The sequence below is a fragment of the Odocoileus virginianus genome, unplaced genomic scaffold (assembly GCF_023699985.2).
Source record: "Odocoileus virginianus isolate 20LAN1187 ecotype Illinois unplaced genomic scaffold, Ovbor_1.2 Unplaced_Scaffold_35, whole genome shotgun sequence".
Classification (NCBI taxonomy): domain Eukaryota; kingdom Metazoa; phylum Chordata; class Mammalia; order Artiodactyla; family Cervidae; genus Odocoileus; species Odocoileus virginianus.
The window spans coordinates 152529-261525 of record NW_027224297.1 but is presented as its reverse complement, the minus strand read 5'-3'; the positions used below and the strand labels follow the sequence as shown (position 1 = coordinate 261525).

Here is a 108997-nt window from a genome sequence, read left to right as displayed (position 1 = left end):
CTGTGGAAAAGGCAGGGAAGTGAAAGTTAGGGGGGAGATGCAAGCTTTCAGCAAATATGGGACACAGCACAGCCTGTGCACAAGCACACACAAAGCTGATGAAATAGACATTTGATTTACTGAGCTCTGACCACCGGAAAGGTGCGATCCTTAGTGACAGGTCCCGCTGACTTTTCTCAAATCCTCAGAACAAACTCGCAAGTTAGGTATTAGCTCCAGAGCAGTGGTCCCCAACCTTTTTGGCACCAGGGACCGGTTTCGGAAAGGGGGGTAGGGGATGGTTTAGGATGATTCAAGGGCATTCCATTGACTGTGCACTTTATTTCTACTATTATTACATCAACTCCACCTCAGATCATCAGGCATTAGATCCCGGAGGTCGGGCAACCTCTCCTCTGTAGGATGAGGAAAATGAGACTCAAAGGAACTGATTTCTCAGGAGCTCTGAGTAAAGCCCAGAAGCCTTGGTGTCAATTCAAATCTATTGCTGCTTCTCACACAGGCTAGCCCCTGTGGCTGGGGTGACGGAAGTGCAATTGGGATCTGGAGATCCCCAACGCGGATTCGGGTTCGGCAGCCTGAGGAGAAGCCACATGAACTCTTATTCCCTTCCTGCTTCTATATTGCTCCACCTGAGGCTGGCGAGGTAAAGATCCTGCCCTAGAGGAGAGTCAGGACCTCACATGTCACCGTCAGGGGCCCCACAGCCCAGAGGAAGCCCAGCATCCTCCCTGTTTAGGGTCCCGCACAGCTGGGAAGGATGCCCTGCAACACATGGAGAAAACTGATTCTCCTTTTAGGCACGCTGTCCTGGTGGGCGGATGCTGCAGGCAGGGGCTGCCGAGCTCTCCTGTGGGCCAGGAACCTGATAAACATTCTCTCACATCCTCCCAACCTCGGTAAGTAAAGTAATACCGCTACCTCTACTTTACCGAAGAGATAATTTATGTAAACGGACGCTGCTAAGAAGAGGCGGAACTGCGCTAGGATCACACGGCTCGCAGGTCCAACCGCGTGCTCTTCCCAGGACACCACGCTCTCTCTGGGTGGCCGAGGGGCCCACGTGTAGGTGCCCAGAGCCCAGAGCCCAGAGCCAACGAATGAGCCAGGGCATCAGGTGTGGAGGAGGAGGCCGTAAGGACCAGAAAGATGGCAGCGGTAGGGCCGTGTTTCAGGAGCCTGGCCCAGCCAGGGAAGGATCGCAATCACCAGCGTTCAGCCTTGCTTTTGTTTAACTGGAGCAGAATGTCCGTGTGTAGACAGTGAAAAACAATTTTCAGCTGGAAGCCTGGCTTGGCCTGGCAAATGGGATCTGATTAGTGTTTCTGAGCTTTCATTAGCATTTGAACGAAATACCCAAATGACACAAAGCCAATCCTAGTAGCAGAGACTTAACATTTTTTTTATTCTGTTTCTCTAAGGCAGTCAGGCACCTTCTTTTTGCAAACTACTTTGGGCCTCTGATAAGCAAAACATTTCTACAAGCAACCTCACATTCCCCTCCCGGAAGCCAGGCCAGAGGAGGTGGGTCCTGGGAGAGTTAATTTACATCACCGGCTGCTGGGCTGGAGAAGTAGGAACCTTTTCCCACCCTCACTGGACCAGGGCCAAGGGCAGATCCCTTCACGTGATCTCCCTGGACCGGCTTCTGGAGCTGACAGGATCCCGCCCCTGAGAGCTGAGTTTCTATTGCCCCTTTTGTTGTAGGTTTTCCATTTTAGGGAGAATTGATAGCTGAGGCTAAGAATAAACACATTCTCTGCCAGTCAGATTCTATGGGGAGGTTTTTAAAAGGACCTGGCCAGCAATAATATTTATGTTGCAACCCAGCTCTTGCTTCACAGGGTGAGGGCCTGGGTGGTCAAGAAAGAAATTCCCTTCTCCGCGTACACTTCTCACCCGTCTCAAGAAAGCTGGGGAGTATTTGGAGCTCAGAGAAAATTCTGCATGGTTTCTTGGTTGCCTAAGATTAGGATTAACCTTTTAAAAAGTCTTTTTATGCCAAGATGGACCTTCCCAGGTGGCTCAGGAGTAAAGCATCTGCCTGCCAATGCAGGAGACCCAGGTCTGATCCCTGGATCAGGAAGATCCCCTGGAGAAAGAAATGGCAACTCACTCCAGTATTCTTGCCTATAAAATCCCATGGACAGAGGAGCCTGGTGGTAGTCCATGGGGTCGCAAAAGAGTCAGACATGACTTAGTGACTAAACAGTAACAATGCCAAGAGGATATTTTCATAATTAAACATCTCAAAATTTGATTTTTTTTCTAAAGAAAAAAATTAGTATCTCACTCTTTCTCTTAACTCTTGTCAATGGCTTTGAGGCATGTCTGTCCAGGTCCTGACTCACTAACCCAATAAGAATTTAACTTCTTTTCACACCAAAATCCTTTAGCATTTTTTTTTCTTTTTGGCCACACCATGTGGCATGTGGGATCCTAGTTCCCTGATCAGGGACCGAACCCAAGCCCCCCGCACTGGAAGCATGGAATCCCAAATATTGGACCGCCATGGAATTCCCAGCAACTTAAATCATGATTTCACTAGTTAAATGTCATGAAGGGTAGTTCAGTCACAGTGCTCCAGTAGATGACAAAAATCAATGCTTCAACCACACTGGCCACCTTTTTTTTTTTTTTAATTATAGTAAATAAAATCTTAAAGTATTAAAACAAGTAATCCCACAGGGAAACTCCTATGGGTTTTCCTACTTTTAATGGTTTAGAAACAACAGATTTGGGAATGTTAGAATACCAGAACATGAGATAACTAGTATTAGTCCAAACCAATAGATGGGGGGCAAATGAGTTTATTCTTGTTTCTGTGCACCTGTATATACATGGCTATGGGAGCTATTTCCCACTTCCCCATAGTCTTCAGCCCAACAATGAGATTAACTTTAGGTTTATGGGGAAAATAACCTGCAAGCAGTTTTCACGGTGTTTGCCAAGTTGAGACCTGTTATTGGAGATTTAAAAATGGTGTGGAGTCTAAGTCCTAAGTCATAGAATTTTTAAAACTTTGGTTATTATTTTGAAGAACACAAGAAAATAGCTTGAGACAGGATACAGGAGGGGGAATTCAGTGTTTTAGAAAACACACCACTGCCAACACCCTCACATTGCCTATCTGGGGAGGAGAGAAGTGGAAAGGAATTTCCGTCTGCAAAGACTTCTTGGGATAGATGGTTTAGCAGACACCTTTTCAGAACCAGTGTATCTGTGCACATTAGAAGTCTATTTCAGTGCAGTACTCAAGCCCACCTAGTTTACAATCTGACCTCTTCTTCAAACAAATGTTTGCTTTGAGCAAAAATGAAAAATGCTTTTTTCTCAAGTTTGATGAGTAAAATTCAGCAGCATACAACATACTGTGTAATGCAGTTTTTGTGTATGTGTGTGTGTATCTTCCTGTTTTTTGTTTTCAGAAAGGATATTATTCTGGGATGTTAAAAATCCCCCTTGAAAAACAGAGAGATAAGAGGTTTCTCTGTCTTGCATAGGGGTGTCACGTTTCCATAGTGATGAAAGCAGCTCTTGATACCTGATTAACCAAGGGCTTCCTGTTTCCTCATTCCATGTAATAGGGAGATAGGCAAAGGGGAAAACAACAGGGATAGAAAATTGCAAAGGCTCAGGTTTGGTCTCGGGGATATTGTGATGATAAGTATCCAGAGACATGACATGTTTTCTGGTGTTATATTGCAAAAGGGGCTTTCTGCTTTTAACAATCCCTGTACTTTTACAAACATAAACATTTAATAAACTTGAGAAAGCACCTCCCTTCATCAAATTTTTACGCAATCAAGATAAGCGCAAGTGAGCCAAGCAGACCTCACTTTCATGGCTTTCACTCTTAGTTATTTCTACTGAAACATCCCTGGGTCCTCTCCCAGAGCCTTTGAATTGCCCCACAGCTATGCTCTGACCTGATCATCATTCTAGCTTACCAAAGCAGTTTCTGAAACTCATCTCCTTAGCAAACCTTTTTCCGTCACCCAGTGGGGCAGTAGTGATCCTCTCCCATGAGCTGCAGAAATTTGGGAGGCTGTGTTCCTCCTGTTTCGTCCCTCGACATCTGCTCACAAGACACTTCACCAGCACGTTATAAATCTAAGAGTGGGCTTCCCTCATAGCTCAGCTGGTAAAGAATCTGCCTGCAGTGTAGGAGACCTGGGTTTGATCCCTAGGTCAGGAAGATCCCCTGAAGAAGGAAAAGGCAACCGACTAATAAATCTAACAGTGGCCCTCAAACCTGGCGGTGCATCCGAATCATTCTATGCTGATTACTGGGCCCTGTTCCAGAATTACGGAACCAGAGTCTCTGAGACAGGAACCCCCAAATGCATGGTTTTTATAAATCCCCAAGTGCTTCAGGTTTAGAAGTCGAGGACGTTTTACTGTGTCTATTCTGTTTCCCTGGTGGCTCAAATGGTAAAGAATCTGCCTGCAGTGCAGGAGACCCAGGGTTCAATCTCAGGATCAGGAAGGTCCCCTGGGGAAAGGCATGGCAACCCACTTCAGTATTCTTGTCTGGAGAATGCCATGGACAGAGGAGTCTCATCCATGGGGTCACAGAGTCGGACATGACTGAGTAACTAACACTTTCACTTTTTACATTCTGTTTCATGTCCCCTTCTGGGTATCTGCATCCATTTATGTGCACTGGGTGTTTTTAAGGAGGATAATCAGATGCCAGCAACATCCTGGGCAGTGTTGCTATAATATAAATTCCTTGGTACCGCCATAACCAAGCCTGCCAATCTGACCGTGGGGTATGCTGCCTGGGAATGTGTATTTTAATGTGCTGCCACTCTCCATCCCCCAAGTGTTGGGGACCAACTGGAATACCTATAGGGACCAGGCAAGTCATTTCAATGAAGGAAGCAAGCTGGGTGAGATGTGACTAGAAGGAACCTGATGCCCAATATAAAGGGCCAGGTAGTACTTACCTGAGCAATGTGCTGGTATTTTGCCAAAGCAGAAATAAATCCAGTATTGCCTATGTTTTGAATTTTTCAGAAGCCAGAAATTCAGAGAAATTTAGTTTCTCACTGGGGTTGGGGAGAGGGGGAATTGGATGAAGGTGGTTTCAAAAGGTACAAACTTATAAGATAAATAAGCACTAGGGATATAATGCACACCATGATTAATATAAATAACCCTGCTGTATGTTATATATCAGAGTTGTTAAGAGAGTAAATCTTAAAAGTCATCATTGCAAGGAAAATTTTTTTTTCTTTGACTTTGTATCTATATGAGAAGATGGATGTTCCCTAAACTTACTGTCCTAATCATTTCATGATATATGTTAAGTCATAATACTCTATACCTTAAACTTATACAGTGTTGTATGTCGATTACATCTCCATAAAACTAGAAGAAAAAATAAATAAAACGGTAAACACAGCCACTGCAAGCAAGTTGTACCCCCTGCCTTAGAGAGTTCTACCCATGTCTCAAAACTCTGGTAACTTGCAGTGTCATGCGACACTTGGGGCCTGACCGAGTGACTTCTCATGATGAACTGTAATAGAATTGCAGGCTTAGAAGGCCCTTGTGCATCAGCCAGGCCACCATTTAACGACTGAATCCCCACCCCCGGCCACATTTTCCCACCTCAGGATGAAGACACCCTAAACCATCTCTCACCCCAATCCCTGCCTCTCTGTGTGCGCAGGTCTGAGTGTTTTTTGGCCACCTCCACTAGGATGCCCTACACACACAACAGAGTAACACATTCCCAGATGAAAGTGTCACCATCCAACGCCATCCCTCCAAACGCTCGTTTCCTTGTGTCTCCCTAGTGCTCACTGTGACCTGTTCAGCAGCCAAAGCCCGGACCTGGGCGTTATCCTTACTACTCTGCCCTCCTTCACAACCTCTATCTTGGATCATCTACCACCTCTTGCTAATTCTTCCTTCTGAGTATCAACCAAATTTGCCTCTTCTTTTCATTCCCATTGCCAGTGACTTATTTCAGGCCATCTCTTGTCTGAATTACTGAAATGGCCAGTCCTTCCCCTGCCAAGTTGGTTTTAGCCCCGCTTTGATTCATTCTGGCTTTAACTCACCAGAACCAGAATGGTCACCCTACAATGCAAATCTGGTGATGTCAATGCCGCGGCAGCAGTGAGGACTAGTCAGAGCGCAAACAGGGCAACGCCGGACGGCCCTCGCCTCTCTCCCGGCCCCACTCTTCCTCTAGCCCACGCCTGAACTCTCTTCACAGCCACGGAGAATCACCTTCACTTCTCCAGGCGTGTTACACTGTTCTCTCCTTTGTTCCTTCGCAAATGAGGTTCTCTCTGCCTGAAAACTCATCTTCCTAACCAGTCCCCAAATCTCCAAGGCTTGGCTAAGTTTATGCCTACAGGCCCTTAAAATCTTAGCTTAATCATTGTTATAATTGTGGTGATGACAATCATATGATGAATTAACATGTATTAAATGCTTACTATGTGCCAGGTACTATTCTAAGAGCTTTCACATATTTTATCATTTAATCTTCATGACAAGCTCAAGAGATAGGCCATGTCACTACCAGTTTTAAAGGAGAGCACAGACTGGCAGGCTGCAGTCCATAGGGTTGCACAGAGTCTGACATGACTGAAGCAACTTAGCACACACCCACAGACATCACTACCTCCATAGCCTCTCGTGAATCCCCAGAATGCTGTGGGCAATGCTTCTGAGAACTTCATATTCTCCCCCTGCATAGCACTCACTAATCTCCACTGCAGTTTCAGCCAACCTGTCCCTCCCAACAGATTCTAAACGCCTATATATAGAACATAAAAAAAGACAATGCCTTATATAGTTTTCCCAGCATTTAAGACAATGCCTACCATAGGACTTCCCTGGCAGTCCAGTGGTTAAGACTTTGCTTTCCAACGCAGGGGTGTGGGTTCAATTCCTGGGCTGGGAACTATGATCCTACATGCCTCGGGGCCCAAAAAACCCCAAAACACAAAACAGGATCAATATTGTAACAAATCAATAAAGACTTTAAAAAATGGTCCACATCAAAAAAAAGAAGTCTTTAAAAAAAAAATAAGACAAAGTCTGCCAAATAAATACTTAGAGGAAAGTTAATAAATAACGGAATGATTTTTTGAGTTGTTCATCATCTGACTGTTCTCCATTGAACAGACAACAGTTTGTTTGCAAACACTCCCAATTACTGCCATGTCTGCTATGCCGGGAGACCATCCAACTCATCTATTAGAAAAGCATGGTTGAGGGGCAGGAAATAGGTGTAAACAGAGTAGCGATACATTCTCTGTAAAAGCTATACTGATGGATGGCTAAGTATCTACTTCCACTCTTCCTTCTCTTTTGACTTCAAGTGGGTCCCTAAGTGCCTGACCATGTCTTCTTTCCTTTCTCAGGATCATCACCCGTGTTCAGACGACTCCTTCCTCTTGGCTCCTCCTTCCCCCAGGGACCCATCCAAGCACCTGTGCGTCCATCCATCTAACCAGTCAGATGGCTGACATGGAGGGTCTAGAGGCTAGTACAGCCAAGTCCTTTATATCTCCTAAACTGCCTGGGCCACAGAAAGGGCTCAATAAGCATTTGCTTCTGCCCCTGATCCCTATCTGGGGAAGGGACTGCTGTAATCATCAGTGTAAAACCTGCAAGCTGCCACTTTTTCTCAACAAACTCTTTGTACCTTTTTCATTGTGAAAACAACATTGCAACTGTCTCATAACCAGTCATCCTGACTTTACAAAGGAAAATCTGTTCTAGTTTTACAAGCTGAGGCCCAACTAACCTTTCCTCCCCAGCTGACAGCTGGACTTAGTCAGAAGAGCATAATTTATTAAAAATAAAATTCAAGTATTGGAAGTAATTTTGGACACTTGCATGAAGGATCATGGGGAGCAGCACTGAAAAAAAGATGAATCTGGCAGCCTCTTCTTCACATAGAAAGAGAAAAAAAGGGGGATTGAAAACTGCAGGTGGACGGGATCTGTGTGTCACCCTTCTAGGTATTATAGAATTCCAAGCCACAACTGTGTCTCATGGTACATGCATGCATTGAGGGAAATGCTGATGAAAAGAACAAGTCCCAGTATAAACTAACACCGGCTATGAACACAGGAAGTCATCCCAGTGCTCAAAACACCTCAACAGGTTCTCCTACTATGTCAAAGCCATTACTATTCCCAACAGCAAGAGTCCAGCACATGTTTATAATAAAAAGCACAGAATCTTAGTTAGAAACTTCTAGTTCCTTTATCAAGTTTGCCATATATCTACAAATTCCATCATCTTGCCATCCTCAAAGAAAAGTTACACATTTTAACATTAAATGTAGGCTATGCCTAATTTTTAAACTGCTCAAAAATCTAGTAAAATTAATTTCCCTACATAGCACTACTAAGAGAGGGAGCACGTATTCATTAAACAGAACAAAAACAGGTTATCATTTTCAGTATCAGAACTGAATATTTCCTTTAATGATAAAACTTATGCATAAGAACATTTCAGTGAAATATAAAACAAACATTTTTCTCCCCTTATTTCCAACAATCTTTTCTAATGCCTATAGGGAGAAGGACATGGAAAACAAAGAAAAACCTGCTAATCTGTAACTAAAGATCCAGAAAGAGACATTTACCTGTTAGCTCTCATTTCACTCAAGGGAAGGTGAAATGCAAAAATAAACACATCAGTTTATTCATTAGTAGTCAAGTGAGGAGGTAAACACATCTCTCAAATTAAGGTATCTTAGTGGGAATAATGAAGGAAATGCTCTAAAATGCCAAATCTGGAAAAGATACCACCTAGAAATAAGTGACAGTAACTCACAGTGATACTAAAAATAAGAATCAAGTTGCAATATCTGTACTTAGCAACATCAATGCACTATGTGGATCTTTATAACGTAATTTTTGCATAAATTGTGGATCTTCTTTATAATATACTTTTTGCAAAAATTGTGGAATGTTTTTTGAGAACAAAAAGTGTCCAGGTCACCTAGGCCATTTGTTCTTAGAGCACTTTGGTTGGGGGAGATCCACGTATGTATGAAGCGAAGTATTAATAAAAGCCTATGGCTAGCTAGTACTCTTGCTGCCTCTCTTTCTACCTGCAGAAGCTTTTAGCACATTTATCAGAAGCCATACAATGCAAACCCTTTTGATATTAGGTCTCTGGGTGTAGCTTTCAAGATCATTCTTTGTTCCATTCTTCCTGTATTGTCAAACGGCACCCAATAGGTGGTCTAGAGTGAATTTCAAACATGTGCTATTAATACGCCCAAAACTGTTGCTGCAAAGGTGAAAAAGAAAAAACAAAAAACACATTAATTGAATCCTAGCCTGTTCTTACTCATAATGACACAATGTTTTTTCTATGTCCTCAAGCAATAGGAAATAATTTGTAAAACCATGAACTCTTTAGGTGAATATGCCTACAGGTTTTAAAATATGTATTATTCATAGTTACTAAAAGTAATTATATTCTTGTAACAATTCTCCAACAAAAACTACATACAGTTAAGTGTAGGTCACAATTTAAAAAAAATAATGTTACAATCCTTTTTTTTTTAAAATTTACTCTAGTTTCCAGACTGGTATACTAATGAATATTAGCAACAGTATTATATCTGTAGATACTTCATGTTTTAAAATGTCTTTCTAATGCTCTTTAGAATAGTTTTCTTAAATGTTTTTTGGGAAAGTCACTATTATTCCTACTCTAGTCATATGGAAATGATGTCCCTACCTCAACTGACTGTCAGAGGTTCATCAAATAACCCACATTAATACGTATGGTATTTATATTAAGTACACATTACTTACTGAGTGCTCAAAACATGTTAACTATTATTAATATACAAAAGTATTGACAGTTATATTAAGGCTATGAGAGTCTATTTTAAGCAGGCAACTCTGGTTTGGGTCTTCCTCTGGAATTGGACAATTCTTGCCCAAAATGAAGATACCACTGTTTATATATGCTGAACCATCTGCCTGGAATGCTTTTCCCTTCCTCACTCACAATTCCTAACTGCTCTCCTGAGCTAATTCTCACTCTTCAGATGTCAGCGGAGATAGTACTTCCTCCAGGGACACACTGTCCCTAACCTTGCCCACATCTGTGTCACACTACATACACTGGGGTCTCCCTCTACATGCTCCAATGCACATCACCACTGTCTGCTTCTATGTTTGCACCCTATGAGACTCAGCTTCATCAACGCAGGGATCGTGGTCTATCTTTAGACACTCCATTCTCGGTGGTTAGCACAATGCTGGAACGCAGTAGGTGCTCAATAAATATCTGTGGTATGCAGACACCTGGGATGTGAAACCAACCTGGCTGGCATTTCAAGAACAGGTTTTCATACAGTGTAAGTGACTGGGGCCTAGAGATAAAGCAGCAGCCAGCCATCAGGCCAGTGGAGGATGAGGCTGGTGGGGTGGGGAGCAGTGAGGAGGGGTGCTAGAGGAGATTAGGTTCCATTAGGTCACGTCCGGTCAGAGCAGCAGGGCCACGTCCAGACTGACTCTGGGTATCTAGAGAGCCGTTGGGCAGCCATGGGAACCAGTGCCTGGGCTGCCTCCCAAGGCCCCAGTCTGAGAGATTTCTAACCCAGGGCGTCAGCAACAAAAGGCAGGTCAGGGGGCCCTGTGGGCTGGAATGAAAGAGCCCGAGCTGACCCGCAGACCCCAGGAGACTTACCAGACAGTTGGGGTGTGCTGTGCACGCCTGGCCCAGCACAGAATTGCAGTGCTGAGGAAGAAACTTGGAGACTTTGGGTACAGCTGTTGGGAAATGCACTGAAGTGTTCTGATTTGTTACGGCAGCTGCGTCATAGGAAGGGACCACTTTAGAATAGTATCTGACAGCATGGAAGGAATTCAGAGACAGAGCTGTGCTGGGGATTCGGGTTTTATACACATCACCGATAGCGTTCTCTGACGCAGAGCTGGACTGACCTTTAATAAAAAAAGAGTATCCGTCAGTATATGCAAATTGATAACTCTGAACTACTGTACTTGAAATAAATCACCCTCTATTTCATTTCCCCATGGTACAAACTTAAGATACTGTGACACTCAAATGCTGATGAAAAAAACAAAGTGAACTTTTTGGTAGTGACATTTAGTGTAATACAAACACTATAAATTAGTGTTCACTTGTCATTTAAAGACAGAGATTTTAGAGATGCATCAGATCTCTCTGCCTGTGTATGTGTGTGTGTGTCTTTCATCATAATAAGTGACCGATTCTATGAAGCAAGGAAGAATGTTGGAAAGAAAAACTCCATTCAGCCACAAATAGTTTGGTCACTGATTTTTCCATCAGTGAGTGGGTTATACTGTTATATCACTCTATTCTGTACAGTAACTAGAAGGCAGAAAAAATGTTTAATATCTAGTGAACGGTAACAATGTAGTCCGTATGCTGTGAATATTTATTTTCTTCAGGACACTAAAAGAAATGAAAGTAAAGGAATATAATTTTATATCGACTTTAAATACAAATGGACCTGAAATATTTGTGAAAAAAATCATTTCAGCAAAAGTGTACATAAATTTATGGAAAAGGACAAGTAAAAGCAGCTTAATGAAGTCTAAACGCTGACTAAGATCAGCACTTCTGGTTTACAGGTCAGATTTATCACAGAAATCAGGGGATCATAGGTGGCCACTTAACTTCTCTAACCTTCAATTTACTGGCCTAAGTGGTGGAAGTGCAATTTGAAAGACTTAACTTATTCCAACTGTTCCATTCCTCTTTCAAAAACCATTTTGCAACATGCATAGCCAGCTACACATGTGCTCACATCCAGCCCAAGGAAAGTCCAAAATATAGAAAAATCTATATATGGAGATGTATTTTCTGAAATGTTATGTATAAAATCACTTTCCCCACAAACCTGGAAACACTAAATATAGCAAGAAAACTATTCTATAAATTGTTGGATAAACTACTAAAACCATTAAACTGGTGATAAAAGCTGCATAATACAAAATACAAGTGTACAGGACACAATGTTAAGTAAAAAAGTCAGAGACAAAATCGGAGGTCTGATATGATTACTACTATGTTGCTATTGTTCAGTTGCCCCATCGTGTCCAACTCTTTGCGACCCCATGGACTGCAGCAGGCCAGGCCTCCCTGTCCCTCACCATCTCCCAGAGTCTGCCCAAGTTCATGTCCATTCCATCAGCGATGCCAACCAGCCATCTCATCCTCTGATGCCCTGTTCTCCTTCTGCCATTGATCTTTCCCAGCATCAGTAACTTTTCCAATGAGACAGGTGTTTGCACCAGATGACCAAAATACTGGAGCTTCAGCTTCAGCATCAGTCCTTCCAATGGGTATTCAGGGTTGATTTCCCTTAAGACTGACTGGTTTGATCTCCTTGCTGTTCAAGGGACTTTCAGGAGTCTTCTCCAGCACCATAGTTCAAATTGATTCTTTGGCATGTTGCCTTCTTTATGGTCCAGCTCTCACAACCACATGTAACCACTGGGAAGACCAATACTATAGAAGATTACTACTATAGTATTACTACCAAAAAATATATATATATATGCACACACACGCACACATAAAGACTTGAAAGAAATACATTAAAAAATGAAGTTATTATCTTAGCTGGGTTTTGTTGTTGTTTAGTCGCTAAGTCATGTCCAACTCTTTGTGACCCCATGGACTGCAGCACGCCAGGCTCCCCTGTCCTTCACTATCTCCTGGAGTTTGCTCAAATTCATGTCCATTGAGTTGGTGATGCTATCTAACCATCTCATCCTCTGTCACCCCTTCTCCTCCTGCTGTCAATCTTTCCCAGCATCAGGGTCTTTTCCAATGAGTTGGCTCTTCACATCAGGTGACCAAATATTGGAGCTTCAGCATCAGTCCTTCCAATGAATATTCAGGGTTGATTTCCTTTAGGATTGACTGGTTTGATCTCCTTGCAGTCCAAGGGACTCTCAAGAGTCTTCTCTAGCACCACAATTTGAAAGCATCAATTCTTCAGTGCTCAGCCTTCTTTATGGTCCAACTCTCACATCTGTACATGACTACTACTAGCTGGTTTTTAGTAAAGGACTAATATTGCTTTCAAATGGAAAAATGTTTTTAAATAAAATCAGAATGAGGAGTTTGGTTCAGTGACCTTCAAGGTCTCCTCCAGCCTGACATAAGCCTATGGTCCTAGTGGATTTGTTTCTTCTTGGACCAGTCACTTTAGGTGATACAAAACCAAGAGATCTGGGGGCACAGAAAGGCCTGAATGCCTTTCTGAATGCCTTTCCTCATGCTTGAATGCATGAGGAGAGTGTTTCAGAGATTCTGCAGGATATGAAGAGTGAAAATGCAGAAGTACTGTCTGTATAAGAAGTAACACTGACAGGCATGTGCCTGTGGCCTGGTCCCTCTCTGATCTAATCTGGGCTGATTTAATCATTCTTTGTGACATTCAGCGAGAGCTACTCTAAGCAGTTTAACCATGGCTCATGGCTACTGTTTCCTTCTCTCCTTCCCTCCCCACTAAGTCAGGAAAAAAGTCTAAAAGGACTAACAAACACCCTGAGGCTGATACATGAGCAAGGAGGGCTGTGTCCTATTTTGGGCCCCTTTCTCCTTTGACTTTTGACATCAATCCCAATAACCCCATTTTTTCATGTGGTCTCCATTATGTCCCCACAATATGCACATGACCTCAATGACACTGTCACATCTTTGATATCACTACTAGTATTTGCTGAAAGTGCAGATGACAGCTAGCATTTTAAAGCAATGAAACTTTTTAAAATTAAGGCATGCATAAGACTTTTTAAGACATATGCTATCATGTACTTAACAGACTATGGTATGGTGTAAACATAATTTTTATATGCACTGAGATATCAAACAATGTATGACTCTATTGCAAAGCTCATTTTATTGCAGTGGCCTGGAAGAGAACTCACAATATATCCACAGTCTGCCTATACACTGTTAGCACTGAATTAACAAAAGTACTTCCCTCGCTTTAGATTCTACTCACATAATACACACAGTCACCAGTGTGCTCGTCATCTGTGAGCAAGATGAACTTTCTGGTGGTGATAGTCAATTTTCAGCCCACCCTCTGGGATAAGACTATTCAAATGCCTGTGGCCAGCTGTGTCCTTCCAGCGGACAGCACCAGAGGACCCAGGGTGCAATCTCCCAGCTACGCCTCATCCCATGGCAGTGGCTGACAGGAGCCCCGGGTGAGCAGGACACGCACACAAGCCCACATGCACTACGGCCGCAGGGCAGCGGGCAGAGCTCACCTTTCACAGCTTCGTCCAAGGCCCCCCCTGAGGGAGGGACAGAATACACATTCAAGTGCTTGTTAGTCAGGAATCTGATGCCTGTGCCAGGTGAGTAAGTGCTGGTCAGCACGCTGTTTTCCCTGAGAAGACAAAAAGCACTCCTTAGGCATTTCTCAAAGAAGAGGATGTGAACGCTGTTGAGCTGAACTGCTCTTCTGTAACTCGAGTTCTAAAAGGCACAGAGATAAACTCTGCATTAAATATTAGAGCAAAGCATAGACTAGGACTCAGGATGGTTATTGAGGACATGAAGGAAAGTTTTACTTTTCCTTGTTAAGAGTTTTTCTTGGTTTACATATTCTAATCAATTTAAATAAGGAAGCATTCATTTCGCACACCACCCTTTATACTAGAAATTTCTTTAAGGACTCCTAACTGAAAAAAATGAGGCTGGATTGCCCTGGTCACAGAGGAATGCTAGAATCTATCATGCTATGAATACACTGTCAGTCACCACAGGCACTACTTGTGAAGTCTGGTTTAAAGAAACAACAAAAGAAATTAAGAGTGAGTCAAGTCATGAAGGGATCCCAGGCCTGAGACTATTATATATTTTATCCACTGTAATTCAATGATGCACATCAGCAGTGGGAAAGGTTCACTGATTCTTAGTAGATGCCTGAGTTCTCAGTATGGGTGGGTTCAGTGCCTGTCTTATTTCTAGCATTAGTATCAGAGAAAAATAACAAGGTGACTTTGGATTCACAAGATTCAGATTGTCATACCTTTGTCCCATGATTGTGCCCGGGACAGATAGCTGGATGGGCATTTGTTGTTTCTTACGAAACTTCCTATTGCTCTGAAGTACTTCTGTAATCTAAGAAACAGACAGACAGAGACCTACTTTATCAATCGCTAGCTATAGATGTTTTTCAAAATATACAAACAGACATAATTTCCAATTATAAAACAAAAAGAAAGGAAACTACAGCATTAAAGCATTGTCTATGAGGATAAAATTCAAGGGCTTGAGAGTTGCATACCTGGCCCATGATGGCTGGAGGGATTTTCTCCCGGACAAACTTCACGTAATCAACTGTGGCCTCGAGGACAGAAGCCGCATCATTCTTTCTCCCCTTTATATACGGCAGCAGGGCGCGCAGCTGCTCACAGCAATACTTGATTCGTTCTCTGAGCAGAGAAGTGTGACAAGTAAGGAATTAGTCCACTTTCTTCCTGTCACAAGGACAAACAATCTTCCTCCTGGGTCTGTTTATAAAGGAACCAGCCCCTCCCTTTCTGGTCTCCGATTCAGAGGAAGACCATGTCCCCACAAGCCAGCAGCCTCCATGGCCCCTGGAATCACAGCTTCCCGGGGCGCTGGCTCACATGCTGCCAAATACAGCGTCTGTGCTGATGGCAGCCCAGCTCACTCGTCCTTGTGGGTGTGCAAGATGCCTGGACACTGAGGACACCAGAGAACACCCCTTCTGCCTAAGGAAATCCACGGGCGATGCAACCCTCAGAGGAGAGAATCACACACCACATGGGTAAATCCTTTTGTGACCCACACGAGAGAGACACCTGGAAGACAGAGTCCATGGGTAGTCCCATCACTCTGATCTGGACCACAATTCCAACAACACACAATTAGCATCTTGAAATACATGGGCTTTAACTGTGTTCTGAAGTGTCCAAAGGAAAATCAAAAGCCTGCTTCCTTTACACAAGGCGGGCACATGAGCAAAACAAATAAACCAATATGCAAATGAGAATGACATCCAGGCTCACACCAGAAAGAAACCCACCTAAGTCTTTCATAGTTCTGAAGGGAAATACATAGGACATGTAACACCAAACTGACCGAAGCCTTTGCAACCTTCAGTTATCCAAGTTTTCATTTAATAAACATTCTTAAGCATGTTTTGTGCTGAATACTGCCTTGATATAAATGGGATCAAAGGGTGGCTTTGCCAATTTCTAGCTGGGATCTTAGGCAAGTTACTAAACCTTTCTGAACCTCAGAATGACAAAAATACATGGATTAGAAAATCCACTTTGACATATAGCCAATGAATAACTCAAATATTACAGACCAGTAGGTGGTAGTTTAATTGGGCTTTAAGCTTTGGGGGTTCCATGGAAATGTCTCAGGGACCATTCTGTAAAAGGGTTGGAAGTGTCAACAATTTGACACATGGATGAAGGGCTTTGAAACTTCATACACCCTTCCATAGGGTACTTTCACTTATAAGGACTGCAAACACAGAATAAACTTTCTGTAGAATATCCATTATGGTAGCCTTTCAGTAAAATGACCTCCCTGTGGCTCAGACGGTAAAGCATCTGCCTACAATGCAGGAGACCCAGGTTCAATCCCTGGGTTGGGAAGATCTCCTGGAGAAGGAAATGGCAACCCACTCCAGTACTCTTGCCTGGAAAATCCCATGGATGGAGGAGCCTGGTAGGCTACAGTCCATGGGGTCGCAAAGAGTCAGACACAACTAAGCGACTTCACTTTCCTTTTCAGTAAAATAGGAAAACCAATCTAAAGACACAAAATAAGTGGATGCTTAAGTAAGCTAGAGGATATTAGTTCAGCAGAATATTATCTGGACATGGAAAGGATATAAAGCTTACTAGGGAAAAATAGGGTATTTCTATAGGATATAAGTACAAGATAGAAGATAGCATATAAAATATGATTACAGCCACTAAGGCCAAAAGAGACAATAGTGTCAATGAGTCATTATTTCTAGATAGTTGGACTATAGAACATATTATTTCTTCCTTTTATTTTCTACATTTTCCAAGTATCTGTGGGGCATATATCACTTTTATAGTGAAAAATCATATTAAACATTTCTTCCATTAGGAAAATGTTCAAACATACAGGGAGACTGAGAGAATTAAAAATTCTTATTCCTTAAAAGCTAAAAAAATTAAGAATTTGTACAGGGAGCACTTAAATACCTATAACCTGGAGTCCACAGTGAACAGTTACTGTCCATGCTTTGTCATATATGAATCATCCCACTGGTCAGACATCAATCCATTTCATTACACTGAAGTATTTCAAAGTAAATTACAGACTTCAGTACACTAAACCCCTAAACATATTATGAGCTACAGTTAAAATTATTTTCTTTTCAGGTAAAAGTTACATAAAATAAAATGCACCAATCTTAAGGGTGCCATTCTGTGAGCTTTGATAATGCACAAAGCTGTGTGACACGAGCCACCTCATCGACATTCTCATGACCCCAGGAAGTTCCTTCTGTCCCTTCTTAGTCAGTCTCATTCCCTGTAAAAGGCAACCACATTTCTGATATTTTTCCCTCTCACATTAATTTTTGCCTCCCTTTTAACTTCATATAAATTAAATCTCACAACATGTGTCTTTTTATGTAAGGTTTCTCTCACTTGCATAATGTTTTTGAGATTTATCCAAGATAATCTGTTATGTCAGTAATTTGTTGCTTTTTATTAATAGCATTCCAAAGTATAAATATGCCATAACTTATTTATTCAGGCTCTTATTAATCAGCACTTCCACTATTTCCAATTTTTGATCATTGGGAATAAAACTACTAGATCTTCTATACATCTTTTTGTGAATGCACATTTTATTTCTCTTAGTAAATGTACAGGAATTGAATCAATGGGCTATTTTATAAATTTAGAACTTTCCCCCAAATTCTACCATTTTACACTCCCACCATCAGTGTATGAGAATCCCTGTTGTTCCAAATCTATGACAACATTTAACATTGTCAGTTTTAGTTTTAAAATATTGGATTTTCTGAGCTATATGTGGTAGTATATCATGCTTTATAATGTGCATTTCCATGATGACAAATTACATTCAGCATTTTTTTCTGCTGCTTATTAGGCACTTTACCTTCCTTTGTGAAGTGTCTGTTCAAATAATTTACCTATGCAGGTCTTTTTATTATTGAACTTTAGGAGTTCTCTATATATTCTAGTGTCAGTATTTTGCCAATATATTTATTTTGCAAATCTTTTCTCCCTGTCTGTAGTCTGCCTATTTATTTTCTGAGTGGGGTCTTATGAAAGCAAAAGTTGTAAATTTTGAGGAGTCCTAATTCATCCACTGTTTCTTTTGTGGTTATTGCTTTCTGTGTCATAAGGAACAATCACCTACCCTCAGCTAGTGAAAACATTAACCTTTATTTTCTTCTAGAACTGTAGCTTTCAGTTCATTACCTATGAGCCACATGAATCTATTTAAATATAAATTCATAAAAAATTAATAAAAATTTGAATTCATTTCCTAAGTTTCCACATTTCAAATACTCAATAATATGACTTGCAGCTACCTTCCTGGACAGCAGATCCAGGCCACTTCTAACACTGCAGAAAGTTCTACTGAACAGCCCTATTCTAGAAGCTTTACAGCTCTAGCTTTATATAGCAGCCCTGTCTATACTCCATGTTGAATTAATTTTCACATGATATGAGTAAGGGGTCAAGTTTCATCATTTGTTTCACATAGATGTCCAGTTGTTCTAGCACCATTTATAGAAAAGACTTTTGTTACCCAAGTTGTTTGCTCTGGTGATTTGCTGAAAATCAAGAGACCAAAATATGTGGGTCTAATACTGGGCTATTGTGTTCTATTATCTATCAGTCCATCTTCATTTTAGTAAAATAACTGATAAATGTAGCTGTATACTATGTCTTAAAGCCAGGTATATTACACACTCCAATTTTGTTAGATGTTTTCAAGATTGCTCTATTCTAAGGCCTTTTATATTCAGAGCCCTTTCCATACAGTTTCGAATTAGACTGTCAACTTTTTCCAAAAAAAAAAAAACCCAAAAAACTACTCAAATTATCTAGATCTGAATAAAATTGTATTTCAGTTTAGTGAGGACTGAGGTCTTAATAACATAAATAGTTTAATTCATAATTATGTATACTGCATGATATAGGTTTTTAGTTTATCACAGCAATATCTTGAATGACCACTACACAGATATTACATGTCTTTTATGCATTTTTGTTCCTAAATATTTTTGTTAGAAGCCTGTCTGAGTGCTAGGCTAAGACCTCCTTGAAGGCAACAATTTATTTCTTATCTCAATTCTCCAATCATATTCTGGCACATTACACTCACATCTACTTGCTGAATGGCTAAGTGGAATGAGTGAGTAGCATATATTCAGTTGCCAGATAAACTAGTTTCACAGTGATAACTTTTCTTTTGGCCATGCTGCATCTTTGCTGCTGCCTGCAGGTTCTTCTCTAGTTGCAGCAAGTAGGGGCTACTCTCTAGTTTCTGGTGCCCGGGCTTCTCATTGCCGGGCTTCTTTTGTTATGGAGCATGGGCTCTAGGCATGCAGGCTTCAGTAGTTGTGGTGCATGGATTTAGTTGCTCTGTAGCACGTAGAATTTTCCCGGACTGGGATCGAACCCAAGTACCCTGCATTGGCAGGTGGATTCTTAATCACTGGACCATAAGAGAAGTCTTCACACTAACTTTTAACAATGCTATAAAAAAACTATGAAATTCATGAAAGTAATTTCTTCCTACAAAGGAATAATGCTAAAAAAAAGGGGGGGGGTGCTGTATCAAAATTTACCTTCTCAGCTTTTCCTTGCTTGAATGAAGAAGAGAAATCTTTTTTCTTTTCTCAAAATTTGACAATGGAGTCTTTAAATCAAGTCCAATGTCATTTCTTAGAGATTCAGAGCTAGAAACAAGAAAAAAAAATTGTACCATATATTTAAAAGGAAAATTATGAGGCAATTGTAAAATAATCACCAATACACTAGTCAAAGGATGCTTCTCTAAATCCCTAGCTTTATACAATGGTGCAGTAATTATCATTTTACCTCATGTAACTGGTACAGAATATTTTATTTCAGAAGAATTTATTATCAAGATTATCATAAATTCAATCCAAAATTCTAAGATACTGATAAATAACAGACACAAACAGTACTAAAATATTCTAACCTCACTGATTATAAGTATTCCAAATTACATGACTGTATTAAAGGTGCATTACAGGAAAACAGTACAGAGGAGGAGAAGGCCAAGATACATTATTCCAGCTTGATCAGCAACTGGGTGCAGTTTCCCTCCATGTAAAAATGCGTCATTTAATGGATATTTTCTGGCTCTACTATTTTTCTAGATTTGATTTTAATTGATTTAAAAATATATTTCCCTAAGAAACTTACAAATTAACATTATCTTCTTCATTTGAAGATAAATAAATGACTTTCAAATGACTTCATTTGAAAATTTACTTTTATTTATACTAGTAAGATAGTGAGGAAAAACAAAGATACAAGATGAGGAGAGCTCAAAAAGCAGTTTTAAGTAACACAAGAAAATCACAAAGCCTTCCAAAACCCTTCCCAACCTCAACTCCCAGAAAAAAGTTTAACACAGAAAATTTCTTTGAGGTTAAAATCTTAAGTAAGATAAAGAAAGCTGTTGTTAAATCTGCACTATTGAAGTGAGTGCATCCCTGGTTTAACCACACTTACTGGGTGCCAAGTCTCCTCTTTGTACAAAATAGTAGATGGTCACATTCTACAAATTCTGGAAGTGACTCAAAATTCTTACTGCCATCACCCAAATCCTCAGCACTTCTGTCCATTCTTTATAGTCAAATGCTCTATTTAAAAATCGCCTTGGAAATCAGCTTCAAGTGAAACAAATTAACGAATATAGAATGTTTACAAGCACTCAATGTTAGAACTGAAAGGGTTTAAATGGCCCTCAGTTCAATGGCCTATCCTCTGCAGGTTTGAAGGCTAGTTCTAATATCCCAGAGGGACACAGACAGACTGTCTTTAAAGGCTCATTTTCAATAAACAGGGGGATAGTTCAGGAAAGACATTGGGGAAAAGCTTAGCGGCAGATGGATAACAGCTCAGGATTCCATTGTTTTCAAAGTCTGAACATCACTGCTTTTATATAACCCAGTCTCTACTTGAAGGTGTCCAGTGATGGGAGTGGGTAGTCTATCCCTTCTCCCGTGGATCTTCCTGACCCAGGATCTCCTGCATTGCAGGCAGATTCTTTACTAACTGAGCTATCAGGGAACCTGATGGGTAACTTACTACCTGACAATTCAACCTGCTCCCCTGTGGCTGTGGAGTGCTTCCTTATACTGAGATGGATACTTCTTTAATATGTACCCTCAGGGCAGCTCAGGATTCTGAAATACAGAACAAGCTGTATCCTTCTTCCACAAAACAGATACTTTCTTTTGCATCACCCCCAGCACTGGAGCTGCTGTTCCACAATCAATAAGTCCTCCAGAAATGTTTTTTAATGAAATATACACAGTAAAAATTGCTATTAACATACACAGTAAAAATTGCTATTAGGAAAAAGTTAAGGAAAAAAAAAAAACTAACCAAGCAAATACATCAGTAGAAAAATATCCCAGGTGTTCACTGTAGGACTTTGGCAGAGGCAACTCAGGTTCTTCAGGCTTCACAGAAATTTCATTCTTAACTGCAAGTTTTAAAAAAGGAACCATTTTAGTTATAAAATTACTGGTGAGGATGATGTCAATCACACATGCAAGCTCTAATCAAAAACAGTTGTTGTGTTTCACTCAATAGATTTTACAAAGCAGTGCTTTTAAAATAAAAAAGTAATTTATAGATTTCAGCCTGTGAAGCATGGAACAACTCGTGTAAGAAAGCAAAATTACAACACTACATACAATTTACTCCGCAGCAGCCTCCTTTAACCAGATTCTACTAATTAGTGATAGGTGTACTTAAAATGCATTCAACTGAGCTTATTTCTTATTTACAGGTAAATGTCAGAGGCAGAAAATGCATATGAGTCTTCAGTAAGTGGCTGCATTGTCAAAGCATCTGATGGTTGTGTTGTTTTTTGGTTTGGGGGTTGTTCTTTTTTTTGCTGTTTTGCGGCTGCCCATCCTCAGAGCAGAGCTGAGATGACTGGTGAGATGTGGTTATGACCAACAGGAATGTGCTAGACAAGTGGAGATGAGCAGCTGTTCTATTTCCAATGAGAACCAAAACTAAAAGAAATTACAAAAGGACCTTGGTCCAGAAGAGTTACCATTTCTCTCCCAGGAAGAACTCTGACACTTGCAGTGGCTGGGAGACATTAGAATGCTACAAAACAGACTCACTCATCTTCCCTCCATAATGAAGAACATTTTAAAAAAATGAGAGGTCACGATCCCAAAAGTGTCTTCCAGGTCCATTTGAAGAAAAATACCTTAATTTAAACAGATTCCTGCATGTAACCCAGACTTTGAAAAACCATAAATAGTCACTGATCAACAATGATTCCAGTAGAATTTAATTTCACAAATTGGAGTCTGCCCTTTTACAAGCCATATTAAAACTAATTTAATTATCTTAAGTGTTTAGATGCTGGCAATACACATAATACAGTATAGGTGAGGAGTTTAGAAATATAAGGTCTCATTGAAGCACTGACACCAATTATCTGTATATAAAAATCTAACCCCCCCAAAAAAAAGTAACACACAATAAAAATCTAAAACAGAAAGGATAATCACTCTATTAAAGAAGTAAAATAATTTATATACAAGTGTTCACCAAAGCACAAGACTCAAGGTTAACGGTGCTGGCTTTTACATAATCACACAATGACAAAGCATGAATAAGTCCATTTAAATGACTAAGGAATGATGGTAGCAGCTACTAAAACAAATGACAAACAAAAAAAATACCCTGTGCTTAACTACAACACTGCATTTGTCCTTATGCAACACATTTTAAACCTTTGAAGACAAACTTTCTCCACAGGTAGAGTACATATGGTTCCCTTTATTTTATTCACACTTGTTTTCTTCAGTTCTGTTTAGTTCAGTGGTGTCTGACTCTTTGCGATCCCATGGACTGCAGCATGCCAGGCTTCCCTGTCCATCACCAACTCCCAGAGCTTGCTCAAACTCATGTCCATTGAGTCAGTGATGCCATCCAACCATTTCATCCTCTGTCGTCCCTTCTCCTCCTGCCTTCAATCTTTCCCAGCATCAGGGTCTTTTCTAGTGAGTCAGTTCTTTACATCAGGTGGCCAAAGTACTGGAGTTTCAGCATTAGTCCTTCCAATGGATACTCAGGACTGATTCCCTTTATGATTGACTGGTTGGAACTCCTTGCAGTCCAAGGGACTCTCAAGAGTCTTCTCCAACATCACAATTCAAAAGCATCAATTCTTTGGCACTCAGCCTTCTTTATAGTCTAACTCTCACATCCATACATGACTACTGGAAAAATCCATAGCTTTGACCAGATGGACCTTTGTTGGCAAAGTAATGTCTCTGCTTTTTAATATGCTATTTAGGTTGGTCATAGCTTTTCTTCCAAGGAGCAGGTGTCTTTTAATTTCATGGCTGCAGTCACCATCTGCAGTGATTTTGGAGTCCCCCAAAAGAAAGTCCTATTTCTATTGTTTCCCCATCTATCTGCCATAAAGTGATGGGACCAGATGTCATGGTCTTCGTTTTTTGAATGTTGACTTTTAAAGTCAACTTTTTCACTCTCCTCTTTCACTTTCATCAAGAGGCTCTTCAGTTCTTCTTCACTTTCTGCCATGAGGGTGGTATAATCTGCATATCTAAGGTTATTGATATTTCTCCCTGGCAATCCTGATTCCAGCTTGTGCTTCATCCAGCCTGGCATCTTGCATGATGTACTCTGCATAGAGTTAAATAAGCAGGGTGACAATATACAGCCTTGATGTACTCCTTTCCCAATTTGGAACCAGTCTGTTGTTCCATGTCCGGTTCTAATGTTGCTTCTTGACCTGCATACAGGTTTCTCAGGAGGCAGGTAAGGTGGTCTGGTATTCCCATCTCTTTCAGAATTTTCCATAGTTTGTGTGATCCACACAGTCAAAGGTTTTGGTGTAGTCAATGAAGCCGAAGTAGATGTTTTTCTGGAATTGTCTTGCTTTTTCTATGATCCAACAGATGTTGGCAATTTGATCTCTGGTTCCTCTGCCTTTTCTAAATCCAGCTTGAACATCTGGAAGTTCTCGGTTCACATACTATTGAAGCCTTGCTTGGAGAATTTTGAGCATTACTTTGCTAGCATGTGAGATGAGTGCAATTGTGTGTAGTTTGAATATTCTTTGGCATTGTCTTTCTTTGGGATTGGAATGAAAACTGACCTTTTCCAGTCCTGTGGCCACTGCTGAGTTTTCCAAATTTGCTGGCATATTGAGTGCAGCACTTTCACAGCATCATCTTTTAGGATTTGAAATAGCTCAGCTGGAAATTCCATCACCTCCACTAGCTTTGTTCATAGTGATGCTTCCTAAGGCCCACTTGACTTTGCACTCCAGGATGTCTGACTCTAGGTGAGTGATCACACCACTGTGGTTATCTGGGTCATGAAGGTCTTTTTTGTATAGTTTTCTGTGTATTCTTACCATTTCTTCTTAATACATTCTACTTCTGTTAGGTCCACACCATTTCTGTCCTTTATTGTACCCATCTTTGCATGAAATATTCCCTTGGTATCTCTAATTTTCTTGAAGAGATCTCTAACCTTTCTCATTCTATTGTTTTCCTCTATTTCTTCACATTGATCACTTAGGAAGGCTTTCTTATCTCTCCTTGCTATTCTTTGGAACTCTGCATTTAGATGGGTGTATCTTTTCTTTTCTCCTTTGCCTTTCACTTCCCTTCTTTTTCCAGCTATTTGTAAGGCCTCCTCAGACAACCATTTTGCTTTTTTGCATTTCTTTTTCTTGGGGATGATCTTGATCACTGCCTCCTGTACAATGTTACAAACCTCCATCCATAGTTCTTCAGGCACTCTGTTTATCAGATCTAATCCCTTGAATCTATTTGTCACTTCCACTGTATAATCGTAAGGGATTTGATTTAGGTCATACCTGAATGGTCTAGTGGTTTTCCCTACTTTCTTCAATTTAAGTCTGAATTTTGCAATAAGAGTTCATGAACTGAGCCACACTCAGCTCGTAGTCTTCTTTTTGCTGACTATATAGAGCATCTTCACCTTCAGCTGCAAAGGATATAATCAGTCTGATTTTGCTATTTACCATCTGTGATGCCCATGTGTAGTGTTGCCTCTTGTGTGTTGTTTTCTTCAGACTATGATAAACAAGGACTACATGTCCTTATAATATAGAGAATGCAGTTAGTCCTCAACATATAAAAGGCATCAGTGGAAAACCAAATGTATAAATACAGTTCTCATAGAATTTTAATTAGAATTTTTCAAACCTTTGGAAACTTGTTTTCCACTCACCAGTATGTGAGAAATATGTTTTCCAGTATTTCAACACAACACTCATTTTTTCCATTGTTAGTGGTTCGGTTAAAGCAATATCAGCTCCATGTCCTGAAACACAACCTAAGAATCTTTGTGTTAAATACTGACCTTATGATTTCTACTTGGATAAAAAAACAAATAATATACCCAACAGGCACATACCTTTAAAATTCTCAGGGATTATAAAAACAAACAGCAAATGTGTATTTTTTTTCTTACCAAATCTGAAAGGGAAAAAAGAAGCTTAAAATGAAGCAAAATCATCATTAAAAAACTTGGGATTCATACATTTAGCTTATTAGGAAGTAACTACACTAGCGTGATTTTCGTTATTTCATTAGAATTTAAAACGGTGATGTTAATATGGAAATTTACTGACAGCAGTGTCTTTAATCATTGAGGGAAAAGACTGCTGTTGTTCAGTTGCAAAGTCATGTCTGACTCTGCTACCCTATGGGCTGTAGCTTGCCAAGCTCCTCTGTCCATGGGACCTTCCAGGCAAGAATACTGGAGTGAGTTGCCATTTTCTTCTCCAGGGGATCTCTCTGACCCAGGGATCAAACCCGTCTCCTGCATCTCCTGTACTGCAGGTGGATTCTTACCTCTGAGCCACCAGGGATGCTCTAGGGATAAGAAGGATTTTTTCCTTTTTTTCAATTTACAAGAGAAGATGTTGCATTTTGATTTCACACAATTGCACAAAGAGGGTTCTGCAGTGTGTGGCTGAGGTGGACAGTACAGTTACAGATTACTTGAAAAATACAAGGGAAGGGGATATTCTGAAACTCATGCTTGCTCTGTTGAAAGTTTTATATATAATAGATGCTTTAGCTTCTCTGTTTCCTTTTAATCAGCAAGAAAATCCAAATTCTGAATCATCAGTCAAAACCCTGGCTTCTCTGAGCAGGAGTTCACTCTGTTAATAAGAATAGTCTTTTTACAGTTCATTTCTATAGCAACCACTAATGCCAGCTGTTTAAAACTGGGCAAGGGGTAAGTGAGAAAGAGGTGATTTTTTAAAAATAAACCTTTAACTTTAAAATAATTTTACATTTACAGAAAAAAAAATGAAAACAGTAGATTTTCCATATACCCCAAACCCAATTTCCTATACTGCATACACCTTGCATTAATTTAGAAAATTTCTTACAATTAATGAGCCAACATCAGTACATTATTATTAATTTAAGCTCATTCTTTATTCCAATTTCATTTTCCTAATGTACTTTTTTTCCTATGCCAGGATTCTATCCAGGATCCTACATTACATTTAGTGATTAGGCTCTCTTAGGCTACTCTGCACTGTGACATTCTTGCTGACTTTTGTTTTTGATGATCTGGATATTTTTGAGAATACGGCTCAGGTATTTGAAAATATGGCTCATGTATTAGGTAGAATATAAGATGGACTACTTTTATTCTCACTTTAAAAAAAATGAGCCTAAACCTTACCCAGATTCTTGATCTAACTACAAGTTTACACAACATTTAAAAAAAGAGGATTATTTTTTAAGATGCTATGGGGATGAAATTGGAATGTGGGAAATTTATAAGACAAATGGCCCCTTTATAAAACACATAAAGAAAAGATAAAAAGAAAAAAATCAAAAGGAAAGGAAAATTGAATCTTCGTTTGTATAAAACTCACAGCTTAAAAAAGAAATCATAAGATAAACAAGAGAAATTTGAACATCAACTGGATTTTTGACAATACTAAAGAATTGTTATTAATTTTTTAGGTGTGATTATTAGTATTGCTTTTTAAAGATTCCTTATCTTAGACAGGTACTTATTTAAGTTCTCATGGATAAAAGGAAATGATGTCTTAGATTTGCTTTAAAATAATCCACCTTGCCTTTAAAATAACCTACCAGTGAGCAGGGATGGGAGGCTGGAGAAGGAGGTGTGGGAGAGGGTAGGTATGAAACAAGATTGGCTATATATTGATAACTATTAATATTATGGGCACTTGGAAGTTCATTGTACTTTTCTCTCTAATACACTTGAAGATTTCCAACATGATTTTTTTTTAATTGTGGCATTATTGTTAACTACACTTAGGAATTCAGTAAGGTGGAATTCTGATATTTTGGTGGACACTGAGCATTGACATTAGCTAAAAGAAAATGATTTTCCATGGAGAATAATACTGTGAACCTGACTTTAAAGAGAACAGCTAAAACTGCTGAAGACAAACTATTCTTAAATATGTAAAGCATCATTTATTAGTATATGGTCATATATATGGTTATTATTTATTCCTTAAAACAAGACCTGGAAGATCCCCCACTGAACAATATTTCGTCATCTTATAACTGCATTTGAAAGTAAATATACTCTATTCTACACTCCAAATTACATTACACACAGTATACAGATCTGAGCCATACATACTGAGAACCTACTGTGTGCCAGATTCTCTGCTGGCTCTGGGGGATACCATGAACAAACAGAAAGACCAGTCCCTGTCCTCGTGGAGTCAACACGTTTTTGGGGAGGACAGACACTGAGCAAATGCCTGTAGTTGAGTAATTCAGTGGCAACTCTGCGCCTAGTGCTGCAAAGGAAAGCCGTGGGGTCTGAGGGGAGCACGGCCTGGGCAGAAACCTGCTCTGCAGCTCCAGGCGGAGGCACCCCAGCTGGCTAGGAGGAGCCACAGGACAGGCAGGGGCTGTGGGAGGGTGGGAAGCAGACGAGCAGCCAAGTGCATTCTGGACAGGGAACAGCAGATGTACAACGAGTGCAACGAGCAGGTGAATTCCAGAAAGTAAAAGAAGCCCAGGATGGCTCTAATACAGAGTTTCTGAAGGACAGACACTTAAGACAAGACTAGACAGGGAGGCAGGGCTGGAGTCTGATTACAGTACGCCTTTTAGGCCAAGTAAAAGAGGCAGTATTTCATTAAAATGAGCAATAAATAAATACAATAAGATGGACAATGGAAACTGTTAAGCTTGGGAGTAACATGATTCTCTTTGCATTTTTGGGAGACCACTCTGCCTACAACAGGGAGAGCTGACAGAAGGTGGCAGAGAATACATCTGAGAGACCACAGTGTAAGCTATCCAGGCAAGAGCTGACAGAGAAAAAACTACTGAGACATACTAAGAACTTTCTTTAAATGACTCACGATATTTACTAAGTCAATTATGTCAAACAAGCAGGATATTGCTAAAATGTGACAATCACTCAACTGAGATGTATTCAGGGTTGATTCCTTGCTATGAATTCTGAAAGAGAATGTGGACAGAATGAGATGAGAGGAAAGAAAGGAAAGAAGAGAGGAAACCTCATATGCTTTCTATGAGGCAATGAGAAGCTCAGGAAGTTGTTCTACGGTCAAAATACGCAATAGTGGGAGGGAGGGTAGAATCTGACCACAGACTGACGTGACAGTAAGAAAGGCCCATTAGCACACGGGCGGCGGGGGTGTGGCGTGGATGGTGGGGGTAGTGAGGAGAGAATAACCCCTGCCATGATGTAAGCTTTTCATATCTATTTTGTAAGTGATGAAAAAGTGTAGAGCATACCAAGTGTATGGATAACAGGATGAGATGGGAGGCACAAATGGACTGAACAGATAGAAACTGAGTGGGTAGTTTAGTCCAACTTTTGAAATAAAAAATACTTTCCAGATTAATGAAAAAATACATCATTGTAAGTTAAAATATTCTAGAATTAGAGAAGTTTTAAAAAACAGATTCTCTTCTTTTAGAAATAATCCTGTTTCTACTTTTCAATTGATTTTACTGACCAGAAAACAGGTTAGATTTGGATATATGGATTTTTATACCCTGATGAATTTCAAGCTTTACAGAGTTGGAATTCCTGGATTTTTGTCAAGAGAACAGAATCAATTACCAACCCAAACACTTCCCCTGCCGGTGGAGCCCTAATTGTACAGGAACCTCAGCAATCAATAGAGTTCCCAGAATCCAACACTCTGGTCCACAGATCAGCTTCTCAATCACATTCTGTACAAATCAATAAGCTGAAAGAGTTTCTAGTTTCCAGGGTCACCAAAAAAGGTCCTCTTTCCACTAAATGAATGTTCCTTAAAGCAAAACTAAGCAACACCAAAATACAACAAAAATCTCCTTCCTCCACCCCAATTGAAACCACTTCTTTCACTTACCAAAGCCAAATTGCAGGTTCTGAGACCTTATGAACACCTTCTCAGTTGAGGTCTCCTGAGATTTAAAAAATCTGCAGCTTGCTGGGGGATAATTTATTTCCCCTCATGTTTCACCACAGAGAAGGCAATGGCAACCCACTCCCGGTCCTCTTGCCTGGAGAATCCCATTGGGGATAGAGGAGCCTGGTGGGCTGCAGTCCATGGGGTCGTGAAGAGTTGGATAGGACTGAGTGATTTCCCTTTCACTTTTCACTTTCATGCACTGGAGAAGGAAATGGCAACCCACTCCAGTATGCTTGTCTGGAGAATCCCAGGGGCGGAGGAGCCTGGTGGGCTGCCATCTATGGGGTCGCACAGAATCAGACACGACTGATGCGACTTAGCAGCAGCAGCAGCATGTTTCACCATATACACTGCTTAAATGACATGACGGTTCCTCCATACACAAGACTGGGTATTGATGTTCTAGTGTCCATACCTACACATCCATCTCCAGCACCCTCTGGAACTGGAGGCTGCTATAAGCTCACACTGCAGCAGTGCCCACCCCCAGCCTGGTCCCCATCCCCAAGTACAGTACCTGGTAGCTGGAACAAAAAAATAAAAAGATCATACAAAGGTGTTTTGAGCTGAGTTATACACTCTGATGATCAAAGAACCTCAGAAAAACCCAGCTGGCTTCTGAAATCTGTCATCTAACAGGAGAACCAAAAGGGTTCTTATAAGTCCATATGAAGCCAGGGGACATTTTAAAATGCACTTCCTTTATAGCACAAGGATTTCAAAAGACAAAAGCCAGTGTCATTTTTGAGGAGCAGCCTCCCTGAGTACTGTTTCCATTATGCTGCCTGTTTCCATTATGGGCCCAATGCAATCAAATTAACCCAGCATAGTCTAGTTTGGTCTTTGTAACAAGTAATGTCCTTTATTAATTAATTAAAACAACAACCATTTTCAGTGAGAAAATTAAGAGTTTTTCTATAAATATGAAAACTGTGAGTTTACTTGCTACTAATAGGGCTCCTGCAATAACATGCAATGATTTCTTCCAGTCAATAGTGAAGGCTGCTGTGCCCTGCTCACAGTGTGCTTTTTGTCAGAAGAATTTCTGCTGCAACCCTAAGTCAGGTTCACCAGATGATGTGATGCTAGAAACAATAAACATCTAGAATGTTCCTCAGTTCTTATTTATAGAATAAAGCTTTTAGAAAAACTACTTAGGTGTTTTGCTGTTATAGTGTTTAGTGTCAAGAATTCAGGTCATGCAGACTGGCTAATCGGATTTTCTGAGCAGCACTGTCAAGTCAAGGATGTCCTGGAATTTGGGGACATAACCTGTAAGGCCCCTGTGGCTCATGAGATTGGGTTTTCTTAATGAAGTAATAAGTTAACTGATCAGACAACTGGATCTACATGGGAAAAAGTGAAATCAGAATCAAACTTGATTTGCTGACTGAGCAGATGGAAGCACATTTTGTGTTCCCTCCCCATCGCTGTACTGCTCTGAGCTCATGAGAATCACAGAGTTTGAAGGACCTCAGAGAAAGTTCATGGACTAGAAAGTCACAATGCCAAACAGGATGCAAACACAGTGGACGAATCTGTAACATACTCTGATGTTCTATACTGGTCTTTGTAAGACAGAGTGTCTGGATGCATCTGAATTACCAAGTGTCTGCCTTTTGAATTTGGCTCAGTTTTGAGAACTGACCTGCACCAAGGGTCAAACACTCCTGAAATTCTGGAACCAAGAATATGAATCTTGAGATCATCTTAAAATACTTTACCATTCCGTGGTAGTTCATCTGGCTCATTAAGAATATATTCATGAAATGACATCAAAATCAAAAAGAATAACTAAAGAGCCTCTTGATGAAAGAGGAGAGTGAAAAAGTTGACTTAAAACTCAACATTCAGAAAACTAAGATTGTGGCATCCAGTCGCATCACTTTATGGCAAACAGATGGGAAAACAATGCAAACAGTGACAGAATTTATTACTGGGGGGCTCCAAAATCACTGCAGATGGTGACTGTAGCCATGAAATTAAAAGACGCTTGTTCCTTGGAAGAAAAGCTATGACCAACCTAGACAGAATATTAAAAAGCAGAGACATTACTTTGCCAACAAAGGTCTGTCTAGTTAAAGCTATGGTTTTTCCAGTAGTAATGTATGGATGTGAGAGTTGAACTATAAAGAAAGCTGAGCGCTGAAGAATTGATGCTTTTGAACTGTGGTGTTTGAGAAGACTCTTGAGAATCCCTTGGACTGCAAGGAGATCCAACCAGTCCATCCTAAAGGAGATCAGTCCTGAATATTCACTGGAAGGACTGATGCTGAAGCTGAAGCTCTCGTACTTTGGCCACCTGATGTGAAGAGCTGACTCACTGGAAAAGACCCTGATGCTGGGAAAGACTGAAGGCAGGAGGAGAAGGGGATGGCAGAGGATGAGATGATTGGATGGCATCACCGACTCAATGAACATGAGTTTGAGCAAGCTCCAGCAGCTGGTGATGGACGGGGAGGCCTGGTGTATTGCAGTCCATGGGGTTGCAAAGAGTAAGACATGACTGACTGAACTGAACTCAACTAGGAATGTCAACCTATAATTGAGACATGCCATCATTCTTGAGGATGTCAGGGTATAAAGTACTATTATTTTTATGAATATTTAAAACTGTTTCATGATTAGTCCCAGACCAAAACCATAGTTCTTCTGCAAGAGTAAATTTTAAAATCTTTTTAATGAGCTTGCTTGCATTTTATCCTAAAAGAAGTTTATATAGCTAACAGAGTACATTCACTCTTATTTTCAATAGAAATCGACATGCACTATAGATACAAATACACTTGTGATCACGCGCTCTGAGAATAAACATGGGCCAGTTTCACTCTATAGTAAGTTCTTTACTTACTGACAGGGCACGTAAGTGCCCAAAGAGAGAAAAGTAAGGTAAATACTTCTATATTTTCCTGAACCTATCCAGATTTTGAGATATAATAGAACAACGACAAAGTTCTAAGGGGAAAAATCCAAAATACAGCATAAAAAAGCTAAGCTGAAACCCTTTATCTTGGCTTAGTCATTTAATGTTAGCCTAAAACTCATGAGATAAAGTGTTCTAGGAAAGATAAAGATTTAATGCCTTATAAATGGGGCAAGGTGTTCATGAGACTCATTATCCTAAGAAAATGTATAGCTTCAAAATATAAACATGGTCCTAAGGGTATCAATAAGTCATAAAGTCATAACAGTTCTGAGGACAAGAACGGGAATTTCAGAGACATTTCCAGCTGTTGAGGTCAGTATCAGGAAACACAAAGCTTCCACAAAGAAACCTTGGTCCCTTTTTCAAAGAGGAACACGAAAGTTAGGACTCATGGTCCTTCTGAGGTATGCTCACCCACCCATACCTAGAGCAAAGTATGGGATATCTAGTATTAGTCAATACCTAAACTGAATATTAAGAATAACATAATGAGACCAAAAAAAAAAAAAAAGAGAGAGAGAGAGAGACCAAATGTAAGTGTACTCGACAAATTATCTATTTTTTTTTTTCTTTTCAAACAAATGACTTTACAGCAAAATAACCGAGCTATCATCTACATGTCTGTACAGTTAGTTCCTTTATCTGTCTTCTTCTCTCTGCTAACACATCTTAAGCTTTGCTATTCAGAGCAGAGAAAGAACCCACAGAGGGAAGGATCACACAGAGGCTCTCTCCTCTGTCCCTAAAGCTTTTAACAACTGTGACTAGACATAAAGCCTGTTCTTCAACATAACTTTAATCTTATCTGGTTCAAAATGTAGCCTCAATCATGCGCATACATGAGGCTTTTACCACATTTGGAGGAGCATGGCTAGACTCCGGCCCCTGGAATGAAGCGAGATCAGCCACCCGGCTGGTCCACTGCTCTTCCAGAACGATATGTTTAGTTTACAGTAAGTTTGGCATTTATGGGATCTCAGAGGTGTAAACAGCCAGATCATTACAGACTTTTAGAAGAAAGAACGTGAAGGGAAGAATAAAGAATTCTAGTCTGAGCTGTGTGAACAGAAGCCATGTGGTCTCATGCAAGCCACTTCAGCCTCAGGTTTCTTATCTGCCGAGTAGGAGTGATGAAGCCCTGCCCTCATAAAGCTGTTGTAAATTCTTTAAAATGCTATATAAGTGAGATATTACTATGTACCTTCAGTGAGAGGTACTCTATATTTAGGAGACGTTTTGAAAAGATGTACTAGCAAAATAGGCATATCTTCAGAAAGAAGATTGTACACAACATGTTTTGGAAGTGAAATCCTCTTTGAGGTAATTTGCCTGGTTTGTTTAGTTCATATTCTGAGTAGAAAGCCAATGAAATTCATAAGACCAAAAGTTCCAAGAAACCCCAGGAGCAGGATCTGTCTTCTGTCTTGTCTTTAACAAGTAACCAGTGGCTCTGGCTTTTTCCCAGTCCCATCTTTCTTTTCTCCTAATGTAATATTCTTGCTCCTTTTTATTCTGGGATTACAGTATTGCTCTGAACTTTCTTCTTTGGTCTAGAAAGACCTCTCCTATAATGATGAGAAGTCCTTAAACATATATCAATATTATTTGCAATTACACTTCATCGAGTCTTCTCACAGAAGGGAAACACATTCAATCTCACCTAACCCTATTTAAAAACATCCTAAATGACTCAAAATCATATATAATCAGGCAAGGAAGAACCTAACTCTTCACCTCTAGACCCCAGATCTCCAGAGTGAAGCGGGTCAAACAGAAGCAGAACGTCTATGGACCTGCTGGATGAAACAAGAGTAACGGAATCGGTATTGACTTGGACTCAGGGGATACAGAGAACCTCATGGCTCTTTCACATTGGGAAATTTCTTGAAAGAGACACCTTCAGCCCACAGCCATCATGACCCAGAGTGCTCACCTGCTTTAGTAGCTGCTATAACAATTAATGAACTCTGCAAAGATATGCCATGCTAATGACATCGTTATTAAAACGGAATGCCTATTGAATTAAAGGAAGCATTATATACCAAATAAATTTCTATGACCAATTAATTCTTATACCCTTACCTATTACTTTTTAAGTTAAAATGACAATTCTTATAATAGTATGCCAAACTGGCCATAAAAACAAAGACATATAGAGAGATTTTGCCCTTGAAAATATCTCTCACCTTAAAAATTAAAGTAGAAGAGTATCATCTTCTATGGATTTTTATAGAAGCAACTTTTAATAAAAACTGTTCTAAAGATATAGAGTCAAGATTTTACCTGATTAATTTGACCACTTCCAGCTCCTCGACAGTTGGTGGAGAAGTCAGCTTCAGGAAAACCATGTCAAACGTGCAGTCATCCACAAGTGCTGCTGCCCTCTTCACATCACTAATGATGACGGTGACTTTTGCTATATTTGAAAATAATTTCTGTACAGTATCAGCCAGGTACTTAACTGTGACATCGCCCACTAATAAGAGGTCTATATTTGCCTGAAAGAAAAGGAAAAGAGCAGCCACACAATTAATGTCTAGGCATAGAGAATAACTCATCATGCATGAGAAAATAAATAAAGGTAACAAAGAAGTCATCATGTATGAGAAAATAAATAAAGGTTACAAACAGCCAATGACTGACTATTAAGCTGGACTGAATGGCCAACTATAAGCATACATCAAGGGCATCATATCCTTGGAACCTAGGTGTTGAACAGATTTGAAAGTCATGCTATTTTAAAAAGTTTTGCTCGCAAATACCATTCTACTGTGGTTGTCCTACAAGTCTCTTTCTCATCCTATTAACAATAGATAAGATTCTTTTTGTCCAGTTCTCCAATTGTCCACTCTACTGGTAAACCTGTTTATTAATGAGAGAAACCAGCTGGTGCCTTTCCCACATGATCTGTGTGTGTGTGTATTTGTGTATGTGTGTATATATGTGTACCCTACATCCAAGGAGCGGCAGCTGCGCAGGTGCAGGAGGGCCGAGAGGAGCTATTCCACGTTCAAGGTCAGGAGGGGGGGCCGTGAGGAGATGCCCCTCATCCAAGGCAAGAAGCAGCAGCTGTGCTTTGCTGGAGCAGCTGTGAAGAGATACCCACATCCAAGGGAAGAGAAACCCAAGTAAGACGGTAGGTGTTGCGAGAGGGTATCAGAGGGCAGACATACTGAAACCATAATCACAGAAAACTAGCCAATCTGATCACATGGACCACAGCCTTGTCTAACTCAATGAAACTAAGCCATGCCGTGTGGGGCCACCCAAGACAGCCGGGTCATGGTGGAGACGTCTGACAGAATGTGGTTCACTGGAGAAGGGAATGGCAAATCACTTCCATATTCTTGCCTTGAGAACCCCATGAACAGTATGAAAAGGCAAAAAGATAGGACACTGAAAGATGAACTCCCCAGGTTGGTAGGTGCCCAATATGCTATTGGAGATCAGTGGAGAAATAACTCCAGAAAGAATGAAGAGATGGAGCCAAAGCAAAAACAACACCCAGCTGTGGATGTGACTGGTGATAGAAGCAAGGTCCGATGCTGTAAAGAGCAATATTGCATAGGAACCTGGAATGTTAGGTCCATGAATCAAGACAAATTGGAAGTGGTCAAACAGGAGAATGCAAGAGTGAACGTCGACATTCTAGGAATCAGCAAACTGAAATGGACTGGAATGGGTGAATTTAACTGATGACCATTATATCTACTACAGTGGGCAGGAATCCCTTAGAAGAAATGGAGTAGCCATCATGGTCAACAAGAGAGTCTGAAATGCAGTACCTGGATGCAATCTCAAAAACGACAGAATGATCTCTGTTCCAAGGCAAACCGTTCAATATGAGAGTAATCCAAGCCTATGCCCCAACCAGTAACACTGAAGAAGCTTAAGTTGAATGGTTCTATGAAGACCTACAAGACCTTTTAGAACTAACACCCCCAAAAGATATCCTTTTCATTATAGGGGACTGGAATGCAAAAGTAGGAAATCAAGAAATACCTGGAGTAATGGGCAAATTTGGCCTTGGAGTACAGAATGAAGCAAGGCAAAGGCTCATAGAGATTTGCCAAGAGAATGCACCGGTCATAGCAAACACCCTCTTCCAACAACACAAGAGAAGACTCTATACATGGACATCACCAGATGGTCAACACCAAAATCAGATTGATTATATTCTTTGCAGCTAAAGATGGAGAAGCTCTATACAGTCAGCAAAAATAAGACTGGGAGCTGACTGTGGCTCAGATCATGAACTCCTTATTGCCAAATTCAGACTTAAATTGAAGAAAGTAGGGAAAACCACTAGACCATTCAAGTATGACCTAAATCAAATCCCTTATGATTATACAGTGGAAGTGAGAAATAGATTTAAGGGACTAGATCTGATAGACTGGAAGTGAGATATAGATTTAAGGGACTAGATCTGATAGACCGAGTGCCTGATGAACTATGGACGGAGGTTTGTGACACTGTACAGGAGACAGGGATCAAGCCCATCCCCATGGAAAAGAAATGCAAAAAAGCAAAATGGCTGTCTGAGGAGGCCTTACAAATAGCTGTGAAAAGAAGAGAAGCGAAAAGCAAAGGAGAAAAGGAAAGATATTCCCATTTGAATGCAGAGTTCCAAAGAACAGCAAGGAGAGATAAGAAAGCCTTCCTCAGCGATCAATGCAAAGAAATAGAGGAAAATAACAGAATGGGAAAGACTAGAGATCTCTTCAAGAAAATTAGAGATACCAAGGGAACACTTTAAGCAAAGATGGGCTCGATAAAGGACAGAAATGGTACAGACCTAACAGAAGCAGAAAATATTAAGAAGAGGTGGCAAGAATACACAGAAGAACTCTACAAAAAAGATCTTCACGACCCAGATAGTCACGATGGTGTGATGACTCACCTAGGGCCAGACATCCGGGAATGTGAAGTCAAGTGGGCTTTAGGAAGCACCACTATGAACAAAGCTAGTGGAGGTGATGGAATTTTAGTTGAGCTATTTCAAATCCTGAAAGATGATGCTGTGAAAGTGCTGCACTCAATATGCCAGCAAATGTGGGAAACTCAGCAGTGGCCACAGGACTGGAAAAGGTCAGTTTTCATTCCAATCCCAAAGAAAGACAATGCCAAAGAATGCTCAAACTACCACACAATTGCACTCATCTCACACACTAGTAAAGTAATGCTCAAAATTCTCCAAGCCAGGCTTCAGCAATACATGAACCATGAACTTCCAGATGTTCAAACTGGTTTTAGAAAAGACAGAGGAACCAGAGATCAAATTGCCAACATCCGCTGGATCATCGAAAAAGCAAGAGAGTTCCAGAAAAACATCTATTTCTGCTTTATTGACTATCAGCCAAAGCCTTTGACTGTGTGGATCACAACAAACTGTGGAAAATTCTTCAAGAGATGGGAATACCAGACCACCTGACCTGTCCCTTGAGAAATCTGTATTCAGGTCAGGAAGCAACAGTTAGAATTGGACATGGAACAACAGACTGGTTCCAAATAGGAAAAGGAGTACATCAAGGCTGTATATTGTCACTGTGCTTATTTAACTTACATGCAGAGTACATCATGAGAAACACTGGGCTGGATGAAGCACAAGCTGGAATCAAGATTGCCGGGATAAATGTGAATAATCTCAGATATGCAGATGACACGTCAACCCTTATGGCAGAAAGTGAAGAAGAACTAAAGAGCCTCTTGATGAAAGTGAAAGAGGAGAGTGAAAAAGTTGGCTTAAAGCTCAACATTCAGAAAACTAAGATCATGGCATCTGGTCCCATCACTTCATGGGAAATAGATGGGGAAACAGTGCAAATGGTGGCAGACTTTATTTTTTTGAGCTCCAAAATCACTGCAGATGGTGACTGCAGCCATGAATTAAAAGATGCTTACTCCTTGGAAGGAAAGTTATGACCAACCTACAACACAGCATATTAAAAAGCAGAGACATTAAGTTTGCCAACAAAGGTCCGGCTAGTCAAGGATATGGCTCTTCCAGTAGTCACGTATGGATGTGAGAGTTGGACTGTGAAAGAAAGCTGAGCGCCGAAAAATTGATGCTTTTGAACTGTGGTGTTGGAGAAGACTCTTGAGAGGCCCTTGTACTGCAAGGAATCCAACCAACCAGTCCATCCTAAAGGAGATCAGTCCTGGGTGTTCATTGGAAGGACTAATGTTGAAGCTGAAGTTCCAATACTTTGCCCACCTCAAGGGAAGCATTCCTGATGCTGGGAGGGATTGGGGGCAGGAGGAGAAGGGGACGACAGAGGATGAGATGGCTGGATGGCATCACCGACTTGATGGACATGAGTTTGAGTAAACTCCGGGAGTTGGTGATGGAGAGGGAGGCCTGGCGTGCTGCGATTCATGGGGTCAGAAAGAGTCGGACATGACTGAGCGACTGAACTGAACTGTATGGGTGTGTATATATATGTGTGTGTGTGTGCGTGCACATATATATATGTATATATACATATGTATATACATGTATATATGTACAAAATATGCTTTTATTTAACAGTGATTACAATGTACAAGTTTCATATTTGAGAAAGAACTCTCCACAAAATTTTTACTTGAAGATGTTGAATGTCCTGGATGAAAGCATTTATTAGGTGTTTAGAAATTTTAAAGTTTCTCTCTTAATACTACTTTCTAATTTATACAAGTTTATATGCTTATTTTAAATGATTACTATTTAGATGACATCTAAATAAAAGGTATTAGTAGAAAACAAAATGTTTTTAGATAGAAAATTAAAATTTCATCAAAGGCTCCAGAAAGATAGTTTAGCAAATAGCATGGCCTTTGCAGTCTTGCTGTTGAGAAAATATGGTTTTTTTTCCACTTAAAAAATTTTAATTGGAATATACCATTGATTTTGATGAAACACACATTTCAAAGAACTGAGAAGGATTTAAATCCCCTAATTCTAAGAAATACTCAAACCAAACCCTTTCTTTGAAAGGAATATACGTGCTATTCAAATTCCAAGATTAGGAACCAAAAAGGTTCTTTATTTTCATTTGGGGATATTTTCAAGCACATTTAGTTAGAAAAAACAGAATTTCCATCTTAATCTTTCATTTCTGTGTTTTATTCTACACAGATATTAAATACAACCTAACAAAAATATCAAAGAACAGCATTAATGAATAAACTAAATTTTTCTTAGTAGTTTCAAATGCCATATATATGTACTATGTAAGTGTGTATGTATGTAAATTTTGGGGGACTTCATTCTGATGCATTGATCTATTTGCCTATTCCTGGTTAACAGCACACTAATTACTAGCTCTTTATGTTTTATATTTGCTAGAGCATATGGTTCCCTCTTTACTATTTTCTATTTGGTCCTTAGATATTTTCTCACAATGTCTCTTCCTACAGAATTTTATCATCAGCTTGTCAAGTTCCATAAGGAGTCCTGTTGAAATTTTGATTAAGGTTGGCATTTACTTTTAAGATTAATTAGGGACTATCATTATGGTATTACATCTCCCTATTTAGGAAGTATGACTCAGAGAAATCCAGTCTTATGTTGTTCATTTTTGTTGTTGTTCAGTGGCTGAGTCATGTCTGACTCTGCAACCCCATGGACCACAGCACGCCAAAATTCCCTGTCCTTCACCATCTCTCAGTTTGCTCAAACTCAAGTTCGTTGAGTCGGTGATGCCATCTAACCATCTCCTCTTCTGTCCTCCCCTTCTCCTGCATTCAGTCTCTCCCAGCATCAGGGTCTTTTCCAGTGAGTCAGCTCATCACATCAGGTGGCCAAAATATTGGACCTTTAGTTTTCTAGTTACCTTCACATAGATTTTTCAAGTGTCTTCACACATTGATTCCTAGATTTTTCAAGATTTCAGAATCAATGTGAAAGAGATATATTTTCTCTATACTTCCTGATTGATTGTAGTTGACTAAGAGAAGTATTATCAATTACTGTATAAGGAATTTGCTTCAAGTACTCTTACATACTCTCCATTTAGTTTCAATATTTTTTAGCTGATTCTTCAATTTCCTTGATAGGTTATCATATAGTTTTTAAAAATGACATCTTTATCCCTGTCTCCAGAATTTATGCCTTTTACTTATTGATATTAAAGCATGGCTAGGACATTCAAAGGACTTTCCAGGTGGCGCTAGTGGTAAAGAACCTGCCTGCCAATGCAGGAGACATAAGAGATGTGGGTTTGATCCCTGGGTTGGGAAGATCCCCTGGAGGAGGGCAGCAACCCACTCCAGTATTCTTGCCTGGAGAATCCCATGGACAGAGGAGCCAAGAGGGCTATAGTCCATAGGATTGCAGAGTCGGATACAACTGAAGCGACTTCACACACACACAGGACATTCAAAACAACAATAAATAGCAGCAGTGAACTGAGCATGCACGTCTTGTTCCTGACTTTCTATAATGGGAATATTTCAAATGTTTTTACTACTGAAGGTCAATACCCTTTACCAACTTAAATAGTTCTCTATTTGGAGGCTAAGAATTTTAAATCAGAAATGGGTGTTAAAATTTATCAACAGCTTTTTCAGTATCAACATGACTGTGTTTTTTTTTTCTCCTATCATCCATTAGTGAATTACATTAATAGATTTCCTAAAGTCAAGCCATCATTGAATTACTGGGATAAACCTATGCTTAATGCAGACAGATTCATTTATTTTATTTTTGATTTCTACATCTATGTTCATAAGTAAAACTGGATATAATTTTGTTTTATGGTACTGACTTATCTGGCTTGGGTATCAAGGTTATGCTAGCCATGAAGAAATAGAAAGCTTCAAAATTATTCTATGATCTTGAACATTTCACAAAACAAGAAATTATTGGCTTCTTGAAGTTTGGATAAAACTTGTCTGTGAAATCTTGGCTTGAAGTCACTTTATAAAGTCAAGTTTTAGACTGCCTGCTTTGTTCCTTAATGCTTACTAGTAAAATAAGTGTTATTTTAAACACCTATATAATGAAGTTTTTGTCAAGTGGTTAGTGGTTTTTTCTTTTTTTAATTTTGGGGGCTATTGACTCATTTCTTGTTTCAGTGCATTGTCATCAGTGGATGTACCCAACATGATTCCTACTTTTTAGAACTGGTTGGTATTTTCTCTGTGACTTAATATACAATGTTTAATGTTACAGGGATACTTTAAAAAAACTGCATATATTCCATTGGGCATATAGTCTTTACATAGCTTTCAGATTAAACTTGTTCATTGCTGTCTCACTTACTTGAGGTCTACTTGATCTTTCAGTTTATGAAGCAGATGTATAAATTGTCCCTCTCTAAATATGGTTTGTCAACTTATCAATTTCTCTAACTATAGACTCTATGTATAACTATGGATTAGGTACATAAAGCTTCCTAATAATTTCATATATTCATATAAATATGTAATACTTAATATATACTATGTAGTGATCTATGTTTATTCAGTATGTATTATAAATATCATATATTGCTAACTACATTGAGAATAAACTATATATAAAATATATCTTTGTTTTTTTAATGCTTTTCATCTGTAATTTTATTTTTTTCTGATATTCAGCAGTTAGTTTTTTGCATCCCTTTGAGGCTTTCTATATCATTTTGATTTTGTATGAATTTTGCAAGTAACCTATATTTGAATTTTTTGTTTTTTCCATCAGATTTCAGTTTTTTATACATAATTACTGAGTTTTTAATAAGTAATTACATTAATGGCACTTGTTAATGAGCATTAGCTAATTAAGGTAATCAATATAATGTAATTAATTAACTAACATTAATTAATTGTGAAACATTTATAACTTAAAATGAAATGGTCTTATTCCTTTCATTTGTTATCTCAGGTTTTCCATTCACTGTAACTTTCTCTTTTCCCAAGCTTTCTGTTAGGCTGAGCAAATTTTCCTTTTCCCTCCTGTCCCTCCTACAATGTTTTAAGAGTTAAAACTCCTTATTTATGTTCTTTGGTGGCATTAGGGTTCACAATTCAATGCTGGTTTTCTAATCAAAATACTCCAACAGGTTATAATCTCTTTATCTCTGAACTCTGAAGATACTGGGTCATTGACTTCTTGCATCCAGAGTTGCTGATGAAAAGAAAAGGCTGCCTTGCTTTTCTTTTAGGGCTTTTCTCTCATGCTGTGGACTCTGATTGTTTTCTAGGATGTGTCTGGGTATGGGTCTTACTCAGCTCACTTGGCACTCACTGGATCTTCAGCTCTAGAAAGTTCCTCCTATTATTTCTTTGGTCATTTCCTCCCTTCTGTTGTCTCTGTCCTTAGGAACAGTCTGTGAGATGCTGGTCTTCCTAAATTGATCCTTCATGTCTCAACTTCTGAGAGACAAGTTTTTGTTCATATTACTAGCTCAGGCTTTAGTCCTATTCTAAAGATTTTTACAATTTCAGTTAATTTAATGTGAATTGCTCATTTCTAATATTTTTTCCTCTAATAATTGATCATAGTCTGCTATTTTTAGGATATGATATCCCCTCTAAAGATACAAATTAGAAATTTTAAAAGTTTTTCCTACCACCTTTATCACCTATCCCTGGAACAGCTGTCTGCCATTCTTGGTTATCCAAACATAAAATATGAATCAAGGACTCAGCTGAAATAGTGTGAGCAGTTTCCCCTGACGGTGGGGTGGTCTGCTTCCCCAGTCACTACTTCTTTTAAAGGAACCACCGACTGTGGGTTTGATGTAAGCGGGAGGGATGGTGGAAGAAAGGCTGGAGGGCAGAGACCGGGACTGGCTATTTGTCTAAATAAAGGCAGCTTGACTCTAAAAACCAAGCACTCTGTTTTCCCTCCGGGATAGAGATAGCTGCCTTTCCTTCCATTTTTGTCAGCTGGAGACCTCTGGAAACACCCAATATCAGGATCCCGTGGCTCAGATAGAGTTCATTTTCCTTAGAAAAAGCAGTGCCTGGGTCTGGCTCTTGGCTTGTAAGCTCCATGCTCTGGCTGTAGTAAGAATGAAAGGGGAGAGTCCCGAGTAAAGAACTCCAGGGTCCCAGCTGGCCCAGGGTTCTGCAGATGGCTAATTCTTTACTAGGGAAGCGCCCTTGGGCCCATTTCATGTTCCTTCCTGCTAACATTCTGCCTGGACTGTCGCTAGAATTGTTTCACCTGGGCATTATTTCTCTTCTCCATGTCTTTTAAGCTGTGGGGGTTTTTTCTACTTTTGTTTTAGTGGCAATTTCATTCTTCCATCTGCTTTCTAAATTTCAAGCTTTCTTGCGTTTTTTTTTTTTTTTAATGCTCAGATCTTCTTCAAATCAAGATCCCATTAAGGACTAAGCATTACATTTGGTTGTTATTAATATATGTCTGAGCCACAGTCAGCTCCCAGTCTTGTTTTTGCTGACTGTATAGAACTTCTCCATCTTTGGCTGCAAAGAATATAATCAATCTGATTTTGGTATTGACCATCTGGTGATGTCCATGTATAGAGTCTTCTCTTGTGTTGTTGGAAGAGGATGTTTGCTATGACCAGTGAGTTCTCTTGGCAAAACTCTGTTAGCCTCTGCCCTGTTTCATTCTGTACTCCAAGGTCAAATTTGCCCATTACTCCAGGTATTTCTTGACTTCCTACTTTTGCATTCTAGTACCCCACAATGAAAAGCACATCTTTTTGGGGTGTTAGTTCTAGAAGTTCTTGTAGGTCTTCATGGAACCATTCAACTTCAGCTTCTTCAGCATTACTGGTCGGGGCAGACTTGGATTACTGTGATACTGAATGGTTTGCCTTGGAAACAAAAAGAGATCATTCTGTCGTTTTTGAGACTGTATTCAAGTACTGCATTTTGGACTCTTTTATTGAGGGTTACTCCATTTCTTCTAAGGAACTCTTGCCCACAGTAGTAGATATAATGGCCATCTGAGTTAAATTCACCCATTCCAGTCCATTTCAGTTTGCTGATTCCTAAAATGTCAACGTTCACTCTTGCCATCTCCTGTTCAACCACTTCCAATTTGCCTTGATTCATGGACCTAACATTCCAGGTTCCTATGCAATATTGCTCTTTACAGCATCGGACTTTACTTCCATCACCAGTCACATCCACAACTGGGTGTTGTTTTTGCTTTGGTTCCATCTCTTCATTCTTTCTGGAGTTCTCCACTGATCTCCAGTAGCATATTGGGCACCTACTGACCTGGGGAGTTCATCTTTCAGTGTCCTGTCTTTTTGCCTTTTCATACTGTTCATGGGGTTCTCAAGGCAAGAATACTGAAGTGGTTTGCCATTCCCTTCTCCAGTGGACCACATTTTGTCAGAACTCTCCACCATGACCTGTCCATCTTGGGTGGCCCTACATGGCATGGCTCATAGTTTCATTGAGTTAGACAAAGGCTGTGGTCCATGTGATCAGATTGGTTAGTTTTCTGTGATTGTGGTTTTCAGTCTGTCTGCCCTCTGATGGAGAAGGGTAAGAAGCTTATGGAAGCTTCTTGATGGAAGAGACTGACTGAGGGGGAACTGGGTCTTATTCTGATGGGGGGGCCACCCACAGTAAATCTTTAATCCAATATTTGGTTGAAGGATGGGGCTGTGTTTCCTCCCAGTTATTTGCCCTGAGGCCAAACTATGGTGGAGGTAATGAAGATAATGGCGACCTCCTTCAAAAGGTCCCATGCAGGCACTGCTATACTCAGTGCCCCCAACCCTGCAGCAGGCCACTGCCAACCCACGCCTCCACCAGAGACTCCTGGACACTCACGGGCAAGTTTGGGTCAAAATTCTCCAAGTCAGGCTTCAACAGTAAATGAACCATGAATTTCTAGATGTTCAAGCTGGATTTAGAAAAGACAGAGGAACCAGAGATCAAATTGCCAACATCCGTTGGATCATCTGAAAAAGCAAGAGAATTCCAGAAAAACATCTACTTCTGCTTTATTGACTATGCCAAAACCTTTGACTATGTGGATCACAACAAACTGTGGAAAATTCTTCAAGAGATGGGAATACCAGACCACCTGACCTGCCTCCTGAGAAATCTGTATGCAGGTCAAGAAACAACAGTTAGAACTGGACATGGAACAACAGACTGGTTCCAAATCGGGAAAGGAGTATGTCAAGGATGCACATCATCTCTCTGCTTATTTAACTTATATACAGGGTACATCATGAGAAATGGCGGGCTGGATGAAGCACAAGATGGAATCAAGACTGCCGGGAGAAATATAAAAACCTCAGATATGCAGATGACAACACCCTTATGGTAGAAAGCAAAGAAGAATTAAAGAGCATCTTGATGAAAGTGAAAGAGAGTGAAAAAGTTGGCTTAAAACTCAACATTCAGAAAACTAAGATCATGGTATCCAGTTCCATCACTTCATGGCAAATAGATGTGGGAAACAGTGGAAACAGTGTCAGACTTTATTTTGGGGGGCTCCAAAATCACTGCAGATGGTGACTGCAGCCATGAAATTAAAAGACACTTACTCCTTGGAAGGAAAGTTATGACCAACCTAGACAGCATATTAAAAAGCAGAGACATTACTTCGCCAACAGAAGTCCATCTGGTCAAGGCTATGGTTTTTCCAGTGGTCATGTATGGATGTGAGAGCTGAACTATAAAGAAAGCTGAGTGCTGAAGAATTGATGCTTTTAAACTGTGGTGTTGGAGAAGACTCTTGAGAGTCCCTTGGACTGCAACAAGATCAAACCAGTCAATCTTAAAGGAAATCAGTCCTAAATATTCATTGGAAGGATTGATGCTGAAGGTAAAGCTCCAATCCTTTATCCACCTGATGTGAAGAACTGACTCCTTGGAAAAGACCCTGATATTGGGAAAGACTGAAGGCAGGAGGAGAATGCGACAAGAGAGGATGAGATGGTTAGATGGCATCACCGATTCAATGGACATGAGTTTGAGTAAGCTCTGGGAGTTGGTGATGGACAGAAAAGTCTGGCTTGCTGCAGTCCATGGGGTCACAAAGAGTCAAACGCAACTGAGTGACTGAACTGAAATGAACTGAATATATGTCTCCATGGACTTCTAATTTAGAATACCACCTCCACTTTTTTTTGTCTTTTCAATATTTACGTGCTAAAGGTATCAGCACACTGTTAAGCAACTCTTGCCAGTAGACTGGGGAGGCCAGAATGTCGATAGGTGTGCTCAATTGATCATCATAAGCCAATCCCACTCTCCTGCCCCACTCTATTTTAAACAGAATAAAAATTCAAACTCCTTAGCATGGCCTTTCATAGCCTAATATCAATCCATGTCACCAGCTTCATGTCCTCCTTCTACATTCTAAGAAGACAGCATAACACTCTTAAGTGAATTTTGAAATCTGGAATTTCTACAGTAGAGAGTATCAGGACCCTTTAAGAGTGTTTCCTTTTAATTTTGTAAACATTCCTCATTTCCATTAATATTTGGAGGAAGTGGGAGTCTAAGCTACCATGATGCTTTTGAGTGAAGAGTGTTTAAGAATCTCCACTAGGGCACAGGGTTTCTTTTATACCATTACAATCCCTTGTGAACCAAACACCAAGCAGTGAAACAATCATTAACAAGGGGTCCTAAAACGAGTAACTATATTTTTGTTTTTGAGTTAACCAGGTTAACTGAAGCAACCTATGAATGTCCAAAGGTAACGTGCCTGCTACAGATGGGGTGATCATTTAATTTACCTTCCAAACTGAGACTCATGAGAACAAAGTGGGTGCTATTAATCATTATACTAAAAAACACATATCAACTAGAATGTCCTGGGCTATGAATCACTTGCAAACCTTTCTAGTAGTAAAGTTTCTTTTTTTCCTTTAAGACCTCCTGCCACTTTCATTGCATCTGCTTAAGTATACTTGATGTCTAAGTACTCTCACCATTGGTATTTACTGAGTCCCTACTCCAGGGCAGATTCTGTGCTGGGAATTCAAGGTGAACAGACAGACCAGCTCTCTGTCCTCCTGGGGCTTACATCCCAGGAATCTTTTCTTTTTTTGCTATTAAGAAAAAATGACTTTCAATCCTTGGAACACAGGAAAAATAGTGGAAGATCAGTTGTACTAAAGCTGTTACTGATCCTTAAAAAAAAAAATTAGAGCATAACTGCTTTCCAAAGTCCTGTTAGTCTCTACTGTACAACAATGTGAAGCAGCTGTGTGTACACATACATCGCCTCCCTCTTGATCCTCCCTCCCGGCCCCCACCCCACCCCACCCCGCTGGAGCACGGGGCTCAGCTCCCTGTGCTGGACAGCGGCTCCCCACTAGCTAGCTATTTCCCACATGACAGTGTAAACAAGTCAATGCTCCTCTCTGCATTCATCCCATGGTCTACTTCCCCCAATGGGTCCACAAATCGGTTCTCTACATCTCTATTCCTGCCCTGCAAATAGGTTCATCAGTACTGTTTTCCTAGATTTCATATATATGTGTTAATATACAATATATTTTTTTTAACAGCTTGACACAGTTTGCAGAAGAGGGCAAAGGCTTTCGAGGTATGTATAACAGCATCCATTGCCTTGTTCAGTCACTAACTAGCATCTCTAACTAGCACAGTAAGATACCTATGCAGTCCTCATGTGGCCGGGAGGGTGAAGAGAAATGAACTCGCTCAGTCGTGTCTGACTGTTTGCGACCCCATGAACTGTAGCCTACCAGGCTCCTTCGTCCATGGGATTTTCCAGGCAAGAGTACTGGAGTGGGTTGCCATTTCCTTCTCCAGTGGATCTTCCTGACCCAGGGATTGAACCTGGGTCTCCTGCATTGTAGGCAGACGCTTTACTGTCTGACTAATACTTAAATCACAGGAATGCTGTTAAGGAGAAATGTTTGTACAATGCCCTACAGGTGGTAGTACTGCCCTATGATCCCAGGTAACACCAAACTTGAGCACATGGAACTCATCAAATCAAGGAGATGGGAAGGGGAGAGAATTGGAAGGAAAATGTGTCCACATCAGGCAGTGAAAATAGCCGGAAACCAAACTGCTGTCTTCATTACTTGAGCCACAGGTAATGCAGGTTAATATCTGAACAATGTGCATCAGTTACTAACGTGAACCCTTTCCTGGCTAGCTCTAACGCTTCTCACCGCAATATTCTGCTCAGAGGCCCAGTTCTAAATTCTCTAGAATTCCTCAGCTAGTCTTGTGGAGACAAATCAAGAGCGAGATTTGACAGGCATAACCCAGGTACTGGGGAGAAACTGAGGAGAAGTGGAAAGAGATTCTGAAAGAGATGAGGAAGTAAAGTACTCCTCATGGGCCCTTCTGCACCTTGCAACAGGACACGGAGGGGCAGAAAATAAAGCTGGTCTGAGAACTGATTCACTCTCCTGCCAAAAGCTTCTGTCTCTGCCCTGCAAAATCAGCATACGAGGAACGTTCCTAAATCAGACAGATCAGAACACTGCCCTGCTGTCCCCAAGTAACTCAAATTAACTGAAGAGCTTCTAATCAACTTAAATTTGAATATTTATACAGTTAAAAATAGCTTGTTGGGGGAGGAGCCAAGATGGCGGAGGAATAGGACGGAGAGACCACTTTCTCTCCTACAAATTCATCAAAAGAACATTTGAATGCTGAGCAAATTTCACAAAAGAACTTCTGATCGCTAGCAGAGGACATCAGGCGCCCAGAAAAGCAGCCCATTGTCTTCGAAGGGAGGTAGGACAAAATATAAACGATAATAAGGGAATCAAAAGAGCAACAGACGGAGACCCGTCCCGGGAAGGGAGTCTTAATAGAGGAAGTTTCCAATCACCAGGAAACCCTCTCACTGGCGGGACTGGGGGAAGTTTTCTGCATTCTAACTGGGAGGAAAAATTAAACAAGGCCCACAGATTACGTGCCTAAAAGCAACTCCCAGCAGAAAAGTACCCCAGACGCCCGTACCCGCCAGCAACAAGCGGGGCGGAACGGAGAGGAGCGGGCAGCATTGCTTAGGGTGAGGACCGGCCCGAAGACCCTGAGAGCAATCGGAGGGAGCTTTTTTAAACTGTGGGATAGCAAGGGACAAAATTAACTGACCCGAACACACTGCCGGTGGTTCGCAAAACAAAGGGACTGAGAATCTCCAGAGAAGGGCCGGCCCTTCCCGGCTGGAGGTAGGAGGCAGGGGGGAGGGGAAAAGGGCAAACTTAGCCCCTGAGAAGCCACCCCCTCCCACACTGCAAACAGGCCTCCGGGTTCTAGCTAAAGACTTCCTGAGACCCGACTGGCGGTGCGTGCTGGGGCCGCGGAGGGAAAAGGCGCGCCGCATCCGGGGAGAGTGCGCCCAAGCCTCTGGCTGCCTGGGCCGCTCAGGCCGGGGAAGGCACAAAACGCAGGCGCAACCGAATCTGCGCTTTTGTGGAGTACCCGAAAACTGGAACCGCACTCAACACAGGGCCCGCTCCATATAGAGCAGCCAGGAGCCTGAGCAGTGTAGACGGCGAAAGCACAGACACCCGTGAGCGGGGCAAACCCAGTGTGGCTGGAACACGGTGAGCGCTATCCACACAGAGCGGTGTCTGTCTGCAGCGCCCCGCCCTCCCCGTAGCAGGACTGAACTGAACTAGAGAACCTAAATAAGAGATCACCTCCGCCCGCCTGTGTCAGGGCGGAAATTAGACACCAAAGAGACGGCAAACAGAAGCCAAATAAACAAAGGGAACCGCTTCAGAAAGGACCGGTGCAACAGATTAAAATCCCTGAAGGTAACACCGACTACACCGGAAGGGGCCTACAGATATCGAGAAGTGTAAGCTGGAAAGAGGAGCTATCTGAAATTGAACTGAACCCACGCTGACCGCAACAACCTCAGAGAAATTCCTAGATATATATATACATATTTTTTTTTTTAATTAAAAAAAAATTTTTTTTCTTTCCTTTTTTTTTAATTTTTTCTCTTATTTTCTTTTATAATTCCCTATTACTCCCCCATTACTCCTCAACTTTCATTTTCATATATTTTTATGATTTTTTTAATTAGGGGAAAAAAAATTTTTTTTTTCTTTTTCTTGTTTTTCTCTCCTATTTCCTTTTAGAGTCCTCTAATACTCCTCTATTATTCCTTAACTTTCATTTTCATTTCACTATAACCTTGCCCAAAAAAAAAAAAAAGAGAGAGAGAGAGAGAGAAACCCTATTTTTAAACTGAACTTCATATACAGTTCTAAATTTTTTTTGTTTTTGTTTTTAAATATTGTATTTCAAAGAGTCTAACCTCTACACTAGATTTTCAATCTTTGTTTTTCAGTAGTATGTGATATAAATTTTGGTCATTTAAGAATCCAATATTCAGTTCCCATTTCTATTCAGGAGTGTGGTGATACTCTCCCACTTTTGACTCTCTGTTTTCTACCTCAGAACACCTCTATTTCCTCCTTTCCCCTTCTCTTCCCAATCCAACTCTGTGAATCTTTGTGGGTGTCTGGGCTACGGAGAACACTTTGGGAACAGATAACTGCGTAGATCTGTCTCTCTCCTCTTGAGTCCCCTTTTTCTCCTCCTGCTCACCTCTATCTCCTTCCTCCCTCTCCTATTCTTCATGTAACTCTATGAACCTCTCTGGTTGTCTCTCACGGTGGAGAATCTTTTCACCATTAACCTAGAAGTTTTATTATCAGTGCTGTATAGTTGGAGAAGCCTTGAGACTATTGGAAGAATAAAACTGAAATCCAGAGGCAGGAGAATTGAGCCCCAATCCTGAGAAAACCAGAAAACTCCTGACTACACGGAACATTAAGGAATAAGAGACCATCCAAAAGCTTCCATACCTACACCAAAACCAACCACCACCCAAGAGCCAATAAGCTCCAGTACAAGACATACCACGAAAATTCTTTAGCAACGCAGGAACATAGACCTGAGTGTCAACATACAGGCTCTCCAAAGTCACACCAAACACAGAGACCCATCGCAAAACTCATTACTGGACACTCCATTGCACTCCAGAGAGAAGAAATACAATTCCACTCACCAGAACACTGACACAAGCTTCCCTAACCAGGAAACCTTGACAAACCAATCGTCCAACCCCACCCACTGGGTGGAACCTCAGACCACAGGAATGCAGAAAGCCCACTCCAGACACAGCAATCTAAACATGATGAAAAGGCAGAGAAATACCCAACAGCTAAAGGAACATGAAAAAAGCCCACCAAGGCAAACAAAAGAGGAGGAAATAGGGAATCTACCTGAAAAAGAATTTAGAATAATGATAATAAAAATGATCCAAAATCTTGAAAACAAAATGGAGTTACAAATAAATAGCCTGGAGACAAAGATTGAGAAGATGCAAGAAATGTTTAACAAGGACCTAGAAAAAATAAAAAAAAATCAATTAAAAATTAATAATTAAATAAATGAGATCAAAAACACTCTGGAGGGAACCATGAGTAGAATAACAGAGACAGAAGATAGGATAAGTGAGTTAGAAGATAAAATGGTGGAAATAAATGAAGCAGAGAGGAAAAAAGAAAAAAGAATAAAAAAAAAATGAGGACAACCTCAGGGACCTCTGGGACAATGTGAAACGCCCCAACATTCGAATCATAGGAGTCCCAGAAGAAGAAGACAAAAAGAAAGGCCATGAGAAGATACTCGAGGAGATAATAGCTGAAAACTTCCCTAAAATGGGGAAGGAAATAGCCACCCAAGTGCAAGAAACCTAGAGAGTCCCAAACAGGATAAACCCAAGGCGAAACACCCCAAGACACATATTAATCAAATTAACAAAGATCAAACACAAAGAACAAATATTAAAAGCAGCAAGGGAGAAACAACAAATAACACACAAAGGGATTCCCATAAGGATAACAGATGATCTATCAATAGAAACCCTTCAGGCAAGAAGGGAATGGCAGGACATGCTTAAAGTAATGAAAGAGAATAACCTACAACCTAGATTACTCTACCCAGCAAGGATCTCATTCAGATATGAAGGAGAACCCAAAAGCTTTACAGACAAGCAAAAGCTGAGAGAATTCAGCACCACCAAACTAGCTCTTCAACAAATGCTAAAGGATCTTCTCTAGACAGGAAACGCAGAAAGGTGGTATAAAAGTGAACCCCAAACAACAAAATAAATGGCAACGGGACCATACCTATCAATAATTACCTTAAATGTAAATGGGTTGAATGCCCCAACCAAAAGACAAAGGCTGGCTGAACGGATACAAAAGCAAGACTCCTATATATGGTGTCTAGAGGAGACCCACCTCAAAACAAGGGACACATAAAGACTAAAAGTGAAGGGCTGGAAAAAAATATTCCACGCAAACGGATACCAAAAGAAAGCAGGAGTCGCAATACTCATATCAGATAAAATAGACTTTCAAATTAAGTCTGTGAAAAGAGACAAAGATGGACACTACATAATGATCAAAGGATCAATCCAAGAAGAAGATATAACAATTATAAATATATATGCACCCAACATAGGAGCACCGCAATATGTAAGGCAAACGCTAATGAGTATGAAAGAGGAAATTAATAGTAACACAATAATAGTAGGAGACTTTAATACCCCACTCACAACTATGGATAGATCAACTAAACAGAAAATGAACAAGGAAACACAAACTTTAACGGACACAATGGACCAGCTAGACCTAATTGACATCTATAGGACGTTTCACCCCAAAACAATCAACTTCACCTTTTTCTCAAGTGCACACGGAACCTTCTCCAGAATAGATCACATCCTGGGCCATAAATCTAGTCTTGGTAAATTCAAAAAGATTGAAATCATTCCAGTCATCTTTTCTGACCACAGTTCAGTAAGATTAGATCTCAATTACAGGAAAAAAATTATTAAAAATTCAAACATATGGAGGCTAAACAACACACTTCTGAATAACCAACAAATCATAGAAGAAATCAAAAAAGAAATCAAAATATGCATAGCAAATGAATGAAAATGAAAACACAACAACCCAAAACCTATGGGACACTGTAAAAGCAGTGCTAAGGGGAAGATTCATAGCATTACAGGCCTACCTCAAGAAACAAGAAAAAAGTCAAATAAATAACCTAACTCTACACCTAAACCAACTAGAGGAAGAAGAAATGAAGAACCCCAGGGTTAGTAGAAGGAAAGAAATCTTAAAAATTAGGGCAGAAATAAATGCAAAAGAAACTAAAGAGATCATAGCAAAAATTAACAAAGCTAAAAGCTGGTTTTTTGAAAAAATAAACAAAATTGACAAACCATTAGCAAGACTCATTAAGAAACAAAGGGAGAAGAACCAAATTAACAAAATTAGAAATGAAAATGGAGAGATCACAACAGACAACACTGAAATACAAAGGATCATAAGAGACTACTACCAGCAGCTCTATGCCAATAAAATGGACAACTTGGAAGAAATGGACAAGTTCTTAGAGAAGTATACCTTTTCAAAACTGAACCAGGAAGAAATAGAAGATCTTAACAAAACGATCACAAGCAAGGAAATCGAAACTGTAATCAGAAATCTTCCAGCAAACAAAAGCCCAGGACCAGATGGCTTCACAGCTGAATTCTACCAAAAATTTAGAGAAGAGCTAACACCTATCTTACTCAAACTCTTCCAGAAAATTGCAGAAGAAGGTAAACTTCAAAACTCATTCTATGAGGCCACCATCACCCTAATTCCAAAACCAGACAAAGATGCCACAAAAAAAGAAAACTACAGGCCAATATCACTGATGAACATAGATGCAAAAATCCTTAACAAAATTCTAGCAAACAGAATCCAACAACATATTAAAAAAATCATTCATCATGACCAAGTGGGCTTTATCCTAGGAATGCAAGGATTCTTTAATATCCGCAAGTCAATCAATGTAATACACCACATTAACAAATTGAAAGATAAAAACCATATGATTATCTCAATAGATGCAGAAAAAGCCTTTGACAAAATTTCAACATCCATTTATGATTAAAACTCTCCAGAAAGCAGGAATAGAAGGAACATACCTCAACATAATAAAAGCTATATATGACAAACCCACAGCAAGCATCACCCTCAATGGTGAAAAATTGAAAGTATTTCCCCTGAAATCAGGAACAAGACAAGGGTGCCCACTCTCACCACTACTATTCAACATAGTTTTGGAAGTTTTGGCCACAGCAATCAGGGCAGAAAAAGAAGTAAAAGGAATCCAGATAGGAAAAGAAGAAGTGAAACTCTCTCTCTGTTTGCAGATGACATGATCCTCTACATAGAAAACCCTAAAGACTCTACCAGAAAATTACTAGAGCTAATCAATGAATACAGTCAAGTTGCAGGATATAAAATTAACACACAGAAATCTCTTGCATTCCTATACACTAACAATGAGAAAACAGAAAGAGAAATTAAGGAAACAATACCATTCACCATTGCAACAAAAAGAATAAAATACTTAGGAGTATATCTACCTAAAGAAACAAAAGACCTATACATAGAAAACTATAAAACTCTGATGAAAGAAATCAAAGAGGACACAAACAGATGGAGAAATATACCGTGTTCATGGATTGGAAGAATCAATATTGTCAAAATGGCTATACTACCCAAAGTAATCTATAGATTCAATGCAATCCCTATCAAACTACCAACGGTATTTTTCACAGAACTAGAACAAATAATTTCACAATTTGTATGGAAATACAAAAAACCTCGAATAGCCAAAGTAATCCTGAGAAAGAAGAATGGAACTGGAGGAATCAATCTGCCTGACTTCAGACTCTACTACAAAGCCACAGTCATCAAGACAGTATGGTACTGGCACAAAGACAGAAATATAGATCAATGGAACAGAATAGAAAGCCCAGAGATAAATCCACGAACCTATGGTCACCTTATCTTCGACAAAGGAGGCAAGGATATACAATGGAAAAAAGATAACCTCTTTAACAAGTGGTGCTGGGAAAACTGGTCAACCACCTGTAAAAGAATGAAACTAGAACACTTTCTAACACCATACACAAAAATAAACTCAAAATGGATTAAAGATCTAAATGTAAGACCAGAAACTATAAAACTCCTAGAGGAGAACATAGGCAAAACACTCTCCGACATAAATCACAGCAGGATCCTCTATGACCCACATCCCAGAATTTCAGAAATAAAAGCAAAAATAAACAAATGGGACCTAATGAAACTTAAAAGCTTTTGCACAACAAAAGAAACTATAAGCAAGGTGAAAAGACAGCCCTCAGATTGGGAGAAAATAATAGCAAACGAAGCAACAGACAAAGGATTAATCTCAAAAATATACAAGCAACTCCTCCAGCTCAACTCCAGAAAAATAAATGACCCAATCAAAAAATGGGCCAAAGAACTCAACAGACATTTCTCCAAGGAAGACATACAGATGGCTAACAAACACATGAAAAGATGCTCAACATCACTCGTTATCAGAGAAATGCAAATCAAAACCACAGTGAGGTACCATTATACGCCAGTTAGGATGGCTGCTATCCAAAAGTCTACAAGCAATAAATGCTGGAGAGGGTGTGCAGAAAAGGGAACCCTCTTACACTGTTAGTGGGAATGCAAATTAGTACAGCCACTATGGAAAACAGTGTGGAGATTTCTCGAAAAGCTGGAAATAGAACTGCCATATGACCCAGCAATCCCACTTCTGGGCATACACACCGAGGAAACCAGATCTGAAAGAGACACGTGCACCCCAATGTTCATCGCAGCACTGTTTATAATAGCCAGGACATGGAAGCAACCCAGATGCCCATCAGCAGACGAATGGATGAGGAAGCTGTGGTACATATACACCATGGAATATTACTCAGCCATTAAAAAGAATTCATTTGAATCAGTTCTAATGAGATGGATGAAACTGGAGCCCATTATACAGAGCGAAGTAAGCCAGAAAGATAAACACCATTACAGTATACTAACACATGTATATGGAATTTAGAAAGATGGTAACGATAACCCTATATGCAAAACAGAAAAAGAGACTCAGATGTATAGAACAGACTTGTGGACTCTGGGAGAAGGCGAGGGTGGGATGTTTCAAGAGAACAGCATTGAAACATGTATATTATCTAGGGTGAAACAGATAACCAGCCCAGGTTGGGTACATGAGACAAGTGCTCGGGCCTGGTGCACTGGGAAGACCCAGAGGGATCGGGTGGAGAGGGAGGTGGGAGGGGGGACTGGGATGGCGAATACATGTAAATCCATGGCTAATTCATTTCAATGTATAACAAAAACTACTGTAATGATGTAAAGTAATTAGCCTCCAACTAATAAAAAAAAATATTAAAAAAAATAGCTTGTTGATGGTGTAATATGAGCACAGGTGATGAGAAGAATCCACTGGTAAGAATAAAAGGAAAATGAATAAAACGTTCTAGTATATTCAGTTCTGGAAAACTGCCTTTAGTACCTCTAACATATTCACCTGTGAGCACCCTGACCCAAACTGATGCGGGGCTTCATTTGGTGGAATTTTTTTTTTTCCTATCTGAATTGTTTACTGCACTCTTAACAAAAGCAATACATATTCATTGTGGGAGGTTGGAAAATTCAAAGCAGTCCGAAGAGAAAATAAAAAGCATTTAATTCCAGCACTCAGGGATAAACACCTTGGTGTAGCTCCCTTAAATGTGGGCAGTTGTTTACAACGCGACACCATCATCACCCACGCTCTTCATCCACTCTGATTACTGAGATCAGGGTAACAGGCAGGGCACCGCAGTCTCTGCCATTTTTAAAACACTGGATTTCCATTTGCAATCTGTGGCAGGCTAAACCCTTAATTAGTAACAGCAGGTGCTGAAGTGCTTAAAGCAAATCGCTCCTGCATTTTAGTGAGCTGTTATTTCTGTCACTCTTACCACCGGAGCAGCACTGACAATCGGCAGCAGCTGGGCGGGCTCGTGCCCTGACGGGGGCGCTTGCCTGCCACCAGTTTCCCCAGGAGTCAGGGCTTTAAGCAGCTCTATCTGGAGAAATGAGCAAGCTGCTCAAAGGGAGCAGTTGGGGCTTCGGGGTCTCTTAAGGGTGGAAAGCCACAATCATCTATGTACTAACTACTTGGGCATCAGATATTTTATTCAGAATTCCATTATGTGCAGCTCTGCCGAATCACACACCCCCAAAATACTGTTTTTCCTGAGTTTAAATCTCTCTCTCTCTTCAGTCTCTAAGTCGCGTCCTGATTCTTTGCGACCCCATGGACTGTACCCTGCCAGGCTCCTCTGTCCATGGGATTCTCCAGGCAAGAATGCTGGAGTGGATTGCCATTTCCTTCTCCAGGGGATCTTTCCGACCCAGGAATCGAATCCCGGTCTTCTGCATTGCAGCCAGATTCTTTACCGACTAGGCTATGAGCGAAGCCCAATAGGTGCTTCCATTTTGAAAGAAGCACAAAAACCTCTTAAACATGGTCCACTTCCAAGTGGTAGTAATTCGGTTCAGAAAGCTTGTTCTCAAGGAGTGAAGAGACTGGAGTATGCAGAACACTCTCAGGGGTACAAAACTCGACACCGCCCAGGTTTCCCTCTCACATTTATCAAGACGTGAAATAGAAGAAAGTCAACGCCAGCTCGCCTTGTATCCTAGGGTGGGGTGGGGTTTAGCTTATGCTTCCTTCCTGGTGGGCTGCTAATCCCCTTTCATTATTACCGAAAATGAGTCACAAAAATTATTCTGCATTTCTGCCGAGGGGATGATAAATAAGGTGCGCCCCGCCCCCCCCGCCGCGAGGCCGGGGTAGGGGCAGATTTGTGAATAGGGTGGGAGGAGGGCAGCCGCCTTTTCCCACCAATGGCGACATCTCGACAAGCGTCAACCGGTTTGGGGGTCGGGGGCGTGCAGGGACACTCCGGACACCCCGCCAGTGAGCAAAGTGACAGGAAAAAAAAAAAAAGGGGGGCACCCGAGTTGTGCAGACTAGAGACCTGAAATCAACTTTCCCGTATTCAAGATGGTGACTAGAAGTCTCTATATCCAAACTGAAACGTGTGGAATCAACTTCTGTATATTCAGGCGAAAACATAAAAATTGCCTTTCCCGTTTTATCTGGTCACCAGCCCATGACGTCTCGCCCTCGGGTCGCCCCACCGGTGGTCCGAGGCCCCGAAAATGAGTCTGTGCTGGGCGAGCGTCAAGAGCTTGAGGGGGTGACTCTGTGACGACAGCACGGCCCGGTCCCCTTCCCTCCTCGGGCCTCTGCTCCTGAGGTGACCGGGCGCGAACGCGACCTCGAAGTGGGCAGGCGCCCGCCGAGGGCTCCCAGGAGCCAGCTGGGTTGCCAGGGAGGCGTCTTGGACTGGCTCGCGCCCCGCAAAGGCCCCCGGGGCCGTCCCCGCGACGAGCTGGCCTGCACCCGGCGGGGCCGTGCCGCCCGACGGGGCCCCGCGCCGGCCCGCGAGCCGTTATAAACGCAGCTGCCTCCCCTTCCTCCTCCTCCTCAGCCTCTTACCTGCCCAGGGGTTTGGCCGAACTCCGGGCCGGTAATTGAGGCCGCCATGGCAGGTTGCGCACGTGCGGGTCCTGGGGCAGCCTCACCGCGGGAGGAGCTTGGCAGCCCGCCTGCCTCGTCCGCCGCCAGCCCCGCGCCAATGGCTCTGGGCCCCCAGCTGCGGGGCGCCCGCCCCCGGCCCGCCCTTAAAGTGGCCATGCCGCCCGTGTGGCTCAGAGTCTCGGCAGGACCAGGCTGGGGGAGGGGGACTTCCGGGGGACGGGGGGGGGGATGGGGATGGGCCGCCCCAAGGTGCTCTGCGGGGCCTCAGGAGACCCTGTCACTAGCGGCAGCCCACCTAAAGTTCCATTTCACTTGCCCTGGGACCTCACACAGCTCAGGCCTGGGGCAAGGTCATGTCTAAAAAGTCTTCAGTGTCTTATGGGAATGCTTTCAAGTTTAAACATTAGGAATTAGAAAATTGGATTTGTTTTTCTTTTTCGAAGACCAAGGGATGGTGGATCCCTATCCTATTCCAAGGATAGGGATGGCGAAGACTGATTGTGGTGCTTTCTTTCCAAACTACTAAGAAACTAAGAGTTTTAGAAACCTTTCATTTTGTCCTGTGAGTCAACAACAAATATCGTCGTCATTTCTCAAGGGAGAAATCTCCAGGTGGTGGCTGCTATGAAACCTGCTTTGTTCAGCCTTGCTAGAGATTTTATTGAGATCCACTGAATGCCCCGACCCCGAGGGATCCTTCCTCTTGTCTTTACCACTGTTCGTGGTTTCTTTCATTGCTAAAAAGTTGGGGTGGGGGTGGGGTGGGGGTGGGGTGGGGATGTCACTTTGGATTTGGCTAGACTCTTGATCTTACTTGAACATATAATACACTCGTGCTCTACTTGACCCACCACCTCCCATCTCTGGGCAAGCCTACTGTTTCCTGAGCAGATGGTGGCGGTGTTCTGATTTAGATCATGACAGCGTGCAAAAATATAGTAGTGGTTGCCCATGATTTTCATGCGAAGAAAAATGCAGATAAATTTCTGATGGGATCATTCTGCATTATTTTTGGAAGTAAATGTACACATTTTAATAGATACTAAGAAAGCTGTAAATGGACCATAAAGAAAGCTGAGCACCGAAGAACTGATGCTTTTGAACTGTGGTGTTGGAGAAGACTCTTGAGAGTCCCTTGGACTGCAAGGAGATCAAACCAGTCAATCCTAAAGGAAATCAGTCCTGGGTGTTCATTGGAAGGACTGATGCTGATACTTTGGCCACCTGATGCGAAGAACTGACTCATTGGAAAAGACCCTGATGCTGGGAAAGATTGAAGGTAGGAGGAGAAGGGGATGACAGAGGATGAAATGGTTGGATGGCATCACTGACTCGATGGACATGAGTTTGAGCAAGCTCCAGGAGTTGGTGATGGACAGGGAAGCCTGGTGTGCTGCAGTCCATGGGGTTGCAAAGAGTCGGACTGGACTAAATAACTGAACTGATCTGAATTTTGGCTCTATTGTTTTTCCAGTTAATCAGAAACTAAGAGTGTTCAGCTAAACATCTGTGAAGCAATTAGCTTGCCCAATAATATCAACATAGGTGAATTCATCCCTAGGCACTGAGGTAGGGGTGAACTGAGGCAGCATTAAGCACCTTCCCCAGTCTGGTAATCAAGTTTATCATTGACCTAAAAGTCTAGATTAGCAAGTCTGATGCTAATAGTGATGAAACTATTGTAGAAACTGACAGTCACTGCTTTTAAATTTGAGTGGATGATGACTAAATTTATGCAAGAGGAAGTAATCATTTCCTGTGCTGGAGGAAGCAAAAAGGTGATAAAGCTCTTCAGTATCAAAAATATAAGACTCCAGGTTCCATAAGAACCAATTTAGCTATTTGAGAAGTTTCCAATCTCCTAAAAGAAAGAAGCTTACTCTGTAAATGACCAGGCATCTATGGAAACACAATGACACTCACTGGGGGCAATTTTTGTCTCTCAAGAAACAGTTGTCAACATCTAGAGACTTTTTTTTCCATTGTCACAACTAGCATCTAATGAGCAGACATCAGGAATACTGCTAAACATCATACAGTGCCCAGAACAGCCTCCCAGAACAGAGTTAATTATCTGGCCCCAAATGTCATTAGCACTGAGGTTGAGAGGCTCTACTATAAATCTTCTGAATTTTAACACAGAATTTTAAACCATTTAACTTCTTTTTCACCATCAACATTCTTGAATCATACTCATTTTTATTACTGGAGATAAATGGACAGACGAACTCTTCCTGTGGTCCCCTGGAGTAACAATATGCTAGTTATATTCTTGATGGAAAGCTGAATACCAAGAATTATAAAATATATAAAAAATAATAGAATAATTCTATAGAAATATATTTAAAAACATACTCAAAATTAACAATTCAAATTCCTCTTAGAAAATAGTTTTCCAATCATTTAAAATTATTAGCATTCATATGCTATATGCATTACATATAATGCATATGCTATATGCACTACATTATTTCCCCCCAAAGTAAACTATAATTATGTATTTCTCACAATATTCAAATTACAAATAGGTTTGTAAGTAGTACAGTACACATGGTCTCCTCAAATGAACTCGTGAAGAACCTATTCTCAAAATATTTGGAAATTTTCCATCCAGATATTTTCTAGAAACTGTTCTACACTTGGCTTGTCCTCAGAGAAGTTTGGAACCTGATAGGAACCTAGGGGTTACCTGATTGTCCTTTCTGTTTAGAGACGCTGAGGCCCCAAGAATGCTCTCCTAAGTAAGTAGGACTGTGACCACAGAGATTGAAAGCCAGAGACTTAACCGATTTCAATCATTTTTACTAATATTTTTTTACATTTACTAATGCACTATGAGGATGAGATGGCTGGATGGCATCACCGACTTGATGGGCATGAGTTTGAGTAAACTCCAGGAGTTTGTGATGGACAGGCGGCCTGGCGTGCTGCGGTTCATGGGGTCGCAAAGAGTCGGACATGACTGACTGACTGAACTGAACTGACTGAATGCACTAAATTCACTTTTAAAATACATATAATTTTAAACACTGTGCCTGCAATATTTTTGGAATATTGAATCCAAGAGTGTACCATAACTTGACTGTTAATTTCCATTACAGAATTGCAAACAAGGATATTTTTATCCTGGTAACTAAGGAAGGTGACCTTTGCTTCTACTTTTGCCATTTTCCCCCATCTCCTTTCAGGCAGTTCATCATAGAATAGCTAGAATAATCTTTTAAAATAAAAGTCAGAGTATTAACTCTTTCTCAAAACCCTTCTGTCAGAAAAAAATTTAAATTATTTTCCAAGTCTAACAAGGCTTTATATCATCTGACTCCATCAACCTTATCTCTTACCATTCCGAGGACCTCTCATGACCTCATCTTCTTCCTAAAATACCAGGTAAGTGCAAAGCTAGAATATTTTGCTCTGTTTATCCTTCTGCTTGGAATGCTTTCCCCCAGGTTTCTCCATTTCATGTAGATTTCTGTTATGATGTCATCTCTGTGGATGACAATTAGAATCTAACCCCTCCATTTTTCTTTATAAAATTTTTTAATGTTATACAGCATATATATGTTTTTTGCTTGTTTTTCTCCCCTCTCTAGAAGAGGAAATTTGTATCATTCACTATTATCACCTTGGCCTAGAAAAATGCCTGGCTCATAGCGGGTACTAAATATGTGAATGAATGAATGAAAGTCATATCAGTAGTTGATTGGTATACACTGCCTTGGACTCTGGTCTTTCTGCCTCCAAGTCTACAACCTGTCCTTTATTTCATAATGCCACTCATTTCATCATGGAAAGAAAAAGACAAGGTTTAGAGGAAAGGAAAAAAATATTGCAGGCACCAAAATGGCAAGCTTGGTATCTCAAAGTTAGAATGGTATCAGTTGTGTTGGTGGTGGCACAGGAAATGTGGATAGGTTAGTTTTAATCTCATCCCTTCCTCATTTAAAGTGTGCAAGGCTCCTCTGCTTATCAAATTAACTTCTCATTCCTCAGTGAGGCACTAGGGCACACATTCTCTTGCCCCTATGTGGCTTTCAAGATTCAGCTTTTAATCAAGTCAACTAGATTGAAGTAGATCAAGTGAACAGGATTCCCTGACAGTGTCCTAGGATTCTCCCCAGCGTTGGATCCCCACAACAGCCAAACTGGCCTCTTTCTTGAGACTACAGTGCTGAAGGGATGAATCACCTGAAGCCTAGAGAAGCCCAGAGCCACCTTCAAAGGACAGGGCAACGTTGGCCAGCGACCACTGTGAACAAAGTTCACTGATTTAGACACCACTCTGGGTATCTCTTCTGACCCTCCCCAGCTGCTGACCCATTTATCCCTTGGTTCTGATTTCAGTCTAAAAACTCTCCCTGTTATCCCTATATCAAAGAGGCTAGGACCCTTTCTGCTCCCGTGCCTCCTTTGTTTAGCTTAGTTGGTTCTCCCAACCTGAAGGCTCATCTCTGACAACTGCATAGTGTCAAGTTTATTAGTACACTTACCTCTGAACATTCTCATTCATCCTGGCTTGGGGCTCTCCCATACTACTCTCTGACTCAAACTTTCCTTTGGTGGTTAATTTGGGAAGAAAACAGGAAAATTCCCAAGGTATTCCCAACTCTGTCTGACATCTCTGCTTCAACAATTAGAATTCATTGTAAGTAGCATGATAAGGCAGAGATTGTTTTGTTTTGGGTGCAAAACAGTTCATTTTGCTTCTTTTCCTAATTTTGCTTAAATTTCAACTGTAATAGTATATGCTTTAAAATAACATTCCTTTAAATAATATGATAAAAAAATAATGATTAAGTACAAAGGAAATAATGGTATCTGTGAAAGAAAAATGTATACGTATAACTGATTCACTTGATTTGCTTACAACAGAAACTAACATAATACTGTAAATCGACTATACTCCAATAAAAATGAATTTTAAAAAGTCTTGATATTTGCCTAAGCCACTGAAATGCTAGAGGAAAAAAACAAAAAAAATAATCTTTATAATACAAAGTAACTTTAAAATAATAATTTTTAATGTAAATTTTATATTGGTGTTGAGTTGCTTAACAATGTGTGAGTTTCAGGTGCACAGCAAAGTGGTCCAGTTATACATATAAAATAAGACACTTTGACTTTATTGTGAACAGTTATTCTTTCACAGTGATTTCTTTGCCACACTTGGTATTCTAGCACGCAGCATATAGAGGGTGATCAGTAAATACGTTTCCCCAGTGAGTTAGGAGCCATTGCCCTTAGGCAGTGCTGAAGGTCAGACGCCCTGCAGCCAATAACACTAAGATGTGACAGTCTTCTCATCACCCAGTATACCAGTGTACTTTCAACAACAGTTTACTAGGAAATGTGGAGCTAAACCGAAGTGATACTCTAACTATGGATGAGGGGGGCTGCGTCACTCAAGGGCCAGAGTGAGGTGAGGCACTGCCATAGTGATAGTTCTGAGGGCGTCCCTCCAGGGAACCACGCAGCAAAACCATTAAAAGCAGCTTCCCTGGAGTCACTGATTATGGCTTTATTGCCTGAGGAGATCAGTAGTTACAAAGCCACACAGCCTCCTTTAAGCCACAAAGACTGCGGACTTAAAGTTCTGTGGAATTGCTACATCACAAACATACTAGACAATCTTAAAGAAGTCTCTGGTATTGTGACGGTGGCTGATGAGGTGAAGGAGAAAAAAATGATGTGCACACTTTCCTTGTAAATACTTACATGTATACTAACATGAGTTAAAGTCAGTTGCAGAAATTTTTATTATGAAAAAGTTCATACATATATGTATGTAATAGATGTGCAACATAAAGTATATGAGTGTATATGCACCTACCACCCAGCCTAACAGACACTCAATAATTCTGAAGTACTTCTTTGAAGTGCCTCTCCCATTCCTGGTCTCCTTTGTCTTTCAAGATATATTTATCCTTTTTTTTTTAACTGCTGAAACCTGAATGGATTGTACTGAGAGAAAAATAAGCCTCTGTGTGAAGCCCCTGAGGTCTAGAGTTCTTTCTTATAGTCATAATGCAAATATTGATAACTTGAAATTAAGTGCTGCATTAACAAAATATTAATACTAAAACAACTGGCATGGCATTAGCTTAGCAGGTCTGCAGTGGGAGGGAGGGACACCAAGTCTGGGGACCCCTATTATACACAGAAGATTAAGTGTTTTGCAAAGCTGTGGGTGAAGGAAAAGAGGTGTGAAAACTAATAATGATGCATGCCTGGTGTTACTGGCTGCCTTTGACAAGGCAGAAGAAAAAAATGAGCTTGGGATATCATCAGCCAGTTTGCAAGGAACACGGTATAGAGAGAGTCTCAAGGAAAGCCCAGAAATTTGGGGGCATGAAAGGCTTGGAAAGGCCAACTACTTTTAGACCCAAAAAACAAGAAATAAGACCTAGAAGGGTTGTGTGCAACAAGAAGCCACTAGGACAGCCTGTGGCAAAGATGAGACTTATGGGTATTAACTTATGCCCAACCACAGATGCAAGGTAGCTGCCCTTTGGTAGGTAGAGAGATACAGGCCAAAGAAACAAATCTTGCTCTAAAACTGTCATTATTATACATGGAATTGACTACTATTTTAATAGAGCTATATTATCCAAGAAATCATAAACGTGGACTAAAAGGCTTTTGACTACTTGAACTAAGAATCCACTGTCTATGGGAAGCCAAGTTTGTTCCAACAGAAAATGAGCTCTAAAAGCTGTGCATCTCCAAAGGTGGGGTCTAAAGCCCAAAGCCCACTTCAAATATGAACGAGAAGATTGAAAGGGAAGAATCTTTCAGGGAGTAGAGTTAGAGGCCATTGAGAAAAATAAACAAGGACACTCCTACCAGGAAGCAGAATCACAGCCTGATCCAGGAAACTATCCCATTAATAGGATTCCATAAATGCTATGGACCAGAGATGGTGTGCGGTCCTGTTTTCTGAGTGGAAGTGCTGATGGGTTCCCCTCAGACACAGGCTGGTACATTCCACGGTGGTTTGGACCCAACCTGTATGTGGCTTGGACTGTACAGCATCTGCACAAGGCTTTAAAGAGCCTCCCTGTGGCTCAGCTGGTAAAGAACCTGCCTGCAATGCGGGAGACCTGGGTTTGATCCCTGGGTTGGGAAGATCCCCTGGAGAAGGGAAAGGCTGCCCACTCCAGTATTCTGGCCTGGAGAATTCATGGACTGTATAGTCCATGCGGTCGCAAAGCGTCAGACACAACTAAGCAACTTTCACTTAAAGAGCAGTATCCTAGAAACCAGTGGATGAAAGAGCAAGAGATTCTGTTTAGTGAAAAAAAAAGAAAGAAAATTATTTTGGTTCTGTTCGGTGGATTGGAAAATACACTGAGTTAGAATCTCTTTAAAAATACCAACTGAAATTCTAGAATCCGACTCAATGATGGAGGCAGGCCAGGGGCCATCACTATCAATAAAAGGCTGAATTTATTTCTAAGTAGTTTCAAAGAAAGATATCATTATCTGCTGGAAACAATATCCAAAGACTTGTAAGCTTTACTAAAAATATTGTTTGATACTATATTAGTGAGCATAGGCTGCTCGAACAAGTAAAACCCAAATCTCAGTAATTTCACATACTCACTCACTCACAGAAAGATTTACTTTCCATGTACCCCATAATCAAATGAGAGCTAGCAAGGTAAGAGAAATGAATTTGCTACATGATTTTAGTACTTAATTTGACCATATTAAGATATCAGAATTGTCTCAAATAAAAAAGGTTTCCCCCCTCCTCTTCCCTATCACATACTCTTAAAGGTACCTTTGAAATCCATTAGTTCTTTTTTTTAAGATTTAACCAAAATTGTGATTTTTATATTGGGGAGTAGCAAAAGGATAAAGAGAGGAAAAAATCCTTATGTACTATAATAAGAAAGTCAATCGATAATGTTTTAAAACTTAAGAATCAAGAGAACAGTTTGCACATATTTAAAAATATGGAAATAAATCTCCCAAAGGTTGAAAATGTAAAATAACTGACCCAAGAATAGGAAGTTGGAAAATGAAGGACACGGGGAACTGACACAAGGAAGTTTTGGAGATTCTGGGATAATAAGTAAGGTGACTGTGACAGTCCTAGTTTATGGGCGGTTTTTCCCCAGCATCCTGTCCAATTTAGCAATTTTTCTTGTGAAATCAATTAGTTCCATCTTCATTCTGCAAAGAAGACACTTAAGACAGGAAAGTTATGTAAACTTTCCTAAGTTAAACAGCTTGTTAAAACATGCTCCATTCTAGTACTCCACAAGGCACTCTCCCTCTCCACCTATTTCTGAATCATCACTTGGAGCCTACCTCATCTTCCTCTGTAGAGCTGGACAGGAAATTTGTGTAACAGAACACATTTTTGGCACTTTCAGTAGACTAAACCCCATTTTTATAGCCTCTCCTATATTTCCCAATCATTAAAATCATATTTTATGTATGACTTTGCATCACTATGTTAACTTTCTAACATTAAGTCCTCTCATGATCTGTTTTGCAAACTCCACTGAAATCAAACAAAATGTACTGTGTGCCTGTCATATACTAGGTAATAAGCTAGCTGGTGATAAATGATGAATAAGAGTGTTCATTATATTAAAGTGCTGGAGATAAAGTACACTGAAGTACATCAGAATGGAGATATATGAGAAGAAATAATTCTAATATAAGATAGCAAATACTAACCACTGCAGAATATTTAACCATGTGGAAGAAGCACAGTCCACTTATGCATTTCCCTTTAATTGTACATTTTTTGGTATGACAAATAATACCGATACTTGTCCTTGCATGTTTTCTATGTGCAGGGTTTTTCATCAGACTTGATTACCAGAAGTACAAACATTAAGTCAACATAATATTGTCTTTCAAAAGAATTATATGAATTTATATTCCCAACTGCAGTATATTAGAACTTAACTTCAGCTCTATTAGCATTGAAAGTTGCCTTTTTGAAAACCACTGTTTATTTTATAGATGAAAAATGATATCTAATTTTAGTTTACATTTAACAAATGGACAATAATAATATTACTCCTAATTTTGCTAGTTTTGGCTACTGGTAAAGCAACGACATTTTTGAAAGTCCATATTTACAGCCTATAGATACACAGCCTATAAGATGCAATTAACATATATTTTAGGAAGCCATTTTTGGTCTGATAATGGACAGGGATGCAAAGGAATAGATAAAAACAATAGAATGGGAAAGATAATAAATCTCTTCAAGAAAATTAGAGATACCAAGGGAACATTTCATGCAAAGATGGGCTCAATAAAGGACAGAAATGGTATGGACCTAACAGAAGCAGAAGATATTAAGAAGAAATGGCAAGAATATACAGAAGAACTATACAAAAAAGATCTTAATGACCCAGATAACCATGATGGTGTGATCACTCACCTAAGAGCCAGACATCCTGGGCCTTAGGAAGCATCACTATGAAACAAAGCTAGTGGAGGTGATGGAATTCCAGTTGAGCTATTTCAAATACTAAAAGATGATGCTGTGAAAGTGCTGCACTCAATATGCCAGCAAATTTGGAAAACTCAGCAGTGGCCACAGGACTGGAAAAGGTCAGTTTTCATTCCAATTCCAAAGAAAGGCAATGTCAAAGAGTGCTCAAACTACCACACAACTGCACTCTTCTCACATGCTAGCAAAGTAATGCTGAAAATCTTCCAAACCAGGCTTCAACAGAACATGAACTGTGAACTTCAAGATGTTCAAGCTGGATTTAGAAAGGCCAGAGGAACCAGAGATCAAACTGCCAACATCCGTTGGATCATCGAAAAAGCAAGAGAATTCCAGAAAAACATCTATTTCTGCTTTATTGACTATGCCAAAGCCTTTGACTGTGTGGATCACAACAAACTGTGGAAAATTCTTCAAGAGATGGGAATACCAGACCACCTGACTTGCCTCCTGAGAAATCTGTATGCAGGTCAAGAAGCAACAGTTAGAACTGGACATGGAACAACAGAGTGGTTCCAAATTGGGAAAGGAGTACATCAAGGCTGTATATTGTCACCCCGCTTATATAACTTATATGCAGAGTACATCATGAGAAATGCCAGGCTGCATGAAGCACAAGCTGAAATCAATACTGCCAGGAGAAATGTCAATAACCTCAGATATGCAGATGATACCACCCTTATGGCAGAAAGTGAAGAACTAAAGAGCTTCTTGATGAAAGTGAAAGAGGAGAGTGAAAAAGCTGACTTAAAACTCAACATTCAGAAAACTAAGATCATGGCATCCAGTCCCATCACTTCATGGCAAATAGATGGGGAAACAATGACAGACTATTTTTGGGGGCTCCAAATCACTGCACATGGTGACTGCAGCCATGAAATTAAAAGATGCTTGCTCCTTGGAAGAAAAGCTATGACAAACCTACACAGCATATTAAAAAGCAGAGACATTACTTTGCCAACAAAGGTCCATCTGGTCAAAGCTGTGGTTTTTCCAGTAGTCATGTATGGATGTGAGAGTTGGACTATAAAGAAAGCTGAGTGCCGAAGAATTGATGCTTTTGAACTGTGGTGTTAGAAAAGACTCTTGAGAGTCCCTTGGACTGCAAGGAGATCCAATTAGACCATCCTAAAGGAAATCACTCCTGAATATTCACTGGAAGAACTGATGCTAAAGCTGAAACTCCAATACTTTGGCCACCTGATGTGAAGAACTGACTCAATGGAAAAGACCCTGATGCTGGGCAAGACTGAAAGCAGGAGGAAAAGGGGACGACAGAGGATGAGATGGTTGGATGGCATCACCAACTTGATGGACATGAGTTTGAGTAAGCTCTGGGAGTTGGTGATGGACAGAGAAGCCTGGCATGCTGCAGTCCACGGGGTCGCAAAGAGTCGGACATGACCAAGTGACTGGACTGAACTGAACTGACTGAATGGACAGGGAATCAGAGTATCTTAGTAGCAAAAGGGATACTGGCAGTCATCAAATTCACCCAACTGCAGAGTCCTTTCTACAACATCCCTGACAAAGGGACACCTAGCCACTGCACGAACAATTTCAATGATGATAATAAACTCACTGTTGGGTAGCTCTCTGGATAGTAACACACTCTCTGTAATTGATACAGAAACATGAAACTGCTTTATAAAGTTAAAAGGATGCTCTATAAATTCAAGATTTTTTTCTAATTCATAGGTTGGATTAATTTGTTAACTTGTTTTAAAAATAGTGTTCTACTCTCAAAACGGTATGATCTTGCATTTAGATACAGCTTTATTATTTAAATGTTAGTCACTCAGCTGTGTCCAACTCTTTGCAACCCCATGGACTGTAGCCCTCAAGGCTCCTCTGTCTGCAGAATTCTCCAGGCAAGAGTACTGGAATGGGTAGGCATTCCTTTCTCCAGGGGATCTTCCCGACCCAAAGAGCATACTCAGGTGTCTTGCACAGCAAGCAGATCTTTACTGTCTAAGCCATGGGAAGTCCTATATTATATTTTAAAGATACTTTCATATCTCAATCACAGTGAGTGATTTTAATAGCAGCTTTTAATATTCTGGTATGCTTACTCTCTTTAAATGCCAAAATCGCAGTATCTTTGTTGTCATAAGTCTGTTATTCTGCTATTTAAAAATAAAAAATCTATATTATTTATATATTGAAATAACTGTTATTCAATTACTTAATTTATCCAAGAAAGGACATGTTATATGCGGTCTAGACAGGCCCTCACTTGGTGCACAAAGCAAAAAGTGTTACGCTTCTGTTGCAAGATATAATTCTTAGTCCAAAATAATTTCTTGTGCAGTGGATTATGACCATCACAGTACTAAAATTGATATAGGTAACTTCACATTGGGATCTCCAGCTATACATGATAAAACTAATGAAAATGCTGAAAACTAGAAGATATCTTTGAAACAAAACCTATATAGCTCTCTATAAATTAGGGGTAAAAAACCTAACCCTAGTCAAATGTCAAAAGATGCTTTATTAATATTTCTACAAGGTTATCAAACGAGATAGGATTATTCAAAAGAAGTCAAGGAAATGCTGGGAAGTAGTATATAAGCTTCATTGTCCTTCTGACTAGTGTAGTATCTGAAAGATCTTCATTCGAAAATTATGCTAAAAATATACTCCTGACTCAGCAATGGCACTAATGACAATGCATTTTAATGTTTAAGATCATATTTTCTAAGATCAAATAAAATCCTATTAAAATTCATCTGCCAATTTATATTAAAAGGTTAACATATGTTTAATATTTGCTTTTTAATAATAGTTTTATTAAGGTATAAATAACATTACATGCAATTCACCCATGTAAAGTGCTCTCAGTATGTTTTAGTTCATTCATGAAGTTGTACAACCATCACCATGATTAACTTTAGAACATCTGCATCAGCCCCCAAAGAAACCCTATACACATTAGCAGTTCTTCTCCATTACCCACCCTCCCCTTCAGCTGATGCTGAGCCCCATCAGCCTTCAGCAACTATATTAATCTACTTTCTGTCCATATAGATTTGTCTATTCTGGACATTTCATATAAATGGAATTATATAATATGTGATCTCTTGTGACTGGCTTTGTTCACTCAGGATAATGTCTTCAAGGTCCATCCATGCTGTACTTCATTCTTTTTACTGCTGAATACTATTCCATTATTTGGATATACCAGAATTTATTTACTCATTCATCAGCTGATGGATATTTGGGTTGTTTCTACGTTTTAGCTATTATGTAGAATAGTGCTATAAATACTTGTATACACATTTTTATGTGCATTGGTTTTCATTTCTCTGGGGTGTATCCAGAGGAGTAGAAATGCTGGGTGACATGGTAACTCTATGTTTAGCCTTCTGAGGAACTGACAGACTGTTTTCAGAGCAGTGGTGCAGTTTTACATCCCCACGAGGGGATGTAAATTTTTTAATGCCTTAAAAGAACACTTCTCGTACTCTTGTTCTATTTCCACTCTAGACTTGAGTACTGTGAACACCTGGCCAGTGTGTGACAGTTCCAATTTCTCCACATCCTCATTATTACTCATTATATCTTTTTAATTACAGCAACTTTTTTTTTATAACTGGTACTTTTTAACATTTTGTAATACATTTATAGGTGCTAAAACTTTTGAAATAAACATTGTTTACTGATATTTTGCTTCAGGAATTGTAAACGCTTCAAAAAAACATCAATAATGATATTAATACATACTTCAATATTCAATAAAATAAAGGCCCCAAAGTATAAATTTTATACTGATTATTTCAGTAAATGCAACTTGTATAAAGCTTCACATGACAAATTATCTTCAGAGCTCAGAATTAAGTATAACTTTTTCTTGACTTGTATATCCCTTCCATTAAAAAAAAAAGAGAGGTGTGTAATTCACTCTTTCTTTGTGCTGATTACTAGGAAGCTTAAAATAGAGCTTTTTCTTAGTTGGGAATCTAGCAAAACTAACTTTTATTTTTATCTTTCATCTTATGGGTCTTGTTCAATTTATAGATATATCTCTGTATTTAGTAAAAGGTAACACAATCCTTTTTAGAAATAGTGCATACAGAAGTAAATAAATAAAAATGTAGTATCTAGTAATTATTGAATAAAATGAGTCATGGTACCTGATATATCTGTAGCTAGCTTAAACACCGGTGAAAATATTCCCAAATGGTTTCTATTTGGAATAATTTACAGGAAGTTACTTTGTTTCTCTGCATTACTTTTTAAAGTCACACAGAATAATTATTTGTCTATATGAAATGTATGTATTCTAATGTAAAGAAAGTGAATATCTATGAATAGTTAGAGAAAAGCATTTGGCATCCATTATTGGTGATACTGAATATAATTCAGGGTTTGGTACCAGATATAAGGTGAGAATACCAGAAACTATACTTACCTCTGAGTGATTTCTGTAAAGTCCAATAATTTAACTTATTAAGCAGGGGGAATAAATCATATGTATCTTCCAGACATAGGTGACAGTAAGAAAACAATCTAAATAGAAATAAGAGAATTTGTAAATTTTTTTAATGCCTTAAAATAACACTTCTCATACCCTTGTTCTATTTCCACTCTAGACTTGCGTGTTGTGAACACTTGGCCAAAGTATGGCCCAAAGAACTAGGCCATCCCCATAAATTAATACATGTCATAAAATGACTTAAATTTCCATGTGTTAAGTGGACAGATGAGTAAGTACTGGCTTTCTAGAATGGTAAGAAACCTTAGAAATTGTATAGTTTGCTTCAGTTACAGATGTGGGAAATGAAGATGAGGTGAAAGAACTTACCCCAGATCTCTTAAGTTCATAGCAGGATGGGAACTATACCCCAGCTGATTCCTGACTGAAGGCTATTTCCACAACACCATGATAGTTCAAATCAAAGTTTAAAATGTATTTGATTTCCAGCTTTGTTTAAACCTTGAGTTTTAAAAAGCTGAACATGATATAGCCTAAAATAGCAAAAAAGTTCTGATGAACTCACAGTTTTAGCTAACAGCTAACTAGAATCCAAATAAAATAGCAATGTTACTATCAGAACAGATGATGAGTATATCATTAAAAGCAAGTGTAATGGTGTCAACCTTAAAGCTTACTAGGATATTTTAAAAATCATAAGAATGCTATTAGATGGTTTATGGTCACTTGAGAAAATTACTTTCATACAGACAAAAGAACAAACTTCTAGAAGAAAATCTAAAGATAAGATTGATAGCTCTTTCTTATCTATTTCATTCCCTGAAAAGTATGTGAAACATTAACTTCACAAGTTAAATATTAAAATGAAAAAAAGGAAGAAATACTAAACTATCCAGTTCAGGAATCACAGATTGAGTTTTGAAAGACGGTTTGATCTTGAAATCTTTTTTACTGGTCTTCTCATGGCATTCATTGTCTTCTGATTCACTTAATTACATCTCACCCTGAAATAAGATAAGAATTAATCGTGATTTTTCAGTTAACATTGTGTGCAACAAAAACACTAGTATGTCACACGGGGAGAACTACCTAGTTATCCTAGTTTCCCCAGCCCACAGTCCTTCACAGAGAAATCTCTCTATGCAGATTTTCTGTTTACTGTATAATCCTAAACAGCCATATGTTACAGCATATCATATCACCTTGCCAAGCTACAGAGGCAACTCCCTCAAGGGCAAATAATCCAAAGGCCTAGAAGTAGCCCATGAGGTGGCCTAATGTGGAAAGTTTTGTCCAAAGAGGGATGAGATGGACCAATCTGATGCTTGTCTCTGGAAATGTGAGTTAAAGCTAAGAAAATACAATCCATGAGGTAGAGCATGGACAAGATGGAAATAAGAATCCATGAGTAAGCCAAAGATACGTGACCTAAAATTACAATAAAATTGAAACTATGATATATACCAGAGTCTGTAATGTAAAAGTGTAGAAAGTGAAATTGGCAGTTGGTAATGAGAAGAAAAATGAAGCAGAGAATAAACTAGTGGTCTATTATACTACAAATAATAATAGCAACATTCTTAGATCTCATATCTGAGTCAGGACTATTCTAAATTTTATTTATTTGTTTACTCATTATCAACTTCACAAAATCTCTATGATGCAGATACTATCATTAGCTCTGTTAGCTCCGACAGAAGACAGAAACAGGTTATACAGTTAGTAAGTAGATCTGGAATTCGAATCCAGGAAATCAAAGTTCAAAGTCTGTGCCTTTAATTACTATCCAATATGGCAAACCACTAAAGTGATGATCCATGAACATCTGCTGAGGTCTTTAAGGCTTCTCTGAATTTAAATTCTAGCATCTGTGGATCCAGTTATATTGGAATTCCTGTTCTTGGATTTCTATGAGTCTGTCTTTCCCTTGTTGACTTATATGTCCTTACAAGGACAACTGCCCCATGTGCTCACTTGATAAAGTAACAGCCGCCTTTAATTCCCTGCAGGTGCTTAAAAATATTTTACTCAGGGAGTGATGTCAGCTAAAATGACAGAATAGGGACCCCCCAAAAAGAATTTCCTCCTTAAAAACAATGAGACAATTTACCAAAAAAAAAAAAAAAAAAAAAAGGTCAGAAGCAAGTTTTTAGAACTCTAGAAATTAACCAAAGGCTTGCAGCAATCCTGGAGAATTTAATACATACACACCCACACACACACACCCCCATGGCAAAATCCAGTAAGAACACTGAACTTTGTAGCATTTTAACTTGCCCTACTCCACTCTTTCCTCAGCTCTGTGGTGAAATTCCTATGATGAAACTGACAAACTAATCCTAAAATGTATATGGAAAATAAAGGGACTCTGAAAGGGGCAGGAGGAGAAGGGGATGACAGAGGATGAGATGGCTGGATGGCATCACCGACTCGATGGACATGAGTTTGGGTAAACTCTGGGAGTTGGTGATGGACAGGGAGGCCTGGCGTGCTGCGATTCATGGGGTCGCAAAGAGTCGGACACGACTGAGTGAACTGAACTGAACTGAACTGAGCAACCAAAACAATCTTGCAAAAGATTAAAGTTAAAGGACTCACTCACTGATTTCAAAACTTTATGAAAAGTTATAGTCATCAAGACAGAATGGTACTGGCATAGGGACAGACTTACAGATTAATGGAATAGAGCTGAGAGCCTAGAAATAAATTTATATGTTTATGGCTAATTTTTAAAAGGATGCCAAGGCAATCCGACTGAGTAAGAATAGTCTTTTCAGCAAATGGTGCTAGGATAATTGAACAGACACATGCAAAAGACTAAAATTAGACATATTTCACATCCTATACAAATATTAACTCAAAATGGATTGGAAAAGAGCTAACACTATAAAACTCTTAGATGAAAATAGGTATAAATTCGTATGTTCTCGGATTAGGCAATGATTTGTTAGATATGATACCTGAAACACAAGCAAATGAGAAAATATAATCCTAGGAAGCCAGTATCAATTGGACTTCATCAAAATCAAAACTGTCTTCTTCAAAGAACAGCATCAAGAAAGGGAAAAAACCAATAAATAGGAGAAAATATCTGCAAATCATTTATGTGATAAGGTCCAACAACCAGAAAATATAAAGAACTCTTATAATGTAACAAAAATAACACAAACAACTTTTTTAAAATGGGCAAATGACTTGAATAGCTATTTCTCCAAAAAAGATATACAAATGGCCAGCAAATACATGGGCACTAAATATCTAATGTGGGGCCCTAGAATCAACCTTCACAGCTCATTGCTGGAAGAACTAAAGTTTCTGCAAAACTCCACTGGGGGAACTTTTAGAAGCTTGTGCCTGGTTCCCTCCAAACTTCATCTCACACATCTCTTTCCTTTGATAGTTTTGCTTTGTATCCTTTAACTGTAATAAATCTTAGCTGTGTGCATAAATAGATGCTGAGTCCTGTGAGTCATTCTAATGAACCAGTGAACACAGGAGTCGTCTTGGGGTCCTCCCAACACAGAAGTACAGCATTTTTCAGAAGGAAGTCCTTTTCTACAATTTATATCAATGCTTTAACTCCATTGTATTTCCATTGATTATTCATTATCTTGTACACTTCAAGTATTTATGATTAGTCAAGGCCATCTAGCCAAAAACTGAACAGAACGTTGCTATTCTATGAATTTTCATCAAAGAAACCTATTATACTACATGCACTTTGAGTGCCTGTGTTTGAAAAGAATTCTGATCTATAGATAATTTATATCTTTGCTTACAATTTTAATACTGTTAAGTTATATATGAATATATTATCTGCATGAGATAAGGTTATAGAAGACATGGACTGCCTGAGTAATTCTTCTGCACTTAGTACAGGACCACAGAAAAGCGTGTGTAGACATAATCTCCTAAACTCCTAAAATATTTCTCTGTTCTTTATTCATCCTAAATTATTTTTATTCACAAACGAAAACATAGTTTAAACTGCACAGACACCTACATTTATTGCAGTGTCCATACCTCCTCACTAAAAGGTTCAGTTCAGTTCAGTCACTCAGTCGTGTCCGATTCTTTGCAACCCCATGGACTGTAGCACGCCAGGCCTCCCTGTCCATCACCAACTCCTGGAGTTTACCCAAACTCATGTCCACTGAGTCGGTGATGCCATCCAACCATCTCATCCTCTGTCAAACCCTCTGTCATTCTCCTCCCACCTTCGATCTTTCCCAGCATCAAGGTCTTTTCTAATGAATCAGTTCTTTGCATCAGGTGGCCAAAGTACTGGAGTTTCAGCTTCAACATCAGTCCTTCCAATAAACACTCAGGACTGATCTCCTTTAGGATGGACTGGTTGGATCTCTTTGCAGTCTAAGGGACTCTCAAAATTCTTCTCCAACACCACAGTTCAAAAGCATCAATTTTTCAATGCTCAGCTTTCTTTATAGTCCAACTCTCACATCCATACATGACCACTGGAAAAGCCATAGCTTTTGACCAGATGGACCTTTGTTGGCACAGTAATGTCTCTGCTTTTTAATATGCTGTGTAGGTTGGTCATAACTTTCCTTCCAAGGAGTAAGCATCTTTTGATATCACGGCTGCAGTCACCATCTGCAGTGATTTTGGAGCTCAAAAAAATAAAGTCTGCCACTGTTTCCACTGTTTCCCCATCTATTTCCCATGAAGTGATGGGACCAGATGCCATGATCTTAGTTTTCTGAATGTTGAGCTTTAAGCCAATTTTTTCACTCTCCTCTTTCACTTTCATCAAGAGGCTCTTTAGTTCTTCTTCACTTTCTGCCATAAGGGTGGTGTCATCTGCATATCTGAGGTTATTGACATTTCTCCCGGCAATCTTGATTCCAGCTTGTGCTTCTTCCAGCCCAGTGCTTCTCATGATGTACTCTGTGTATAAGTTAAATAAGCACAGTGACAATATACAGCCTTGATGTACTCCTTTTCCTATTTGGAAGCAGTCTGTTGTTCCATGTCCAATTCTAACTGTTGCTTCCTGACCTGAATACAGATTCCTCAAGGGACAGGTCAGGTGGTCTGGTATTCCCATCTCTTTCAGAATTTTCCACAGTTTGTGGTGATCCACACAGTCAAAGGCTTTGGCATAGTCAATAAAGCAGAAATAGATGTTTTTCTGGAACTCTTGCTTTTTCGATGATCCAGCAGATGTTGGCAATTTGATCTCTGGTTCCTCTGCCTTTTCTAAAACCAGTTTGAACATCTGGAAGTTCATGGTTCATGTATTGCTGAAGCCTGGCTTGGAGAATTTTGAGCATTACTTTACTAGCGTGTGAGATAAGTGCAATTGTGTGGTAGTTCGAGCACTCTTTGGCATTGCCTTTCTTTGGGACTGGAATGAAAACTGACCTTTTCCAGTCCTGTGGCCACTGCTGAGTTCTCCACGTTTGCTGTGCAGCACTTTCACAGCATCATCTTTCAGGATTTGAAATAGCTCAACTAGAATTCCATCACCTCCACTAGCTTTGTTCATAGTGGTGCTTCCTAAAGCCCACTTGACTTCACATTCCCCGATGTCTGGCTCTAGGTGATCACACCATTGTGATCATTTGGGCCATGAAGATCATTTTGGTACAGTACTTCTGTGTATTCTTGCCACCTCTTCTTAATATTTTCTGCTTCTGTTAGGTCCATACCATTTCTGTCCTTTATTGAGCCCATCTTTGCATGAAATGTTCCCTTGGTATCTCTAATTTTCTTGAAGAGATCTCTAGTCTTTCCCATTCTGTTATTTTCCTCTATTTCTTTGCACTGATCACTGAGGAAGGCTTTCTTATCTCTCCTTGCTTTTCTTTGGAACTCTGCATTCAAATGGGTATATCTTTCCTTTTCTCCTTTGCTTTTCGCTTCTCTTCTTTTCACAGCTATTTTTAAGGCCTCTTCAGACAGCCATTTTGCTTTTTTGCATTTCTTTTCCATGGGGATGGTCTTAATCCCTGTCTCCTGTACAATGTCACGAACCTCCATCCATAGTTCATCAGGCACTCTGTCTATCAGATCTAGTCCCTTAAATCTATTTCTCACTTCCACTGTATAATCATAAGGGATTTGATTTAGGTCATACCTGAATGGTCTAGTGGTTTTCCCTACTTTCTTTGATTTAAGTCTGAATTTGGCAATAAGGAGTTCATGATCTGAGCCACAGTCAGCTCCCAGTCTTGCTTTTGCTGACTGTATAGAGCTTCTCCATCTTTGGCTGCAAAGAATATAATCAGTCTGATTTCAGTGTTGACCATCTGGTGATGTCCATGTGTAGAGTCTTCTCTTGTGTTGTTGGAAGAGGGTGTTTGCTATGACCAGTGCGTTCTCTTGGCAAAACTCTATTAGCCTTTGCCCTGCTTCATTCTGCACTCCAAGGCCAAATTTGCCTGTTACTCCAGGTGTTTCTTGACTTCCCACTTTTGCATTCCAGTCCCCTATAATGAAAAAGACATCTTTTTTGGGTGTTAGTTCTAATAAGGTCTTGTAGGTCTTCATAGAACCATTCAACTTAAGCTTCTTCAGTCACGGCATAGACTTGGATTACCTTGATATTGAATGGTTTGCCTTGGAAATGAACAGAGATCATTCTGCCGTTTTTGAGACTGCATCCAAGTACTGCATTTCGGACTCTTTTGTTGACTGTGATGGCTACTCCATTTCTTCTAGGGGATTCTCACCCACAGTGGTAAAACTAAAAGGTTAAGGCAGATCATTTAATTGGATTTGTTGTTAATGGTGTAGCTCTAAGCTCTACTTGGGAACAGTATCGTTTTAGCTTAGAAAATAACATCATGTTTGAGGATGAATAATATTCCTGGAACCTACCAGATATATATAAATAGTAAATGGAGAATACAAACTTCTCTAAGTTCTCTTACCATCTGCTATTTTACACTGTTGCTATAAAAGTTAAGCTTCCAAAATATAATGGACACCTGTTGCATGAGTACCATTCACATTTCAATGTAATTAATTAGAAAGGAAAGATCTAGACTTACGTTTTCACTAGATTCTCTTTCATTTTAGGCAGATGATCCATCTGTTTCCTTTGAGAAACTGGGTAGGAGCCAGAGGTCTGAAATACAATAGTTGAGCATTTATCCTCTTATTTCTTGATTGCTTTCAGAGATAAGAGGAATAGTCAATTCTCAATTAACTCTTTCCTAACCAGGTATGGATACTGTATTTTAGATATAATGCTGTTGTACTACATTACAGTATAAAAAAATTTAATATAGATTAGAAACCAAAAAGTTCCTGTGACTCACTTTATTGTAATATTAATTTTACTTTATTTTGATGGTCAGGAATCAAACCTGCAATATCTCCTAGGTATGCCTGTATATCTTTTTTCCCCTTTCTTTCTTTTTTAATTGAAATATAGTTGATGTACAATATTATATGTCACTGGTTGGTACAGTACAGTGATTGACAGTTTTTACAGGTTATACTGCATTTGGGGGGCTTCTCTGGTGGCTCAGATGGTAAAGAATCCGCCTGCAGTGCAAGAGACCAGGGTTCAATCCCTGGGTCAAGAAGACCCCCTGGAGGAGGGAATGGCAACTCACTCCAGTATTCTTGCCTGGAGAATTCCGTGGACAGAGGAGCCTGGCAACCTACAGGCCACCGGGTTGCAAAGAGTCAGACATAACTGAATGACTAACACTTTCACTTCATTTTGCTTTATACTGTATAGTTATTATAAAATATTGGCTAGATTGCCTATATATTCTTAAAAAGCAATGTCCATACTGTCCATATACCATGCGAATTGGAAGAATCCTAAGATGTGGAAACTCAGTTTCAGCCAAAACTGTGAAGCCAGCAGAAATATAAACAGCAGACTCAGCAAACAGCTCTAGTTATCTACTAAAGAATCAATTATTTATGTATTCAGCATGGAAAGAATGGCAAATCATTCATTGACCTTTCCAGTCACCATAATATTCACATAGTCAGAACCATCTTTGACTATAAAGATTAACAATTCACTCTGGAGTGAAAATCCTTATTAACATTTATACAGGGAAACAGGATTAACATCTTCCTGGGAAGCTGTTAAAATAGGCTTTGATTGTATGTTCAGTGATCCTGTATAATCAGAGTAGGAGCTATTCCACCCAAATGATTTTTTTCAGATAAACAAAGCTAAAGAAGGATGGCTAAGGCAAGTAGAAATGCTGATGCCCCTTTCACAGAGGGAGGGGCTAGGGAGATGGGAAAGAAAAACAGGAAAACAATATTCACTGTTTGCTGGAATTTAGAACCAATAATGTGCCAGGCATTTCACTCAGCACTTTTCATATATCATATCTCCAGACCCTCACAAATCCCCCTCAAGATACTCCCACTACTTTCCTTTTACAGAGGAGGAAAGAAATTGAGGCCCCCAAAGGTCACATCACAGTAGGTACAAATCTGGGATTCAAGTCCAATTTGCAGTGACTCCAAAGTCTGTGGCCTCTCATCATATCATGGCTTCATAAAGGAGAGGGCATGTTGCTAAACCTTGAAGGAGGCAGAACTGGAATGTAGGAGAAACAGCATATTCTGAGGAGACAGAGTGCAAGGTATGAGAAAAGGCACATGGATACTGGTACAGCAAGAGGAAGCAGGGCTTCTAGCCAAGTATCCAGGACTATAAAAGGTGGACTGACTGTCCTTTTCATGGGTAAAAGACCAAAATTTTGTCTCAATTTCCTACTTACCTTCGTTGGCACTAAAGTCCAAGCTTGCCTTTACCCCTCACCCTGACTTTCATTCTCAAGTTGTTCTCTGCATCCCATCCTCGATTCCAATCCCCAAAGCTAACTCCCTTCCTTCTAGTCCCTTCATTAAGCCTCTGGAAACACCAAATCAGTGGTCAGATAATCACTTTTATGTCAAAACCAGTCCTCAAGGTCCTCCACCTCTATGTCTCATGTACCTATGTCTTGAGGACACTGACTCTCTTTTTGGTTCTTCTTCCCTGGCTATCACTGCTGAAACTCTTCAAAGCTGTATCTCAGACTATCTCTTCACCCTGTGTATTCTCCCTGATGCATTTGATTCATTCACATGGGGTCATTTACTATCTATATGCTGCTGCTGCTGCTAAGTCACTTCAGTCGTGTCCGACTCTGTGCGACCCCACAGACAGGAGCCCACCAGGCAAGAGTACTGGAGTGGGTTGCCATTGCTTTCTCCGATCTATATGCTAATAAGTTCTAAATCCATTGCTTCAATCCTGATCTTTCTTTTATTTTTTTCTCTTAGATTCACACATCCTACCCCTCTTTGGACACTTCCATTCAAATGATGCACATTGAAAACTGAATTTGCATCCTAACCTGAAAACATATATCAAAATAGTTAATAAGGATTAAATATCTAAATGTCAAATATTAAGCCAAATAAGTACTAAAGAGATGTGATGAATGTTATGAAACACTGAGACAAAGACAGTCTTTTAAAATATGACATAAGAAGCCATAAATAAAAGATAGCTTTGACAACATCTAAACAAAAACTCTATATACCAACAACATCATAAATAAAATGGAAAAGCAAATGAAAAACTGGAAAGTATGTGCAGTGTCTTTCATAAATCATTGATCAATTCCCTGTCCTGCCGCTTGTAAGTACACACTTTCTAGCAATAGCAGTGTGGGGTCTATCTTAGACTTCATCATGCATAGCTATGAGGTAAAATGCCTTGACTTTCATGACAGAGGAGTGAAAACTACTTATTTGTGTGAATTCTAGTAATTACAAAGCAAACTAAAGGAACAATTAAAATAACAAGCACACAAAATATAATATTAATTTGGGAAACATATATCTTATTTTTACCTTTTTATAAAAGTCCAGCAGCTGCGATGGACTGTGTGGCTGCGACGGACCGCGCACAAGCGTGGCCGAGAAGAGCTGCCCCACGCCCGAGGTCGCGGCCCCACGCCCGAGGTCAGGGGCGGCGGCCAGGAGGAGCAGCCCCACGTCCAAGAACGGCGGCTGCGCGGGTACAAGAGGGCTGAGAGGAGCTGCTCCACGTTCAAGGTCAGGAGGGGCGGCCGTGAGGAGATACCCCTCGTCCAAGGTAAGGAGCAGCAGCTGCGCTTTGCTGGAGCAGCTGTGAAGAGATACCCCACGTCCAAGGTAAGAGAAACCCAAGTAAGACGGTAGGTGTTGCCAGAGGGCATCAGAGGGCAGACACACTGAAACCATAATCACAGAAAACTAGCCAATCTGATCACAGGACCACAGTCGTGTCTAACTCAGTGAAACTAAGCCATGCCGTGTGGGGCCACCCAAGATGGTCGGGTCATGGTGGAGAGGTCTGACAGAATGTGGTCTGCTGGAGAAGGGAATGGCAAACCACTTCCATATTCTTGCCTTGAGAACCCCATGAACAGTATGAAAAGGCAAAAAGATAGGACACTGAAAGATGAACTCCCCAGGTCGGTAGGTGCCCAATATGCTACTGGAGATCAGTGGTAGAAGTAACTCCAGAAAGAATGAAGGGATGGAGCCAAAGCAAAAACAATGCCCAGTTGTGGATGTGACTGGTGATAGAAGCAAGGTCCGATGCTGTAAAGAGCAATATTGCATAGGAACCTGGAATGTTAGGTCCATGAATCAAGGCAAACTGGAAGTGGTCAAACAGGAGATGGCAAGAGTGAACGTCAACATTCTAGGAATCAACTAACTAAGATGGACTGAAATGTGTGAATTTAATTCAGATGATCATTATATCTACTACTGTGGGCAGGAATTCCTTAGAAGAAATGGAGTAGCTATCATGGTCAACAAAAGAGTCCGAAATGCAGTACTTGGATGCAGTCTCAAAAACGGCAGAATGATCTCTGTTCATTTCCAAGGCAAACCATTCAACATCAAGGTAATCCAAGTCTATGCCGTGACTGAAGAAGCTTAAGTTGAATGGTTCTATGAAGACCTACAAGACCTTTTAGAACTAACACCCAAAAAAGATGTCTTCTTTCATTATAGGGGACTGGAATGCAAAAGTGGGAAGTCAAGAAACACCTGGAGTAACAGGCAAATTTGGCCTTGGAGTGCAGAATGAAGCAGGGCAAAGGCTAATAGAGTTTTGCCAAGAGAACGCACTGGTCATAGCAAACACCCTCTTCCAACAACACAAGAGAAGACTCTACACATGGACATCACCAGATGGTCAACACTGAAATCAGACTGATTATATTCTTTGCAGCCAAAGATGGAGAAGCTCTATACAGTCAGCAAAAACAAGACTGGGAGCTGACTGTGGCTCAGATCATGAACTCCTTATTGCCAAATTCAGACTTAAATTGAAGAAAGTAGGGAAAACCACTAGACCATTCAGGTATGACCTAAATCAAATCCCTTATGATTATACAGTGGAAGTGAGAAATAGATTTAAGGGACTAGATCTGATAGACAGAGTGCCTGATGAACTATGGATGGAGGTTCGTGACATTGTACAGGAGACAGGGATTAAGACCATCCCCATGGAAAAGAAATGCAAAAAAGCAAAATGGCTGTCTGAGGAGGCCTTACAAATAGCTGTGAAAAGAAGAGAAGCTAAAAGCAAAGGAGAAAAGGAAAGATATACCCATTTGAATGCAGAGTTCCAAAGAAAAGCAAGGAGAGATAAGAAAGCCTTCCTCAGTGATCAGTGCAAAGAAATAGAGGAAAATAACAGAATGGGAAAGACTAGAGATCTCTTCAAGAAAATTAGAGATACCAAGAGAACATTTCATGCAAAGATGGGCTCAATAAAGGACAGAAATGGTATGGACCTAACAGAAGCAGAAGATACCAAGAAGAGGTGGCAAGAATACACAGAAGAACTATACAAAAAAGATCTTTACAACCCAGATAGTCACGATGGTGTGATCACTCACCTAGAGTCAGACATCCTGGAATGTGAATTTAGCTGGATTTAGCAAGGGCAGAGGAAGCAGAAATCAAATTGCCAACAGCCGCTGGATCATCGAAAAAGCAAGAGAATACCAGAAAAACATCTATTTCTGCTTTATTGACTATGCCAAAGCCTTTGACTGTGTGGATCACAGTAAACTGTAGAAAATTCTGAAAGAGATGGGAATACCAGACCATCTGACCTGCCTCTTGAGAAATCTGTATGCAGATCAAGAAGCAACAGTTAGAACTGGACATGGAACAACAGACTGGTTCCAAATAGGAAAAGGAGTACGTCAAGGCTGTATATTGTCACTGTGCTTATTTAACTTATATGCAGAGTACATCATGAGAAATGCTATGCTGGATGAAGCATAAGCTGGAATCAAGATTGCTGGGAGAACTATCAATAACCTCAGATATACAGATGACACCACCCTTATGGCAGAAAGTGAAAAGGAACTAAAAAGCCTCTTAATAAAAGTGGAGGAGGAGAGTGGAAAAGTTGGCTTAAAGCTCAACTTTCAGAAAACTAAGATCATGGCATCTTGTCCCATCACTTCATGGAAAATAGATGGGGAAACAGTGCAAATGGTGGCAGACTTTATTTTTTTGAGCTCCAAAATCACTGCAGATGGTGATTGCAGCCATGAAACTAAATGATGCTTACTCCTTGGAAGGAAAGTTATGACCAACCTAGATAGCATATTAAAAAGCAGAGACATTAAATAAATAAATAAATAAATAAATAAAAGCAGAGACATTACTTTGCCAACAAAGGTCCGTCTAGTCAAGGCTATGGTTTTTCCAGTGGTCATGTATGAATGTGCGGGTTGGATGGTGAAGAAAGGTCAGAGCCGAAGAATTGATGCTTTTGAACTGTGGTGTTGGAGAAGACTCTTGAGAATCCCTTGGACTGTAAGAAGATCCAACCGGTCCATCCTGGGGGAGATCAGTCCTGGGTGTTCTTGGAAGGACTGATGTTGAGACTGAAACTCCAATACTTTGGACACCTCATGCATAGAGTTGACTCACTGGAAAAGACCCTAATGCTGGGAAGGATTGGGGGCAGGAGGAGAAGGGGATGACAGAGGATGAGATGGCTGGATGGCATCACCGACTCGATGGACATGGGTTTGGGTAGACTCCAGGAGTTGGTGATGGACAGGGAGGCCTGGAGTGCTGCGATTCATGGGGTCGCAAAGAGCCGGACACAACTGAGTGACTGAACTGACTGACTGATAAAAGTTACATGTTTTCTTTTTTACCTTCCATATATAGAAACTTGGTACTTTTTCTCCTTTAATTCCAACAGCTGCTTTCTACTAAACCAAGCCAATCAAAAAACCTAGAAAAGTGAAAAACATAATTTACAGTACCTCTTAAAAACTGAAGGTAAAGAAACAAGTTACCTGAGACATTTCAGCGAGGTATGTACAGCGCTCATTGTTGGTCCTGTGGTAAGCTTATGTGAAAGATATAAAAGTTAAGAAACTGATATCAAAGAAGATTTACAATACTAGCAAGATTACTGCCAAGTTATGTCTCTATGCTTTTTAAAAATAGTATACAAAATAGTTTTGTAAGTATACTGTAGAACTATATAGTATGTTTTTAATAACATACCAAAAATCATGGCAGTTCCAAAGGAATTTCTTAACATAGAATAGAAACAAACCTTTGACTCTTGTTCCAGTCTCAGTGCATAGTCTTTCACTTGATTTTCCAGATTCCTTTTTTCTCTAATTGTTTAAGCAATGCATTTAAGGATTTCTGAAAGTATAAACAGTATTTTTACATGCACTCACATTTTAAATATTAGGACCACCAATCTCTTCATTGGCAAATTCCTTCTATTCCATATCATTCTGTTACTTCAAAAGTCTATAATATGTACCTTTTCAGCAATAATAATAATAATAATGTTTATTGAACCCTAACAATAGCCATATACTGTGCTAAATGATTTCCACAGATTATTTTATTTAATCCTTATTACAGACACCAAGATGACTAATATATTCATTTTACTGTTGAGAAAACTGCATCTGATAGAGCTTAAATAACTTGCCCAAAGGCACAGAGCTAGTAAATGGCAGAGCTGGAATCCAGGTAATCTGACTCCAAAGACAATACACACTAAATGAGTACTATATGTGTGTATTCATGCGATTGCTATCAGGGTAACTAAAGTACAGTGTTAGAACAGGCAGTAAGGGTTTTCCTGGTGGCTCAGTGGTAGAGAATCTGTCTGCCAATGCAGGAGACAAGGGTTTGATCCCTGGTCTGGGAAGATCCCACATGTCATGGAGCAGCTAAGCCTGTATGCCACAACTACTGAGCCTGTGCTTGAGAGCCCGGGATCTGCAACTGTTGCGTCCCCGTGCCGCAGCTACTGAAGCCAGGGCACTCAGGAGCCTGTGCTCCACAACAACAGAAGCTCCCACTTGGTGCAGCCAGGGAAAAGCCCACACAGCAACGAAGACCCAGTACAGCCATAAATAAATAAATAAATAAAAAGAAGAACAGGCAGTAAAGTTGATAATCAAGGGAACTGTGAAAATATGGCAGAGTAGAATGGTTCTGGAAACCACAACACCAACCCATCACCACAAATAGGTGAACAGCATTGAGAAAAGGGTTAGCCAAGCACCAGAACAATAATGCATTACACGGATTGGGTTTATTTATTTATTTTTTTAGCAATACAATGTCTAATCTGAAATTACACCCATAGTAACATCTGTTTATTTTTCAGGATGTCTGAACCATAGCTGAGTACTCTATTTTGACTTTTAATTGTAAAATTTTTTTAATAGCCAAAGCAGATGGCACCATTAATGATGTCAGTGTTTCTCTAGGTATGAGAAGATGCAAGAATTGGGATTCATCTTTTCTCTTGAAAAGATCTAACTATCTGAAGGCCTGTTTTGCCAGTTTTTCCCAGAGCACGGAATGCCTCATTCTTGATCTTCACCCTGAACTCCTTTCAGGGCCGTTGAAAGTCAGCAGTTGCAGTGGCCATGATATAATCTCTGTAGATGTAGATGGCAAGTGTCAATCTTCAGTTGGCAGAGCCCCTTTCTGCTCACAAACTTGACCACGACTTTGAGGGGGGCATTTCATGACCATTTTATCCCACGGTGCTGAGAATGTCCATTCTCAGGTTTGGCAAAGATTTTGTTGACAGGCCACTCAATGTGCTGTTACTGGACTAGGCCATAAAACAGTATCCAAAATTCTCTGGACCACCTGTCTTACTAGCCTCTTGGTCCAGGAAAACATTCCCTCTTGTTGCTTTTTCTCATATCTAGAGTTACACTGTTATCATCATCGATCTCATAGGGAACTATATATTATTTTATCAGAGGCCTCAGTCACACATTTGGCACTGTAAGAAATAGCAATTTTGTAAAACAGGTGAAATACAAAGAACATAGCCAGCAGTACTAGTAAAGTCACAAGTAAGACTTAAGAGCTTCCATTAGATGTAGCCCAGTATATCCCAGGTCGTCTGACTTAGTCTACTCTGTACGAATCTTTATCTTTCAGGGAAATTATACATTGGCACCACCATCTATAAGGCACATAGCCCAGTTTTCTAGTGTTACTAGACTGATTATCCTTAGCATGATATAATTGTTTTCAACACAGAGGAGACTTTAAACCTAAATTACCATAGCCTGGTGTTATCTATATAAATCTATCTCATAATTGTGGGAGATTTCTTTTTCTTTTGCTAAAACTTTTCTTGTTGCTCTGATTGAGCTTGAGGAATAGAAAAAGGCTCAAATTTATAGCCAGAGTCAGAGTAGGCATTATTAATTGGCCCAGTGAGGGGATCCCATCTGGTAGTATCACAGTGACCTGAATATGACTATATATATATTTTTTAAGTAAATTTCCTCAGGGCCAACCAGTTAGAGTCTTGTAGTAGAGAAATTTACCAAGGTAACCCAGAACTAGATACAGGTAATTGGCCACAAACCCAACAATTGGATTGATTTTTAAAACTAACATAGAATCAGGCCTATGATAGAAAAGCATTTGATTTATATGCAAAGGTCTAAGAAGTCAAGAAAACATTATAAATGATCATACGAATCAGGTCTAGCATCTTGGACAAGCTGTCTGCCTCTGATGTCGCTGTCTTCTCATCCTGGTGTAGTGTAGTTTCTCCTGATACAAAGTCTTTCCATCCAGGTTGGAGACAGTCTCTTAAATTATGTCTTTTTCCAGTCCTGGTTGCAGGTCATGAGGCATCTGATCTTCATCCAAAGATAGATTACTGAGATAAGCTTCAGAAACAAACTTTCACATTAATATCACATAACAGCAAAGAACTATCTGAGAAATGAGTCTTACTACATGCAAACTGGGATTTAACATTTTTTTGAAATATCTTTTTCTCCCTTAACAAACTGGGATTTAACATTTTTTTGAAATATCTTTTTCTCCCTAAAGTTACCCTCATTTTTATCAAATACAACCAAATTAAGGCTAGTTTGCTTGCAAAATAGGTCTGTTTTCACTAATTTTGGTCTGATGATTTATATAACCATAATTGATCATAGACTTTTTATTTTGCTGAAACACTTATAGGATCTCAGACTGAACTTTTAATATAAAACAGGGCTGGGAAACTCACACCAAAGGCTTATCACAGATTTTGCCTAACAAATCTAGGTGAACTCTTTTCTTTTTAAGGTCTCAAAAATTCCTTGAGATTTTTGTACCTGTTAGTGAGATAACCTTCTTAGCTCATTTGATAAACTTACTGGAAACTTAAGAGTTTCAAATTTCTGGAGGAGTCAGATAGAGAGAAAATATAATTGTTTTGTTTATAACGTGTAATTTTACCAACTTATTTTATAATTAGTTTAAGAGGAAGGTTTTCTCTACTCCCGGAAAACACACGATTTAAACCTGTAATTTCTCAGATAGAAACCATAAAAGTTATAAGCATATTCGCTGGTTCATTCAGTCCTTTGTTAACTTTTGTGAAGTCATCAGGTTTTTCATTAGAATACCAAGACATATCAAAATGTTAAGAACTCCATATAATTTCTAGGATATCTGTATTAGTAATTTTTCATACATTATAACATGAGCAGATTTATTACTCATTTGATAATCTTTTTTATGTAATTTAACCAACCAAATAGTTTAATATCTCTCTTTGGGATGTTTCAGGGGCCCTCTGAAACACCCCAAAGTTAGCTAGATGTCAAAGGAACTTCAAAAGAATTCGATTTAGGAAGTTTTATCAAAAAGATCAATTAAAAGCATTTAGAACATTTGGTCAGATTTAGTCAATGTTGATGGGTGTATCATTTAGCTTGTTGATATGTCACAATGGGCGTAAATACCAAGGCTCAAGGTCTAGTGAAAGTCAGCTCCGCCATCTTGGACCTAATTGGCTCTAACCAGTTTTCTTATGACCTGTCATTCCTAACAAAATCCATTTATCTAACTAATTGTAATCCAATTTTAGAAAATCCTGATCATGCATAACTCTTTTTAGTATTTTTTTACACTTTTTTTTTTTTTTTTTACTGAAAGCACACTTCCTGCTTTCCTTTAGCGAACCAAGAGCTAACTTTTATATTAGCATTTTATAGATTGGTGAGCATAAATACCAGTGATAATTTCTAAAACCCTTGCTTTCTTAAAACATTTTAGGATGGCATCAAACATTATTCATTTATAGTCCCAAATCTCTTTAGTTTTTCTGTAAAAGGAAATCAGTGTTTAGTAGTAAATGTTTCAAAATCTTATTTCATCCAGGTTTATGACAGTGATTGTGTTTACATTTTATGGTGCCTAGTACTGACAGATGTCATATCCCTGTATTAAACAGATGAATCCATAAAAAAAAAATCTTATTTTATTTGGAAATGACCTAATTATTTAATAGACTTCCAATACTTAGTTTAGCACAACCCTTAGAAATTCAAGTTACACCAATCTGGAGAGACTATTTTAAACAGATATTCTTAAAGAATAATTATTCTTAATAGAGTTTATATACAAACTTATACCTCATTTACATTTTTTTAGAAGTTTTTTTTTACTCGAGGTAATTTACTTGTCGACAAACCTGTAACAGGCATAATATTTAACTTATATTAAACCTAGGCACAATGAAAACATTTCACTTGATGTTAATTACTCTAAGACATGTCTATATTAGATAGGTCAACAAACAAACATTAATATCAGGTATTTAATACTAAATATTTCCCAGTTCACCTAAACCTGGAATTTATTGTTTAATTTAGAATTATTTGATTTGTAAGCACTTACCCCTTTTTTTAAGCCAATTAAATAGAGCTCATTTACAAATTAACCTAAAAAATATTTTCCAGAGACAAAGACATACCAAAACATATTTAGACAGACACAGTGCAAGATCTAGCTTCATTTTCTAAGTTTGGTCATGAATTAGATATTACAATATAAAATTTACTAGTTTATAAAAAAGTTGAAATAAATAACATTTTTAAAGGCTTTTTTCCTTTTTCTCTCAGTCTCAGGAGTTAGAGATGGTCTAGATAAGTGTTCCTGAGAGCCGTGGTCTCACGGCACAGGAAAAGAAAATCAAGTTCTAACAAAATGGCGGCAGGTCTAAATGGTGGCCAGACAAAGCAAAATGGCCATCACAAATCACAACACAGAACAGAGTTAAAACACACATATAAACCTGGCAGTCCTCATCAGACACTCCCTTAAATACAAGAATACAGTCTCTCAGAAAACCTTCTATAGAGACACAAAACTTCAGATGTCTTCAAAGATTTCAAAAGGAGGAGGACCAGAGACAATGCCGGCATACACAAACACGGAGAGCCGAAGGCAAACACACAGACAGACAAACGTCGGCCGACAACACAGCGCTGGGTTTTCGGGCCCCCTGAGTTCTCTTGCCTCCCGGTACAAGGTTCACCTTACCGAATGGCGTCCACTGCTCACCAGACTCGGGATCAGGAGAGGAACTCTCCTTCCCGCAGAGCCGGCTGCCTTCCAGCGCGCTCGCTGGCCTCGGTCTTGCGCCGGCTGGAACGTCCAATCCGTTCCCCCTTTATAGAAAGCTTTCTCCTGTGCCAGATACCTTCCTGCTTCTCAGCAGGGCCTCGGATTTACACTGGACTTTCCTGTCCTGCCTGAGCACCGGTGCTATATCTATCCTTCCCCTCTGTCCTGGAAGTGTTCTCTTCCCCCGGTCAAGGGATCCCGGACGAGCCCCCAAATGTTATGCCCGATGTCCGAATCCCCGAGCGGGAAGAGAGAAGGCTTCCAAGACAATGCAACTCGCAAAAAAAGGGAAGTTTATTGCTGACTCGAGTCAGGGCTCCTGCCGCGCGTCCAACGCAGTGGTACGGGGTCAGAGAGCCACAGATTGGGTTTAGAATGTTAATTCCTAAACTAATAACTGATCTTTCCCAATAACTCCCATTATTTCTCATATTCTGACACATTAAATTAAAAAATCTCCAAGTTGAATTTACACAGCTCTTGCTGGTCATGATCTGGGTCACGGAATCTATTAAAAGAAACATTCAAATAAAAATGGAGGCAACTGATTTAAATCACCACAAAGCAAAACTGCAAGTTATTTTAGAGCTCATACCTACCTCCTGAAATTCAGCTCATTCTCTAAAAACTTAGTGATTTTCTCTTAGATACTTGCTGGTAATTATTAGAAGTGTAAAAAAATTGTATTAATGGGAATAATTAGGTCAGCTCTAACAGGACAAGTTCTAGTGTCTAAAAATAACAGCAATGATAAAACAAATCCTTTGGAAGTGATGATTCTCCACTATGCATATTTGCTTAACATCTCTGTTAAAACATAATCAGTGATATATCTCAGGCAGGCATTATTTGTCTTCAAAAATTATGCACTGGTGTCCTAAGTAGTTTCCAACCCCCCACCCCCAAATACAGGCTTCCCTGGTGGCTCAGTGGTAAAGCATCTGCCTGCATTGCAGGAGACGCAGGAGACTCGGGTTCAATCCCTGCATTGAGAAGACCCCTTGGAAGAGGAAATAGCAACCCACTCCAGTATTCTTGCCTGGAAAATCCCATGGACAGAGGAGCCTAGTGGACTATAGTCCATGGGGTCGCAAAGAGTCAGACACGACCGAGCATGTACACATACATACATACCTCCAAACACAAACTTGATCCAGAAGAAAATCAATAAAAGCCCTATAAGTAGAAGAGGATAAATGGACTGAGTTCTCTATAGAAAATTAAACCCTTATAAAGTAAACCAATGCTCCAAAATGAGAGTTTTTGAAGGGACAATCAGGGAGTGATGGATGTAGTGAAAAATTTTGTTACATAGACCCTTGCTCCAAGGATTCCAAGCTTAGCCTTCTGTAGTAATATGCTTCACTTACATCATTTGTTAATACATTTTTAGAGATGTAAATAGAATCTAATCATTTTTAATACTGAGTCAATGGAAAAATGCACTCAAAATACAGAAAGAAATTAATTTACAAATAAACAAATGGAACACAAATTATTTTCATATTAATCAGATATAAATGAGATACGGTCCAAAACTCTAGAGGTTCATACAAGAAATGTAGATAGGAAATAGATAAATTCAACAGCTGAAGCAATTAATAATATCTGAGCAATTAATAAGAGGCAAGGTAAGATAACTAGGGAAGGTCCTGGTTAGAGAAGGCTTAGGATGCTAGGTTCAGGAGTCAAAACACCGGAGCTATTGAAAGTTATTAAAGAAGCGATATGATGAAAGCAGGGCTTTAAGAATACTAATCAAGTGGTAGTTTCTACAATAAAAGGATGATTTCTGTTATTTGTCAGTGTGGGTTTGCAGTTTTAACCTTTGAGGCTTAAATATTTTCCATCTGCTTTCTCTGTGTGAAGACTGTATCTTGGTGCTATTCCCATGATGATCTGATTCCTTGTCTTGTCTCCCAATTTTACAATTCATTCCTTCATGCAAAAAAATATTCATCAAGCACCTCCTGTGTGTCAGGCATTGTGCTGGGGATTCCACAGTGAGACTGATAAACCCAGATGCTAACCTCATGAAGCTCAGAGTCTAATAGGGTGCCTAGAATGTGCTTTACACTGATGAATGTTACACCCAAGCTTGAGGAGAATCTGTATTCTGCTATAGTGGGATGGAACATTCTATAAATGTCAACAGATTGAGTTGACTGATAATGCTATTCGGATAAGCTACTGAGTATCTTTATTGATTTTTCTGCCTTTCTGATTTATCAATTACTGACAGGGGGTGTTAAGTCTCCAACTTTCATAATGGATGCACCTATACATCCTCCAGTAATGCATCACAATTACCATTTAAGTGTTCTTATCAGTTTGTATTCCAGGCTAAGCAGATCTCAATGCCTGTCTGGATTTGTCTGTTTATACAGATTTCAGGGTGGGACTTTGCTCTGCAAATTCAGTTTTTTAATGAGTAGAATCACTGATTTTCGGGTTACCCATCTTTGCTGTTGTTGTGGTGACAAGATCGATGACTTCCAAGCACTATACATAACTGGAACTGAAACTAGAAGCCACAAATTGGTCTTGACTCTCTTTTCTAGTCAGAATGGAAAGAGTACACTCTCCAAAGCAGTGGCTGCACACCCTACACTGAAGACCTGCTAGTCTGCTCTAGCAGTGATACCACACCTGGCAAAACAGTTGGGGCTACTAACTGGTTAAGTCTGCAGTAACCTACAGTCTTTCTCTAAGATACACCCAGGGTTTGCAGAGGTCAGGCTGGCAAATTAAACAGAGCTATGTTAAGCCCTCTGCTGTCTTCCCTGGGATAAGAAATTATTTTTGTTCGGCAATTTTGGCCTGGGTGGGGGAAGGCACCATTTCCCACATTTCTATTTGGTTTTCTGCACCATGATAGCTTTTACTTCAGAGATGAGGGCCTGATGGAAGGTTAACTTCAACTGCCAAGTATATGTACTTCATTGGATATTCAGGGACTGAGAAAATCATCACTGTGGGGTTAGGCGAGTCTGTGGGCACATGGTCACTGTGATTTCTACTTCAGGCTTAGACCCCCATCCTGGTTATATCCTTTCCCGCAGTATACAACCACTTGGGGACATGGTCAGAGGTCTCTTGAGGGTCAGACTGGAGATATTGTCATGATACGTACTTGGACTGCTACTGCAGGGTCCTTCCTTCTAGTAACCCAGCCGCTTCTTTGGTCAGTGATTTCTGGGAAATAAGCAGAGTCATGCTTTTCACTAGGCTAACTGTCCTCAGCCTCCACTCCTCTGTTCTTAATTTTTTAGTTTTAAAAATTATAGATGTTCAACAACACCCTCACTGATTGTCTTGGCAGCCAGGAGAAGAGGTAGGGGCAGCTCCAGAGGGGGCAGATGGTCACCCGATCGGCGAGAGGCCTGTGCAGCAGCTTCCAGGACTGTGAGTGCTCCAGCCCTTCCTAGAGCTAGAGGTGGGCCGCCTCTGCTCACCCAGAGGGGCCGGGTGGAGGGGTAGAGTCATGATGGGCAGTCATCCAGATGTCCTGCCACAGGTTTAGGATCCCTGGTTCTTCCCATCAGGGCCCTGCCCTTCCCCGAAGGCCTGCTTGGACAGCCCTGCTGTTCTGTTGTGGCCACCCTCTCACTACTGTATACAGCCTCTTTTAGACACTACCACACCAAGGCTCTCTGCTTTTCATTGTTAGGTATTAAGGGCTTACTAACTATTCTCAGCCTCTCACTATCCTTATAAAGGATGAAAATACAACTTAGTAATAATCCTGTATTTTCCAAATGTCTGCAGGCTTCTTTCACAGTATTTTCCTCCACAAGAGCATTTTCCAAGGTTGCCATTGGCGAAGTCCTTAGCAACCGAATGGCCACACTGAGCCGGGATCCGTTGGTGCCAATCTACTGATCAGGACAGCTCCTGCTGGCTGTCACACAGTAAGTGAGCCAGGCCCAAATCTCATGTTACCCCTGTTTTCTCATAGCCCCCCCCAGTACCACACCAACTGTAGATGTGGTCTTCTGAGAAGCAGATACCAAGATGGGATTAGATGTGAAAATAATCCATTATTAGAAACACCTGTGTGAAAGGACCTAGGAAAGGAGTGGGAGAGGGCTGGGAAAGGAGTCAACTGTAATGCAAGTGTGACCCCCCGTGAACGGGAGAAAGAGATGTCAGGAGAAAGCGGAAGCAGCCCAGGCTGGCAGCCACCTAAGGAAAGTCTGGCAAAATTACCGACAAGAGGGTAACTATGTTTCCCAGGAATACGTCTGCCTTGGTATCCCCCCTGCATCTGATCATGTGGTAGGAGCGGTGGGAGGTGTGGTCTCGATGAAAAGCAGTGATGGGCTTCAAAACCCAAGACCAGGGGCCCTCAGGCAACGACCCTGCCTGCGCTGGGGAGTCCGTGAGACTCGTTCTCTGCGCGGACACAGTGACTGCTTTTCTTGAGGGCATCTCAGTTTCTCAACTGAAGAACCCCCCGATTTCCTGTGCTGTGAGCAGTAATCCTGGCTGCTGGTTTTCTGGAGTAGAGCAAGGGGCAGAGAGCTGAAAGAATGAGGACAAATACGGGATTTTGTGAAAACTACATCAGTCATGGACCATCAAATGCAAGACATTTGTAATTCCATTTATGAAATTGTTATACACATTGGAAATCCTTTAAAAATTATAAAGTCATACTACAATAACATTAAGGTTCATTCTAGATTTGGATTCTTTATTTTACTGACTTCAAAATAAACTAGTATTTAAAAACAATTTTATCAAAGGCACACAGTCTCTTATCCCATCACATCCAAATCACTGGAAGACTCACAAGTTCTTGGTCTTCCCAAAGAGCTGGTTTTATCTGATCATATAATCAGTGGTCACGTGCTAGAAAACTGCAGCTTGGAAATATATACTAAAGCTACAGCTAAATTGAAGACTCCACTAGAAACTATTCCCCTTCCTCCCCCACCCCAAATCTCTCTCTCTCTCTCTCTCTCTCTCTCTCACACACACACACACACACACACACACACACACAATTAACTCTACTCCTATTATGGAACAGCTGTTTTATTTTTGAAACTAGTCAGTTCTCAGCATTGCAGGCAGTATCATACTTCACCTATATTCATGTCTTAATCTGTTTGTAAAAAGTCACCTTCTAACAGAAGACTGAAACAACAGGGTAAGAATAAGAAATCTCAGGGTATATTTACACACCTGAAATCAACATACTTAGATTTTTTTTTATGTCCCTTTCCTTTATCCCAAGTAGAAAAGAGGCTCTGTTAGCCACCTCAATTCAGTTCAGTCGCTCAGTCGTGTCTGACTCTTTGCGACCCCATGGACTGCAGCACGCCAGGCCTCCCTGTCCATCACCAACTCTGGAGTTTACTCAAACTCATGTCCATTGAGTCGGTGATGCCATCCAACCATCTCATCCTCTATCGTCCCCTTCTCCTCCTGCCTTCAATCTTTCCCAGAATCAGGGTCTTTTCAAATGAGTCAGTTCTTCACATCAGGTAGCCAAAGTATTAGCCACTTATTTTTCTAAATAGTGGTAATTGCTATATTAAAGAACATATAAAAACTACAAGCTTAAAAAATCACTCTATTGAATGTTTATAAGAGAAAACTCTAAAAAAACAGTTAATCACAACTTGCAGATATGCCATACTTCTCAAGGAAGGCAATTTTAACAATGAACACAGCATTCTGCATGCTTAAGTGTCACGCGCCCCCTGGTGGAAAACATTGTTATTATAATAGATTTACACATAAAATTTAACTTTACTCTGATTTGAGGTTGCATTTGTCTCCAAATTAGCCATTCTGATCTTTGGGAGAACACAAATCTGGTGACGTCTGTGACAGAATACATCATATTGATTCTACAGACCATTTTCAACAAATTGAACCTTCCTGAAAATGTCTTAAGATTTTAAGAACAAATTATAAGGATTTGGATTTTGGCAAATTGTCTTTCTATGAATTGATTTTCTATAGATTGACCAAAAGTCCCGCGGAGAACACTTGAGGTGGACCAAATATTTTCCTAAATAATGTTTTTTTTCTGTTTCTACACCCCCTTCCTTGTGCCTCACACCACCAGCCCGTCTTGTTGGCTTTAGGAACAGAATCTCCTGTGCTCTAACCATCTGATTGACAGAGCACATGTGTTGGCAAGAGGTTTCCTTGAAGGGTTCAAGTTGTCTGGATGTAGTGGAAAACAAAGGAGAGAACACTGGGGGAAGACTATAAGCAGAGAGAAATAGGGGTGCTACAGTCTGAATGTCCCTCTCCCAAACTCATATACTGAAATCTTAATGCCTGATGTGATGGTATCAGGAGATGGGGGCCTTTGGGAGATGCTTAGCTTATGAGGGTGGAGCCCTCATGAACAGGCTTAATGCCATTATGAAATAGACCCCCTCGGATCTCCTTCGCCCCTTGCACCATATGAGGTCACAATAAGAGGGCGTCATCTATGAACCAGAAAGCGAGCCCTCAGCAAACACTGAATCCGCTGGCATCATCATCCTGGACTTTTCAGCCTCCAGAACTGTGACAGATAAATTTCTGCTGCTCAAAAACTACTCAGTTTGTGGTTTTGTGTTTTTTTTTAATAGTATCCCAAACAGACTGAGATAAGGGGTCATTGATTTCATGATTCCAGATGTGTCAGGACTAGGACTTCCACTTTGCAGTAGAGCGGGCCACAAGGAAATGGCGGGACTTGGTGATAAAAACTTTATAGTAACTTGTCACAGCACAGGCTGTCTGCACCATCTTTCTCTGAGGGATATAAATTCCCCAAATCTTTTGTTTTTTCTTCAAATTGTGCTCTGCAATAGAACCTATTGAAATGCCTACTAAAAATAGTAGTGTTCAGGGCTTACCCTAGACCTACGAAATGAGGATCTCTTGAAGTAAACCCCAAAACATAAACTTTCAACACATTATCCATGTGATTCTTAAAGAGTTTGAAAGTTAAAGAACACAACTTGATAGACAGGCTAGCAGCTAAGGATGTGGCAGTGCTGGTCAGTAAAGAGAAGTTGGGAAGCAGAGGAGCCAATCTTCTTCCCTGTATGTGGTGCAGTGTCATGGGTACTAAGCTTGACTTGGCTCAAAGCAGCTAACCCAGGAAAGAAGGCACGCGTTGCCAAATGTTAGTCATGACAGTAAAGCACTGAAAGATTGCTCAGAATACTGCTGGGGAATCATCTGTGGGGCTGCATAGTGGAGGTCATCAAGCTCTGATAAAGAGCATAGTGCGTCTTCAGCTCCGTAACCTACCTAAATGAGATTAATGAAGAAACCCAGAGGGCCAGATCAGAACCTGAGAAATAGCTAGTGCTCATCAGAGGTGAAACAGCCTAATTAGCCTTGACATTAGTTGTTTGGTACACTTAAAACAGATTCTAGCTTTCCAAGGAAAGGCTACAGATCTCTGTGGGACAGACCTGAAAATTCTTGGAACATTAGGGAGGCTCTAGGTTCTGTTTCCAGTGGATGCAAACAAAAGGGGCTAGAAAATGTATAACCCAGCTGGCCCAAGGGAAGTAAAGGTTCTACACTTTTTATTTGAAGCATTAAACCCCTACAGAAGTCCCTGCTACCTGGACAGGTACAAAACCCCACAGAATTCTACCAGAGCTTTCAGAAGGTACCAGAAGATTCACAACTTGTGTGTCAGCAGTGCTTAGTAAGTCAGATTGCACATCTCTGGGCTTTGCCCTTGCCCTTATTCCTTCAAGTGGATCAAGGTTAATTTCACAACAGACTTGCTTCAATGAAATTATACTTCTCTTTTATCAAGGGAAGGAAGGAAGGGAACTAACATGCTGCTCACTCTGTCAGGCACTATGTGTACTGGCTTTATATATCTCTAGTAGCCTTCACGACAAAAGAAGCATTCATCCTTTTGTTGCTCATAAGCAAACTTGCAATTTGAAGTTACTCAACATCAGTATTCAAACTAAGAAACATCAGTTTCTTAAGTATGCATGTATGCTGCTGCTGCTAAGTCGCTTCAGTCGTGTCTGACTCTGTGTGACCCCATAGATGGCAGCCCACCAGGCTCCCCCGGTCCCTGGGATTCTCCAGGCAAGAACACTGGAGTGGGTTGCCATTTCCTTCTCCAATGCGTGAAAAGTGAAAGTGAAGTCGCTCAGTCATGTCTGACTCTTTGTGACCCCATGGACTGCAGCCCACCAGGCTCCTCTGTCCATGGGATTTTCCAGGCAAGAATACTGGAGTGGGGGTGCCATTGCCTTCTTCGGTATGCATGTATAGGTTACTCCAAAAGACTAAGCAATCTACAAGGATAAAGTGTCTGTAAATTTACAAATAGAAACAACTAATTTAAGCCCTTTTCTCTGATTATCAACCTAACATTAACAGAAGACCAAAATGTTTGCATTACACAAATGGTACATGTCTGATCCTCACAAATATTGCTTTTTCTATAAAGAATAAGACAATATCTCTTCTGTCCTTGGAAAAGAGATTTCTTCACTGGATGCAGGATTCTAGGATCCCAAGTTTTTTTTGCTTAGCAGTTGGTTACTTCCAACTTCCCTCATAGCTCAGTTGGCAAAGAATCTGCTTGCAATGCAGGAGACCCCCGGTTCAATTCCTGGGTGGGGAAGATCTGCTAGAGAAGGGTAGGCTACCCACTCCAGTGTTCCTGGGCTTCCTTTGTTCAGCTTCCCTTGCTCAGCTGCTAAAGAATCCACCTGCAATGCGGAAGACCTGGGTTTGATCCCTGCATTGGGAAGATCCCCTGGAGAAGGGAAAGGCTACCCACTCCAGTATTCTGACCTGGAGAATTCACAAAGAGTCGGACAGGACTGAGCGACTTTCACTTTCACTGGCTACTTCCAGCACCTGGCTAGATTCCTAATCCCTGCTCTTTAGACAAACCCCTCCTGAATTCCACTGTGTAAGAAAACCAGAATACTCAGGGTATCTACCCAGAGAACAGAGAGGGTCAGTTCCTTAGGAGCCTGAACTTTCATTATCTTTCCTTTCTGCTTAGTATGTGGCCCCACTCTTGGTTCTTCTAACATTTTTTTGTTCTTTTGAAGAGAAATATAATTCTCTGCTTCTTAGAGAATGACATTTTCTTCAAGAATAACAATTCATCAAGGGAAATAAATGTATTTTTTGTGAACAAGAGTGTGTCACAGAGTCTGAGGTAGCAATGAGAAAACTGAGGAAATGCTTCCTAGATATGCTGCGGAGCCTTCTCTCAGGTCACACCAGCACTTTGTTGCTAACTTCCATAACGCTAGATGCCCTCATTTCTTGAGCTAGGACTGGGGGTGGGTTATCTAGAAGAAGGAAGCCAGAACATTTTATATTCTGTAGGCAGTACTTGATATTTTATATTCTGCAGGCAGTAGTAAAATTCTACCCACAGTTAAAACAGCCCTTGCAGCAATTTCTAAATACCACAAGATGGAGATATGACTCCATGGCAGAGGAAAAAAACTTGGCCACTTTTCCAACAATTAAAAAAAACAAACAAACAAAACCCCTTGTTATTTTTCTGACTTTCTAAAACATAGTCACAGTGGTATTTCTGGATTGTAAATAATAGGTTTGCAAAAAAAGTTCCTTTATCCCTAAATTCATTAACAAAAGTAGACGATTTTTCTATACCTTTGATTAAAGGTTTGCAGTTATTCAAAGTACTCTCCATAAATGCCCAGGAATACAGCAGCAGCTTAGTGCCTTACCACAGTTACTAAAACACACATTACTTCTGACCAGCAGTACCACAGGGCTGTTGGTACAGCAGAGCTAAATGGCATAGGTTTAAGAGTAAGAAAATTTGAATACACATTTCCAGACATGTGAAACTGAGTAAATCATTCAATCTCTTTAAGCTTAGAATCACATATATTAAAATAACAATATTAAATTGTATGACATGGGGTTTGTTGCAAGACAGAAACAATGTGTATGAAATTAATTTGCATATTATACACATGTTTAATTAAGGACAAATTATTACTACTATTAAGAGTAATGTTAAGTCCTGCCAATTTAGCTGAGTACTGTATCTTCATCTTCATGCACAGTACCCTTGATTTATTTACAAGGTTTTCATGAGTCTCTGAGTATTCTTGCAATAACAACAGCAAAAGTTCAGCATAAGTCATGTTATGGGCCTCCTCTACATTTTAAACAAATATTCAAAAATATTTGAATGAATGAAATACAAATGAATATGCTCTGTAAAGTATAAAACATAAATCACTTATCAGGGATTAAAATTAGGAAGTCCAACCAGTACATCCTAAAAGAAATCAGTCCTGAATATTCATTGGAAGGACTGATGCTGAAGATGAAACTCCAATACTTTGTCCACCTGATGCAAAGAACTGACATTAGAAAAGACCCTGATGCTGGGAAAGGCTGAAGGCAGGAGGAGAAGGGGACGACAGAGGAGATGAGATGGTTGGATGGCATCACTGACTCAATTGGCATGAGTCTGAGTAAACTCCGGGAGTTGGTGATGGACAGGGAAGCCTGGTGTGCTGCAGTCCATGGGGTTGCAAAGAGTCGGACATGACTGAGCTACTGAACTGAACTGAAAATTAGCTCTCAAAGGAAAAACAATGTCACAAGGCAGCCAAAAAATGAAGTAGGTAAAGCAGCCCAGTGAGTTAATTGAATGGGTTCTTAGTTAGATTTTATACATATTGTGTGTGTGTGTGTGTGTGTGTGTGTGTATTCTAGAGGAACTAGGATGGAACTGATGGGTAAGAGGAGAGCTATTTCCAATTGGCGCTAGTGGTAAAGAATCCACCTGACAATGTAGAAGACACGGAGACGTGGTTCAATCCCTGAGTCGGGAAGATTCCCTGGAGGAGGAAATGGAACCCACTCCAGTATTCTTGCCTGAAGAATCCCATGGACAGAAGAGTCTGGCAGGCTACAGTACATAGGGTCAAAGAGTTGGATACGAGTGAAGAGATTTAGCACACAGCACACAGGCACTTTTAGACTGCAAGGAATACACACACTCAAGTCCCCCCCCTCCCCAGCCTGACCACTGAGATCCTTTCACTTCCATTTTGTTTGTACTTGCAACAGAATCTCTGTCCAAATTTATAAGGGAGAGATCAAGGCCTTATGTATAGAATTCCTTACATTCTAGGAAAAGCTCCACTGAACAAAGTATTTTATTTGGACCTTTAAAATTTTGTGTAGAATCTGCCTGGGGCAGGAAATATACATAATTTCCTTCAATTATTCCTTTTGTTTAACCATCTTTTACTCACCACTGGCATCTGTTCATAGACACAAATAGAAGACAGTCTGTATACAACAAAGCAAATATAAGTAATTGATCTTTTATCAGTTTTTACTCAACTTGTGAAACATACATATATATAGTTGCTTCCATACCTGAAGGATTTTCACAAATTTTTTCCATTTTCTCTTTGAGAGAAACAATGTGCTTTTCTAGTTGATCATTTAGTTCAAGTTGTATCTCCTAATGAGTTTTTCATTCACCACCTGAGTGAAAAGGGGGGCAGGATCAAGAGCACCTCACCATCTCTCATTATTCATGAAAACAACATTAATCAGCTCAGCCTGACTCTGTCACTATACTGGGCTTTATTAGTAACAGACGCACCAGAGTGAACTAACGTCTAAGGAGGGACTCTGTTAGACAGGATCTGTGTAGACGTTAGACTCACAGATTCCCACCAGCCTGGACCTCAGAGTCACTATACTGTGATTCCTCGTCCGCTCACTCTCTGCCCTCTTTTGTTCTTTGAGTTCTTTGTGTATACTTATAAGGAATTCTATTAGAGGAAATATCAGGAACATGTTTCTTTCCTCAGAACTTGAAATAGCTATAAATGGGCTGGCCAAAAAAGTTTGTTTGGGTTTTTCCATAAGATGTTATGGAAAACTTGAACAAACTTTTTGGCCAAACCCAATATTACAGCCTAAAAAGTACTAGCCTCTCATCCAATGTAATATTCATTTTTTTTCCTTTGCAAAAGAATTCTGAAGTCCATTTAACAACTACAAATTATGTGTTTGCTGTGTTTTTAAAAGCACATAGTGCCTTATATATATTAACAGATTCAATCCTTATTTACAAACATTTAGTTATCCATTTAACAGATAAGGAAAACAGGCTCAGAGATGTCAAATAACATTATTAAGGTGACAAAGCTAATGAATGGGGAGCTGGGGTTTCAACCCAGTTTGTTCTGACTTGAAAGTGTGTCCTCTTACCTCTTTGCTATGGTAACACTACTTATATATCTGGCTACCTGTTCAGGCATCTTTTCTTATCTGTAAGCAGTTTTCTTTAACTAAATTCCTTTGGCTGCTGAGGCCAAAACATCAATCTGCCTTATTGCTCTAGGCGGAGGAGGAGGATACAGCCTAGAATCAAAAGCTCCTTTTCATGCTGTCTATCTTCTTTGTGAATTGTATCTTTTTACCATTAAAATATCCATCCTTATTTCATTTCAAATATACAAATTTTAAAAATTTTAAAAAATAAACCAAAGGTTTTAAAAATAAGACATGAACGAGATTTAAAATTCTTCAAGAAATACTTGAAAGAATAAATAGAAGCACACACACACAGAGTTCCTTTTCAGCTTTAAGGCTCAAAGCTAATTCTTTTTGTTTTTGAGTCTGGAAAGTCACACTTTGTAAAAGAGAGAAAAAAATAGCCTGTTTCTAAACTTTAAATGTTCTTTACATATATGAGGCAATTTCTGCTACACAATAGTTGATGGAGGACTAAGCAGAAAGACATTAGCTCACATCACTGCCAAGGTCTTCAACCCTGCACAACCCTGCCCTCACCCTCAACTCTAAGCAAATGTAGTCTACAAGGAGAGGGGGCAGGAACATCCTCCCATACCCGAGTCCAAAGTCATTAATCCAAGTACTCAACAAGTGGATGAAGGTCCACAAAACTGGAAATTAACAACTTTTTTGCTTTCTTGCTACAAAACAGTATTGCCACGCCCCCCTCTCCCCCAAAAAATCTGGTCAGTTTCCTACTATCAACTGTTTTATTTTTCTGAAAAAAATGAGCACACTGAGTTTTATTTTCCCTACCACACTTTGTTCCATGCTAAGCCAAAAGTATTGAATATACTGAGGTTTGTAATTTTTTTGCAAAATTTCTTGAAAAATAATTATTCATCTGTCTTTAAAATGCAATACTATTTAAATTATGCTCTTGACTGGGAATAAGATTAACAATTCAAAATGGCAAATTCTGGAAATAATCTTGATTCTAAGGAATGTTAACAGCCATCTGAAAACAGCCCAGAGAAGAGATGTGGTGCTGTCATTAGACAATCACAATGAATATGACTCCAAAAAAGATGATCCATGGCCTTGAGCACAACAGCAGCCAACCTATCAAGGCCTAAGACGAACCCATAACAAGTCATTATTAAAATGCAGATTATGAGGATAAAGTTTAGCAGAAACATGTGTCTCTTGGGAGAAAAAGTACAGTAATAATTCCATGAAACCATTGCCTTTACAGTAACTCTAAACTCAAACAAAAAACAAGCACTGTACTTTGGAGGGGAAAAATCAAACTGCTTTGTAATCTCAAAAGGAATCTTGGCTAGAATCACTACAATGAAAAGCAAAATCAAACCAAAAATTGAAAAATACTGGAAATTTGATTTATGGTCAAAATTGACCTTAAAGAAGGAAGTTCATAAAGCAAGACAATACTAGGTGGAGGCCTACCTTTCAGATATGGACTTTTCTTTTTCCCCCAAAGAGAGATAGCATGTTAACAAAACAAAGCTCAACTAAACAACAATGCCAAATATTTAACTGTTAAAAAGAACATAGTTAAATTGAAACTTGACCCTACATGGCCTTTCATGTCTGTATTGTTCACTATATTTATTACAGTGATGGAGTTATATTAACTTGAAAAAACTCTGTAAGATAAGAAAATGTTAACAAGGAAAGGAAAGAGCTTACTATGTGGCACTATATGAGGCACGAGGGATACAAAACTAAAATAGACATAGTCCCTGCTGTCAATCAATCAGCAGTAGGACAGCTGGGAAGCACGGAGAGTAGAGAGACATATAGCCAGAATATTTGTGAGAGTCTTTGGTTAACTGGATGTAATGGAACACAGAGAAGGACATCCAACCTGGAAGGTGGCAGAAGGGAATGAGAAATGAGATCAAGATTGAAGAGGGTCAGAAAATGCTTCTTGAGGGAAATGACATCTATTCTAAGCCAGAGAATAAGAATATTCAAACAGTGAGAATTACATGAATAAGAATACCAATGTGTCCCAAAGGGAAGTATGGTGCAAAGAGTATCTCCTTTGGGTAAAGTTGTCCTCCTAACCAAATTTTCAAGAGACTCCATAAGGAAAAACATCTCCAAAGAAGGACTAGTGGGTTTAAGTCATGTCTCCACCATTCACTAGTCTTTCTATGATCCTGAGCAAGTTACCTTTCCTGTGCCTCAATTTCTCATCTGTAAAATAAGGATAATTAAAGTTCCTACCCTCTTGGGTATTGAGAGGATTAATTAAACATTTGAAATTCTTAAGACAGTGCAGCACACACAGAAATTGCTATAGAAGTTAGTTGGTTTTGTTATTATCATTTTTGTCATAAGAAATTTGCTGCAAAATTGTTTCCCCAAAGGGTAGTACTACATTGCTATCAGTAGAGTATAATGTTCCTATTTCACTTAAAACAAAAAACTCTACTTTTTTGATAGGCAACACATTTCTTTAACTTAAAAACAATTTGGGTACTTATCATCATTTATGAGTTGTCTCTATGTCCTACTCGTATTTATCTACTGGGACTTAGTGTTTTCTAGCTGAAACTGCAGAGGGTACAAGCCAGGAAGGGAGATCTCAGAAGAAACCAACTCTGCCAGTATCACAATCTTGGATTTCCAGTCTCTAGAACTGTGAGAAAATAACCCAGTCTGTCTGCAGTACTTTGCTATGGAAGCTTTAGCAAACTGATACACTATCTATTCTGTTCTACTGATTTGTTTCCAGTTTTAGTCATTATAGCTCTATTTTATCCTACAGGAGTACCCCAACCCCCTGTCAACTACAAATTGGCACTTACCAAGAGCACTGCCAAGGACTGAACAACAAAGGCATTTGCCATCTGCCTCTATGGAGATTGAACCCCATGCTGCTATAGCTGTTGACCTTCAACAATCCCTGAGGGAGTTCAGGGTGGAGTGAGGCACTCTGTGCTCCAGGGAATCTGGTGGGACAGGTCTTTAGATAGTTGGATGTTTTTAGGAACAGATTTTATGATCTCAATCCTTGCATCTCCTCATATCTAGAGAAGCACTAAATCTTCATGACTAACAAAAACCTTTTGTAAAATGAGTGCTTCATGGTATTGAACTCCCCTTCACCAAAACCTTATATATTGACTTTCCCCCACTGCTGCTTTGGAGCAGTCTCTCAGAGCTATCTGAGATGCTGCCTCCTGGGCTGCAGTCCTCATTTTGCCCCAAATAAAACTCAACTCACAACTCTCAAGCTGTACATCTTTTTTCAGTCGACACCCACTACACAAATTCTTATCAGTTATCCATGTCTATTTATTCACCTAATTAACTTTAGAGTCAGTTATTGAAGTTAAGAAAAAACAGCTCGGTGTTTTAATAAGAGTAAATTAATTTGATGAGAATGAGCACATTTATAACATCCAATTCTCTGATATAGAAAAAGTCTATGTCCTTCTTATAAAACCTTATTAATAAATTCTCCAATTACATTTTATTTTAGGGTTTCTCTCCAGTATTAAATTTCTCATGTTAAATAAGGTGAGAATTCTTGCTGAATGGCTATTACCTCATTATAGTCCTAGTCTTCTTTTTTCTCTTCATGTGGATCCTGAATATTTCTTATCAAGGATATTATCAGATATTTTATGATTTAGGCTGGAACTGTTGTGCAATATTAAAAAACTATTTTCTAACTGGTTACTGCTACACAAAATGTTTTTAATAAAAATTTCTTCCACTATTGTATCCAACCATTTTCTAATTTTTCACTAATATACTAGTTTTTCCACTGATCCTCTGGAAAGTTATAGATATCAAATTATAAAACTTTAAAATTATAATAATTTTATCTCTTCCTATCTAATAGCTATAACTCTTATTTCTGTTTCATATTTTATTGCTTGACTGGAACCTTCAAAACAACATTAAATTTTAATGGTGGCAGGAGGCATCTTTGCTGTTTTTCCAGGAACGGGGGTGCCTCTAATATTTCATCGTTAAACATTATGCCAGATCAAGATAAATGGAAATATTTTTTAATAAGAAGGATGAATTTTATTAAAAACATATTTTAGCATTTACTGAGATGAACCTAGATTGTCAATGTCCCAGAGCCTCAGTAAATCAAGGTTCTGTTCTCGAGATGAAAAAAAACTTGAGAAGCAAACTTAAGAAACTTAAGTGGAAAGAAACAGAGGCTGAGTTGGGGTTCTGATGCCGGAATGCCTGGATCCAAATTCCAGATCTGTCCCTCCCCACCTTCGCAGCCTTGAGAAAGCCATTAAGAATCCCCAAGTCTGTTTTTCATCTATAAAATGAAGTGATACATTTTTCAAAGGGTAGTTGTGAGGTTTCAATTTTTAAAAATGCACTCAAACCCCCCTACACCAATATGACTCTTCTCACTTTTTAAGTCCCCTAGGTATTTTTTTTTCCTGTTCCTTGTCTTGTGGCCCAGTTTTAAGATGGTGAAATTCAGATTTACTTCAAACATAAACCATTTTTTTGCATATAGTTTCCTATGAATCCCAAAGGGCTTCAAAAGGCCACTAAAATATGTGAACCCCTTTGAAGTTCATTGTGTTGGCTGTTTTGCCTAAAAATTAATCCTGTCACAAGCCAGGTAGATTAAACAGGAATAAAGAGGTAAGAGTGGAAATTAAAAAAAAAAGAAATTGAAGAGTTTTGCTATACATGGAATAGTGAAAGGGTTTATAGAAGGTGAAATGTGAGGCCAAAA

General features: G+C 39.8%; 1 protein-coding gene across 3 annotated transcripts; it reads right to left on the bottom strand.

Moving 5' to 3' along the window:
- Positions 1-8434: 8434 nt before the first annotated feature.
- On the bottom strand, positions 8435-73581 carry SOHLH2 (spermatogenesis and oogenesis specific basic helix-loop-helix 2). Of its 3 annotated transcripts, XM_070463145.1 has the most exons (12): positions 73399-73581; positions 73006-73103; positions 34976-35190; positions 25731-25792; positions 25545-25649; positions 21669-21768; positions 19874-19984; positions 15311-15458; positions 15053-15144; positions 14286-14407; positions 10696-10952; positions 8435-9279 (listed from the first exon to the last, which is right to left on the bottom strand). In XM_070463145.1, the coding sequence occupies exons 3-12, from the start codon at positions 35038-35040 to the stop codon at positions 9259-9261; spliced, it is 1083 nt and encodes a 360-aa protein (XP_070319246.1). In that variant the 5' UTR covers positions 35041-35190; positions 73006-73103; positions 73399-73581; the 3' UTR covers positions 8435-9258. The 3 variants fall into 3 exon arrangements, with proteins under 3 accessions (XP_070319246.1, XP_020770232.2, XP_020770231.2); XM_020914573.2 differs by lacking the exons at positions 73006-73103; positions 73399-73581 and adding an exon at positions 62452-62524; XM_020914572.2 differs by lacking the exons at positions 73006-73103; positions 73399-73581 and adding an exon at positions 59069-59185.
- Positions 73582-108997: the final 35416 nt, after the last annotated feature.

Excerpts from the sequence above, each read along its gene's own strand:
- SOHLH2 (XM_020914572.2), bottom strand. The coding sequence starts at position 59,116 with ATGGCGGCCTCAATTACCGGCCCGGAGTTCGGCCAAACCCCTGGGCAG. Across the intron at positions 25,793-34,975 it reads GAAGTGGTCAAATTAATCAG|ATTTGGTAAGAAAAAAAATA; the intron begins GTAAAATCTTGA and ends TTTCCCTTTCAG. Across the intron at positions 21,769-25,544 it reads AACATATTTCTCACATACTG|TTAAGAATGAAATTTCTGTG; the intron begins GTGAGTGGAAAA and ends TAAAACTTGCAG.